The sequence below is a fragment of the Apteryx mantelli genome, chromosome 24 (genome assembly GCF_036417845.1).
Source record: "Apteryx mantelli isolate bAptMan1 chromosome 24, bAptMan1.hap1, whole genome shotgun sequence".
NCBI lineage: Eukaryota > Metazoa > Chordata > Aves > Apterygiformes > Apterygidae > Apteryx > Apteryx mantelli.
The window spans coordinates 3,460,473-3,603,622 of record NC_090001.1 but is presented as its reverse complement, the minus strand read 5'-3'; positions in this window follow the sequence as shown (position 1 = coordinate 3,603,622).

The window sequence follows — 143,150 nt, the reverse complement described above, 5'->3', positions numbered from 1 at the left end:
CAGGACTCTCAACTGTTTCTCCATTGTATCTGTAACTTTTTTATACCTAAAGAAAATGCCCATCCCCCCATGTGTAGCTGGAGGTTGCTGAGGGGATGGGGGTGGAAAGCAGCAGCCTGCTGTGCCCAAAGAAAGCAGGACCCTTCCTTCTGAAAACAGCAGCATCGCCCAAGGAGCCAGCTCTGTGCCTGCCTGATCTTGTGCTGATCATTTGCACAGGCCTTGTGAGCCCAGAGTGCCTTGGCCACCTTCTGGTGTTTCCACAAGAGCTTCCCTGTGTGTCTGGGTTGAGGAGCCAAGGCAAGGCAGCGAGCAGAGCAGTGGCTGGGGAGTGTGCAAGTGGCGAGTGTCCTGCATCCATCTCTTCTTGGTGGCACCTGGTTGTATGTAGCAGACCAGCCAGCTCTGTGGGGCAGAGACAGTGTGTTTGTAGACTAGGTGGCAGAGCAGAGGTCTGGTGTCAGGTTGATGCCTGCTGCAGTGCTGAGTTGATCTGACAGTGTCAGAAACGCTTTCCAGTGCAGCTGCTCCCTCAGCTGATCTCTGCACCTCGGCACTAGGAGTGGAAGTGGCATCCTGCTGTCATTGTGTAGGTGCTGCAGTGCAAAGGCTCCCAGCTCGGACTTGATGGTACTAAAGGAAAAGCAAGACCAGTTGTTCCCTTTTGTGATTTGTGCCCAGGGTGACAGAGTGGAGCTGTCGCATGACCTGGAGAGAGTCTTGCCAGGAGATGAAAGCCGCTTGCAGAAGACTGTTCTGTGTGGAGTGATAACAGCATAATCGAAGGACGTTAGAGTGGCCCAGATATCCCCTTTTGAGATCCCTTATGACTCAGTCAAAGATAGGGCAGCAGCAGGCATGTCAATGCCATTTGTGCTTGTGAGGTGAGTTGTGCCTCTGAAGCTGGTAGGCCAACAGCATGCATGTAGCTTTGGTCCTGATGCTGAGGTGCCTTGTGTCTCAGTGCCTCAGAAACAGGGAGCAGGCCCATTGCTGCTGTTTGTGCTTTAGGTCAATTGTGCCTCAGTCGCTAACAGGCCAGGAGCAGATATATGGCTTCATGGCGTCCTGCGAGGTCACTTCAGCCTCAGCACCTGACAGTCCAGCTTGATGCATTTTGCTGATGTTTGTGTTTATGGAGTCCTTCGGCCTCAGGTTCTGCTCGTCCACTAGCAGCCCCATTGCTCCTTTCTGTACTTGTGAGGTGACTTTTGCTTCAGTGCCTGCTTAGACAGCATCAAGCACATTGGTGCTTTGGGGCTTGTGAGGTCACTTGTGCCTCAGGGCCTGATAGGCCCGTGCTGGTCATGTGGCTGCTGTTTGTGGTTGTGAGGTCACTTGTGCCTCAGTGCCTGATAGGCCCGTGCTGGTCATGTGGCTGCTCGTTGTAGCCTGTGTGGCTGCTCTGAGGCCCTAATAGGGCAGGGCTAGGCCCATGGCTGCTCTTTGTGCTTGTGAGGTCACTTGTGCCTCAGGGCCTGATTGTTGCATATAACAGCATTTGCTTAGCACTTGGAGCTAAATCTACTGAAGCCTAAGGCCGCACATTGCTGAACTTTTCCCTCAATTGTTTGAGCCAGTTGAAACAAGGAGGGAACAAGGAGATAAGGAAGTAACAAAAGAGCTTCAGCAATGATTCGTGAGTACCATGACTCCGCCTGGAGACAACGGGGAAACCAACCAGGAGCGAAGAAGCTACTACTTGTGGAGCAATCAATCATTGGTGCAAGAAATCGGAGAATGGACAAAGCACTTAAGCCGTAGGGGTATAAATACCCAGGGAATTTTCCATTCGGGGTCCCTCAGAGGAGGCACCCAACTCGAGCTGTAATACTAAGCAAATCATCTTATAAAGAATTCCTTTGTATCTTTTGGATAAAGCGGAAACCTAGAGTCAAACCCTGTTAGCAACACTGGATTGAACAGTTTCCCTAACAGTTTGGAACCCCAGATGGGACTCTAGGCAACCACCACCGGATCCTCTTATCTCCAAACTTCCAACGGCCGGCATCGGGTGAGTTCACCTAGGATCTTTGGTGAGGGGAGGTACCGACTGGTGTGTTTTCAAATTCTGCCTCTAAATTTTGGGAAGAGTGGGTTCAAGTCCCACCTCTGGGATCTGAGTGGGTTCGAGTCCCATCTCAGTCCATCTGGAAGGGAGAGTGCGCAGCTTGATCAGTGTAAGGCGCACCAAAAGACTATGATACACATGGGAAACGTACCCGGCGTAGAGAAGGGGCCCTAACCCTTAGCCAAGGTACTGGAAAACTGGAGAAAGATTGACAGTACCGTAGGGTTAGGAAAAAAGAAGCTAGTGATCTTGTGCCAGGAAGACTGGCCCCTCCTTCCCCAGGAGGGCAGCCCAGCTGAATGGTGGCCACCGCAGGGGACTTTGAACCAACAAGAACTGACCTTTTTACAACATCGCCTAGAAGACAGATTCCTGGGACAAATGCATTATTGGTATGCATGGGATAACTGGGCATTCGCTAGAAAAAAGGAGACATCTAAAAACCAGAGGAAAGTTTCTTCCCAGAATACTGGAAGTAGTGCAGCTGCTAAAACGCTTGTGGAAACCGCTCCACCCTATGTGCTACCCTCTGCTTCAACTTCTCTATACTGCCCCTTGCCTTCCACCTCCCCCTTTCAAGCCCCTTTGCCAGTCGTTCCTGTGCCAGGAGCGGCCCCGCCACATCAGGACAGGGTACCTCGAGTATCTACTATGTGAGTTTACGAACCCTGGGTGCCCCAAGATTTGATTGCATGGAGTCCACAAACTCCCAGGCTTAGGGAGGATCTGGAAAAGGTTTTGCAAGTAGTAAGGGAAATATTTCACACGTATGACCCCACTTCGGGGGATGTGCAGATGCTTCTTGAAGCCCTTTTCACTCCCAACAAGAAACATGTGATTCTAGAAGCAAATCATTGTTCGGCTGAACAGGGAGGAGTGGCGGCCGCCCGAACAGTGTGGCCAGCTCTGGATCCCAGATGGGATCATAACATAGAAGCAGATTATCGGCGGTTACAATTAGCTAAACAGGGTATAGAGGAAGCCATACGTTTGGCCAGACAGAGAACTGCAAATTGGTGTAAGATCTGGGAGTGTCAACAACAAATTGACGAACACCCCTCGGCATTTCTGTCCAGATTGTTTAAGCAAATTAGAATGTTCGGGGGAGGGATTGACCCAGAGGCAGAGGCTAACAGACTCCTAGTAGCTTCTACTTACGTAGACAAAACATCTCCAGATATAAAAAAAAAATTTCTCTTTGCATGTTCCCGATTGGCCAGGAAAATCCATGGATGAAATAGTGTGCTTGGCTACCTTTGTATATAATGGAAGGGAGGAGAAAAAAGCTAAGGAGAAGCAGCAACAGAGAAAAGAGGAGGTCAGTATGCTGGCGCCAGTACTGAGAGATGGAATTGCAGGGAACTGGGGTAGAGGCCGAGGAAGCCTTGGGGGAGAAAGGTGGAGTCCGAATGTACGAGACAGGCAACCAGGATTGAGAGGACCCTGCCATTATTGTGGGGAGCAAGGTTAGCATTAGGTTAGGTCCTGTTATTCCACAGGAGGCAGAAAGGAGTATTCTGAGACAGAGAGACTATTATCTAAAGTCAGGTATTCTAGGAACCTGTGAATCTCCGTATAATCCCCCAATTTTAGCAGTTAAAAAGAATAGGTGAGATTCCGATGGTGACCCGGGGTATTGATTTGTAGAAGACTTGAGAGCTATTAATCAATATGCAATTGCTCCTCACCCAGTGGTTCCTGACCCTTCGACTGTATTGTTGCAAATACCCCACTGGGCAGCGTGTTTCACTGTGATTGACCTAACGGCAGCCTTTTTCAGTATACCGATAGCTGAAGATAGTGCAGAACTCTTTGCCTTTACCTGGAAAGGACAGCAGTTAACTTGGACTCGATTGCCACAGGGATTTCCTGGGTCTCCAACTATATTTTTGTGAATACTTAAAAACGATTTGGAAGACCTGGAGGTTCCAAAAGAATCAGTGCTAATACAATATGCAGATGATTTATTGTTAGCCAGTAGAAATTATGAAACGTGTTTGAGGGACACTGTTTCCTTATGTACTGCCTTAGCAGAAAAAGGGCACCGCGCATCCCTATCCAAGCTCCAGCTGTGTCAACGGGAAGTAAACTATTTAGGTTTTATTTTGAAAAAAGGACACAGACTAATCAATCCAGATCGAGTAGCAGCATTTCTCGAGTTACCACGCCCAGTAACTAAGAGACAGTTCAGGGGATTTTTAGGGGATGTAGGATTCTGCAGACCATGGATTCCTGGACTAGGAGAAATTATTGACCCCCTAGTCCAGGCAACAAAGAGAGAAGAGGTGGAACCACTGGCCTGGGGTTCAGAATGAGAAAAAGCTTTTATATCTGTGAAAAAGGCCTTGACTTCGGCTCCAGCATTAGGGTTACCAGATTATAGAAAAGACCTTCAACTGTTTGCCCATGAACGACCAGGAGTAGCAAGCGGAGTGCTCACTCAAAGGTTCGGCCCTCATCACAGACCAGTAGCCTATTACTCAACCCAGTTAGATCCGGTAGCTAAAGGTACTCCAGGGTGTATTAGAGCGATAGCTGCAACTGCAGCCATTATCGAAAAGGTGCGGCCCATAGTTTGGGGCCATCCGATGACTGTGTACATACCTCATGCATTACAGTTATTCTAAAGCAATGTGCTACCCAGGCACTGTCACCACAGAGAGCCCACCGATATGAACTTATGATTCTACCTGCAGATAATGTAACCCTAGAAAGGTGCAACGTTTTAAATCCAGCTACACTATTGCCTCTACCTGAAGACGGGGAACGACACCACTCCTGTGAACATGTGATGATCAGCTCCAGTAAACCCTGAGAGGACCTTAAAGATGCACCCCTCAAAAATCCAGAACTAATTCTCTTCGCTGATGGTGTTTCCTCTAACTACGTCAATGGAAAACGACATTCAGGGTATGTTGTTACCAGCCTCTTTGAAGTACTTGAAGCTGGCCCTTTGCCCCCATCCATTAGTGCTCAAAAGGCAGAACTAACAGCTCTTGCACAAGCCATGAAGTTTGGAGAAAATCTGTGGATCAATGTGTATAGTGACTGTAAATATGCTTTTGGGGTATGTCATGCCAGAGGAATGCTGTGGAAGGAGAGAGGATTCTTTACATCGGCTGGGAAAATGATTACTAATGGACAAGAAGTGCAAGGGCTGTTCAAGGCAATTGAACTCCCTAAAAAAATTGCCGTTCTATATTGCCCGGCCCATGCAAGAGAAGTATCTGATGTGGCACAAGGGAATAATCTAGTGGACAGAGCAGCCAAAGCAGTCACCCAACAACCCTTTTCTATATCTAACACAGAACTCACACAAGAATGGCCAAACATATTAAGCGCAGCAAAAATCTATGAAGACATACCAAAGGAGGAGAAAGAAGACTGGAGAAAATGGGAAGCAATTCAAAACGATGAAGGAATTTGGACCATAGGTAATAAAGCCATCCTTCCAGAGAGGTATGTGCTCCTCATAGCTAGGTGGTACCATGATCGTGGACACAGTGGACCGTCAGCTATGGCCTCGCAACTCTTACAAAACCAGGCAGCTCCAGGAGTTTATGCTGTTGCAAAATGCATAACCACCACCTGCTTGAGGTGCCAGAAGTGTAATGCTACTCGACCAAAAACTGAGCAAGGAAGTTGCTCGTGGGCATATTTCCCTTTCCAGCGCCTACAAATCGATTCTGCTGATCTCTCACCTGCTGAAGGCTACAAACACCTTCTCGTCATCGTCGACCAGCTAAGTGGTTGGGTAAAAGTCTTTCCTACTCACAAGGCAGATACAGCCACAGTAATTAAGGCTCTATTAAGGGAAATTGTTCCTCGATGTGGAGTACTGGAAACTATAAATTTGGACAGGGGTTCTCATTTTTCAGCTGGAATCTTAGAAAAACTATATCAAACGATAGGAATCCATGGAGAATTACAGACACCCTACCACCCTCAGCCCTCGGGGCAGGTGGAAAGGATGAATAGAACCATCAAAGCTAAATTAGCATGAGTAAGTACAGAAACCAATCTTAAATGGCCAACAGCTCTCCATTTAGTTTTGTGGGAAATTAGAAGCACCCCGAGAGAGACGGTAGGGTTGTCCCCAGTGGAAGTTTTGTTTGGACGACAGCTAGTTGTACCTGGGACTTATATCCCAGCAAAGACCAGCCTCTTGGACGGGGATGAGTGGTTAACCAAATATGTGTTAACTTTCCCAGCTTCTTTCCAAAATGCATGGAACCAAGCGCAATGGGCTCAGGCAGTACCTGCAGAAATCAAGGTCCAGAATACTCATCCTGGTGATGAGGTTATGATTAAGGTTCACAGCAGAAAAAATAAACTTGAACCACAATGGGAGGGGCCCTATCTGGTATTATTAACCTCTTACTTTGCTGTGAAGGTTGCAGGGAAGGATCATTGGATCCATCATTGCCATGTCAAGAAATTACCAACTTCCCAGGGGAGCAGGACCTCTACCCTGGAAGATGAAGCCATTCCAGTTCCTGAAAACGGAAGGAATTCCCAGTACGTGCCACTCTTGTTTCCTTTCCAGGGCCACATGGACACGTGAGTCGCCGGATGCTTGGCTAAGCCAACCAGCCCAGAGTGTAAACAAAGGACATTGCCCTCACTGGTGTCTTCATCACCCTTACAGAAGTGCCCTCCTCCTGAATGCTGCTCCGAGGGGGGAAGGACCAAGATTTCAAAAACACGGGTGGTTCTGGATAACATGTACTAATTGTGGTCCTTTTGACCCTTGTTGGTGTGCCCAGTGTTACCCAGGCCAGTGGATAAATAACCCTCAAGGTTGGAGTTGGGAAGTATAACCAGGCCAGGGGCGGCAGGACGTATTAACTGGTGTTTGTTCCTGCCCATTACATCAACCCCGGGCTATAGAGGCTAGAATGCGTGCATTAACTTTATCGGCTAACTAATGACCCTATTCAAATTATCAAAATGAGGAGGCTGCTAATAAGCTTACTTACTATTTGGATGGCCCATTCCAAATTATCCGTAATGGAGCCTGAGATTATGCTAGAATTAGAACTAAAAGCCACCCAAGCCCCAGAACATGGTCGCACCAAAAGAGGTAGCTCAAACCCTCATCTACCAAGGAACACAAGATCATACCCTAGAGGGTGAGTGGATAAGTAATCTGTTCACCAGCTGGGCACTCCCCTCAGGGCCGAGCAGCCTATAAGGTTCCCTAATTAAGATATTCTTATCAGTAATAATCACACTGTTATTGGCATATTGGGTTATTACCTGCGTACATGATTGCTTACAAAATATGTTAGTGCGTTCTGTGCAAGGATACCGGAGAATGCTTGAAGAGCAACAATTACAGGTGGGCAGGGATGCCCACGAAAAAACAAAAGAAGGGACTGTTGGCTGTAATAGTATTTCCTTAGTGCTAGTAGCTAAATTTACTGAAGCCTAAGGCTGCACATCACTGAACTTTTCCCTAAATTGTTTGAGCCAGTTGGAACAAGGAGGGAACAAGGAGATAAGGAGGTAACAAAAGAGCTTCAGCAATGATTAGTGAGTACCATGACTCTGCCTGGGACAATGGGGAAACCAACCGGGAGTGAAGAAGCTACTACTTGTCGAGCAATCATTGGTGCAAGAAATTGGAGAACGGACAAAGCACTTAAGCTGTAGGGGTATAAATACCCAGGGAATTTTCCATTCAGGGGCCACCCGGGGAGGCTCCCAGCTTGAGCTGTAATATTAATAAAATGATCTTATAAAGAATTATTTTGTATCATCTTTTGGATAAAGCGGAAACCTAGAGTCAAACCCTGTTAGGGACACTAGATTGAAAAATTTCCCTAACACTGACTAGCACTGGCCTATCAGGCATGAGCCACAAGTGACTTTAAAACTAGAAAGAGCAGCCACATGACCAGCTCTGGCTTATCAGGCACTGAGGCACACATGACTTCACAACCGCAAACAGCAAATACATGACCAGCCCTTCTCTATAAGTTATTGAGACACTAGTGACCTCACAACTACAAAGAACAGCCAAATGATGAGCAATGTGCCTGGCACTGCCCTATCAGGCACTGAGACACCAGTGACCTCACAACACAAACAGCAGCCATCTGACCAGCACTGGCCTATCAGGCCCTGAGGCACAAGTGACCTCACAAGCCCCAAAGCACCAATGTCCTTGATGCTGTCTAAGCAGGCACTGAAGCAAAAGTCACCTCACAAGTACAAAAAGGAGCAATGGGGCTGCTGGTGGCCTAGCAGATCCTGAAGCCGAAGGACTCCACAAACACAAACATCAGCAATCTGCATCAAGCTGGACTGTCAGGTGCTGAGGCTGAAGTGACCTCACAGGCCGCCATGAAGCCGTATATCTGCTCCTGGCCTGTTAGTGACTGAGGCACAATTGACCTAAACAAGCACAAACAGCAGTAATGGGCCTGCTCCCCATTTCTGAGGCACTGAGACACAAGGCACCTCACCATCAGCACCAAAACTATGGGCATGCTGTTGGCCTACTAGCTTCAGAGGCAAAACTGACCTCACAAGCACAAATGGCATCGATGTGTCTGCTGCTGCCCTAGCTGGTACCGAGTCATAAGGGTTCTGAAGAATGTAAACCTTCACAGAGGAGAAGCTCACCTGGGCCACTCGCATGGCCCTTGATTACACTGTTATCACTCTGTACAGAACAGTCTTCTGCAAGCGGCTTTCATCTCCTGGCAAGACTCTCTCCAGGTCATGCGACAGCTCCACCCTGTCAACCTGGGCACAAATCACAAAAGGGAGCAATTGGTCTTGCTTTTCCTTTAGGACCACCAAGTCCGAGCTGGGAGCCTTTGCACTGCAGCACCTACACAATGACAGCAGCATGCCATTTCCATTTCTAGTGCATTTCTAGGGACAGAGACCAGCTGAGGGAGCAGCTGCACTGCAAAGGGTTGCTGACACTGTCAGATCAACTCAGCACTGCACCAGGCATCAACCTGATGCCAGACCTCTGCTCCGCCAGCTAGTCTAGAAACACACTGTCTCTGCCCCACAGAGCTCGCTCTTCTGCTTGATACAAGCAAGTGCCAGCAAGAAGAGATGCATGCAGGACACTCGCCACTTGCACACTCCCCAGCCACTGCTCTGCTCGCTGCCTTCCCTTGGCTCCTCAGCCCAGACACACAGCGAAGCTCTTGTGGAAACACCACAAGGTGGCCAAGGCACTCTGGGCTCACAAGACCTGTGCAAATGAGCAGCACAAGCTGAGGAAGGGACAGAGCTGGCTCCTTGGGCAATGCTTTTGTTTTCAGAGGGAAGGATGCTGCTTTCTTTGGGCACAGCAGGCTGCTGCTTTCCACACCCATCCCCTCAGGAACCTCCAGCTAGGCATGGGGGGATGGACATTTTCTTTAGGTATACAAAAGTTACAGATACAATGGAGAAACAGTTGAAAGTCCTGAAGGCCTCCTGAGCCCAAAGGAACCTCGTTCCTTCCCTTTAGTTACTCAGAAAAGGAGCCCCAGGTGAAGGGACAAAGGGTGCAGGGGCTTTGAAAAGAGGCCCGAGCAATGAGACAGCCCCAGACTGCAGGTCTGCTCAAATGCCAGCTGCCCTGGCTGCGCAGGTTCTGCAGCAGCAGTCCGGGCTCCACAGCTGGGTCCACAGAGCACTGAGGGCTGGGTGCCACGGGCAACCTGGCCCTGGGCACATCTTCACCCCTCCCAGAGCCAGCAGCCCAAGAGCTCTGAGACTTCCTCAGGTCAAGCTATGGATGCTTTGGGGCACTCACACAAAGGCACCCAAGACATGCTGGCATTTATTATAAGGGTCTTGCACTCATCCTGTATGGCACCGCAACCATCTAGGAAAAGGAGGGGGCACCGTAGCATTTGCTGAGTGCGCTGGCAGTAACAGCAGTTTTGGGAGGAGGAATTTGCAGCAGAGCTGAGGTACCAGGAGCTGAACCCACACCCCATGTCACCCATAGAAGCTAGGTGCATTTATGGAAGCCTTCACATCCGCAGGTAACCTCATCTCATCCACTTGCAGCTGGTTTCATGGAGGATTCATGATATTGGCAAAGACATTGACAGCTACAGGGACACACCCTTGCACCCTGCCTCCATCCTCAGGGGCTCTAGGTCTGCACTGGGAACCTACATGGGTGGAGCAAGCTAGAAAGAAAGAAAGAAAGAATTGGAGTGTTACTGTCAGTTCTGCTGGCCTTACACAGTCGCAACAGTCAGGGGCAAATGTCTCCCCTCTATGCTGAGCTGTATTGGTGAGAGCACAGCCAGCAGGGCCACCAAGTTGTTCTACCCCTCTTTTTGCCAGAGGTGAGACCATGTCTGCACACCAGGTCCTGTTTGGGATCTCCAGTTTTGCAAAGGCACTAACATGCAGGAGGGAGTCCAGCACAGGGACACCAAGACGGTCAGGGGCTGGAGCATGGGACACCTAAGGAGAGGCTGTGAGACCTGAGCAGCAAAACACGGGCCACCACCCGGCTCCACCACAGGGCATCTTGCCCTGTAACACGCCGCTACCCCCGCACCTCACAGAGGGTTGGCAGCCAACACGCGCCTCTGCATCAGTGACACACAGGGCACAGCACCACACAGGGCAGCAGACAGGGCACCCCCAAGCACCCCAACACACAGAAAGCCCAACTCTCCAGCCCTTCCACTCCCTTCTAGGCCTCCAAGGCCTTGCAACATGCACTTCCTCTGAACATCCACTCACAGCCTGGGGCCTGCTCAATTCCCACCTCCAGGAAGCAGAGAGCAAGTGCTCTCACAGCAGCTGATCAGGCCAGCTCTTGCCTCTCACTTGTGCCTCAACTTCCCTGAAAAAGAAATCTCTCTGAAAATGTGGCCCATACCTTTTTGGGGGTGACATTCCTTCTGCCTCCTCCAACAGCCTTTGCACCCATTCTCCAGTGACTGCATACAGAGACAGAAAACCAGAGACCTCTAATGTGTTACTGTCCCAAATGTGTCATAAAAGCAGGTGGACACCTCAAAGACAGACACAGCATTCAGACCTGGCAGGAGAATCTCACAAGATCCCTGCTCTTTTGACAGGGGCAATTTCTAAAGCACACATACCCTGGCAATAAGAGATTACTAACACCACTGCTCACACCAGCACTAGATTCATTTAGCAGCCTCAGAAGTCTAGCTGGACTCCCTAGCTGACCGGGAGGAGGCTGCAAGCTTCTGCTTAGCAAGAAGCGGAAAGTCAAACTCCAAGTCCATGTTCACCACAGAACATCATCCGCATTTGAAATGTAGCAGTACTAACTCATGATGACGGAGTGTAACAAATTTGTCTCAGATGATGTGGAACATCTACTTCTGTTTGATTAATGAGTTGCATTTCTGTACTGCTGTAGAGCTCTGCAGGGGTCAATCCCTCCTCTGAGCACACGCAACAAACCCAGAAGTGACGTCACCACCAACATCCAAGCCATGTGTCTTCTCCTCACCTATCAGCTGCTCAGAGAGAGGTGACCTCACAGGTGCATACCCCCACCACATGCCTAACTGCCTGCTGCTGGCCTAGCAGGCACTCAGAAAGACGTGACCTCACAGTCACCTTCACAGCCATGTCGGTCACTCGCCTAGAAGCCTCTAAGACAGAAATTACCTCACTACAAGTTCCCCAGCCATGAGACAAATCCTGGCTTATCAGCTGCGCAGGCAGAAATGATCTCAAAAACACAGATCCCAGCTGTGGACCTGCTGCTGCCCTATCAACCACTCAGGTAGAAATGACCTCACAATCACCTTTCCAGCCACATGGCTCCTGCTATCCAATCAGCTCAGCAGTTCTAAGTGACCTCATAAGCAACAACCAAGCCTTGTTCCTCCACCTGGCCTATCAGGTACTCAGGCAGAAGTGACCTCATCATCAACAGCTGAGCCATGTGCCTCATGCTTAAACAATCTGATGGCCTTCTCTGATGGAATGAGTGGCTGGGTAGATGATGGGACAGCAGTGGATACTGTCTACATTGACTTCAGCAAGGCTTTCGACACTGTCTCCCATAACATCCTCATAGGGAAGCTCAGGAAGTGTGGGCTAGACGAGTGGACAGTGAGGTGGATTGAGAACTGGCTGAATGGCAGAGCTCCGAGGGTTGTGATCAGCAGCACAGAGTCTAGCTGGAGGCATGGAGCTAGCGGTGTCCCCCACATACTGGGGTCCAGTCTTGTTGAACTTCTTCATCAATGACCTGCATGAAGGCACAGAGTGCACCCTCAGCAAGTTTGCTGATGAGACCAAACTGGGAGGAGTGGCGGATACCCCAGAGGGCTGTGCTGCCATTCAGAGAGACCTGGACAGGCTGGAGAGGTGGGCGGAGAGGAACCTCCTGAAGTTCAACAAAGGGAAGTGCAGGGTCCTGCACCTGGGGAGGAATAACCCCATGCACCAGTACAGGTTGGGGGTTGACCTGCTGGAGAGCAGCTCTGCGGAGAAGGACCTTGGGGTCCTGGTGGACACCAAGTTAAGCATGAGGCAGCAGTGTGCCCTTGTGGCCAAGAAGGCCAATGGTATCCTGGGGTGCATCAGGTAGAGTGTTGCCACCAGGTCAAGGAGGGGATCCTCCCCCTCTCCTCAGACCTGCTGAGGCCACACCTGCAGTACTGCATCCAGTTCTGGGCTCCCCAGGACAAGAGGGATGTGGCACTACTGGAGCAAGTCCAGCAGAGGGCTGCAAAGATGATGAGGGGACTGGAGCATCTCTCTTATGAGGAAAGGCTGAGAGAGCTTGGCCTGTTTAGCCTGGAGAAGGGAAGACTGAGGGGGGATCTTACTAATGTGTACAAATATTTGAAGGGAGGGTGTTGAAAGGATGGATCCAGACTCTTTCCAGTGGTGCCCAGCGATAGGACAAATGGCAACGGGCACAAACTGAAACACAGGAAGTTCCATCTGAACATGAGGAAAAACTTCTTGACTGTGAGGGTGACAGAGTACTGGAACAGGTTGCCCAGAAAGGTTGTGGAGTCTCCTTCTCTGGAGATATTCAAAAGCCGCCTGGATGCAATCCTGTGCAAGGTGCTCTAGGTGACCCTGCTTGAGCAGGGGTGTTGGACTAGATGATCTGCAGAGGTCCCTCCCAACCTCAGCCATTCTGTGATTCTGTGATTCTGTGAACAGCACCCACCAAGCACAATGATGGTCCATACTAAAACTCAGTAAAACCAGTAAACATCTCAGGACAACAGCTTGACTAAACAGGGCACTGTTGTCCAGCAAAGTAGGGATGGTGTTAGGGAAGCCAAAGCTCCTCTAGGATAGACACTTGCAGCAGACATCAAGGGCATGAAGGAGAGCTGCTGCTTCAGTAACACTAAAAGAGTAAACAAGGAACACATGGGTTCCCTGCTGAATGGCTAGGGAATCTATGAACAGCAGATGTAGTTAGGTCTGAGGAGGTCAGGGCTTTCTTGGCTTCAGGCATCACCAACATGGTGTCCTGGGCTGTTGTGCGTAGAGTCAGGACTCCAGATGAGAAAACCCACCCACAGTGCCCGAGGGTTGAGTGAAGGATGACTTGCAAGAACTCAACCACCATCATAGCAAGGCCACTCGCCATCATCTTTGAAAGGTTGTGGAGATGGGGAGAAGTCACAATGACCAGAAGAAGGAAGATGTTGTGCCCATCTTCGAAAAAGGCCACAAGGGCAACCCAGAGAAGTGCAGGCTGTTCAGCCTCACTTGAGTGAGGAGTGTGTCATGGAGCGATTCATCTTGGATCGCTTTCTGGGCACATGAAGGAGAAGTTGCCTGGGAACACTCAGCATGGATTTACTGAACATAAATCATTCCTGACCAACCTGATTGCGCTTGCCCTGTGAGGAGAGGCTGAGGGAATGAGTTTCTTCAGCCTGGAGAAGGGAAGGCTTTTGGAGCAACTAGCAGCAGCTTCCCAACTCAAGGTTGACACCCATAGTGAACCAGGATTTTACAGGGATTCATGGCAGGAGAAAGAGCAGAAATGGTTAAAAGCTAAAATTGGATAGCAGAGAGAAAAATCAGTGAGGATAATGAAGCATTTGTAGAGGTTATGCGCTCTCTGTTCTTGGAGGCTTTCAGGACACTGTTGGACAAAGCTGGAGGAAGTTGCTGTGGCTTCAGCATTGATCCTGATGTGAGCAGGAGGTCAGACCTCCCAACGTCCCTTCCAACTGAAATGCATTGGTGATTCTGGCATCTCTGGCAATAGTTACTGCCATTCTTGCACTCCGGAATTCCTTTTCTGCATGTGGGTTAGCACCACACATGGCCTCCACAGAGCCAGGCCCTGCTAGCAGTGTGAGGTTGCCTTTTGGGCCTGAAAGGTTTTCAGTTCAAGGTTTAATGATGAAGCACTGCTCGTCCAGAATGGGCTCTTCACTGTCTACAACACCAGTACACTACATCACGACACCCAATGAGTGTGATGCATGCAGAAAATCATGGCATGAGGGTGATTGCGCTCTAACAGGCCTAAGGTCTTTTGCAGGTCAAGCAAAATCCAGAAGGATTGGGAGGGCCTTCAACATCCTAGGCACACATTTGTAAGGTCAGCTTTGTCACTGTGGGAGGCTGAGGGAGCTGGGTTGGTTAAGCGTGGAGAAGAGGAGGCTTTGGGCAAATCTAATAACAGCCTGCCCATCCCTACCAGGAGGTCATCAAGAAGATGGAGCCAGGCTCTTCACCGTTGTGCACCATGGGAGGAGGAGGCCCAGTGGGCATGAGCTGAAAGAAGAGAGGTTCAGGCTGGGGATAAGGGCCAACGTTTTACCCATGCAAACAGTGAAGCACTGGGGCAGGTTGCTCAGAGGGTTTGTGCCATCTCCATCCTCAGAGGTTTTCAAGACCTAAATGGCTGAAGGCCTCAGCAAGCTGGTTGGAGCTGATGGCTGAGCCTGCTGTGAGAAGGAGGTAGGGCTAGAGACAACCTGAGGTCCCTTCCAGCCTGAAGCATTTGGCATTTCCTTCCACCCCGGGTCTTCTCTTGTTGACCTTGGAGAAAACATTCCGCTTACTGTCCTGTGCTGCTCTGGTCAGAGTAGCTCAGATTCAGGGCTGCTTGGAAGGTACCCCCACATAGCCCTGCGTTTTCATTTGCTTCACCTTTCATTGCATTTTCCCCTCTTTTCCACCTTACAAACTCTTCTCCTTTACCACCCTGATCTCCTCCCATGCAATCAGACCACCTCTTTTTCCCCTAACCCCATTGACCCTGCTTTTGCTGCCTTTGTACCTTCCTTTGCCTTCTCCGAGATGGTTGCCATGCTCATTTCCACCACTGCCAGCACTTCCTTTAAAATACTACCCCCTTTATTATCTGTAGTGTCCTGCAGTTCGTCATGCTGTTATCCTCTGAGAGGCCTGGCAAGATGGGAAGAGGCATGTGCACGCACACATTCAGAGCTGACAGAAAGGAGCTTGAGTGGAGAGGGAGCTGCAGAAGCTTGGAGGTGAGGCCAACAGAAGCCTGCTGAAGTTGTGCAAGGGGAAGTGGCAGGTGCTGCCTTGGGGGAGTGACCCTGAGGAGAAGGGCCTGGACATTACGAGGGATGCCATATGAGCCTGTGGTGCGTGCTCACCACGGATCAGGCCAGCTGCATACGGGGCTGCATGAGGAAGCGTCTGGCCACCCAGACAAGGACAGTTACTATCCCCCCATTGACTCAGCACTGGCGTGACCACATCTGGAATCATGTGTGCCAGTGTGGGATGCCCAGTGCTGGAGGAATGGGGAGGACGTGGAGAGGGTCCAGAGGAGGTCTGCCAAGATGGGGCTTGTTGCCTGCAGCACATGACCTGTAGAGGGAGGCTGAGGGTCCTGGGCTACATTATCCTGGTGAAGTGGAGGCTAAGGGCAGTAGAGGCCCTGTTTCCTCCTCCAGCCTCCCGCGGCAGGCCTGGGAGGTGCCATCTTGTTGTCCCTAACTCAGTGTTGCTCACCCCCACCCCCACCCTCCCCCCACAAAGAGGCCTGAGCAAAGTGTGAGGGAAGGGATCACCCTACCCAGGGATTGGGTGTCAGTGCCTGGCCTTGTTGTATGATGAAACACATCAAGGCTGACTTGGCATCAGAGCCACCTGCACATTTCCTTTGCCTACCTGCAATCAGGGCCTACAACTTTCTGCTCTAATCAGCCTCTAGGGAGGCTCTGTGAGTAATGGCCCTCAGGGGGACCCATTAAAGCTCCTAGAAGCTTTGGGACTGGCTTCTGAATTCAACTTCTTGAGAGGTTTGTTCAGTCTCCTCTCAGAATCTGACGTTCATGGACTCAGCACCTAATACACCTGAGGGGTCATTAAAATGCAAAAAGCCCTAACAAGCCCTGTCTATCCCCATAATTTCCTTCATCTCTTGTGTGGCTAATTGGAGAGGTTTCAGGAGTGTCTTTAGAAGAGGAAGATTTCAGTGAGGACCTAAAAAAAAAAAGAGAAAGGATTTCTGCTTGTAACGTTTTCTTTACTTTACAGCTTACAGAATAAGTGATATCCACATTCTCCAACTCATAGTGACTCAGAGGGTCTCCTAAGGAATCAGGATGTGTGAGAAAAGCAGTATTTCTGACAGGAGACATGTACGAACAGCCTTGCTCCTCACCTCCCCAGCCCTGCCATTTCTCTCATCAGCCACTGGGGACCTACCTCACTCTGGTTAAAATCGAAGCTTTCTTCCACTCACGTCTGTAGCTGAATGTTACAGCCTCTCTGCACCAATTCCCGCCTGCTTTCCTTCGACAACTAGCTGCAAATAGACACAGAAGACTTTTTCTTTATTGGGATCAAACAAAAGTAAAACATGATGGAGTTGAATGAAAAACAAAATACACTTCTAAACTGTGTTTCAAGTCCAGGCTGCCTCCAGGGAGGTGCACTTTCCACAAGGGATAGCCTTAGGAGAAATGTTTTAGACAGATTGATAGGAAAGTATAGAGGAAAAACCCAGTTAAGGCATTGTCTAAAGAGACAACTAGCCTCCTGAAAGACGAGGCAAGCTTTACACTCCCCGAAGCTCAGAGCAGCACCTAGAGAGAGCAGAGGTGTCTGAATGAATGAAGAGAAAGGAGAGAAGGAAAAGTGGAAAGCAAGGGAAAGTGCCTATGTCCAGACAGTCTGCTGCAAAGATGACTTTAGAAATGGTCAATTTAATCAGGATGTGGGGAAATATGTGAAAGCTTACTGAGATTAAGTCCATAGCATAACAGACAAAGCAGTGGCACACCAGCTTGAGGGGTAGATGAAAATTTCTTCTCCTGAGATTCACAACCTCCCTGACAATTTCCATTGTTTCATCATGGGAAAACATGGACATGTTTATTACAATGAGTCAGTCTCCAGATCTAATCCCCATAGACTAATCAATTTGGCAGACAGGGTTTATGCTGCTGGAGAAGTGGGATGAATTCAAGTATTTGTGTACAAATGACGATCACAGGCAGAATGCCCAAAGCACAAGAGTTGCCCGAGGTAAATTGGAAATCCCTTGTGAGGAGAGATGGGCAGCTCATTGCTGCTGAAGTAGTAGCAGTTGAATCAGTTTCTTCAGTACGTCCTTGAGCTCCTTGTTCCTCATGCTGTAGATGAGGGGGTTCACTGTTGGAGGCACCACTGCATAGAGAACAGACACCAACAGATCCAGAAGTGGGGAGGAGAGGGAGGGGGGCTTCAGGTAGGCAAACAAGCCAGTACTGAAAAACAGGAAGACCACGGCCAGGTGAGGCAGGCACATGGAGAAGGCTTTGTGCTGGCCCTGCTCAGAGGGGATCCTCAGCACAACTGTGAAGATCTGCACATAGGACAGCACAATGAAAACAAAACACCCAAAGACTAAACAGGCACTAACCACAACAAGACCAAGTTCCCTGAGGTAGGAGTCTGAGCAGGAGAGCTTGAGGATGTGGGGAATTTCACAGAAGAACTGCTCCACAACATTGCCTTGGCAGAGTGGTATGGAAAATGTGTTAGCAGTGTGCAGGAGACCATAGAGAAAACCAGTGCTCCAGGCAGCTGCTGCCGTTTTGACACAAGCTCTGCTGCTCATGATGGTCCCATAGTGCAGGGGTTTGCAGATGGCCACGTAGCGGTCATAGGCCATGACAGTGAGAACAGAAAACTCAGTCGGCAGGAAAAAGTTAAAATGAAACACCTGTGCAGCACATTCCCAGTAGGAAATGGCCTTGGTGTTGCTCAAGGAATTGGCCATGGATTTGGGGACAGTGGCAGAGATGGTGCCAAGGTCGAGGAGGGAGAGGTTGAGGAGGAAGAAGTACATGGGGGTGCGGAGGCGGTGGTCGCAGGTTACAGCTGTGATGATGAGGCCGTTGCCCAGGAGGGCAGCCAGGTAGATGCCCAGGAAGAGCCAGAAGTGCAAGAGCTGCAGCTGCCACGTATCTGCAAATGCCAGGAGGACGAACTCATTGAAGGAGCTGCTGTTGGACATTTGCTGACGCTGGGCATGGGGGCCTGTCCAAGGAGGAAAAGACAGGGACAAATTAGAGCAGTCTTCTGGGAGACAAACCCTTTGCCTTTCTCACAGAACCTCCCACTTTTCCTCTCTCCTTTACCTTCGTTCAACTCCCTGGCTCGAGCTCTGCTTTGTGCTGCCTGAGTGTGCCATGCAGAGCAGGGGCCTCTGCTAACGATTTCCAGAGGAGTCAGTGCTGCTCTGCTGGGGGGTGTAAACGGAGGAAGGTGACAACCATTTCCAGTTCTTTGGTGGGGATAGGAGGGGGTTGGGCTCCAGGAGCTGACCTAAGGACACTCAGGCCAGTGACCCAGTGGGAATATTCTCTGATTACCAAAAGGAGAGAGGAATATAGCGCTTGGACCAACCAATAAACCCCTACAATGGAAGAAGGCTCAGGGGAGATGGGCAAGAGTGATGTGCCCATGAAGTTCAGGGGATAAGGTAGGGTGTCACTGACCACAGCTGTTGCACAGAAAGCTGACTTTATCTAAACACAAAGGAGACCAGGACTGGAGGGTAACCTTGGTTTTAGATAAACAGCTATGTCAGTTGAGTGGTTCAAGTAACTACACCCCAACTGAGTGGATCAGCTGGTGTCAATGTTTTCCCCTGAGTCCATCAAAAGAGTGTGAATGTCTCCCTGAGTTAGCCGGACGAGCATGGGGGGGGTGGGAGTGTATTCATGGCTCAGCCCACCACGGACTATAAAAACTGAACAACTAACAAAAGAACTTGGAAGAGAGAAATGGCATTGAGCTTGTTTCATCCCATGTCTTCCTTCCCGGCGACTGGGGATGCCCAGCGCTGTGATGGTGAGGACAGGATGGAGATCAGTAATGGGGATCACACTGGTATTGTGATTGAACTGATACTGCAATTGCTCTATTTTGCTAAGTGTAACTCACACTTGTATTGTGATTTCAGTCTATTGCGGTGCCACTTTGCTCAATCAAAAATCCTGTGTAACATCCAATATCTTCAAAGAAGTAAATGTTGATATTAAACATTACACCGTCCATGTGTGGAATAGCTAAAAGAACCTGGTGAGGGAGAATTGGACTCTGACAAGCTCTCCTGCCAGCTGTCTTGGAAAGGGAAGATCCTTGTGAGGCATTCACCTCCCCCAGCCTTGGCCTACTAAATAGAGGTGATGCTGGTGCTGTCTGTAGGCTGAGGAGGGGTTGAAGGGGTTTGCTGAGCTTTCTCACAGACCGTGTGATCTCTGAGCGGGGAGTGCTGAGAATCTCAATTCCTTCCCAAATCAGAAAACTCTTTCCTTTTTCCCCCTCCCCCAATTAGGGAACTCAAAGCACACAGCCTAGAAGGAAAGCTCCTTCCCTTTCAAGTAGCCCCTGCCTTGACCTTCCTTTTGAAAAGTGCCCTCCACAAATGTCCTCACGGTGAGCTGCAGCTGTGAGCAGCCCTGACCCACGCACCACCCTCTCCACAGCACACTCAACCTGCCCTGATGGGCTCTCTCCTCCCACCCAGAGCTTCTCCCTGCAGCACTGTGGGGATTTTGCTGGGCAGGCTGAGTGCTGACCCTCGCAGGCAGCAGACTCACTGCCCGGGGCACACAGCACCCTGGGGGGCAGGAACACTGCTCTGAATGACAGCCCTGCCTAGACCTCTGGCACACCCTGGCTTCACACCCATGCAGCTCTCCCTGGCAGAAGGCAGCAGGACACCCTGTCCCTGGCATGGTGGGGCAGGGAATCCCCTCCTGCACTCTGGAGAAGCCAGGAGAGCAGTCCGTAAGAAAACTCTCCATTGTGGGCTGGGTTTAGAAGACCCCTCCAGCAACAGCAGTAGCATTGCCCTGCAGCCAGAGGCTTACCGTGCAAAGGGCTGTGAAGATTCCTCCCACAAGGAGCTCTCCTCTGGCCTCACACTCCACACTCCCTTTCACTTCTCTCTGCCTTCTCTCATGGATGTCAGCAAGAGCAGGCAGTGCCCAGAGCCCTGCTGCTCTTGACAGGGGAGCTGCTCCTGCAAAGAGTTGTGTCTCAGCAATGCTGCCACGTTGCCAGGAGCTCTCTGTCCCAGGAGCCTGCCTCTGCTCAGCAACAATGGTCCAGCTGAAGGCATGAATTTCTCTGTCCCTTCTGCTTCCTCCTCCTGGGACACGGTCACTGAAGTAGACTGAAAGAATCACCTATGGGCCTTTTCTAAAGAATGGAGAGAGACCCATTCCAGCATTGCAATTTGTCTCATCAGAGGATGGTCATCTACATCACATGGAAGTGTCCCACTCTGGAAGACCCTATTCCCATCTCATAACTAGGCAGGACACCTAGGAAAGGGGTAAGAGGAGATTTCAATGATCCATAGTTCGTGTATTGATTGAGACACATCAATCTGTGCTTCTCCTGCTGGTTTAGAAGACCCTGGGATGGAGTGGGATTCAGAGCCCTTCTGTGCACTCCACAAACACACAGGAGGTGCGATTCCCCTTTCACAACCTGGACTGTGCACAACAAAGATGCCAGCATGTGAGCTCCCTCTCTAAGCTCCCATGATAATCACTGGAGAGGGAGGGGAGTAGCCAGCTGCCCACACACAAACATGTGGTGACATCTGAAGCGAGAGAGGTGGTGCAAGGCATATGCCAGTGTCTGCTGGCTCTGATGGAGCAACCGTGAAACACACATCCTTCTAGAGCATGAGGTGGTGGCCAGGTGGAGAATCTCCTTGGCCATCTGAAATGACACGAGATGCCTAATACTGCCAGAGCTCCACACATTCGGAGGCTGAGGCACAAGCAGATCCCTACACTGCAAGCAGTTCATGTCATTCAGTGCAGGCACTATGTTCAGTGATGCCTGGGGTGTCAAGCACAACCATATGTCTCCAGCGGATACCACATGGGACCTGCCTGTGTCCAAACAACTGAATCCCACTTCTGTCTTCAGGTGAAGTCCATGCCCTCTACATCCAAGTGTGCAGCATAGAGCTGCACATCACACCAAGGGCTCTACTCATGTCCCTGCACGCTTAACACCTTCTAGCTCTCCTCTCCCTGAGGCTCTTCCCACTCCCACATCATATGAACAGGGACTGTGCTAATGATGTCCACAGCATGGCTGCATGGCAGGCTGTGCAGGCTCAAGAACTTTCTCAGGGGCACCTTCTCCTTCCTGGATATCGATTCACCTCCATCAAAGGCACCAAGGTGCTGCAGAGGCAGCTCAGGCAGCAAACCCCTCTCCTGCCATTCCTGCACAGCACAGCTCTTTTTCTCCCCGGCCTTGTGCACTATAGGGCTTGCTCTCTTAGTGGGAACCTCCTTTCACCATTACATGTGTTTCACCAGACTGCAGTGCTCTGATGGCATGCTAGAAGCTCTTCAGGAGTGACTGTGACGGCAGATGATGGGGGGGATGCCCTCCGTGTAAAGGGGCACCTGGGATTTGTGGAGCTCTTCCAAGGGAAGGACAAGGTGCTGGATGGGAAAAGGTGAGTGAGCATCGGAGGAAGGGTGACCTTGCCATGGGAGTTACAGTTCACCCGATCAGGGCGAGGAAGTGGACGCAGGCTCCTTTAAGCAAGCTGAGGAAGTCTGTGGCACACAGGGCCTGCTGCTTATGGAGGGACTTTAATCCCCCTGGCATGCAGTGGAAGGGCAAAGCGCAGGGTGAAAGCAGTCCAGCAGGTTTCTGCAGGGTGTCATGGACACCTTCTTAGCACAGCTGCCAGATGGGCTAAGAAGGGCGACGCTCTCCTGCATCTGGTACTCGCAAACAAGGAAGAACTGATCAGGGAGGTGATCATCAGTGGAAATGCTGGCTGCAGGGACCATGAAAGAGTGGAGTGCCACATCCTGAAGGCAGGGAGGAAGGAGAGCAGCAGAGTACAGACTCGGGACTTCAGAGGAGCAGACTTTGGCCTCTTTGAGGACTGCTGGGGGATCCCATGGGAGTGAGCTCTGAAGGGCACAGGAGCTCAGGAAAGCCAGCAGGTCATTAAGAGCAGCACCCACCAAGCACAAAGATGGTCCATACCAATACACAGTAAAACCAGTGGACATCTCAGCACAACAGCTGGACTAAACAGTGTATTATTGTCAAGCAAAGTAGGGTTGGTGTTCGGGAAGCCAAAGTTCCTCTAGGATAGACACGTGCAGGGGACGTCAAGGTGTCACAAAGGAGTGATGCACTTCACTCGCAAGAGAGAAGCAGCACTATGTTTATTGTGGTAAGATAGCGACTTAACAAATTCCAAACCTAAATAAGAATGATTTAATGAGGTTCGATTGGCAAGGTTCACTCAGGTATTTACTGCATGAAGGACATGGCCAGATGCATGCGCAATGGAGACCCTCCCATTGAGTCACAAGGTTCAGAAAGGAGCCCCTGGCTTTCTAAACTCCTTCGGAGAGGAGCCTAACTGTGGATGGATCAAATCCTAGTCCCAGACTGGGTCAACAGTTCATGTCTAAGGGATTATGTGCACAATTAATCAGAGATATAACTCAGCAAAGTTTCGTGAAGTTCACAAAAGTTCAGCATGCTATAAATCACTTACCGAGGATCTGTCATGGGTAAGGAATCTCTCAACCTCGAGGAGGAACCTTGAGAGGCTTCCTTGCTCAACAGGAGGTTCTGCAGTGCAGTCTGCTGCCATGCAGGAGAGCTCAATAGGCTCTGGGCTGCCCCCTAGTTATGGGGGTGGGCGGGAGATGATTGACTCATAGTCATATTTGCATGCTAGATGGGCCTTAGTTGGCGCATGCTCAATTAGCCCCTGCATACATGCTGTTTACAGGGAGGTCAGGTTGAGGCGGAGAGAGCACATCAGTGGGGCGGGGGGAAAGGAGCACACTGTCACAGCACGTTTGCACTTTTATGGCACATCATCTCTATCTTAAGCACCGCACACCGAGAAACCTTGCTGAGGACTTTCACAAGCAAAGAGCCTGCTTTGGTGCCCAAAGGAGGAAGGCTCTCTACTCTCCCATGTTCTCCTACATCCTGCTTCTCCAAAAAGAGGGACCCACAGGAGAAACCAGTCTTGAGGCTCACCAGAGCATCCCAACGCATGGCCATGCTTTGTGCTGTTTCAACCCACATGACTTTGAACCTGGTTTTGAAAAATATCAAGCCCCAAACCAACCCACAAACCCCAGATTCCTGCAGAGATTGGCCTAGTGCAGCGACCTGCCAGTGCAGGGACGTAGAAGTGACTTCTCTAGTTCCCCATTTTAGGTATTTCACTGCCTTTGGCAACATCTGGAGATGGTCCTCAAGCAGTTATCAGAAAAATTTGGAAAATACCTGGGGTGGAGGGAGGTGACTGCTTTCCAGGACATGAGGGGACATCTCTCTGCTCTCTCCCTGCCTCTGCCATCTCCATGGCAGTGACCTACCGAGCCCCCACATGACATGAGCTGAGGTCACAGTGGGATGTGCCGTATCACAGGCAGGTCTTCTTGGTGGCATGGGTGGGGGCCCTCACTTCCCTGTGAGGCCCAGGCACTGCTGGGCACTGCTCATGCAATACCCACAGCTGCCCTTCGTAGAGGCTCTAGGGCAAGGAGAGGGGACAGGAGGCAGTGGGGCCACATTGTGGCCCCTCGCCAAAGGGCAGAAGAGCAGGAGCACATTGGAAAGGAGTTAGGGGTGATGAAGCGGGAAGAGCATCCTTCCTCCGTGGCTGGAGAGGCAAGCTGAGGGCAAGGGGACAAGTGAGATGGAGGACTGCTGGATGGACACCATCAGCCCACACTACAGTTCCTTCTTCCCAACGCTCCTGCAGCTCTCCACTGAGGGTAAGGTCTTCAGGAGCTCCTTCCCAAGGTGTCACACAGAGACTGTTAACTGCAAAAACTGTTGTGGATCCTGGGCTGTGGTGGTGGCTGGACATGGCTGGGGGCTGCCACAAGAGTCCTCCCTGAGGGTGCCCTCTGGCTCCATGGACAATGTGGCAGCCAGGACTCCTGGGTCCTGGCGCTGGGGCTGCCCTGAGCCCCAAGGATTCCGTGTGGCCAGCTCCATGCCCTCAGGGTGGGGTGGGCAATCCATGGCCAGATTTCCCTGCGAGTGGGTTTCCCTTTGGGGTCTGGCTCTGAGAGGAAAGGCATCCTGTGTCCTAGAGGCTGGGGTGGCCTCCAGCTCCTGTGGGGTCCTCGAGAGCCTGATGGAAACGTCCGTATAGGAAATGAAACCTGCACCTTGTAATAATCCCAAGTCCTCTGTGGGTTTGAGAAAGCCTCTGTTCCTTCCCTGTGGATCCTTTTATGCTTCCAACTTGACACAGCATGTTTTGGGCTCAGAGACGCCATCTTCAGATGGCCACAGCCCCTCTCATCCTCCAAATTGGGCTCAAACCTCTGCACCCAGAAGACAGCATGTTTGGGAGAGCATCTTGGAAACAGGTGGGAGACACCATCCCCACTGCACATGTCCTGGCTGACCCAAAGGACATTTCTCTGAGCCGTGGTGGACAGTGCTGGGGTGAGTCCAGCAGGATCATCTCCCCCAGCCCCCTCACGACCCCACACCACCACTCCCCAGCACCGGCAGGCCCAGAGCTGCTCTCCCCATTGCTGCCCCATGCTGGGCGCAGCGGGAGGGCTGCTGAGCCCTGGGGCTCTCGTGGGCACGGGGCTGGGGCAGGGGGGGCAAGAGGACACTGCCCATGCCTCCGGCGCCCCGGTCAGCCCCAGGGCCCCCACACCGGCGCCAGGGCTGCCACCAGCACAGGCCCCAGTACTGCCACCCCTGTGCCCCCCATGGCCCCCAGGGCACAGGGCAGCGAGGAGCCCTGTGGGCCCCTGTGGCAGAGCTCAGCCCCACAGGGGCAGTGGCCGTGCCACGGGGCCCCGTGCTACCACCCACAACACGGCGCCCCACCATGGGGGAGGGGGAGAGCAGCCGCCAGGGCAGGAAGGCCCAACGTTGCCATGGCATCACCCCAGTGCAGCCCTCCTACTGGCTGGAAGTTGGAGGAGGGCGGGAATCAATTTCACTGATGGCTCTGACAGCCAATTGGAGTCCAACATGTGGAAAAAAGAAAAAGACCTAAAAGAGAGAAGTGGAAGAGGAGCAGGAGCAAAGCAGTCGAGAAGCGAGTGGGAGAGATAGCGTGTGTGGGTGGGTTTGGTGGGGGCTGCGGGTGCATTCAACTGCCGGCAGGTGCCCTCCCGCTGGGTCGGGGGCAGCGGTGCTGGCACCGGGGCTGCTTTGCTGCAGGAGCTGCAGCAGAGGCTGGTGGGGCCGTGGGCAGGGGACAGAGCGACGTGGGCCAGAGCAGGGAGCTGCCCTGCAGCCAGACGTGGCGGCCTGCCCCGAGCAGCTGGGCCGGAGAGGCTGGGTGGGGTTTGTGTGCAGGAACCTTTGGCCCTGTGGTGGGTCTGGGATCCATGTTATAGCGTTTCCCAAGCTGCTGCTGCCAGCGCAGCCCCAGGTGCTGCTCTGAGCTGCGTTTGGGAGCCGCTGGGCAGAGTGTGAGCAGGCTGCTGGTGTCCTCGCGAGGTGCCCTTCCCAATGGTCTCTTCTCTTCTGATAACAGCATTTCTGAGTGTCTCTGAGAGAGGCTGTCCCTGCATGTCATGCCGTGTCTTAGTTGGTGTTTTTGCTCCAGGCCTCTTGCTTCTCCCCGAGACCTGTGAGCCTAGCAGCAGCGTGAAGGGTGTTTCCAGAGCAGCTCTGTAAGTGTGAGCTGTTTTGCTTGTCAAGGGCCTTGAAAGTGGAAGAACGGCCAGTGCTCCCACTTGCTGTTGTTATTTCCATCCTCCTAGGTCAGGATGAAGAGTTGCTGAATTGTGGCTCTGTTGGTTTCACCAGCCGAGATGCCCTGGCCTGAGTCCTTCCGCGTGTCTCCAATTGTCAGGGCATAAAACAGGAGAATGCTTGTTGTCCTTGATGTGTAGAGGATTTTCTGGGTTTGTTCAGCACTGGGGAAGGAACTGGACTTCTGAGTTGTGGGAAGGCTTCTCCCTCTGCCTGGGACTTGAGGCCCTGCTGTCTTCAGCTCCATGATCGCTGCTCCCATGTAACCCTCCCGTTAGAAAATGTTGCCAAGAATTACTTGCAGGCCTTTTCCCAGTTTGTAATTTTTATAGGCTACGTGTAGCAACTACCTAGGCAAAAGGTAATGTTGTTTTGGGGTCGTAACTGGTACCTGAGGGGTGTTTTGCTCACTCTGAAGCTTCATTGTGAAGCCACGAGGTGAATCAGGGAAGCCGTCCAGGAGCTGGCTCAGCCTTGAGAAAGAGCAGGGGGAGCTGCAGGAGGCAACAGCCCCATGGTCAGGGTGTGGGTAGTGAGGTCACCACTGTCTGTGAGAGCTATGCCAGAAAATCACCAGTGTCCAATCTGTTCTTTGCAAGGAGCTGATAGGCCCGCAGGAGGCACATGGCTCAGCTGTTGATGATGAGGTGACTTCTGCCTGAGTACCTGATAGTGCAGGTGGAGGAAGAAGGCTTGGCTGTTGCTTGTGAGATCCCTTCTGACTGCTGAACTGATTGGATAGCAGCCAAGATGTTGCTGGAGAGGTGACTGTGAGGTCATTTCTACCTCAGCGGTCCGTAGGTCATCAGCAGGTCCACAGCTGGGATCTGTGTTTTTGAGATCATTTCTGCCTGTGCAGCTGATAAGCCAGGATTTGTCTCATGGCTGGGAAACTTGTAGTGAGGTAATTTCTGTCTTAGAGGCTTCTAGGCCAGTGGCAGAGCCATGGCTGTGAAGGTGACTGTGAGGTCACGTCTTTCTGAGTGCCTGCTAGGCCTGCAGCAGGCAGTTAGGCATGGGCGTTGATTGTGAGGTCCCTTTTGTCAGAGTACCTGCTAGGCCAGCAGTAGTTCATGGCTGGGGAAGTTATTTGGAGGGAACTTGTGTCTCTGAAGCCCATAGGCCAGCAGCACGCCTGTGGTGGGGGTATGCACCTGTGAGGTCACCTCTATGTGAGCAGCTGAGAGGTGAGGAGAAGACACATGGCTTGGATGTTGGTGGTGAGGTCACTTCTGGGTTTGTTGCGTGTGCTCAGAGGAGGGATTGAGCCCTGCAGAGCTCTACAGCAGTACAGAAATGCAGCTCATTAATCAAGCAGAAGTAGATGTTCCACATCATCTGGCACAAATTTTATTTCACTCGGTCATCATGCGTTAGTACTGCTACATTTCAAATGCAGATGATGTTCTCTGGTGAACATGGACATGTTGCTTGGCTTTCCGCTTCTTGCTAAGTAGAAGCTTGCAGCCTCCTCCCAGTCAGCTAGGGAGTCCAGCTAGACTTTTGAGGCTGCTAAATGAATCTAGTGCTGGTGTGAGCAGACGTGTTAGTAATCTCTTATTGCCAGGCTGTGTGTGCTTTAGAAATTGCCCCTGTCAAAACAGCAGGGAGCTTGTGAGATTTTCCTGCAAGGAAAACCAATTTAAGATTGGTTTGTGTACTTACTCATGCTAATTTAGCCTTAATGGTTCTGTTCATCCTTTCTGCCTGCCCCAAGGACTGAGGGTGGTAGGGTGTCTGTAATTCTCCATGGATTCCTATCATTTGATATAGTTTTTCTAAGATTCCAGCTGAAAAATGAGAAGCCCTGTCTGAATTTATAGTTTCCAGAACTCCATATCGTGGAACAATTTCCCTTAATAGAGCCTTAATTACTGTGGCTGTATCTGCCTTGCGAGTAGGAAAGACTTTTTCCCAACTGCTTAGCTGGTCGACGATGACGAGAAGGTGTTTGTAGCCTTCAGCAGGTGAGAGATCAGCAGAATCGATTTGTAGGCGCTGAAAAGGGAAATATGCCCACGAGCAACTTCCTTGCTCAGTTTTTGGTCGAGTAGCATTACACTTCTGGCACCTCAAGCAGGTGGTGGTTATGCATTTTGCAACAGCATAAACTCCTGGAGCTGCCTGGTTTTGTAAGAGTTGCGAGGCCATAGCTGACAGTCCTCCGTGTCCACGATCATGGTACCACCTAGCTATGAGGAGTACATACCTCTCTGGAAGGATGCGTTTATAACTTATGGTCCAAATTCCTTCATCGCTTTCAGTTGCTTCCCATTTTCTCCAGTTTTCTTTTTCCTCCTTTGGTATGTCTTCATAGATTTTTGCTGCGCTTAATATGTTTGGCCATTCTTGTGCGAGTTCTGTGTTAGGTATAGAAAAGGGTTATCGGGTGGCTGCTTTGGCTGCTCTGTCAGCTAGATTATTCCCTTGTGCCACATCAGACACTTCTCTTGTATGGGCCGGGCAATATATAACAGCAATTTTTTTAGGGAGTTCAATTGCCTTGAACAACCCTTGCACTTCTTGTCCATTAGTAATCATCTTCCCACCCAATGTAAAGAATCCTCTCTCCTTCCACAGCATTCCTGTGGCATGACATACCCCCAAAGCATATTTAGAGTCACTATACACATTGATCCACAGATTTTCTCCCAACTTCATGGCTTGTGCAAGAGCTATTAGTTTTGTCCCTTGAGCATTAATGGATGGGGGCAAAGGGCCAGCTTCGAGTACTTCAAAGAGGCTGGTAACAGCATACCCTGAACGTCGTTTTCCATTGATGTAGTTAGATGAACCATCAGCGAAGAGAATTAGTTCTGGATTTTTGAGGGGTGCATCTTTAAGGTCCTCTCAGGGTTTACTGGAGCTGATAATCACCTGTTCATCTTGGGGCACCCAGGGTTCGTAAACTCACATAGTAGCTACTTGAGCTACCCTGTCCAGATGTGGCAGTACCGCTCCTGGCACAGGAATGACTGGCAAAGGGGCTTGAAAGGCGGAGGTGGAAGGCAAGGGGCAGTATAGAGAAGCTGAAGCAGAGGGTAGCACATAGGGTGGAGCGGTTTCCACAAGTGTTTTAGCAGCTGCACTACTTCCAGTATTCTAGGAAGAAACTTTTCTCTCGTTTTTAGACGTCTCCTTTTTTCTAGTGAACACCCAGTTATCCCATGCATACCAATAATGCATTTGTCCCAGGAATCTGTCTTCTCGGCGATGCTGTAAAAAGGTCAGTTCTTGTTGGTCCAAAGTCCCCTGCGGTGGCCACCGTTCAGCTGGGCTGCCCTCCTGGGGAAGGAGGGGCCTGTCTTCCTGGCACAAGGTCACTAGTTTCTTTTTTCCTAACCCTACGGTACTGTCAATCTTTCTCCAGTTTTCCAGTGCCTCGGCTAAGTGCGTCCCCTTCTCTACACCGGGTACGTTTCCCATGTGTATCGGAGTCTTGTGGTGTGCCTTATGCTGATCAGGCTGCGCACTCCCCCTTCCGGCCGTATTGAGATTGGACTCGAACTCTCTCACATCCCGGAGGTGGGACTCGAACCCACTCTCCCCAAAATTTAGAGGCGGAATTTGAAAACACACCAGTCGGTACCTCCCCTCACCAAAGCTCCTAGGTGAACTCACCTGATGCCGGCTGTTGGAAGTCTGGAGCTAAGAGGATCCAATGGTGGTTGCCTAGAGTCCCATCTGGGTGCCAAACTGTTAGTTCCTTAACAGGGTTTGACTCTAGGTTTCCGCTTTATCCAAAAGATACAAAATAATTCTTTACAAGATGATTTTCTTAGTATTACAGCTCGAGCTGGGTGATTCCTCCAAGGGACCCCCGAATGGAAAATTCCCTGCGTATTTATACCCCTATGGCTTAAGTTCTTTGTCCATTCCCCGATTTCTTGCACCAATGATTGCTCGACAAGTAGTAGCTTCTTCAGTCCTGGTTGGTTTCCCCGTTGTCTCCAGGCAGAGTCATGGTACTCACTAATCATTGCTGAAGCTCTTTTATTACTTCCTTATCTCCTTGTTCCCTCCTTGTTCCAAATGGCTCAAACAATTTAGGGAAAAGTTCAGCAATGTGCAGCCCTAGGCTTCAGTAGATTTAGCTCTTCAAGTAGATTTAGCATTTGCTAAGCAAATGCTGTTATATCCAACAATCAGGCACTGAGGCAAAAGTGACCTCACAACCACAAACAACAGCCAGATAACCAGCACTGGCCTATGAGGCACTGAGGCACGAGTGACCTCAGAAACAGCAAGCACATGACCAGCACTGGCCTATTAGCCACTGAGACAGAAGTGACCTCACAACCACAAAGAGCAGCCATGGGTGTAGCAGTGACCTATGAGGCCCTGAGTCACAAGTGACCTCACAACCACAAACAGCAGCTATGGGTGTAGCACAGGCCTATCAGGCACTGAGGCACCAGTGACCTCAGAACAACAAATAACAGCAAGCACATGAGCAGCACTGGCCTATCAGGCACTGAGGCACCAGTGACATCACAACCACAAGCAGCAAGCACATGACCAGCACTGGCCTACAAAGCGCTGAGGCACAAGTGACCTCACAACCACAAAAAGCAGCCATGTGAGAATCACGGGCCTATCACGCACTGAGGCACAAGTGACCTCACAAACAGCAACCACATGAACCAGCACTGGCCTATCAGCCACTGAGACAGAAGTGACCTCAAAACCACAAACAGCTGCCATGGGCGTAGCACAGGCCTATCAGCCACTGAAGCACAAGTAACCTCACAAACAGGAACCACATGACCAGCACTGGCCTATCAGGCACTGAAGCACAAGTGACCTCACAAGCCCCAAAGCAACAATGTGCTTGATGCTGTCTAAGCAGGCACTGAAGCAAAAGTCACCTCACAAGTACAAAAAGGAGCAATGGGGCTGCTGGTGGACGAGCAGATCCTGAGGCCGAAGGACTCCGCAAACACAAACATCAGCAAAATGCATCGAGCTGGACTGCCAGGTGCTGAGGCTGAAGTGACCTCACAGGAAGCCATGAAGCCGTATATCTGCTCCTGGCCTGTTAGCGACTGAGGCACAATTGACCTAAACAAGCACAAACAGTAGCAATGGGCCTGCTCCCCATTTCTGAGGCATTGAGACACAAGGCACCTCACCAGCATCACCAAAGCTATGGGCATGCTGTTGGCCTACCAGCTTCAGAGGCACAACTCACCTCAAAAGCACAAATGGCATCAACATGCCTGCTGCTGCCCTAGCTGGTACCGAGTCACAAGGGATCTGAAAAGTGCAAACCTTCACAGAGGAGAAGCTCACCTGGGCCACTCGCATGGCCCTTGATTACACTGTGATCACTCCGTACAGAACAGTCTTCTGCAAACAGCTTTCATCTCCTGGCAAGACTCTCTCCAGGTCATGCGACAGCTCCACTCTGGCACCCTGGGCACAAATCACAAAAGGGAATAATTGGTCTTGCTTTTCCTTTAGGACCACCAAGTCCGAGCTGGGAGCCTTTGCACTGCAGCACCTACACAATGGCAGCAGGATGCCACTTCCACTCCTAGTGCCCAGGTACAGAGATCAGCTGAGGGAGCAGCTGCACTGGAAAGCGTTTCTCACACTGTCAGATCAACTCAGCACTGCAGCAGGCATCAACCTGATGCCAGACCTCTGCTCTGCCACCTAGTCTACAAACACACTGTCTCTGCCCCACAGAGCTGACTCTTCTGCTAGATACAACCAAGTGCCAGCAAGAAGAGATGCATGCAGGACACTCGCCACTTGCACACTCTCCAGCCACTGCTCTGCTCGCTGCCTTCCCTTGGCTCCTCAGCCCAGACACACAGGGAAGCTCTTGCGGTAACACCACAAGGTGGCCAAGGCACTCTGGGCTCACAAGGCCTCTGCAAATGAGCAGCACAAGATCAGGCAGGCACGGAGCTGGCTCCTTGGGCGATGCTTTTGTTTTCAGAGGGATGGATCCTGCTTTCTTTGGGCACAGCAGGCTGCTGCTTTCCACCCCCATCCCCTCCAGAACTTACAGCTAGGCATGGGGGGATGGGCATTTTCTTTAGGTATACAAAAGTTACAGAAACAGTGGAGAAACAGTTGAGAGTCCTTGAGAGGCTCAGTTGAGAGGCTTTGAAGTGAGGCACAAGCAATGAGACTGCCCCAGCCTGGAGGTCTGCTCAAATGCCAGCTCTCCTGGCTGCGCAGGCTCTGCAGCAGTAGTCCGGGCTCCACAGCTGGGTCCACAGAGCACTGAGGGCTGGGTGCCACGGGCAACCTGGCCCTGGGCACATCTTCACCCCTCCCAGAGCCAGCAGCCCAAGAGCTCTGAGACTTCCTCAGGTCAAGCTATGGATGCTTTGGGGCACTCACACAAAGGCACCCAAGACATGCTGGCATTTATTATAAGGGTCTTATATGGCACCGCAACCTTCTAGGAAAAGGAGGGGGCACAACAGCATTGCTGAGTGCGCTGGCAGTAACAGCAGTTTTGGGAGGAGGAATTTGCAGCAGAGCTGAGGTACCAGGAGGTGAACCCACACCCCATGTCACCCAGGGAAGCCAGGTGCATTTGTGGAAGCCTTCACATCCGTACGCAGCCTCATCTCATCCACTTGCAGCTGCTTTCACAGAGGGCTCACAATGTTGGCAAAGATCTTCACAGGTGTCCTGCCTAGTTAAGAGATGGGAATAGGATATTCCAGAGTGGGACATTTCCATGTGTCCTAGATGACCATCCTCTGATGAGACAAATTGCAATGCTGGAATGGGTCTCTCTCCACTCTTTAGAAAAGGCCCAGAGGTGATTATTTCAGTCTACTTCAGTGACCGTGTCCCAGGAGGAGGAAGCAGAAGGGACAGAGAAATTCATGCCTTCAGCTGGACCATTGTTGCTGAGCAGAGGCAGGCTCCTGGGACAGAGAGCTCCTGGCAACGTGGCAGCCCTGCTGGGAGACAAGTCTTTGCAGGAGCAGCTCCCCTGTCAAGAGCAGCAGGGCTCTGGGCACTGCCTGCTGTCACTGACATCCATGAGAGAAGGCAGAGAGAAGTGAAAGGGAGTGTGGAGTGGGAGGCCAGAGGAGAGCTCCTTGTGGGAGGAATCTTCACAGCCCTTTGCACGGTAAGCCTCTGGCTGCAGGGCAATACTACTGCTGTTGCTGGGGGGGTCTTCTAAACCCAGCCCATAACGGAGAGTTTTCTTGAGGATTGCACTCCTGGATTCTCCAGAGTGTGTGTGTGTGGGGGGCATTCCCTGCCACAGCATCCCAGGGACAGGGTGTCCCGCTCCCTTCTGCCAGGAAGAGCTGCATGGGTGTGAAGCCAGGGTGTGCCACAGGTCTAGCCAGGGCTGTCATTCAGAGCAGTGTTCCTGCACCCCAGGGTGCTGTGTGCCCCGGGCAGTGAGTCTGCTGCCTGCGAGGGTCAGCACTCAGCCTGCCCAGCAAAATCCCCACAGCACTGCAGGGAGAACTTCTGGGTGGGAGGAGAGAGCCCATCAGGGCAGGCTGAGTGTGCTGTGGAGAGGGTGGTGTGTGTGTCAGGGCTGCTCACAGCTCCAGCTCACCCTGAGGACATTTGTGGAGGGCACTTTTCAAAAGGAAGGTCAAGGCAGGGGATACTTGAAAGGGAAGGAGCTTTCCTTCTAGGCTGTGTGCTTTGAGTTCCCTAATGTGGGGAGAGGGAAAAGCAGGAAAGAGTTTTGTGCTTTGGGAAGGAACTGAGACTCTCAACCCTTCCCTCTCAGAGATCACTAGGTCTGTGAGAAAGCTCAGCAAACCCCTTCAACCCCTCCTCAGCCTACAGACAGCACCAGCATCACCTTTATGGCCTTGTCAGGGTTTTTCTGACCTTCTCCTCAGGACCTTTGAGCACAGCAATGCCTCTGCCCAGCGCCCTGTCCCGGTAGGTTTCTGTTGGGCAGAACTGACCATGCAGAGGGTGGGATGGGGTCTGTGAGCACTGTTAGGGAAAAGACATTGGGATAGAGAAGGAGCTGCCAGCAGGGAGAGTTCCAGGCAGTGAGATGGGCAGGGAATGAGAGGGAACTGCAAAGAGAATCAGCATGGGAGGAAGGATTTGGGCAAGTCATGGTCAGTCCCTCTGATGCAGACACCTTCCTCTGAGCCAGTCCTCTGTGTCTCTGCTGATGAGCAGAAGGTATACTGGTGTGAGGAGAGGATCTATCACATTGGAACGGAGACATCCAGCAAGGGTCGGGCACCCGCTGCCTTCATGTGAGACTTTCCCTGCCTTGCTAGAATGGGAGCTGTTGTGGCTGCTTCAGATGCAAACACCTCTGCTCAGGAGGGCAAGGCTGGGGGAGGTGAATCCCTCACAAGGATCTTCCCTTTCCAAGACAGCTGGCAGCAGAGCTTGTCAAAGTCCAATCCTCTCTGACCAGGTTCTTTTAGCTATTCCACACATGGACGGTGTAATGTTTAATATTTAAACTTACTTCTTTGAAGATATTGGATGTTACACAGGAGTTTTGATTTAGCAGAGTGACACAGCAATATGCTGAAATCACAATACAAGTGTGAGTTAGGCTTAGCACAATAGAGCAGTTGCACTATCAGTTCAATCACAGTACCAGTGTGATCCCCATTACTGGTCTCCATCCTGTCCTCACCATCACAGCGCTGGGCATCCCCAGTCGCCGGGAAGGAAGACATGGGATGAAACCAGCTCAGTCCCATTGCTCTCTTCCAAGTTCTTTTGCTAGTTCAGTTTTTATAGTCCGTGGTGGGCTGAGCCACGAATACACTCCCCCCCATGCTGGTCTGGCTAACTGAGGGAGACATTCACACTCTTTTGATGGACTCAGGGGAAAACATTGACACCAGCTGATCCACTCAGTTGGGGTGTAGTCACTTGATCCACTCAACTGACATAGCTGTTTATCTAAAACCAAGGTTACCCTCCAGTCGTGGACCCCTTTGCGGTGAGATAAGTTCAGCTTCCTGTGCAACAGCTGTGGTCAGTGACACCCTACCTTATCCCCTGAGCTTCATGGGCACATCACCCTTGCCCATCTCCCCTGAGCCTTCTTCCATTGTAGGGGTTTATTGGTTGGTCCAAGTGCTATATTCCTCTCTCCTTCTGGTAAACAGAGAATATTCCCACTGCGTCACCGGCGCGAGTGTCCTTAGCTCAGCTCATGGAGCCCAACACCCTCCTATCCCCACCAAAGAACTGGAAATGGTTGTCACCTTCCTCCGTTTACACCCCCCAGCAGAGCAGCACTGACTCCTCTGGAAATCGTTAGCAGAGGCCCCTGCTCTGCATGGCACACTCAGGCAGCACAAAGCAGAGCTCGAGCCAGGGAGCTGAACGAAGGTAAAGGAGAGAGGCAAAGTGGGAGGTTCTGTGAGAAAGGCAAAGGGTTTGTCTCGCAGAAGACTGCTCTAATTTGTCCCTGTCTTTTCCTCCTTGGACAGGCCCCCATGCCCAGCATCAGCAAATGTCCAACAGCAGCTCCTTCAATGAGTTCGTCCTCCTGGCATTTGCAGATACGCGGCAGCTGCAGCTCTTGCACTTCTGGCTCTTCCTGGGCATCTACCTGGCTGCCCTCCTGGGCAACGGCCTCATCATCACAGCTGTAGCCTGCGACCACCGCCTCCACACCCCCATGTACTTCTTCCTCCTCAACCTCTCCCTCCTCGACCTTGGCACCATCTCTGCCACTGTCCCCAAATCCATGGCCAATTCCCTGAGCAACACCAGGGCCATTTCCTACTGGGAATGTGCTGCACAGGTTTTTCATTTTACCTTTCTCTTAGCAACTGAGTATTCTCTTCTCACTGTCATGGCCTACGATCGCTACGTGGCCATCTGCAGACCCCTGCACTATGGGACCATCATGAGCAGCAGAGCTTGTGTCAAAATGGCAGCAGCTGCCTGGAGCAGTGGTTTTCTCTATGGTCTCCTGCACACTGCTAACACATTTTCCATACCACTGTGCCAAGGCAATGTTGTGGAGCAGTTCTTCTGTGAAATCCCCCACTACCTCAAGCTCTCCTGCTCAGACACCTACCTCAGGGAACTTGGTCTTGTTGTGGTTAGTGCCTGTTTAGTCTTTGGGTGTTTCGTCTTCATTGTGCTGTCCTATGTGCAGATCTTCACCGCTGTGCTGAGGATCCCCTCTGAGCAGGGCCAGCACAAAGCCTTCTCCATGTGCCTCCCTCACCTGGCCGTGGTCTTCCTGTTTGTCAGCACTGCAATGTTTGCCTACCTGAAGCCCCCCTCCCTCTCCTCCCCAGCTCTGAATCTGGTGGTGACTGTTCTGTACGCAGTGGTGCCTCCAGCAGTGAACCCTCTCATCTACAGCATGAGGAACAAGGAGCTCAAGGACGCACTGAAGAAACTGGTTCAACTGGTACTACTTCAGCAGCAATAAGCTGCCCATCTCTCCTCACAAGTGATTTCTAGGTTACCTCGGGCAACTCTTGTGCTTTGGGCATTCTATCTGTGAAAATTCTGTTTGTAAATGCTTGAATTCATCCCACTTCTCCAGCAGCACAAAGCCTGTCTGTCTGACCTGGAAGCCTTCCATAAATCTGTGTAGCACTGTGTCCGGGTACGCCTCCCTGCCATCATGTCTGCAATAAAAGGGGATTTCCTGAGGGCAGTGCCTGAAGGTTGGGCTCTTCTTCCCAAGCTGGAGCCAAGAATGTGCTCAGGGAGTTGCACCCGAAAAGTCCCTTTGCTGTGCTTGTGTTTTCCATGGGCTATGGGGCATGAGCTCACAGGGTGATGTGTTTGGGCAGGAGGGCTGGAGTCAGCTGTAACTTGTGGGTGCCCAGTATCCCCAGAGCAGGTGAGTGGTCAAGTGGTGTCTCCCGGGGACTGTCTGCCATATTACAGGGCTGGTGAGAGATGTCCATGCTTCTGGAAGGGAATATGGAGCCACCCCGAGAGCACAGGGGATCTCCTGGGACAGCATGTGCCTGGGATGGGCAGTGAGTGGAGACTCCCAAAACCAAGTGGAGTCGCCCAAAGGTAAAGGGCTAAACCAAAGAATGCACTGAATGAGAGCTCAGAAATCTCAGGAGAAGCAGTGGGGACCCAGCAGGCACAGGGAAGGGAAGGGAGTGTCCCTCGCCACCCTCAGCCTAGGCTGCTCTGCTGGGTGGGCTGGGGAGAGGACAGGGGAGGTGGGGAGAGCTGGGGAGGGGCTGTGATGGGCTGAAAGGGCCTGGGAGAGGCAAAACGCCAGCAGGCAGCTCCTGTGTGTGAACAGCAGTGTGGGAGCACCCACCAGTGTACTTGCAGGCAAATGCAGTTCTCCTGGGAAAGGCACCAGGACCTGGAGGGTGCAGAAGAGAAGAGCCCAGGTTGTTTCCTGTGTTGCATGGACACACTGGGGAAGCTGCCCCACGGCCATCATCCTGGACCAGCCCCATCACATGGCCCCTTCCCACTGCTGGCTGCTCACCCCAGCTGTGGGGTGGTGCATGGCCAGCTCCATCCTCCTGCAGGTCTCCATATCCCAATGGAGGGGAAGAGGCCAGCCTTGCATGGTCACTCTTCTGCAGCAGACCCCAGCAGATCTGGGAGCACAGCTGTCTGCTAACAGCCGTGGGGGGTCCACCTGGACTGGTCAGGGGCCAGGTGCTTGGATCCCCCAGACTCTGGGGAATCATTTCATAGTCATCGAATAATACTCCAGCCCTTTCCATGTGCGAGGTCTCTGGTTCCAGCACCGGCTGAGTACTGGCTTTCCTCACTCCATCCCTGTGTGCACAGACAAGGTCTCAATGCTTCCCCTGGGCAGCCCATCCCCCTTCCACCCTCTGTGCCCTCCATCCTGGCACCCTGAGCATGGGTGGTGCTGCCAGGGCAGAAGTGCAAGATCACCTGGGGCAGCTCCTCAGGGAGATCCCCAGGGAAAAGCTGAGCCCAGCCCTGGCCTTTCCCCAGCCCCAATGAGGCAGAGGGGAGCTGCCCTCTCCCAAGTCACCCTGGCGGTGCACTGGACAGGTGGTGCCTTCGTGGGCAGCCAGGCTCCAGGTTCCGGCTGGATGCCAGCTCGAGGACAGGAGGACTGGGGTTTTCATGGGCTTCCAGTGGTGAAGGCAAGTGGGCACAAGTGCAAGTACAAAGGCTGGTGGTGGAAAAGGCAGTGTGGGGCTGGTGAAGGCCCTCCCTCTGCTCCCCAAGGGGAGGAGAGTCCCCAGGCAATGCTGAGCTCCACTTTGTCCAGAGGGAGGGAAGCAGAGGGCAGGGTGGAAGAGGCAGATGGAACCTCTCTGGATGCATGAGGCAGTTTTCCAAAGCCCGGGACTGAGCCAGGACCTTTGCATCTCACCCCTGATGCTGCCCCAGCCAGGCTCGCTCTGCTCTGCCTGAGGAACTCTTATCCCTGTGCCAGCCATGCTGGAGCAGAGGCCAAGGAGCTGGAGGTGCCTCAGGCCAAGCTGTACCAGCCCTGGGGAGCTGTCCCTGAGCACGGGGTAGGCCAAGTCCCTCCTCGCGTGTCCCATCCTGCCGGGAGGGCAGCACAGGGATGGGGGAACAGCCTGTTCCTGCCTGGCAGCCCTGCAGAACCTTTTGCAAGGGAGGCAAAGGTGACAGCCGCTGTGCTGCAGAAGCACCTGCTGCGCCCCCTCCATGAGGCCTCTGCCACATCCCTGCCCACTCCCGCCCCTGCCTGGCCTGCTGCCCGCTTGCTCCCACCCCCTGGCCCCTCTCCTGGCACCGTGGGGACCAGCTCTGCAGGCAGCAGCTCCCTGGCCCCCGGCCATCCCCACCTCTCCCCACATCGGCGATCCAGCCCCAGCCAGGCAGCAGGACGCTAGCTCAGAGGCAGAGGAGGATGAGGGAGAGTGGGGCTGGACAAGGGCTCTGCCTCTCACCCGCCAGGATCACAGCATGCGGGAAAGACAGAGCCTGCCTCTGTACCCGGGCTCTTCCCATTCATGGAGTCACAGAGGAGTTTCAGTGGGAAGGGACCTCTGGAGGTCTCTAGTCCAACCTCCTGCACAAAGCAGGGCTGCTTGGAGCCCTACAGTCTTGTCTGGAGATCGCTGGACTGTGCCTGACCCCGGTTACCATCCCCAAACCTCCTCTGCTCCTCTTCTCTGGGTACTGAGCGATGGCACCTCTCATCGGTGGGGCACTGCTCTACCTGCCTTGCCAGCACCCTTGGCTCCCGACTCCCCTTCCCACATGGAGCAGCCCCACTCTTGCTGCTCCCGACAACATCCTCTTTGTAGCAGGAACCCAGACGCAGATGGTGCTTAAACACTTGAGCTGGGATACAGAAACACTTGCTCTCGTAACTATGCATCATCAAATCAGACCCCAAGTGGCTGCCTCCACTTTTTCATTCAGCTGTTCGTCTGTGTGCAGTGTTAGGTGGGTAGGGGCTGAAATCTGAAGCCCTCCTTACACCTTTGAATTGGCTTTCAGGCAAGAGTTGCTGTGGGTATATACAGTCACCTTTTGTACCTACATCCTTCTCCGGGATCTGCTCTCCAGAAAAGGGAAGGAGGCCCCGCAATGAGGCCGGTCACTACCTGCTTTGTGTCCAGCAGATCCCCCTCCCTCTCTGCCTGCAGACCCTCCATGCCCACCCTGCTGCCCAGGAGAGCATGAGAGCACTGCCCTGCAGCCCCTCTGGCAGCTCCTGCAGCCCCGGAGACAGAGCCACCTGCCCCGACCTGGTGCACAGAGAAACCTGTTTCTTCTTCTCATTTGTTTCCCTTGTTTCCTTATTCATACCTGGGTTTAGTGCTTCACCTTCTGGTTACTCCACTATGGACTGTCCCTCATTTTGTGAGGCTCCACTCACTGCCCACCCCAAGGCACATGATGTCCCTGGAGATCCCCTGAGCTCTCCTGGTACCTAAGATTCCCCTCCAGAAGCATGGGCATCTCTCATCAGCACTGTCACCTGTGGCACAGCCCTGAGCAGGCAATTCAGAGACCATTCCCCATCTCCACTGGCACTGGTCACTGAGAGATGAGCCCTGGACCCAGACCTTGCTCCCTAACAGATCTCTCTGGATCTCTGAGCTCATCCTGTGGAGCCCACAGAGTTCACAAGCAGAGCAGAGGCCCTTTTGTGGTGCAGTTCCTTGGGTGTATTTTTGGCTCCATCTTTGAAGAAAGGCCTGAGTTCAGGCTCGTCACAGGGCAGAGCTCCTTTTATTATGGAAATGTTATTCTGGAGGTCAGGGCTGGCAGAAAGGTGCTCAATGCCTGGTTCCCTTGGTGCTCACAGGAATGCACCACCACCACCATATTATGAGAGCTCTTAGGCCATATACACACTTCAGAGCACAGCAGGCCAGTGTGGAAGTGAGGAAAAGAAGCCCTGAAGAAAGAAAGTCCTGCTACTGTTGGTGGCTGTGTCTCCAGGAGGGCTGCAGCCCCCATGCAAAGACTGCAGTGAGGAAATGTGGGCTGTGGTAGTTGGGGGATGGTCCTGAGGAGCAGAGGGTCTGTCCCCACAGGCTGCGTCCAGACTGCCCTGCTGCATCCAGACCCTCCACTCCCGCTCCACTGTGAACGATGGAGCACAGTATGGGGAAGGGACCAGCCCACGGTGACACCTGGCTGCCACCCTCGCAGAAGAGGGGTGTGAGATCACACCCTGGCTGTGGCCAGGGAAGCTGAGCTCTCCTAATGGACACAGGACCCATCGTCTCACCCCACCTGTACTCACCTGAGCTCCCTTGGTGTCAGTGCCAAGAAAGACACTGCAAAGGGAAACTCTGCTCATTCCACTGGGGGCATCAGAGGGAGCTCAGACTAGTGGGCTCTGAGGTTCCCCCATCTCTGCTGATGAAGGGGGAAGCCTGGCTTCCTGCTTCTACACGGTCTCTCGGTCAGATTCAAACGGGAGATGCCTGAGGACAAGTGGCATGAATGAAACCTTTTTGTCTTTTGACAAGAATGTAACAGAGGAAAGTAAAGAAAGAAAGAAGTGAACAACACATAGCCTTGAGGCCAAATACCCTGGGAATGATAGGTGGCTGCACAGGGTCAGTTATTGGTGTTGACATTGTATCCATTGAACGAGTTTCCTCAAGGCATCCTTGAGCTCCTTGTTCCTCATGCTGTAGATGAGGGGGTTCACTGCTGGAGGCACCACTGCATAGAGAACAGCCATCACTAGATCCAAAGCTGGGGAGGAGAGGGAGGGGGGCTTCAGGTAGGCAAACATGACAGTGCTGATAAACAGGGAGACCACAGCCAGGTGAGGCAGGCACATGGAGAAGGCTTTGTGCTGGCCCTGCTCAGAGGGGATCCTCAGCACAACTCTGAAGATCTGCACATAGGACAGCACAATGAAAACAAAACACCCAGAGCCTAAACAAGCACTAATCACAACAAGACCAAGTTCCCTGAGGTGGAAATCTGAGCAGGAGAGCTTGAAGATCTGGGCCATTTCACAGAAGAACTGCTCCAGGACATTGCCTTGGCACAGTGGTATGGAAAATGTGTTAGCAGTGTGCAGGAGACCGTAGAGAAAACCAGTGCTCCAGGCAGCTGCTGCCATTTTGACACAAGCTCTGCTGCCCATGATGGTCCCATAGTGCAGGGGTTTGCAGATGGCAACAAAGCGGTCATAGGCCATGACAGTGAGAAGAGAATATTCTGCAGAGAGCAAGAAGAGAAGTAGAAAGACCTGTGCAGCACATTCCCAGTAGGAAATGGCCCTGGTGTTCCAGAGAGAATTAGCCATGGATTTGGGGACAGTGGTGGAGATGGAGCCAAGGTCGAGGAGGGAGAGGTTGAGGAGGAAGAAGTACATGGGGGTGTGGAGGCGGTGGTCACAGGCTACGGCTGTGATGATGAGGCCATTGCCCAGGAGGGCAGCCAGGTAGATGCCCAGGAAGAGCCAGAAGTGCAAGAGCTGCAGCTCCTGTGTGTCCGTGAGCGCCAGGAGGACGAACTCATTGAAGGAGCTGCTGTTGGACATTTGCTGACCATCGGCATGCAGGACTGTCCAAGGAGGAAAAGATATTGAGAAGTTAGGAGACACTTTTCAAACAAAAAAACCCCCCAGATCTTCCAGTTCTCATACAACACCCCATATTTCATCTCTCTGCTGAGAGGAGCTCTGTGCAGCTCCCTTGCTTGAGCTCCGCTTTGCACTGCCTGAGTGTGCTGTGAGGAGCAGGGGCCTCTGCCCATGGGCTCCAGAGGAGTCCATCCTGCTGTACAGTGGTGGGAAGGAGGGAATGGAGTTGACTAGCTCTGACATACAGAACTTCTGCCAGGTGAAGTCCACTCCTCATGTGGAAGGCCTTTTTGGCATCTTCACCACCAGTTCTAAAGAAGGAGGTTTTGAGGAACAGAGTTTTAGGGATTTTTTTAATATTGCTTTTTTTTCTTTTTGATGTCCTTGTTACTCCTGGGGAGTGTTCCTCAAAGGTAGAAATCTTTGGGCTTTCTCCTGAGTCCCGAGAGGAAAGGATTCACTCTCACTTGGTGCAGAGTGAGGACAGCTAGTCTGTTAGCCTTGATCCCAGCTGTCCTGTGTTCCCACCTCTTTGAGCTGGAGGATGGTCACACTCATATGCTGCCTTACAAAGAAACAAGCCCCTGCTGAGAGCACAGGAGTCCAGTTTCAAGGTGCAGATCTCCAACGTTCTCTCCTTTTCTCAGAGCACCAGAGGGAGGTCTCCACACTCCCCTTCTAGCCAAGGACACACAGGGCTCTTTTCAGCTGCCCCTATACAGCGTCCCACCACCATTTCCATACTCTTCGCATCTCTGCAGCTTCTTCATGGGTCTCTCGAACATCACAGAGATGCTATGAGACAGCTGTGCCCTTCTGGAGGGCAGCTCAAAGCCTGGCAGGATGCCGCAGGGAAACAGTCAAATGTCCTAAAGATGGTCTGTCCTTAAGGGAGAGTCTGCTCTTTTCCCAGCCCCACGGACTGCATTTCCTGGAGCCCCACAGGTTGGAAGGGGGCTGGGGCAACCTCACTCCCATGCAGACCCCGCTGTTGCACAACTTGCAGGGCAGGTGTCTGAACTGCAGCTGAACCCCCCCCAAACCCAGGGAGCCCGAGAGAAGAGCAGGAGCACCATGGACAGGAGGGCAAACAAGGAGCGACACCATGATCCTGCTGCTAAGGGAGGCAAGGAGACAGATACACATGGGGACTCAGGAAAGGCTTCACCTTACCCAGCTGGACACCTCAAAGACAGCAACATTGCAGGGCAGTTGCTCTCAGCCCGTTTTTGGGCAGCATGAAATGGGCCCGTGGCAGGAGACATGTCCCTCTCCTCTGCTGGAGGTCTGGCTGCAGAGGAGGTGGCTTATGCTCCAGACTCTGTTGCTGTCAGGGCAGAGGCTCTGTTGGATGGGAGAGGAGATGTGGGGGGCTTGCTCAGAGGAAGAAGGTGTCTGCGTCAGAGGGACTGACCATGACTTCCCAAATCCACCCTCCCATGATGATTCTCTTTGTTGCTCTCATTCCCTGCCCATCTCTGCTGCCTGGAGCTGCCCCTGCTGGAAGCTGATTCTCTGCCCCAATGACTTTTCCCAGTCAGTGCGCACAGACCCCATCCCACCCTGTGGGTGTTCAGTTCTGCCCGACAGAAACCTCCTGGCTCAGGGCACTGGGCAGGGACATCTCTGTGCATGCAGGTCCTAAGGAGCAGGTCAGATAAAGCCTGAGGAGGCCGTAAAGGTGATGCTGGTGCTGTCTGGAAGGTGAGGTGGGGCTGAAGGGGTTTGCTGAGGTTTCTCACAAACCTACTGAGTCTGAGAGTGAAGGCTGAGGAGTCGCAGTCCCTTGCCAAACCAGAAAGCTCTTTCCTTTTTTCTCCCTGCCAAAATAAGGAAACTGAAAGCGCAGATGCCAGAAGGAAAGCTCCTTCCCTTTCGAATAGCCGTTTTTTCACCTTGCTCTTGAAAAGACCCCTCAAATATGCCCTGTGCAGGAGCTAGAGCTGTGAGCAGCCCTCACCCATGCAGCACCCTCTCAATGGGAGAATGAACCTGCCCTGCTGGGGGTCGATCCTTCTACCCAGAACTTCTCCCTGCTGCACCATGAGGAATTCCCCAGGCAGGCTGAGTGCTGACCCTTGCAGGCAGCAGAGTCACTGCCCCAGGCACATGGCACCCTGGGGCAGAGGGACACTGCTCTGAATTATGGTGCCGGTGCAGTCCTGGGTGCACTCCCTGGCTTCACATGCCTGCAGTTTCCCTGGGAGAAGGTAGCAGCATGTCCTGTCCCTCTGACAGATAGAAAAACTATCAGTCACAATATGAGATGGGTTTAGAAGACCTCTCCAAGAACCCCAGTAGTATTGCTCTACAGGCAGAGACTCACCGTGTCAAGGGCTGTGAAGATTTCTCCCACAAGAGCTCTCCTCTCCTCTGTCCTCCCACTCCACACTGCCTTTCACGTCTCTCCGTCTTGTCTCATCTTATGTCAGCAGCAGCAGGCAGTGCTCGGAGCCCTGCTGCTCTTTGCAGAGGAGCTACTCCTGGACAGAGCTGTCTCTCAGCAGTGCTGCCAGGTTGCCATGAGCTCCCTCCGTCCCAGGAGCCTGGCCCCACTCGGGAACAGGGGCCCAGCTGAAAGTAGGACTTCATTTCTCCTTTGTACTCCCTCCTCCTGGGAGATGTTCACTGAGGCAGACTAAAGTAATCATGCAGAGCTCTACATTGCAAACAGCTGATGTAATTCAGTGCACACACTTGATTTAATGCCATGACAATAGGCCTGAAGGGCCATGTCCGATGCTTGGGGTGTCCAGCACAACCACATGTCTCTAGCAGGTACAGCGTGGGACCTACAGGAAAACCATGCCCTTTTGGAGTGGTTGCTGGGCAAGTGCCCAAGGGCACCTCAGGTTCCCTACCTGTGCCCAAATAAATGAATCCCACCACTACCTTTAGGCAAAGTCCATCACATCTACATCCAACCATCCTGCATAGATGGGAGGCCCATCACACCAAGGTCTCCACTCTTCAGTGGCACTTTGTCCTTCCTGGAGACTGGTTCACCTTTGTCACAGGCCCCTTAGTGCTACAAGTCAGCTCAGGCAGCACACTCCTCTCCTGCCATTTCTGCACAGCCCAGCTCTGTTGGAACCTCATTTCACCATTCCATTGCCTCCTGCTAGCTATGCCAGCTTGCCTCTGCTCGGAAGTGGAGCCATTGCACACATGGTGTCCTTTGCTCTTGGCAACAGGTTTCACCACAACCAATCTGTGCTCTGTGTCTCAGCTGAGGCTCTGCAGCCCAACTATACACAAGTGCGTTCAGCCTGGGGCACAGACAGGAGCAGATGGAGATGCACAAGCTGTCACAGCACTACAGCATTGCTGGGATTGCTGAGATGTGGTGGGATCACTCATGGGACTGGAGGGCTGTAAAAGCAGGCTACAAGATCTTCAGGAAAGAGTGTGAGGGAAGATGAGGAGGGAGGATGGCCTTTGTGTGGAGGGACAGCTCAGATGTATGGAGCTCTTCCATGGGATGGTCAGGAGTTGAGTGAGCGCTTGTGGGTGAGCATGAGAGGAAGGGTGACATAGTGAGCACCTGATCAGGGTGAGGAAGTGGACACAGGCTCCCTTAAGCAACTTGAGGAAGTCTGTGCATCACAGGCTCTGGTTCTTATCAGGAGACCTTTTTCTCCCTGACATTCACTGGACGGCCAAACAGCAGGGTGCTTAAAGAGTCCAGGAGGTTTCTGGAGGGTGTCAGGGACAACTTCTTAGCACAGCTGCATGATGGGCCCAGAAGGGTGATGCTTTCCTGGATGCGGAAATTGCAAACAAGGAGGAACTGATCAGGGTTGGGATGGTCAGTGTCCACCTTGCCTAAGGTGACGATGAAAAAGTGGAGTGCCAAATCCTGAAGGGAGCGAGGAAGAACTGTAGCAGAGTACAGACCGTGGACTTCAGAGGAGCAGACTTGGGCCTCTCCAAGGGACTGGTGGGGAGTGCCATGGGAGGCATCTCCAAAGGGCCCAGGAGCTCTGGAAAAGCAGGAGGCCTTCAAGGACAGCAGCCGCCAAGCACAGGAATGGTTCATAGCACTACTCAGTAAAACTAGGAGGCATGTCAGAGGACTACCTTGACTAAACAGGGAACTTGTGCCTGAGCTCCAGGGCAATAAGGCAGCGTACGGGAAGGGGAAGGAGGGAGAGGCTGCGAAGGAGGAATTTAGAAATATTGTCCAGTGACATAGGCATGGTGTTAGGGAAGCCAAAGCACCCCTAGTATTAACACTTGTGGTGGATGTCAAGGGCATGAAGATGAGCTACTACTGCTTCCATAAGAATAAAAAAGAGATGGTGGGCTGACTGCTGAATGGGGCAGGGTTAACTTCCGTTTTCACAAACAAGGTCTGCCCGCTGTTGTGCCTTGAGTCATGACTCCTGAGGAGAAAAGCAACCAAGAGTGGATGAGGGTTAGTGAGACATTACTTGTGAGAACTCAAACTATACAAGTCAATGGGGTTGGATGGGCTGCACACACGGATGCTGTGAGAGCTCACTGCTGTCACTACAAGGCCACTCGCTATCATCTTTGAAAGGTTGTGGAGATGGGGAGAGGTCCCAGTGACTGGAGAAGGGCAAATGTTCTATCCATCTTCAAAAAAGGCCAACAGGACAACCTGGGAGCTGCAGGCAGTTCAGCCTCACTTTGGTGAGGAGTGTGTCATGGAGCGAATCCTCTTGCATCACATTTCTGGGCACACGAGGAAGACGAAGGTGATTAACAGGGAATGGTCAGCATGGATTTACCCAGGGTAAATTGTGCCTCACCATCCTGATTGCCTTCTATGATTAAAGAACTTTATTTGTGGATGCAGAAGAGAAGTCTTTTCCCTAGACTTTAGCAAGGTGTTTGACACTGTCTCCCACAATATTCTTGTATGCAAGTTAGAACGTTGCAGTCTAGAGGGGTAGACAAGCAGATGGGTAGAAAGCTGCTTGGATGATGAGGCTCAGAGGGCAGTGGTGAATGGGTAGGACTCTTGCTAGAGGCCAGAGAGAAGCGGAGCACCACTGACCTCTCCAGGAGCCTGTCCTGTTTACCATCTTGCTTAGTGACATGGAGGAGGCAATGCTCATCATGCTTGTAGATGATCCCAGACTGGAGGTGGAGGGGAGCAGCCATATGCTCGAGAGCTGCTATTCAGAGGGACATGGGCAGGCAGGAGGAATGGGCTGTGGAAGTAGGTCAGCTTACTTGTCCTGCTCCAGGCAGAATTACTCAGGTGCAGGGCTTCTTGGCAGGAATGCCCAGCACAGCCCTGATCAATCCTTTGCTTCCCTTTTAGTTTCCTTTATTTTTTCTTTGCCCCCCTTTTCTCTTTTACCATCCTGCTCCCTTCCAGTGCAATCAGCCCACCCCTTCATACCCTTTCCCCATTGGCACCGCTTTCCTCTTTTTGAAAGAGAAGAGCTTCAGTCCAGAAGGCCCTTGAGAAACTTGGGTGATTCAGGCAACAGATACCTCCTGAAGTTTTACAAGAGGAGTGTCTAGTCCTGCACCTGGTGGGGAATAACCACGTCCACGAGGAGAGGTTGAGGGACCTGGGCTTCTTTGTCCTGCTGAAGTGGAGACAAAGGGCAGTACAGCAGGAGCCTGTGACTGCTTGAAAGGTGGTTTCAGAGATGGCAGAGCCTTTCTTGGTAGTGGGAAACAGCATGAGAAGGGGAAAGAGGCACAAAGAGCAGCTAGAGAGGTTCAGGCTGGACTTCAGGAAAAGGGAATGTCCCTTGAAGGGGAGTGCTGTGGTGCTACAGGTCACCCAGAGGGAGTCTGTGATCAGCCCTTGGCTTTGTGTTTCAAGGTAAAAGCAAGTGAGGACAGAGAGACATCAGTGGAGGTGGGGAGATCCTGGGGAAAGAGCAAGGTGGGGAAGCAGGTTGGGTGTCTACAGGCTGCAGGGAAATAGGCGCAGGCATGGGACAGTGTAGGACAGCCTGGGGGGGAGATGGCCGAAGGCACTGCCAAGGCTGAAAGGACCCAACAGAACTGAGGTCTTTGTCCCCTTAGCTATGGCTGTTGTCTCTGCCACCAAGGCCTAGGAGAAGATGCTGTTTCATTGAAGCAAACAGTGGCCTTGCTGCCTCCTTGTCCCTGCAGAGCCCAAGAGGTGCCATATTGTTGTCCTGTACCCGGTGTTGCACACCCAACACCCTCACACTGCCCCAGAAAGAGCCCTGAGCAAAGCATGAGGGAAAGGATCACCCTACCCAGGGGCTGCCTGTGGGGCTTGGCTGAGCTGCTTGATCAAACACATCAAGGGTGACTTGGCATCAGAGCCACCTGCACATTGCCTTTGCCTACCTGTAATCAGGGCCTACAACTTTCTGCTTTGATCAGCCCCTGGGGAGGCTCTGTGAGTAATGGCCCTCAGGGGGACCCATTAACACTCCCAGAAAACTTGGTGTTTGCATCTGGCTTTAACTTCTTGAGAGCTTTGTTCAATATCCTCTCAGAATCTGAGGTTCATGGACTCAGCACCAAATACACCCGAGGGGTCATTAAAATGCCCAAAGCCCTAAGGAGCCATGTCACTCCCCCTAATTTTCTTCAGTTCTTCCGTTCTTGTGTGGCTATTTGGAGAGGTTTCAGGAGTGTATTTACAAGAGGAAGATTTCAATGAGCACCTGAAAAAGAAAGGATTTTAAAGTTTTTTATTATTCTTAACCTATAGAATAAGTGATATCCACATTCTCTAATTCATACTTATCCAGAGGGTCTCCTAATGAAGTCTGGAGATGTGGGAAAAGCAGTATTTCTGATATAAGTCATGCATGGACAACCTTGCTCCTCACCTCCCCAGCCCTGCTATTTCCCTCATCAGCCACTGGGGACCTACCTCACTCCTGTTAAAACCTGACCTTTTTCCACTGGAGTCTGTAGCTGGATGTTACAGCTCCTATGCACCAATTCCCATCTGCTTTCCTTCGAGAACACCTTGCACACACAGGAGGATTTTTCTTAATTGCAAACAAACAAAAGATGATATGGATTAATAAAAAGTCAAATACACTCCTCTACTGTATGTTAAGTGCAAGCTGCCTCCAGTGAGGGTCACTTTCCACAAGGAATAACCTTCCTTGAAATGTTTTTGACCAATAGATAGGGACAGATAGATAGAAACACAACAAAGGAGTTGTCTAAGGAGACAATCAGACTCCGCAAAAGACAAGGCAAGTTTCAGACTGCCTGAGGCTCAGAGCAGCAACTGGAGAGTTGAGAGGTGTGTGATGGATAAAGAGCAAGGGGAGGAGGAAGACTATGGAGAGTGCCTATGTCCAGAGAGTCTGATGCAAAGGGGACTTTAGAAATGATCGCTTCAATCAGGACAGGTGAAAATATGTGAAAGATCAGTGAGATTACGTCCACGGCATAATAGGCAGAGCAGTGCTAATGCAAGGCCAGGGGCAGATCAATATTTCTTCTCCTGAGATTCATTCCTGAAATTTTCCATTATTTTTTCATGGGAAAATGTTGACATGGTTGGGGCATGTGCATGTGAGGTCACTCCTGCCCTAGCACCTGATAGACTGGCAGCAGGCCCATGGCTTGGATGCTGATGGTGAGGTTGCTTGTATGTGATCAGCTGAACCTGGGGGTCCTGGCTGCAGATGCTAGCAAGAATTTCAGGAACTGCAGGCCTCAACCAACCTAGTGACACACTGCAAAATGTGCTCATCTGAGATGGACACCTGAACTGCCAGGTTAGAAAGGGCTCCCTTAGGGAAGAGAGGAGCCTGTGGAAAGGTGAGGACCATCATACCGAGGGGGCTTGCAGAGTTATTTGCATAAAACAACTCCAACTTGGCAAGCTGATTCTGAACTATGACCCTTTAAGTATTTCTTGCCGACTTACAGGAAAGTGCTTGAGCATCAGGCAATGATTCTCAGGGTCCAAAAGCAATGTTGTGACTTGCTTCATTTTCAGCACAAAAAATAAGCTTTGAGCCCTTGAAGCGTCACTCACTGTAGTATGTGCCTCTGGGAGAAGTTGTTTCAAGGAGCCAATCATTTTCTGAAGAAATACTTTGTCTTTAGAATTCCTCCTTATTTGCCCATTTCAAAAGGTAATGACTGAGGCACTGCCACTTGCAAGAGCATCTTCAAGTGCTCCGTCAGGAGAAGACCATTTCCATGCTATGTCAGAGAAAAAAGTCCCACCTTGTCAAAACTGCTCTCTGCGGTCTCCTCCTGGATGTCAGCCCCTGGATGTCTCCTTTCAGGGCCCGGGGCAGCGTGCAGTGTGCGGGTTGCAGCAGAGATGCCCAAGGAGAGAGCCCTTTGTCAGGCAGAGCTCAGGACCCCGCTGCACCCTTATTTCACTGGATTGGGGAGTTATGTGGATGGCAGAGAAGCTGGAGTGCCATGGTCAGGAGGTCTGGTGCCACGGTAGGTGCCTTGGTCCCCTCTGCCCAGCCTCCCTCTGCAGCTCTGGGGGGCTCCGGTCTCCCACAGGTCCTCTCTGAGAGCTTCCAGGCCTAAGCAGGTACCTCGGAGACACCGAGGCCTCTCCAGGTGCCGCTGGATGCTTATGGTTAGGTGCCTGAGCTCTGCCTCAATAGGTGAAGAACTATTTTCAACATTAAAAAACATATATATATATATATATATATATATATATGAGCGCCTTTTCATCAGCTGAAATGATTGAAGAATTTTAATAAAATGTCATTTTTTTCCCATGATGACATAACGGAAATTTCCAGGAAGGGTATGAATCTCAGGAGAAGAGCTACTGGTCTCCTCCTGAACTTACATTGCCACTGTTCTGTCTGGTATGCTGTGTATATAATCTCACGCATCTTTCACATGTCTCCACATGTCCTCTTTGCATCGGACTATGTGGACACAGGCACTTCCCCTTGTGTTCCAGTTTCCCTCCTCCCCCTTCTCTTTATTCCTTTAGAGACCTCTCCTCTCTCTAGGTGCTGCTCTCAGCTTCAGGGAGTGTAAAGCTTGCCTCGTCTTTCCCTAGACCTATTGTCTCTTTAGCCAGCTCCTTCATGGTGTTTCTTTCTATCCTTTCCTATCTCTTTGTCAAGAGCTTTTCAAGGCAGGTTATTCCTTGTAGACTGTGGCCCTCACTGGAGGCAGCTTGGATTTAGCACCCAGTTAAAGAAGGTATTTCATCTTTTATTAAGCTGTGCCATGTTTTATTTTTGTTTGATCGCATCGGAGACAAACCCTTCTGTGTCTATTTGCAGCTAGCTCTCGAAGGAAAGCAGGTGGGAATTGGTGCACAAGAGCTGTAAAATTTACCTGTAGACGTCTGTGGAGAAAGGTTAGATGTATGCGCCAGGTGGCTGATGAGAGAAATGACAGGGTTGGGGAGATGGGGAGGATTGCTGTCTGACCGCAAGGGTGCTGGTTTTCCTGCACATCTGGACTTCATTAGAAGACCCTTACTATGAGTTGGCGAATGTGGATATCACTTATTCTGTAAGTGAAAAATAAGGAAAACTTTAAAAGCAGAAATAACTTTTTTTTTCTTTTTTTTTTTTTGAGGTGCTCATTGAAATCTTCCTGTTGTAAAGACACTCCTGAAACCTCTCCAATTAGCCCACATGAGAACTGAAAGAAATTATGGGGATAGACATGGCTTGTTAGGGCTTTTTGCATTTTAATGACCCCTCGGGTCTATTTGGTACTGAGTTCCTGAACCTCAGATTCTGAGAGGAGACTGAAGAAACCTCTCAAGAAGTTGAATTCAGAAGCAAATCCCAAAGTTTCCTGAAGCATTGACGGGTCCCCCTGAGGGCCATTACTGACAAACCCTGCCCAGGGGCTGATGAGAGCAGAAAGTTGGAGGCCCTGATTGCAGGTAGGCAAAGGAAATGTGCAGGTGGCTCTGATGCCAGGAAAACCTGGATGTGTTTTATTAAGCAGAATGGCCAAGCCCCCACAAGTGCCTGGGCAGGATGATGCTTTGCTCAGGGCTCTTTGTGGGGGCAGTGTGAGGGTGGGGGTGTGCAAGGCCGAGGGCAGGACAATGATACAACACCTCCTGGGTCCGCAGAGATGAGGAGGCAACTAGGCCCCAGTGCCCTAAGGAAACGGCATCTTCTTGTAGGCCTTGGTGGCAGAGGCACTAACCATAGCTGTTAGAGTGGGGGGACGGACCCGGAGTAACGATGAGTCTCAATATGAGTATGGTCGGTCTCCCTTTATTAGAGCTTACACAGAGTATATATAGACAAGCAATAAGCATGCACTAGCAATAGCTGCATGATTGGTTTACAGCTTCTGTCCACGTGCCTAAAGCGGATACATGATTGGTGCAAAGTTGCTGTTCACATGGAGGGGCTTGTCGGCCCCCTCCTTGACTTGTTTACCACTACTTGCCGTCCCCTTTTGTAATGGTCTAGGAATGCTCAAGGACAGTTCACATAGCCGTGGGCTCCTCCCTCCATCGTGAAGACAGGATTGCTCACTTCTAAGAGATCATGCCCCTTTCCACTTAACCATTTTTCCACAATTCCCCCTTCTTGTTTTTGAGCAACCCAGGCTTGGTTCACTACTTTCAGCAGAGCTTTCTTAACACAGCTTAATACTACACATAAACATAAACATACAACTATTAGGATTAGTAGAATGCATAAGCCTTCAGTAAGCAACCCTATTAGCCACTGCGGTAGATTACCAAACAGGTTAGTTAGCCATCCGTCTAAGCATTAATAAGCGCGGCACTACAATTACTAGCAGGCATACTGCTGTTGCACCTCCCCCTGCTATACCCAGAAAATTCGCTTTTATCATAGCCGGGAATTCCTACTAGGCAGGTTCTAAAGGGTTGCGCAGCAGAAGCTAGCGACAGACAAAAGGCTTGTTGCCCTGTTATATTTCTCCACCAATTTTTGTCGGGTGCCAGCAGTGTCAATTTTCCAAGATAACATGGACCACCCATTACGTTTTTTGGAATTCCCTGCCAGGCCCCGTCACCACATATCAAAAAGACGTCTGGCGGCAAGGCCTTTTTTTTTTTTTTTTTTGGTACCATTGTTCCAAATTGGGTGCCCCCCTTTTGCCTCAGCTCCAAGGGCTCCCAACCCTTGGCGGCTTGTTGTAAAGTTTTCCAATCATGTGGTTCCCATTTCCCCTGACCATTCTGTTGTAGCACGGGGAACGCCAGTGCTGTGGGGCCCTCAGACCCCGCAACAGGCTTCCATTGTCCTTCTATTATAGCGTCCTTGATAATACCACTCCAGCGGGACTCCCTTGGAAGTCCGTTGAGGGGATTCATTAAGCAGGGAGGTACTCCTCCCTCTTTCTCTTGCGCCTGCAGCTCCACTTTTTTCAGGCGTTCCAATAGCTCCTGTAGCACTCTTACGGTTTCTTCTGGTGACGGCAGTACTTTATTTCTGGTGTCAGGCGTGTTATCCCCCGAAGACTCGCTGGACGAAAGCAGTGGGGGGTACTCTGATGGAGTCTGGCGTGAACGGGTGGTGTCGTTGTAGGGGGGTAGAGGTGGCCGCTGAGGTGGCGTAGACAGCGGCAACGGTGGGTACAGGGGATTGTTGCTAGGCAGCGGCGGGGGAGGAGCACTAGGAGGGGGTCGGCCCTCCTTTCCGCCCGAGTCTATGAGGTCAGCAAGGGGCGTGGCCGCCGCCCCTCTTTGAGCCTCCTCCGGGTGCACTTCCGCGTTTGCCTCAGAGCTCGGACCAGCCGGCTCTGGGGAAACTTCCGCTTTCTGGAATGCAGCGGGTGACGGCGCTGACGATGCCCCCCCCTCGGAGTTCTCCCGCGCCCTTTGCAGTGCCTCCCTGACAGACCGGCTCATTGCCGTTAAAGTCTCTAGTACAGTGTTCCAAAGTGCGCGAACAGCTTTCCCGTCCCTCAGTTCCAGCTTTTCCAGTTTTACTGACAGCTGCTCAAACATTTTTAATAGTTGAGCCATGAACGGCTTTGTCCCCTTGGGGGTGGTAGGCGAGGCTGTGCCTGACGACTCCGGAGATAACAATGTCAGGGGCTCCCGCCATGGCCTCGGCGGGGCTGTGCTGCCCTCCCCTGGTACGGGCGGCGACGAGGGCCCTGGGCATGGCGCACTGCTGGCTCCCTCAGGAGCGGACGGAGGCAAGGGCTGCGGGGGGGGTGGTGGCGGAGGGACCGACGGTCGAGGCGGCCCCTCTGTGGGCGGCAGAGGCAGGGCACTAGGAACTTCCCCCTTTCCCGCAGATCCGTCTGGACCCCCCCCCCGTAGATTTTGCAGCATCTCCGTCACGGTGCGGTACGGTTGCTTATGCCACATTGTCTCTCCAAAATCTCGCCATTCCGCTACGGAAAATAGCATATGAGTGTCAGGGAAATGTCCCCATCTTTGCCCTAGCTTAATCCATTGGTGCAACTGCTTTTCCGGGGCGTCAATCCCTCTCTTAGAGAGTATCCCGGCGAGCAAGGTGGCGGCAGCATCAGCTTCCATGCTGCTCCCTGAGAGGCGGGGTGTGACCCCGAGGCCTCAGTGTCTGACTGGCTAGCGGCGTACAGCCAGCACTCCTCTCAGCCGTTCAATCCCCACTCCCGTCCTCTCGCTGCTTACCGCAGGCTCGGAGCTCTTATCGGAAATCAACCATCCTCTTATCGGTAGTCTCGGAAATCAACCATCCTCTGCTACCAGATGTCGGTAGTCACGGAAATAAACCATCCTCTGCTACCAGATGTCGGAGTGGGGGGACGGACCCGGAGTAACGATGAGTCTCAATATGAGTATGGTCGGTCTCCCTTTATTAGAGCTTACACAGAGCATATATAGACAAGCAATAAGCATGCACTAGCAATAGCTGCATGATTGGTTTACAGCTTCTGTCCACGCGCCTAAAGCGGATATATGATTGGTGCAAAGTTGCTGTTCACGTGGAGGGGCTTGTCGGCCCCCTCCTTGACTTGTTTACCACTACTTGCCTTCCCCTTTTGTAATGGTCTAGGAATGCTCAAGGACAGTTCACATAGCCGTGGGATCCTCCCTTCATCATGAAGGCAGGATTGCTCACTTCTTAGAAAGCATGCCCCTTCTCACTTAACCATTCTTCCACATTCTTCCTCGAACCCTTCTCTTTCAGGGTAAATATCATGGTCCGAGTATCTGGTCTTATCCATAAACTAGCATACTCACTTTCTTCTAAACTAAAGGGCTCCTTTCAATTCACATATATATTTAGAGCCTGACATATCCAATTTTCAAAAGACCCGTATACTGGCCAATAAAGGTAGTCTCTTCTAATCTGCTTCCCACCCCATACTTGCATACAGTAATGTACCATTTTTTCTCGACTTTTGCCTTTTCTGGAGGGCCAATCGTTCCAATACTTAATCATTAATCCTAAAGGGCTATCAGGCGGTATATCTGGTAACTGTACTGTGAAGCCCTCTATGGGATCAGAAGACTTGCTCTTTTTCTGTCCCATCTTCTGGAGCACACACACACACACGCTCAATCGCTCCCCCAGGTCGTGGCCCACGCCCTCGCGGACAATGGGAACCGCACTACTGTAGGGTCCGCACTCGCTTCGTCCTCTGGGGACGTCTCACTCAGACATGCTCCAGGTATCCCACCCCAACCGAACGGAACCACTTACCAGTACTTTACTCAATCCTGAGTCTTCGTTCGGATCTTCGTGCACAAAGTTTACGGGGTACTGCAGTTCTTTTGCTTACTTGTCGAATTTAGGGTTCGGAAGTACAGGTTGTGATAGGGGAACTACCCACTCAAGGGCCATCCGAAGATGGGGCGCCTCCCCTGAGTCAGAGTCCCGAACCAGGGAAACCTGCATCCGAGTCACGGCACCAAATTTGTTATAGGTAAACGTGACAAATTGACAACCACTCGGACCGGGTTGCATTGCTTCCAATTTAATAGAATAATTGAGCAAGTTACAAGTAAGCAAAACAGTGCTGGGCGGCCGGGGAGTCTCCTGCTCCACCAATGGCGTGCGAAATTCCCCCGCTCACAGTCCCCTTATTTGCGGTTCTAGTTCCGGATATACGTGGCACTTCCTGTAACTTCTGTGGTTGCGCCGGCTGTTGCTGGGGGGGTCGGGATGAAGGCAGGGGTCTTCCTCTGCGTTGTGGGTGGTGCCCTTCAGGTCGCGTGCATACATTTCACAATGCAATATCGCTCTGCTGGCTCAGTACAATCATCTCGGGTGGGGTTCATGTCCTCGTTACAGGATGTTGTGGTGATAGCCCGTACTTAGCGCCTAGTTTCATCGTAAAATCACTTCCCGAGTTGATAGCCCGTACTTAGCGCCTAGTTTCATCGTAAAATCACTTCCCGAGTTGATGTAACAAATTAGCACATATCACATGCTTGTTATGTCACTTGTGGCTCAGTGCCTAATGGGCCAGTGCTGGTCCTGTGGCTGCAGTTTTTGGTTGTGATGTCACTTGTGGTTGAGAGAATGATAAGCCAGTGCTGGTCCTGTGACTGCAGTTTGTGTTTCTGATGTCACTTGAGGCTCAATTCCTTATAGGCTAGTGCTGGTCATGTGGCTGTAGTGTTTCTTTGTGAGGTCAGTTGTGGCTCAGTGCCTGATAGGCCAGTGCTGGTCCTGTGGGTGCAGTTTGTGGTTGTGATGTCACTTGTGGCTGAGTGCCTGATAGGCCAGTGCTGGTGCTGTGGGTGCAGTTTGTGCTTGTGAGGTTGCTTGTGGCTCAGTGCCTGATAGGCCAGTGCTGGTCCTGTGGGTGCAGTTTGTGGTTGTGATGTCACTTGTGGCTGAGTGCCTGATAGGCCAGTGCTGGTCCTGTGGGTGGAGTTTGTGGTTGTGATGTCACTTGTGGCTCAGTGCCTGATAGGCCAGTGCTGGTCCTGTGGGTGCAGTTTGTGGTTGTGATGTGACTTGTGGCTGAGTGCCTGCTAGGCCAGTGCTGGTCCTGTGGGTGCAGTTTGTGGTTGTGATGTCACTTGTGGCTGAGTGCCTGATAGGCCAGTGCTGGTCCTGTGGGTGCTGTTTGTGTTTGTGAGGTCACTTGTGGCTCAGTGCCTGATAGGCCAGTGCTGGTCACGTGCGTATGGTTTGTGTTTGTAAGGTCACTTGTGGCTCAGTGCCCGATAGGCCAGTGCTGGCGATGTGGGTGCAGTTTGTGGTTGTGAGGTCACTTGTGGCTCAGTGCCTGATAGGCCAGTGCTGGTCACGTGCGTATGGTTTGTGTTTGTAAGGTCACTTGTGGCTCAGTGCCCGATAGGCCAGTGCTGGCGATGTGGGTGCAGTTTGTGGTTGTGATGTCACTTGTGGCTCAGTGCCTGATAGGCCAGTGCTGGTCACGTGCGTATGGTTTGTGTTTGTAAGGTCACTTGTGGCTCAGTGCCTGATAGGCCAGTGCTGGTCCTGTGGGTGCAGTTTGTGGTTGTGATGTCACTTGTGGCTGAGAGCCTGATAGGCCAGTGCTGGTCCTGTGGGTGCTGTTTGTGTTTGTGAGGTCACTTGTGGCTCAGTGCCCGATAGGCCAGTGCTGGCGATGTGGGTGCAGTTTGTGGTTGTGATGTCACTTGTGGCTCAGTGCCTGATAGGCCAGTGCTGGTCCTGTGGGTGCATTTTGTGGTTGTGAGGTCACTTGTGGCTGAGTGCCTGCTAGGCCAGTGCTGGTCCTGTGGGTGCAGTTTGTGTTTGTAGTGTCACTTGTGGCTCAGTGCCCGATAGGCCAGTGCTGGTCCCGCGGGTGCAGTTTGTGTTTCTGATGTCACTTGTGGCTCAATTCCTGATAGGTTAGTGCTGGTCGCGTGGCTGTAGAGTGTGTTTGTGCGGTCACTTGTGGCTGAGTGCCTGATAGGCCAGTGCTGGTCCTGTGGGTGCAGTTTGTGTTTCTGTGGTCACTTGTGGCTCAGTGCCTGCTAGGCCAGTGCTGGTCCTGTGGGTGCAGTTTGTGTTTGTAGTGTCACTTGTGGCTCAGTGCCCGATAGGCCAGTGCTGGTCCCGCGGGTGCAGTTTGTGTTTCTGATGTCACTTGTGGCTCAATTCCTGATAGGTTAGTGCTGGTCGCGTGGCTGTAGAGTGTGTTTGTGCGGTCACTTGTGGCTCAGTGCCTGATAGGCCAGTGCTGGTTCTGTGGGTGCAGTTTGTGGTTCTGAGGTCACTTGTGGCTGAGTGCCTGCTAGGCCAGTGCTGGTCCTGTGGGTGCAGTTTGTGGTTCTGAGGTCACTTGTGGCTGAGTGCCTGCTAGGCCAGTGCTGGTCCTGTGGGTGCAGTTTGTGTTTGTGAGGTCACTTGTGGCTCAGTGCCTGATAGGCCAGTGCTGGTGCTGTGGGTGCAGTTTGTGCTTGTGAGGTTGCTTGTGGCTCAGTGCCTGATAGGCCAGTGCTGGGCACATGGCTGCAGTTTGTGTTTCTGATGTCACTTGTGGCTGAGTGCCTGATAGGCCAGTGCTGGTCCTGTGGGTGCAGTTTGTGGTTCTGAGGTCACTTGTGGCTGAGTGCCTGCTAGGCCAGTGCTGGTCCTGTGGATGCATTTTGTGGTTGTGAGGTCACTTGTGGCTCAGTGCCTGATAGGCCAGTGCTGGTGATGTGGCTGCAGTATGTGTTTGTGATGTCACTTGTGGCTCAGTGCCTGCTAGGCCAGTGCTGGTCCTGTGGGTGCAGTTTGTGTTTGTGAGGTCACTTGTGGCTCAGTGCCTGATAGGCCAGTGCTGGTGATGTGGCTGCAGTATGTGTTTGTGATGTCACTTGTGGCTCAGTGCCTGATAGGCCAGTGCTGGTCCTGTGGGTGCTGTTTGTGTTTGTGAGGTCACTTGTGGCTCAGTGCCTGATAGGCCAGTGCTGGTCACGTGCGTATGGTTTGTGTTTGTGAAGTCACTTGTGGCTCAGTGCCCGATAGGCCAGTGCTGGCGATGTGGGTGCAGTTTGTGGTTGTGATGTCACTTGTGGCTCAGTGCCTGATAGGCCAGTGCTGGTCCTGTGGGTGCAGTTTGTGGTTGTGAGGTCACTTGTGGCTGAGTGCCTGATAGGCCAGTGCTGGTCCTGTGGGTGCAGTTTGTGGTTGTGATGTGACTTGTGGCTGAGTGCCTGCTAGGCCAGTGCTGGTCCTGTGGGTGCAGTTTGTGGTTGTGATGTCACTTGTGGCTGAGTGCCTGATAGGCCAGTGCTGGTCCTGTGGGTGCTGTTTGTGTTTGTGAGGTCACTTGTGGCTCAGTGCCTGATAGGCCAGTGCTGGTCACGTGCGTATGGTTTGTGTTTGTAAGGTCACTTGTGGCTCAGTGCCCGATAGGCCAGTGCTGGCGATGTGGGTGCAGTTTGTGGTTGTGAGGTCACTTGTGGCTCAGTGCCTGATAGGCCAGTGCTGGTCACGTGCGTATGGTTTGTGTTTGTAAGGTCACTTGTGGCTCAGTGCCCGATAGGCCAGTGCTGGCGATGTGGGTGCAGTTTGTGGTTGTGATGTCACTTGTGGCTCAGTGCCTGATAGGCCAGTGCTGGTCACGTGCGTATGGTTTGTGTTTGTAAGGTCACTTGTGGCTCAGTGCCTGATAGGCCAGTGCTGGTCCTGTGGGTGCAGTTTGTGGTTGTGATGTCACTTGTGGCTGAGAGCCTGATAGGCCAGTGCTGGTCCTGTGGGTGCTGTTTGTGTTTGTGAGGTCACTTGTGGCTCAGTGCCCGATAGGCCAGTGCTGGCGATGTGGGTGCAGTTTGTGGTTGTGATGTCACTTGTGGCTCAGTGCCTGATAGGCCAGTGCTGGTCCTGTGGGTGCATTTTGTGGTTGTGAGGTCACTTGTGGCTGAGTGCCTGCTAGGCCAGTGCTGGTCCTGTGGGTGCAGTTTGTGTTTGTAGTGTCACTTGTGGCTCAGTGCCCGATAGGCCAGTGCTGGTCCCGCGGGTGCAGTTTGTGTTTCTGATGTCACTTGTGGCTCAATTCCTGATAGGTTAGTGCTGGTCGCGTGGCTGTAGAGTGTGTTTGTGCGGTCACTTGTGGCTGAGTGCCTGATAGGCCAGTGCTGGTCCTGTGGGTGCAGTTTGTGTTTCTGTGGTCACTTGTGGCTCAGTGCCTGCTAGGCCAGTGCTGGTCCTGTGGGTGCAGTTTGTGTTTGTAGTGTCACTTGTGGCTCAGTGCCCGATAGGCCAGTGCTGGTCCCGCGGGTGCAGTTTGTGTTTCTGATGTCACTTGTGGCTCAATTCCTGATAGGTTAGTGCTGGTCGCGTGGCTGTAGAGTGTGTTTGTGCGGTCACTTGTGGCTCAGTGCCTGATAGGCCAGTGCTGGTTCTGTGGGTGCAGTTTGTGGTTCTGAGGTCACTTGTGGCTGAGTGCCTGCTAGGCCAGTGCTGGTCCTGTGGGTGCAGTTTGTGGTTCTGAGGTCACTTGTGGCTGAGTGCCTGCTAGGCCAGTGCTGGTCCTGTGGGTGCAGTTTGTGTTTGTGAGGTCACTTGTGGCTCAGTGCCTGATAGGCCAGTGCTGGTGCTGTGGGTGCAGTTTGTGCTTGTGAGGTTGCTTGTGGCTCAGTGCCTGATAGGCCAGTGCTGGGCACATGGCTGCAGTTTGTGTTTCTGATGTCACTTGTGGCTGAGTGCCTGATAGGCCAGTGCTGGTCCTGTGGGTGCAGTTTGTGGTTCTGAGGTCACTTGTGGCTGAGTGCCTGCTAGGCCAGTGCTGGTCCTGTGGATGCATTTTGTGGTTGTGAGGTCACTTGTGGCTCAGTGCCTGATAGGCCAGTGCTGGTGATGTGGCTGCAGTATGTGTTTGTGATGTCACTTGTGGCTCAGTGCCTGCTAGGCCAGTGCTGGTCCTGTGGGTGCAGTTTGTGTTTGTGAGGTCACTTGTGGCTCAGTGCCTGATAGGCCAGTGCTGGTGATGTGGCTGCAGTATGTGTTTGTGATGTCACTTGTGGCTCAGTGCCTGATAGGCCAGTGCTGGTCCTGTGGGTGCTGTTTGTGTTTGTGAGGTCACTTGTGGCTCAGTGCCTGATAGGCCAGTGCTGGTCACGTGCGTATGGTTTGTGTTTGTGAAGTCACTTGTGGCTCAGTGCCCGATAGGCCAGTGCTGGCGATGTGGGTGCAGTTTGTGGTTGTGATGTCACTTGTGGCTCAGTGCCTGATAGGCCAGTGCTGGTCCTGTGGGTGCAGTTTGTGGTTGTGAGGTCACTTGTGGCTGAGTGCCTGATAGGCCAGTGCTGGTCGTTTGCCTGCAGTTTGTGGTTGTGAGGTCACGTATAATCTGTCCGGAGTGAATGTGACGGGATGCTCTATTTCTAGTGCCATCAGGAGAGATGCCCACGTCAGCAGAGTGTCCTGGACTCCAGGTATTGTTTTCTGGCTCTGTGCCTCTCCCCATGGGCAGCAGCGAGAGCATTTCAGCCAAAAGTCTAAGATCTTTTGGTCGAGGAAGTCTAAATCAGCTGGAGCATTTATGCTAATATAGCTTCTGTTGGAAGCTGTAGAATACAAGCAGCTCTCTCTGGAAAGAAAGAAAAAAAAGGGGGTTGGGGGGGAAACAACCCTCCTGGCTAGTTACTGGCTGAAGTGGCTTTGTAAGGTTTTTGTGAAAGGGAAAATGCATGTTGAAAGTGAAGGAGAGCCTTCAGTGTGCCAGTGGCTGTTTTCAACATAGTCTGAACTCCCTTCTCCTAGGGGTGACCTTTGTAGTGTCCTGCCGTTTGCAGTAACGGTGGAAGATAAATTCCTTGTGCACCCTTAGGAGCCCTTTACTTAAGGTAGAGTTTAGACAAGACTCTTAAATAAGCCCTTTGTAACTCTTTGGTGTGTGTGTGTATGGTTTTTTTGTTTGTTTTCTTGTTTGTTTGTTTTATGCTGGCAGAGCTTCCAAACCAAGTAAGCAAATCACATCTTTTCTGGACAAGCCCTGTTTCACTGTTTTTATCAAGGTAGTTTCTTTTCTGGATCTTCTCTAGAAAATTGGAGGTATGTAACTTGTGAGGGTGTCCTGAACTGTGCCCTGCAGAGAGGTCAGGTTAAATTGGTTTGCTGACAAACAATTTTCTTTTATAGCCTGCAGTTTGTAAGAATGTCATGTGTACACATTTACTATTGCCCCAAAGAGGTTTTTTTTTTTTTAAATCCTGTTTGTTATTTAAATAATAGTTCACAAGTACTTCTTTTTACGTGTCTGATGTTATTATGCAGATATAGGGGTTTTGTAATTATTTTTGAGTAGGTGCTGGAATTAGGGGCCTAATTTGGTCCAGTGTGGAGTCTCGACATGAAACCCCTAGCAGCTGCCTTGCTTCTGTGCTCATGAACTTTCACAGGATATTTGAAAGGCCTGTTTGTCAGAGTTCGGGCTTCGTGCTCAGCAGTGAGTGTTAGGAAGCTGTCTGCACTGTCCCCCATAAACATCTAATTGTCCTTGAAAGTTGACTCGTGCTTTTTCTCTTAACACCACTTTGCCTTCCTTAAGCACACTTGGATGCCAACAGCCATATTGCAGCCAGTCGAACGCACACTATGGTGTTCCTATTGCCTGATTCGTGTTGTCATCTGTTTCCCCTTGTGTTGTCAGCTCAGCTCCCTTTGAAGCTCACCACCTTCAAGACCTTCCAGGCTCCTGTCCTAGGTGCCTTGGTGTGGGCAATGCCTGCTGTGGTTGGCTCCTTCCTCGGAGATATTCAAGCCATCTGGACACAGTCCTGGGCAACATGTGCTAAGTGACCCTTCCTGAGCAGGAGGGTCGGCCTAGATGATCTCCAGAGGTCCCTTCCAACCTCAACCATTCTGTGATTCTGTGAACTCTAGGATAAAAAGCAAAGGTAAATTCATATACTTCAGGAATCTCTGTGGATGTTTTTTTTGTTTTAAATTAAAAAACAACTTGTCCTGGGCCATGAATCAACATGTTAACAGAGAGACAAAGTAGGCCATGAACTAAATTTAAAAGTACAGGTTTTCTTCTTGTCTTAAAATATGCATCCATTTTCTCATCTCTCTTAGACTGACAGATATAGGCCTAAAAGAGAATGTGTCTCTTGTGAAAATAGGTAAAACTAGATGGTTGGATTCCAGCAATGCTTCCTTGCTTTCTGCATCGTAGAACTGCATGCTCATCTTTTGTGTCCATGCAGAGCCTTGATAAAGTTACTGTGTAGGCACCAAGTGTGCATACGTCAGATTTTCTGCATGTTTGTGACTGATGCTTCTTGTTTCTTGTCATTAGGAAAACTTGGATACGTACTCCCGAGGAGAAGTGATGAGGAAATCGCTGTCACTCAAGATAGCAGTGCAGGTTAGTTCTGGCTTTCAATTTTCTTTACTGTGTTCTGGCCAAAAGCCTCCTCTGAAACAGCTGAAATGAGTTGAACTACTGGATGTATTTTTATCTATTCACATTTCTGTATAGCCTTAGTGCTTACAAGCCATAGTCAGGGACTCCAGGGCCCTGCCGGTAAGCTCTGGACAGAGAGTCAGCACACAAAACCAGTCCTTTTCCCAAATGCTTATAACCAAGCACATGAGAAAAGGCAAGAGATGGCTGTCAAGAGGTGGGAATACAAGGAAATGCACAGTCCTACTCTGAATGATGAGCACTGCTCTCACTGCAGCAGTAGCCTGACAGTTTTCATGGGTTTTGAGCAGCCGAGCAAGAATTTTCAGGAGGTAAGGAAGACTGCCAGGTGCATATGAAAACCTTCTCCCAAGCGTGAAGGTGGCAGGTGAGAAGAGAACATGCTTCTGCATTTTTGTATTGAGGGCTTAGTCAGTGAGAGGTGCTGTCAGGGCCAGCTCAGAATTCAGAGCTGTTTTCTGGGCACTCAGTGGGAAATAATGTAGGAAGGAGGGTAATTCATGAAAGGCCTTAGCAACTCTGTTTGCTGTGAGAGAAGACACTTGAAGGGTCTCAGGAGAATGCACTTTGTGATGAAGGGAATAAGTTCAGAAGATGATCTTTAGAGCAACTTTCTGAATGGATCTGAGTGGGGCAAGGCTGTACTTCAGGACAGAAGAGGATGTTGCAGTAGTTGAGCTGATCATGCCTTGAGGAAGAGGGGTAATTATGCAATACCTCGTGAAGGCAGTACCTCGCCCATGTTCCGCAGCCTGTGCAAGACTTGAACAAGGGGAATAAAAACCTATAAAAAGGTTCAAGCCAAAACTCGTATGCATCATAATTATCATCCTGTATGCATCGTAATTAATTGAAGCTCTCTCAGGAGCTCCCTTCTTGACTTGTCCTGCTGTTTTTGGTAACAGCTGTGAATACGAAGTTCAGGGGAAATCAGGGGCAATAGATTCACAAATACAGCTACTTTGCAAGGCTTTACAGTTACTTTGCAAGGCTCTGGCCTATCATATGCCAAAGTCAAACTGCATATAAGTACCATGTGCGCTTTTTTTTTTTTTAACTTCCCAACAAAGATGGAATTTTGCTCTCGCAAGGAAGAACATGTAATGCAGTTTGAAATCAGATGCATGACAAATACATATAATGGGCTGGAAATGTCATAGATCTCACAGTACCTTCTGGGGTAGACTGCACTTGATTTTTGACTTAGTGTGACCTAATCTTGTTTTTGTTATTGCCTTTGAAATGCTTGCAGATGGAAACACGCAGTCTACAGCAGCAATTCCCCATGCTCCGCTGCTGCTGATGAGCAACATTCTGCCCAGGAATCTACTGCAGAGGAGGAGCAAGTGCCTGACTCTGAAGCATTCTCCTCCCTGCTCTTGTAGAGAGTCTGAATGGTGGCAATACTTAATGCGTTGGCATAATATGTAAGTTGTTGGCACTGGTGGCTCTTAACTGGGCTCTCTACCATTGGACTTTTAAAATTGATTCTTTAAGAGCAATTGGATTTCTTTGGAGAGGTTAGGCATAAACTCTAAATAGTTTAATGTAAAATTCTGCTGCCCCTGCGCTTTACAGTAGGCTATTCAGAAAGAAACCCCCCCAACAGAAAACGTATAAATAGAGGCAAGGATGGGGTTTCTTTGCCTTCCTTTAACCTAGGACATGGGTTCTGTTGAATTTATCTTTAGGTAAACTGAGGCATCAATACATTTGTGTGCTTGAAAAACTTCTGCCAACACTGAGCTTTTATAGTAGTAGTAAAAAGCCAGTTCTTAAGAATTTTTAAAATGCAGACTATATGTAGATTCAAGGTAGAGGGAATCCCTTGCCATAGTTAAAGGCTTAGTGACTTGTGTGATCAAAGGAAAGTATACTCCAAAAGTGTCCTGGTTTAAAAAGGTGCTTTGGGGTTTTGTCGTCTTTGAGTGTTTCATGTACATGTGACCTTGATTAGGGTATAAGCAGGAGAGGGTTATCTGCTAGAAGTCAATTGTAATCTTTTGCTTGAAAGACCAGGTGTTTCCCTTTGTGGGCACAATATCTGAAGATTTAAGAGTTAGCTGTATATATTCTCTATCATCAGGAAAACTCAATTCACAGCATGATGAAATAGAACTGTAAGTTCTTCTCTTTCAATAAGGTTAAAAGTACTGCAAATAAGGAAACCAAAACCTTCAAATGTTTTGCTGCTTTCTTCATTGACATTCTCTTCTAAACAACAGCAGGTTAGCTTTGCTAGTTGGTATTTAAGTATTATCTGGAAATGCAGAATACCTTTTTCTTCCTCCCACCTTTACCCTTTCTCCTCAGCTATAGCTGACCAATTCTGGGAGACAAAATCCAATATCTTGCAACTTTTTAAGAAGGAATGAAAGGCTTGCTATCAAGTCCTGCTTGTCTATCTGGAGATAGATCAGATCCATGGACTAGTAGACTGAGTTTAGTGAACTGTTAAAGATATGAAGTGGAAATGGGAGGAGGCAGAGGGACCGTGGGGACGCAGCAAAAGCGTGTGGAGAAGCTGCAAGGCTTTAGATAGCGGGACAGCATGAGTCATGATATTTGATGATGTCATTTGAAGGAACTGCAAGAAAGGCTTCAGGTAGAGCCTCAAAGATGTCAGTGTTTGAGGTAGTGCTACTTGGGCTGAAGGGCTTTGAACTCTTTGAGGAGGCCTATGTTAATTGTTATAGCCTAAATCCATTTTCTTCTCATCCTCTTTGGAAAGATAAGGTGGAACCTTTGCACCTTGGCTACTGGACATCAGAGAGCAATGTGGCTCCCCCCAGCCTGAGGAAATGGAGGACTGTTTCCAGGGCCAGCACTGACCCCTGACCTGGGGGCTTAGCCCTCAACTACTGGAGCCTTCGGTGAGAAAAGGGACCCGCTTTGATGCCGGAAACTCTTGACGTGCTGGAATTTCAGTATTCAATTTTAGAAGGAATTTACCAACAGTATCCAAGTTAAGCACTTACAAAGCCTTTGATGGTAAATGCATCCAGTTAGGGTTTGTGTTTCCATATTCAGGAAGACATCATCAGCTGGAGAGTAACCTGTTTCATCTTTTAAACACCTTCCTTCAAGGCCAACTCTCAGAAGCCTGGAAAGTGAAGGCTGTACTCCTCCTGAAGTCTGCTGATGGAAATGGAGGTAGTTGTTGTCTTCCTAAAGTCGCTGAAACACAAGATGGGATTGAGCTTCGTAATTTTTCAAGCTTTGGCCTTTATGAAGCAAGAGCTGACACTGTAGTTAAGGCGTTGAAGTGCTCAACTGATTTCTCTGCTGAACAATGTAACAACTCTACTTTGCAGTGGCAGACTGTGGGAAGGTATGCTTTTAGTGAGCACATCTTGGTTGCCTTTTACATTGCACTCATTGCATACACTGGACTCAGGATATAAACAGCCATCTCAAAGTCACCGCAGTGATTCCCCTAGGCAAACTTAAAGATCTGTCAAGTAAGCCTGTGTGTGTGAGAACATGGGGAAGGCTGGGTCCGAGTGAATCTTGACTCCGAAAACACTTCAGAGAAAAAGTTTTCAGTATTGTTTTCCGGCTAAGCAAATGTTAATAGGTTCAGGTAGGGTGCCCTCGTGATAACAGTATCCAGTTGCTTGGGAAAGCACAGCATTCAGGTGCTTCATCTTCACTTAAGTGCCCTTGAAACTGGAAAAGGAAACTCAAAACAATACCTATCCATCCATCTGAATTTGCAAGCAACAAAACTTGTGCATATGCTGGACTGTTCTGTAGTAATGTTGTAAATGGAGCTTCCCAGGAGACTCCAAAAGCCTCCACCTTACGTGGACATGTGGAACATAAGTGAGAGTTGGTGTTGTCCTCTGGCCTGCCTGTGTGCTGGTGAAAAGGAAGTTTGTATGAGAATATTGAGCCATGTAGAATAGGCTGCTATGTAACTAATAACTCTGTATCTATGCAAACTAACACATGTAAACACATGTAAACAGGATGTAAAATGTAAACTGATGAAAATTGTATCAACCAGATAGATAGTACATCGAGACAAAGTGTCAGAACACACCTACCAAGACAAACCGATGACTTAATAATAGGGTATAATTTCTGCTCCGCTTAAATTACAGACCTAGCTACCCAGACAGAAATAGACCTTAACCTCTGCCTGACTTCAGAGCTACTGAGATGTAAGTCACTCCTAAGGAGCCTCACAGCTCAGTTTGTGTGGGGCGTGCTTGAGAAAAGAAGCCAAGCCCTTCAGCAAGGTGGATGAGCCTGGGTGCACTGCTGCACCCCCGGGACTGCTGAGTTTGCAGCTCAGGATGGACTTGTGCCCAAGTCAGACTGCAGCACAAGGCAGGAAAGGTGAGGGCAGGCACTGTCCTGTTCGCCTGGTCATGAATCATAATTTCAAAGGTCATTTTGGAAGAGGTGACCAGCCTTCAACCTGTCTGAAGAGCTCCCCAGCTCACAGGCTGCTGCCTCATTTCCAGAGGCTCCTTCAGACCAGGTTTCTTGCTCAGGAACATCACAAGCCATTGCCTGTACATGGTGCCTCAAGCACATTAGCACATGCTGTTGGTACATGGGGGCACTGACTAGACATTATCGGTAGATGACCAGAGAGGCAACCATCAGATAACCCAAATGGAGATCTTCCTCTTGTGTGACAGATGAGCCCTCAACCATGTAGCATGTGTGCCCATACTGTCACAGCTCTCAAATGTTTCTAGTAAAGGTCCAGCTGCTGTAATACAGTGAATCTTCTGTAAATTCTCTCCCTGCCACCCTGGAGCATGGTTTCTGAAATACTCACGGATAGCTGGTGCCGCTTGCTGGACCAATAGGCTCACTGCCAGCCTTTCATTAACATTTTCCACAGACATCCCTCCATAGCATAAGAGCATAATTTGCCACAAGCAAATATTCCAAAAATTGAGTGTTCCTCAGACTTTTGCTAACACTAGTACCTTTTCTGAGATAACCCCCATTTGCCCTGCAGTTCTTAGAGCTAAAACCAGATTTTGGCATGCCATTTCACATGCTGCCCAATCATTTGTATTATTATAATCCCAATTCAGATCTCCTCGTGGGCAAGGCTGTCGGTTATCATCTCAGTCTGCCAATTCCCTATCCTTTTTTCAATATCCATTCTCTATCCCCTGGCTGAAATATCTGTTGAAACAATACTTGAACATCCCCCTAACAAATGGGATGTCCCTCTACTCTTGTACAAAACAGTGGGGCTGCCTTTTCCGGGTCCTCCCACACCCGGGGCATTTGCTGTGCCCATTGAAGTAGATCTCTGGGAGCCCACGGCCAATAAACGTAGGCATGCAAGACCAGTGCCAGTGCTCACCAGACGGCAACCTCGCTGTGTTCTATCTGGGGGGCCAAACAAATAAGATAATCTGTTCCATTTTGTTTGCTCTCGGATACTGGTAATGAGCAGCAGGAGTTCTATTTCTAAGTTTTTAAGTATTATTGCTGACAATAAGTTCCTTCTTATGCTCTCAGCCAGGTAGTGAGAAAAAGTGGTTTCCAGATAAGCTGTAAAGCCTTGTACCTGCTACTGGCCTAACAGACGCGAAGGCAGAACAGAAATCACATCTGCATTTAAACCATGTGCTTCCTGCTGCCATATAAGGTACAGGGGCACAATGACATCACAACAGCAAAGAGGAACCATGGGCCTACTGTGCCACTAGGTGGTGCTGAGGTAGAAGTAAGCTGACAGGTAAAAAGAGTAGACATGTGACCAGCACTGGCCTATCAGGAACTGAGCCACAAGTGACATCACAAACACAAACTGCAGCCACAGGACCAGCACTGGCCTATCAGGCACTGAGCCACAAGAGACATCACAACCACAAACTGCAGCCACATCACCAGCACTGGCCTATCAGGCACAGAGACACAAGTGACCTCACAACCACAAACTCCACCCACAGGACCAGCACTGGCCTATCAGGCACTGAGCCACAAGCAACCTCACAAGCACAAACTGCACCCACAGCACCAGCACTGGCCTAGCAGGCACTCAGCCACAAGTGACCTCACAAACACAAACTGCACCCACAGGACCAGCACTGGCCTAGCAGGCACTCAGCCACAAGTGACCTCAGAACCACAAACTGCACCCACAGGACCAGCACTGGCCTAGCAGGCACTCAGCCACAAGTGACCTCAGAACCACAAACTGCACCCACAGAACCAGCACTGGCCTATCAGGCACTGAGCCACAAGTGACCGCACAAACACACTCTACAGCCACGCGACCAGCACTAACCTATCAGGAATTGAGCCACAAGTGACATCAGAAACACAAACTGCACCCGCGGGACCAGCACTGGCCTATCGGGCACTGAGCCACAAGTGACACTACAAACACAAACTGCACCCACAGGACCAGCAGTGGCCTATCAGTCACTGAACATAAGTCACCTCACAAATACAAAAAAGGAGCAACGTGGCTGCTGGTGGCCTAGCAGATACTGAGGCCAAATGACTCCCCAAACACAAACAGCAGCAATATCCATTGAGCTGGACTGTCATGTGCTCAGGCTGAAGTGACCTCACAGGCAGCCATGAAGCCATATAGCTGCTCCTGGCCTCTTTGCGACTGAGGCACAATTGACCTAAACAAGCACAAACAGCAGCAATGTCCAGGCTGATCACCAGCCACATGCATAACTGACCACAAAAGCACCAACAGCAGCAATGGGCCTGCTCCCCCTTTATGACGCATGGAGACACAAGAGACCTCACCATCATCACCAAAGCTATGGGCATGCTGTTGGCCTACCAGCTTCAGAGGCACAACTCACCTCACAAGCACAAATGGCATCGACCTGCCTGCTGCTGCCCTATCTGGGACTGAGTCACAAGGGAGCTGAAAAGTGCAAACCTTTACAGAGGAGAAGCTCACCTGGGCCACTCGCACGTCCGTTGATTACGCTGTGATCATTCCGTACAGAACAGTCTTCTGCAAACAGCTTTCATCTCCTGGCAAGACTCGCTCCAGGTCATGCAACAGCTCCACTCTGTCACCCTGGGCACAAATCACAAAAGGGAACAACTGGTCTTGCTTTTCCTTTAGTACCATCAAGTCCCAGCTGGGAGCCTTTGCACTGCAGCACCTACACAATGACAGCAGGATGCCACTTCCATTTCTAGTGCATTTCTAGGGACAGAGATCAGCTGGGGCAGCAGCTGCACTGCAAAGGGTTGCTGACACTGTCAAATCAACTCAGCACTGCACCAGGCATCAACCTGACACCAGACCTCTGCTCTGCCACCTACTCTACAAACACACTGTCTCTGCCCCACACAGCTGCCTCTTCTGCTAGATACAACCAAGTGCCAGCAAGAACAGATGCATGCAGGACACTCACCACTTGCACACTCCCCAGCCACTGCTCTGCTCGCTGCCTTCCCTTGGCTCCTCAGCCCAGACACACAGCGAAGCTCTTGTGGAAACACCACAAGGTGGCCAAGGCACTCTGGGCTCACAAGGCCTGTGCAAATGATCAGCACAAGCTGAAGCAGGGACAGAGCTGGCTCCTTGGGCGATGCTTTTGTTTCAGAGGGAAGGATCCTGCTTTCTTTGGGCACAGCAGGCTGCTGCTTTCTACCCCCATCCCCTCCAGAACTTACAGCTAGGCATGGGGGAATGGGGATTTTCTTTAGTAATACAAAAGATACAGATACAATGCAGAAAGAGTTGAAAGTCCTGAAGGCCTCCTGAGCCCAAAGGAACCTCCCTTCCTTTCCTTTAGTTACTAGGACAAGGAGCCCCGGGGAAGGGAAAAAGGGTGCAGAGCCTTTGAAAAGAGGCCCAAGGAATGAGGCAGCCCCACACTGGATGGCTGCTGAAATGACAGCTCTCCTGGCTGCACAGCCTCTGCAGCAGCAGTCCGGGCTCCACAGCTGGGTCCACAGAGCACTGAGGGCTGGGTGCCACGGGCAACCTGGCCCTGGGCACATCTTCACCCCTCCCAGAGCCAGCAGCCCAAGAGCTCTGAGACTTCCTCAGGTCAAGCTACGGACGCTTTGGAGCACTCACACAAAGGCACCCAAGAGATGCTGGCATTTATTATAAGGGTCTTGCACTCATCCTATATGGCACCGCAACCTTCTAGGAAAAGGAGGGGGCACAATAGCATTTACTGAGGGGCTGGCAGTAACAGCAGTTGTGGGAGGAGGAATTTGCAGCACAGCAGAGGTACCAGGAGGTGAACCCACACCCCATGTCACCCACTGATGCCAGGCGCATTTATGGAAGCCTTCGCATCCATACGCAGCCTCATCTCATTCACTTGCAGCTGCTTTCACAGAGGGCTCACGATGTTGTCAAAGATGTTGACAGCTACAGGGACACACCCTGGCACCCTGCCACTGTCCTCAGGGGCTCTAGGACTGCACTGGGAACCTACATGGGTGGAGCAACCTAGAAAGAAAGAAAGAAAGAAAGAATTGGAGTGTTACTGTCAGTTCCGCAGGCCTTGCTCAGTCGCAACAGGCAGGGGCAAATGTCTCCCCTCTATGCTGAGCTGTATTGGTGAGAGCACAGCCAGCAGGGCCACCGAGACGTTCTGCCCCTCTTTTTGGCCCAGGGGAGACCATGTCTGTACACTGGGTCCCATTTGGACTCGCCAATTCTGCAAAGGCACTAGCACACAGGAGGGAGTCCAGCACCTGGACACCAAGATTGTCAGGGGCTGGAGCATGGGGCATATAAGGAGCGGCTGGGAGAGCTCGGTTTGCTCAGCCTAGACAAGAGAAGGCCAAGGGGGATCTTCCTGCTGTGCACAGCTCCCTTATGGAGGGCACAGGGAAGATGGAGCCAGATTTTCTTGGAGGTGCACACTAACAGCATGAGAGGCTCTCTGATGGATTGGAATTGATTAGGGTCTGTGATGGGAAGATGCAATGAGAGTCCAGCTTCAACAGAAAGCCTTTAAGGAGGGAGAAGATAACTTTCTCCAGGGGAGTCCGTAAAAGCCCAAAGACTTAGGAAGCATCAAGACCTTCAGAAACTGCAAGCCTGGACCTCAGCTGACAGAAACCACCAAATTGAGAGCAGCCCTGGCTCACAACAGGATGCTCCAAGGAGGGAACACGGTCACCAACAGTCCTCACCCAGCTCTCCCTGAAGGACACCGTGATGGTGGGCTGGGCTCTGGGAGCAGAGCACTGCTCTCTCCAGCCACCTCCTCCCATGCTGAGCAGCAAAACACTGGGGCCACCACCCAGCTCCACAACAGGGCATCTCACACTGGAACACGCCGCTACCCCTGCACCTCACAGAGGGTTGGCAGCCAACACGCGCCTCTGCATCAGCAACACACAGAGCACAGCACCACACAGGGCAGCAGGCAGGGCACACCCAAGCGCCCCAACACACAGAAAGCCCAACTCTCCAGCCCTTCCATTCCCTTCCAGTCCTCCAAGGCCTTGCAACATGCACTTCCTCTGAACATCCACTCACAGCCCAGGGCCTGCTCACTTCCCACCTCCAGGAAGCAGAGAGCAAGTGCTCTCACAGGAGCTGATCAGACCAGCTCTTGCCTCTTGCTTGTGCCTCAACTTCTCTGAACAAGAAATCTCTTGGAAAATGTGGCCCATACCTTTTTGGGGGGTGACATTCCTTCTGCCTCCTCCAACAGCCTTTGCACCCATTCTCCAGTGACTGCATACGTGGACAGAAAACCAGAGACCTCAAAAGTGTTACAGTTCCAAATGTGTCATAAAAGCAGGTGGACACCTCAAAGACAGACACAGCATTCAGACCTTGCAGGAAAATCTCACAAGCTCCGTGCTCTTTTGACAGGGGCAATTTCTAAAGCACACACACCCTGGCAATAAGAGATTATTCACACCACTGCTCACACCAGCACTAGATTCACTTAGCAGCCTCAAAAGTCTACTTGGACTCCCTAGCTGACCGGCAGGAGGCTGCAAGCTTCTGCTTAGCAAGAAGTAGAAAGTCAAACTCCACGTCCACATTCACCACAGAACATCATCCACATTTGAAATGTAGCAGTACTAACTCATGATGACGGAGTGAAATAAAATTTGTGCCAGATGATGTGGAACATCGACTTCTGCTTGATTAATGAGCTGCATTTCTGTATTGCTGTAGAGCTCTGCAGGGGTCAATCCCTCCTCTGAGCATACACAACAAACCCAGAAGTGACCTCACCACCAACATCCAAGCCATGTGTCTTCTCCTCACCTATCAGCTGCTCAGAGAGAGGTAACCTCACAAGTGCATACCCCCACCACTTGTTTAACTGCCTGCTGCTGGCCTAACAGGTACTCAGAAAGATGTGACCTCACACTCACCTTCACAGCCATGGCTCTGTCACTGGCCTAGAAGCCTCTAAGACAGAAATTACCTCACTACAAGTTCCCCAGCCATGAGCCAGATCCTGGCTTATCAGCTGCGCAGGCAGAAATGATCTCAAAAACACACATCCCAGCCATGGACCTGCTGCTGCTGCCCTATCAACTGCTCAGGTAGAAATGTCCTCACAATCACCTCTCCAGCCACATGGCTCCTGCTACCCAATCAGGTCAGCAGTCAGAAGGGACCTCACAAGCAACAGCCAAGTCTTCTTCCTCCACCTGCACTATCAGGTATTTCAGCAGAAGTGACCTCATCATCAACAGCTGAGCCATGTGCCTCCTGCTGGCCTATCAGCTACTTGCAAAGAACTGATTTGACACTGGTGATTTTCTGGCATAGCTCTCACAGACAGTGGTGACCTCACTGCCCACACCCTGACCATGGGGCTGTTGCCTCCTGCAGCTCCCCCTGCCCTACCCACCCCCAACTCCCCCCCCCCCCACCAAGGCTGAGCCAGCTCCTGAACGGCCTCCCTGATTCACCTTGTGGCTTCACAATGAAGCTTCAGAGTGAGCAAAACACACCTCAGGTACCAGTTATGGCCCCAAAACAAGATTACCTTTTGCCTAGGTAGTCTCTACACATAGCCCATAAAACTTAGGAACCGGGAAAAGGCCTGCAAGTAATTCTTGGCAACATTTTCTAACAGGAGGGTTGCATGGAGCAGCGATCATGAACCTGAAGACAGCAGGGCCTCAAGTCCCAGGGAGAGGAAGAATCTTTCCCGCAACTCAGAAGTCAAGTTCCTTCCTCAAAGCTGAACAAACCCAGAAAATCCTCTACACATCCAAGCATTCTCCTGTTTTATGCCCTGAGAATTGGAGACATGGGGAAGGACTCAGGCCAGGGCATCTCGGCTGGTGAAACCAGCAGAGCCACAATTCAGCAACTCTTCATCCTGACCTAGGAGGATGGAAATAACAACAGCAAGTGCAAGCACTGGCCATTCATCAACTTTCAAGGCCCTTCACAAGCAAAACAGCTCACACTTACAGAGCTGCTCTGCAAACACCCTTCACGCTGCTGCCAGGCTCACAGGTCTCGGGGAGAAGCAAGAAGCCTGGAGCAAAAACACTGGCTAAGGCACAGCATAACATGCAGGGACAGCCGCTCTAAGAGACACTCGGAAATGCCCTTTTCAGAACAAAAGACACCACTGGGATGGGCACCGTGTGAGGACACCAACAGCCTGCTCACACTCTGCCCAGCAGCTCCCAAACGCAGCTCGGAGCAGCACCTGGGGCTGCGCTGGCAGCAGCAGCTCAGGGAAATGCTTTAACATGGATCCCAGACCCACCACAGGGCCAAAGGTTCCTGCACCCAAACCCCACCGACCCGCCCCAGCGCAGCTGCTCGGGGCAGGCCGCCACATCTGGCTGCAGGGCAGCTCCCCGCTCTGGCCCACGTCGCTCTGTCCCCTGCTCACGGCCCCACCAGCCCCTGCTGCAGCTCCTGCAGCAAAGCAGCCCCGGCGCCAGCACCGCTGCCCCCGCCCCAGCAGGAGGGCACCCGCCGGCAGTTGAACGCGCCCGCAGCCCCCACCAAACCCCCTCACACTGGCTCTCTCTCCCGCTTGCTTCTCGCCTGCTTTGCTCCCACTCCTCCTTCACATCTTTTTTCTCCTTGCACATGTTGGATTCCAACTGGCTGTCAGAGCCATCAGTGAAATCGATGCCCGCCCTCCTCCTCCTGCCAGCCAATAGGAGGGCTGCACTGGGGCGATGCCATGGCAACGTTGGGCCCTCCTGACCTGGCGGCCTGCTCTGCCCCCTCCCTTCGCTATTGGGCGCCATGTTGTGGGCAGCAGTGAGTGGCTGGGTCGCAGCGGGGCCAGGGGCAGTGTAGCACCCCTCCTGCCCCAGCCCCCTCCCCACCGCAGCCCCGGGACTTGATAGCCCTCGCACTGCGCCTGGCCGCACTGGGCCATGGCCAGGTGGGCATCCCCCACCTGTTTCCAAGCTGCTCTCCCAAACAAGCTGTCTTCTGTGTTTAGAGGTTTGAGCCCAAATTGGAGGAGGACAGGGGCTGTGGCCATCTCAAGATGGTATCTCTGAGCCCAAAGCATGCTGTGCCAAGTTGGAAGTATAAAAGGATCCAAAGGGAAGGATCAGAAGTTTTATCAAACACGCAGAGGATTTGGGGTTATTATAAAGCGAAGGTTTCGTTATTGTATATGGACATTTCCAGCATGTTCTAGTGGATCCCACGGGAGCTGCAGGCCACCCCAGCCTCTGGGACCCAGGACGCTTTTCTTCTCAGAGGCAGACCCCAAAGGAGGAACCACTCCCAGGGAAACCTGGCCATGGATTGCCCACCCCACCCATGAGGGCATGGAGTGGGCTCCACAGAAGCCTTGTGGCTCATGGCAGCCCCAGCCCCAGGACCCAGGAGTCCTGGCTGCCACATTGTCCATGGAGCCTGAGGGACCCTCAGACAGGACTCTCTTGGCAGCCCCCAGCCCTGTGCAGCCACCGCCACAGCCCAGGATTCCCAGCAGTTTTTGCAGTTAGTCTCTGTGCAACACCTCGGAAAGGAGCTCCCAAAGCCCTTACCCTCAGTGGAGAGCCGCAGGAGCGCTGGGAAGAAGGAACTGTGGTGTGGGCTGATGGTGTCCGTCCAGCAGTCCTCCATCTTGCTTCTCCCCTTGCCCTCAGCTTGCATCTTCAGCAATGGAGGAAGGATGCTCTTCCCGTTTCATCACCCCAAACTCCTTTCCAATGTGCTCCTGCTCCTCTGCCCTTTGGCGAGGGGCCCCAACACGGCCCCACTGCCCCCTGTCCCCTCTCCTTGCCGTAGAACCACTACGAAGGACAGCTGTGGGTATCGCATGAGTAGTGCCAAGCAGTGCCTGGGCCTCATGGGGAAGTGAGGGCGCCTGCCCATGACACTGAGAAGACCTGCCTGTGATGCAGCACATCCCACTGTGACCTCAGCTTGTGTCATGTGGGGGCTCGGTAGGTCACTGCCATGGAGATGGCAGAGGCAGGGAGAGAGCAAAGAGATTTCCCCTCATGTCCTGGAAAGCAGTCACCTCCCTCCACCCCAGGTATTTTCCAAATTTTTCTGATAACTCCTTGAGGAACATCTGCAGATGTTGCCAAAGACAGTGAAATACCTAAAATGGGGAACTAGAGAAGTCACTTCTGTGCCCCTACACTGGCAGGTCACTGCACTGGGCATATCTATGCAGGAATCTGGGGTTTGGGGGTTGGTTTGGGGCTTGGCATTTTTACAGGATCAGAGTCATGTGGGTTGAAACTGCACAAAGAGTGGCCACATTTTGAGATGCTTTGGTGAGTCTCAAGGCTGGTTTCTCCAGTCTGTCGCACACACTCCTTTAGGCATTAACCGTTGACCATGTCTGGGACTAGGATTGGATCCAGCCACACCTAGCCTCCTCTCTGAGGAAGTCTGGAAAGCAAGGGGGTCGTTTCTGAACCTCATGACTCAATGGGAGGGTCTCCGTTGCATGTGCATCTGACCCTGTCCTTCATGCAGAAAATAACTGGGTGAACCTTGCCAATTGAACCTCATTAAATCATTCTTATTTACAATTGAACTTTGTTAAGTCACTATCTTACCTCAATAAACATAGTGCTGCTTCCCTCTTGCGAGTGAAGTGCATCACTCCTTTGCGACACCTTGACGTCCCCTGCACGTGTCTATCCTAGAGGAGCTTTGGCCTCCCGAACAGCAACCCTACTTTGCTTGACAATAATGCACTGTTTAGTCCAGCTGTTGTGCTGAGATGTCCACTGGTTTTACTGAATATTGGTACGGACCATCTTTATGCTTGGTGGGTGCTGCTCTTAATGACCTGCTGGCTTTCCTGAGTTCCTGTGCCCTTCAGAGCTCACTCCCATGGGATCCCCCAGCAGTCCTCAAAGAGGCCAAAGTCTGCTCCTCTCTAGTCCCGAGTCTGTACTCTGCTGCTGTCCTTCCTCCCTGCCTTCAGGATGTGGCACTCCACTCTTTCATGGTCCCTGCAGCCAGCGTTTCCACTGATGGTCACCTCCCTGATCAGTTCTTCCTTGTTTGCGAGTACCAGCTCCAGGAGAGCGTCGCCCTTCTTAGCCCATCTGGCAGCTGTGCTAAGAAGGTGTCCCTGACACCCTGCAGAAACCTCCTGGACTGCTTTCACCCTGCGCTTTGCTCTTCCACTGCATGCCAGGGGGATTAAAGTCCCTCCATAAGCAGCAGGCCCTGTGTGCCACAGACTTCCTCAGCTTGCTTAAAGGAGCCTGCGTCCACTTCCTCGCCCTGATCGGGTGAACTGTAACTCCCATCGCAAGGTCACCCTTCCTCCGATGCTCACTCACCTTTTCCCATCCAGCACCTTGTCCTTCCCTTGGAAGAGCTCCACAAATCCCAGGTGACCCTTTACACAGAGGGCATCCCCCCCATCATCTGCCCTAAGAGTCACTGCTGAAGAGCTTGTAGCATGCCATCAGAGCACTGCAGTCTGGTGAAACATATGTAATGGTGAAAGGAGGTTCCCGCTAAGAGAGCAAGGCCTACAGTGCGCAAGGCCAGGGAGAAACAGAGCTGTGCTGTGCAGGAATGTCAGGAGAGGGGTTTGCTGCCTGAGCTGCCTCTGCAGCACCTTGGGGCCTTTGATGGAGGTAAATCGATGTCCAAGAAGGAGAAGGTGCCCCTGAGAAAGTTCTTGGGCCTGCACAGCCTGCCATGCAGCCATGCTGTAGGCATCATTAGCACAGTCCCAGTTCATATGATGTGGGAGTGGGAAGAGGCTCAGGGAGAGGAGAGCTAGAAGGTGTTAAGCATGCAGCGTCATGAGTAGAGCCCTTGGTGTGATGTGCAGCTCTCTGCTGCACACTTGGATGTCGAGGGCATGGACTTCACCTGAAGACAGAAGTGGGATTCAGTTGTTTGGACACAGGCAGGTCCCACGTGGTATCTGCTGGAGACATATGGTTGTGCTTGACACCCCAGGCATCACGGAATCTAGTGCCTGCACTGAATGACATGAACTGCTTGCAGTGTAGGGATCTGCTTGTGCCTCAGCCTCCGAATGTGTGGAGCTCTGGCAGTATTAGGCCTCTCGTGTCATTTCAGATGGCCAAGGAGATTCTCCACCTGGCCACCACCTCATGCTCTAGAAGGATGTGGGTCTCACGGTTGCTCCATCAGAGCCAGCAGACACTGGCATATGCCTTGGACCACGTCTCTCGCTTCAGATGTCACCATGTGTTTGTGTGTGGGCAGCTGGCTACTCCCCTCCCTCTCCAGTGATTCTCATGGGAGCTTAGAGAGGGAGCTCGCATGCCAGCATCTTTGTTGTGCACACTCCAGGTTGTGAAAGGGGAATCGCACCTCCTGTGTGTTTGTGGAGTGCACAGAAGGGCTCTGAATCCCACTCCATCCCAGGGGCTTCTAAACCAGCATGAGAAGCACAGATTGACGCGTCTGAATCAATACCTGAGCCATGGATAACTGAAATCCCTTCTTGCCCCTTTCCTAGGTGTCCTGCCTAGTTAAGAGATGGGAATAGGGTCTTCCAGAGTGGGACATTTCCATGTGTCCTAGATGACCATCCTCTGATGAGACAAATTGCAATGCTGGAATGGGTCTCTCTCCATTCTTTACAAAAGGCCCATAGGTGATTATTTCAGGCAACTTCAGTGACCGTGTCCCAGGAGGAGGAAGCACAAGGGAGAGAGAAATTCATGCCTTCAGCTGGACAACTGTTGCTGAGCAGAGGCAGGCTCCTGGGACAGAGAGAGCTCCTGGCAACGTGGCAGCACTGCTGGGAGACAACTCTTTGCAGGAGCAGCAGGGCTCTGGGCACTGCCTGCTCTTGCTGACATGCGATGAGACTAGAGAGAGAGAGAAGTGAAAGGGAGTGTGGAGTGGGAGGCCAGAGGAGAGCTCCTTGTGGGAGGAATCTTCACAGCCCTTTGCACGGTAAGCCTCTGGCTGCAGGGCAATGCTACTGCTGTTGCTGCAGGGGTCTTCTAAACCCAGCCCATCACGGAGAGTTTTCTTACGGACTGCTCTCCTGGCTTCTCCAGAGTGCAGGAGGGGATTCCCTGCCCCACCATCCCAGGGACAGGGTGTCCTGCTGCCTTCTGCCAGGGAGAGCTGCATGGGTGTGAAGCCAGGGTGTGCCACCGGTCTAGCCAGGGCTGTCATTCGGAGCAGTGTTCCTGCACCCCAGGGTGCTGTGTGTCCTGGGCAGTGAGTCTGCTGCCTGTGATTGTCAGCACTCAGCCTGCCCAGCAAACTCGCCACAGTGCTGCGGGAAAAGCTCTGGGTGGGTGGAGAGAGCCCGTCAGGGCAGACTGAGTGTGCTGTGGAGAGGGTGGTGCGTGGGTCAGGGCTGCTCGCAGCTCCAGCTCACCCTGAGGACATTTCTGGAGGGCACTTTTCAAAAGGAAGGTCAAGGCAGGGTATACTTGAAAGGGAAGGAGCTTTCCTTCTAGGCTGTGTGCTTTGAGTTCCCTAATTTGGGGAGGGGGAAAGGGGAAAGAGTTTTGTGCTTTGGGAAGGAACTGAGACTCTCAAAGCCCCCCTCTCAGAGATCATTAGGTCTGTCATGAAGCTCAGCAAACCCCTTCAACCCCTCCTCAGCCTACAGACAGCACCAGCATCACTTTTGTGGCCTTGTCAGGGATTTTCTAACCTGCTCCTCAGGACCTTTGAGCACAGCAATGCCTCTGCCCAGCGCCCTGTCCCGGTAGGTTTCTGTCAGGAAGAACTGAGCATGCAGAGGGTGGGATGGGGTCTGCGAGCACCGTCAGGGAAAAGACATTGGGATAGAGAAGGAGCTGCCAGCAGGGAGAGCTCCAGGCAGCGAGATGGGCAGGGAATGAGAGGGAACTGCAAAGACAATCGCCATGGGAGGAAGGATTTGGGCAAGTCATGGTCAGTCCCTGTGACGCAGACACCTTCCTCTGAGTCAGTCCCCTGTGTCTCTGCTGATGAGCAGATGGTATATTGGTGTGAGGAGAGGGTCTATCGCACTGGAACGGAGACATCCAGAAAGGGTCGGGCACCCGCTGTCTTCACGTGAGAGTTTTGCCTGCCTTGCTAGAATGGGAGCTGTTGTGGCTGCTTCAGATACAAACACCTGTGTTCAGGAGGGCAAGGCTGGGGGAGGTGAATGCCTCACAAGGATCTTCCCTTTCCAAGACAGCTGGCAGGAGAGCTTGTCAGAGTCCGATTCTCCCTCACCAGGTTCTTTTAGCTATTCCACACATGGACGGTGTAATGTTTAATATCAAGATTTACTTCTTTGAAGATATTGGACGTTACACAGGATTTTTGATTGAGCAGAGTGACACAGCAATATGCTGAAATCACAATGCAAGTGTGAGTTACACTTAGCAAAATAGAGCAATTGCAGTATCAGTTCAATCACAATACCAGTGTTATTACCCATTACTGGTCTCTATCCTGTGCTCACCATCACAATGCTGGGCATCCCCAGTTGCCGGGAAGGAAGACATGTGATGAAACCAGGTCAGTCACATTGCTCTCTGCCAGGTTCTTTTGTTAGTTTTTCAGTTTTTATATTCCATGTTGGGCTGAGCCATGAATACACTCCCCCCCCATGGTGGTCTGGCTAACTCAGGGAGACATTCACACTCTTTTGATGGACTCGGGGATAAACATTGACACCAGCTGATCCACTCAGTTGGGCTGCAGTCACTTGAGCCACTCAACTGACATAGCTGTTTATCTAAAACCAAGGTTACCTTCCAGTCATGGTCCCTTTTGCGTTGAGATAAAGTCATCTTTCTGTGCAGCAGCTGTGGTCAGTGACACCCTACCTTATCCCCTGAGCTTCACGGGCACATCAGCCTTGCCCATCTCCCCTGAGCTTTCTTCCATTGTAGGGGTTTATTGGTTGGTCCAAGTGCTATATTCCTCTCTCCTTCTGCTAAACAGAGAATATTCTCACTGCGTCACCGGCCTGAGTGTCCTTAGCTCAGCTCATGGAGCCCAACACCCTCCTATCCCCACCAAAGAACTGGAAATGGTTGTCACCTTCCTCCATTTACACCCCCCAGCAGAGCAGCACTGACTCCTCTGGAAATCGTTAGCAGAGGCCCCTGCTCTGCATGGCACACTCAGGCAGCACAAAGATGAGCTCGAGCCAGGGAGCTGAACGAAGGCAAAGGAGAGAGGAAAAGTGGGAGGTTCTGTGAGGAAGGCAAAGGGTTTGTCTCCCAGAAGACTGCTCTAATTTGTCCCTGTCTTTTCCTCCTTGGACAGGCCCCCATGCCCAGCGTCAGCAAATGTCCAACAGCAGCTCCTTCAAAGAGTTCCTCCTCCTGGCATTTGCAGATACGCGGCAGCTGCAGCTCTTGCACTTCTGGCTCTTCCTGGGCATCTACCTGGCTGCCCTCCTGGGCAATGGCCTCATCATCACAGCCGTAGCCTGCGACCACCGCCTCCACACCCCCATGTACTTCTTCCTCCTCAACCTCTCCCTCCTCGACGTTGGCACCATCTCCACCACTGTCCCCAAATCCATGGCCAATTCCCTGAGCAGCACCAGGGCCATTTCCTACTGGGAATGTGCTGCACAGGTTTTTCATTTTTACTTTCTCTTAGCAACTGAGTTTTCTGTTCTCACTGTCATGGCCTATGACCGCTTTGTTGCCATCTGCAGACCCCTGCACTACGGGACCATCATGAGCAGCACAGCTTGTGTCAAAATGGCAGCAGCTGCCTGGAGCACTGGTTTCATCTATGGTCTCCTGCACACTGCTAACACATTTTCCATACCACTGTGCCAAGGCAATGTCGTGGAGCAGTTCTTCTGTGAAATCCCCCAGATCCTCAAGCTCTCCTGCTCAGACACCTACCTCAGGGAACTTGGGCTTGTTGTGGTTAGTGCCTGTTTAGCCTTTGGGTGTTTCATTTTCATTGTGCTGTCCTACGTGCAGATCTTCACAGTTGTGCTGAGGATCCCCTCTGAGCAGGGCTGGCACAAAGCCTTCTCCATGTGCCTCCCTCACCTGGCCGTGGTCTCCCTGCTTATCAGCACTGCAATGTTTGCCTACCTGAAGCCCGCCTCCCTCTCCTCCCCAATTCTGGATCTGGTGGTGGCTGTTCTGTACGCAGTGGTGCCTCCAGCAGTGAACCCTCTCATCTACAGCATGAGGAACAAGGAGCTCCAGGATGCACTGAAGAAACTGGTTCAACTGCTACTACTTCAGCAGCAATGAGCTGCCCATCTCTCCTCACAAGCGATTTCCAATTTACCTGGGCAACTCTTGTGCTTTGGGCATTCTATCTGTGATGATTCTGTTTGTAAACGGTTGAATTCATCCGACTTCTCCAGCAGCACAAAGCCCATCTGACTGGCCAGAAGCCTTCCGTAAATCTGCATAGCACTGTGTCCGGGCTGGCCTCCCAGTCAGGATGTCTGTAATAAAAGGGGATTTCCTGAGGACAGTGCCTGAAGGTTGGGCTCTTCTTCGCAAGCTGGAGCCAAGAATGCGCTCAGGGAATTGCACCCAAAAAGGCCCTTTGCTGTGCTTAGGTTTTCCATGGGCTAAGGGGCATGAGCTCATAGGGTGATGTGTTTGGGCAGGAGGGCTGGAGTCAGCTGTAAGTGAGTGGAGACTCCCAAAACCAAGTGGAGTCGCCCAAAGGTAAAGGGCTAAACCGAAGAATGCACTGAATGAGAGCTCAGAAATCTCAGGAGAAGCAGTGGGGACCCAGCAGGCACAGGGAAGGGAGCCTCAAGATTGGTTCATGTCATCTAAAAAGAAAAAAAGCCCACGTTCATTCTGCCAAATGACACACGTGAACACCTCCTGAGCCATTTGAAATACCCTGTGTTTGCTTCCAGCATCGTCCACAGCCACAGACCCTGGGAGGGGGTGGTCAGGCGCAATGGTGCTGGTCCAGCTGGGTCTGCCCTGAGCAGCACAGCCAGTGCAGAGTCACCCTGTGGCCCCACAGCCCGTTCGCTTTGCAGAGCAGCACCACCAGCCTGGAGCCCTGTGGGGAGCACAGGGGAGGGGTGCAGGAATGACCGGCCAGACCAGCATGGAGATACTCACCCGGGGAAAGGCTCTCTGGAGAGCAGGAACATCCAGGGCATGTGTGTGGAGGGGAGGAACACAAAGAGACACCCTTTCCTGTGTGCACTGCCTTGGGGCAGGCGTTTCTGTTGCTGGGGCAGCAGGATCTGCCTGAGCAGCCCAGGGACCAGGACTCTGGGGCTGTCCTGGACAGGGGCTGGGGCTGTGGTGCAAGTGCCCAGAGCTCTGCAGCCACCTGCGGTGGGCACTGCTGTGGGGCCACCCTCAGCCTGGGCTGCTCTGCTGGGTGGTCTGGGGAGAGGGCAGGGAAGGTGGGGAGAGCTGGGGATTTGCTGAGATGGACTGGAAAGGGCCTGGGAGAGGCAAAACACCAGCAGGCAGCTCCTGTGTGTGAACAGCAGTGTGGGAGCACCCACCAGTGTGCTTGCAGGCAAATGGAGGTCTCCTGGGAGAGGCACCAGGACATGGAGGGTGCAGAAGAGAAGAGCCCGGGTTGTTCCCTGTTTCATGGACACACTGGGGAAGCTGCCCCAGGGCCATCATCCTGGACCAGCCCCTCACATGGCCCCTATCCACTGCTGGCTGCTCACCCCAGCTGTGGGGTGGTGCATGGCCAGCTCCGTCCTCCTGCAGGTCTCCATATCCCAATGGAGGGGAAGAGGCCAGCCTTGCATGGTCACTCTTCTGCACCAGACCCCAGCAGATCTGGGAGCACGGCTGTCTGCTAACAGCCATGGGGGGCCCAGCCCAGACTGGGCAGGGGCCGGGTGCTTGGATCCCGCAGACGCTGGGGGATCATTTCATAATCTTTGTATAATACTCCAGCCCTTTCCATGCACAAGGTCTCTGGTTCCATCTCCAGCTGAGTTCTGGCTTTCCTCACTCCATCCCTGTGTGCACGGACAAGGTCTCAATGGTCCTCCTGGGCAGCCTGTCCCCCTTCCACCCTCTGTGCACTTCCATCCTGGCACCTTGAGTGTTGGTGGTGCTGCTAGGGCAGAGGTGGAATATTACCCATCGTAGCTCTTCAAGGAGATCCCCAGGGAAAAGCTGAGCCCAGTCCCGGCCTCATGCTGAGCCCCAATGAGGCAGAGGGGATCTGCCCTCTCCCAAGTCACCCTGGCAGTACACTGGACAGGTGATGCCTTTGTGGGCAGCCAGGCTCCAGGTTCAGGCTGGATACCAGCTCGAGGGCAGGAGCGCTGGGGTTTTCATGGGCTTCCAGTGGTGAAGGCAAGTGGGCACATGCAAGTGCAAAGGCTGGGGGTGGAAAAGGCAGTGTGGGGCTGGTGAAGGCCCTCCCTCTGCTCCCCATGGGGAGGAGAGTCCCCAGGCAATGCTGAACTCCACTTTGTCCAAAGGGAGGGGAGCACAGGGCAGTGTGGAAGAGGCAGATGGAGCCTCTCGGGATGCATGAGGGAGTTTTCTTACCCCTCTTACCCCCCTTTCTCACCATCTTACCCCTCATGCTGCCCCAGCCGGGCTCACTGTGCGCTGCCCGAGGAGCTCTCATCCCTGTGCCAGCCATGCTGGAGCAGAGGCTGAGGAGCTGGAGGTGCCTCAGGCCAAGCTGTGCCAGCCCCGGGGAGCTGGCCATGAGCACAGGGCAGGCCAAGTATCTCCTTGTGTGTCCCATCCTGCTGGGAGGGCAGCACAGGAATGGGAGAACAGCCTGCTCCTTCCTGGGGGCCATGCGGGAACTTTTGGGAGGGAGGCAAAGGTGACAGCCACTGCGCTGCAGCAGCACCAGCTGCGCCCCCTCCATGAGGCCCCTGCCGCATTCCTGCCCACCTCTGCCCCTGCTCGACCTACTGCCCCCTCAGTCCCAGCCCCTGGCCCCTCTCCTGGCAGTTTGGGGACCAGCTCTGCAGGCAGCAGCTCCCTGGCCATCCCCACCTCTCCCCATATCGGGGATCCAGCCCCAGCCATGCAACAAGACGCCAGCTCAGATGCAGAGGAGACAAGGGAGAGTGGGACAGGACAAGGGCACTTGCTGCTCCCAACAACATCCTCTTTGTAGCAGGAACCCAGATGCAAACGGTGCTTAAACACTTGAGCTGGGATACAGAAGCACTTGCTCTCGGAACTATGCATCATCAAATCAGACCCCAAGTGGCTGCCCTCACTTTTTCATTCAGCTGTTCATCTGTGGGCAGTGTTTTGTGGGTAGGGGCTGAAATCTGAAGCCCTCATTACACCTTTGAATTGGCTTTCAGGCAAGAGTGGCTGTGGGGATATGCGGTCACCATTGTACCTACAACCTTCTCTGGGATCTGCTCAGATCCCAGCTTCCCTTGCCAAGGCTTTCTTGCCTGTAGTGAGGGGGCAGGTCTGAGGCAGAGATGGGGAGTCAGGTCAGCAGGACGGGGACATGGTCAGGTCAGCACCCGAGAGGTGCAGGGCCAGGCACAGGCATGTCCACAGCGTAAGTCAGGCCAGGCCCCAGGACAAAGGGAGCAGCTCTCCAGCAAAGGGGAGGAGGCCCCACAATGAGGCCGGTCACTCTCTGTCTCCCCTGCTCTTGTGTCCAGCAGATCCTCCTCCCTCTCTGCCTGCAGACCCTCCATGCCCACCCTGCTGCCCAGCACAGCATGAGAGCTCTGGCTCTGCAGCTCCTCTGGCAGCTCCTGCTGCCCCGGGGACAGAGCTGCCTGCCCCAAGCTCGTGCACAGAGAAACCTCTTTCTTGTTCTCATTTTCTCTCTGTGAATGCTGCTCTCCTCTTTTCCTGGGATGTCCCTGCTCCCCAGAGAACCTTTCCCCAGAGGAATGTTTCCGTGCTGGTCTGGGTGGCCTTTCCTGCATCCTCCCCTGTGCTCCCTGCAAGACCCTGTGCTAGTGGTGCTGCTCTGCAGAGCGAGTGGGCTGTGGGGCCCGGAGGCCACAGGGTGACTCCTGACTCTGCGCTGGCCATGCTGGTCAGGGTGGGAAGCAAAACCAGATGGACAGGGCTCACCGCCACTGATACTGCTGCCACCCATCGGAGCTCATGGCCTGTGCTCAGAGTGAGCCCAGGGCGTTTGCAATGGCAGGAGATGTGTTTGGGCGTGCACTAGCTCCAGCCTGTGGTGTTTCAGTGAGGGTGCAGGAATCACTCTCCAGTGCCCTTTCCCTGGGCCTCCTGGGTCCCCACTGCCTCTCTGGGATTGCAGAGCCCTCCTTTCCCTATCCATACCTGGGTTTAGTGCTTTACCTTCTGCTTACTCCACCATGGACTGTCCCTCATTTTGTGAGGCTCCACTCACTGCCCACCCCAAGGCACATGATGTCCCTGGAGATCCCCTGAGCTCTCCTGGTACCTAAGATTCCCCTCCAGAAGCATGGGCATCTCTCATCGCAGTCACCTGTGGCACAGCCCTGAGCAGGCAATTCAGAGACCATTCCCCGTCTCCACTGGCACTGGTCACCAAGAGGTGAGCCCTGGACCCAGCCCTTGCTCCCTAAGAGATGTCTCCGGCACTCTGAGTTCGTCCTATGGAGCCCACAGAGTTCACAAGCAGAGCAGAGGCCCTTTTGTGGTGCAGTTCCTTGGGTGTATTTTTGGCTCCATCTTTGAAGAAAGGCCTGAGTTCAGGCATGTCACATACTGCATCCATTGGGGGCCCTCTAGAAGAGCACTACAGATCACTCTGAGTAATTTCAGTTGCAGGCCCCCAAGGTGATCAGGGGCTGGAGCACTTGTCCTGTGAGGAGAAGCTGAGGGAACGAGTTTGTTCAGCGTGGAGAAGGGAAGCCTTTTGTAGCGACTCAGAGCAGCTTCCCAACTCAAGGTTGCCACCCATAGTGAACCAGGCTTTTACAGGGATTCATGGCAGGAGAATGAGAGAATGAATCAAGACTTAATGATGAAGGACTGCTTGTCCAGAATGGGCCCTCCTCACCGTCTACAACACCAGTTCTCTACAACACGATGCCCAATGAGTGTGATGCATGCAGAAAGTCATGGCATGAGGGTGATTGCACTCTAACAGGCCCAAGGTCCTTTGCAGATCAAGAAAAATCCAGAAGCATTGGGAGGGCCTTCAACATCCTAGGCACACATTTGTAAGGTCAGCTTTGTCACTGTGGGAGGCTGAGGGAGCTGGGTTGGTTCAGCGTGGAGAAGAGGAGGCTTTGGGCAAATCTAATAACAGCCTGCCCATCCCTACCAGGAGGTCATCAAGAAGATGGAGCCAGGCTCTTCACCGTTGTGCACCATGGGAGGATGAGGCCCAGTGGGCATGAGCTGAAAGAAGAGAGGTTCAGGCTGGGGATAAGGGCCAACGTTTTACCCATGCAAACAGTGAAGCACTGGGGCAGGTTGCCCAGAGGGTTTGTGCCATCTCCAGCCTCAGAGGTTTTCAAGGCCTAAATGACTGAAGGCCTCAGCAAGCTGGTTGGAGCTGATAGTTTAGCCTGCTGTGAGAAGGAGGTAGGGCTAGAGACAACCTGAGCTCCCTTCCAGCCTGAAGCATTTGGCATTTCCTTCCACCCCGGGTCTTCTCCTGTTGACCTTAGGCAAAACAGTCAGCTTCCCCATGGCCTTGGAAGTATGTGAGACAAAAGGATGAGCAGATCAACTGCATGTGTCTTGTCCTGCTCTGGTCAGAGTAGCTCAGATTCAGGGCTGCTTGGCAGGTACCCCCACATAGCCCTGGGCTTTCATTTGCTCCACCTTTCATTGCATTCTCCCCTCTTTTCCACCTTACAAGCTCTTCTCCTTTACCACCCTGATCTCCTCCCTTCCAATCAGACCACCTCTCTTTACCCTGTCCCCATTGACCCTGCTTTTGCTGCCTTTGTACCTTCCTTTGCCTTCTCCCAAATGGTTGCCATGCTCATTTCCACCATTGCCACCACTTCCTTTAAAATACTACCCCCTTTATTATCTGTAGTGTCCTGCAGGTCGTCATGCTGTTATCCTGTGAGAGGCGTAGCAAGATGGCATGAGGCATCTGCACGCACACATTCAGAGCTGACAGAAAGGAGCTTGAGTGGAGAGGGAGCTGGAGAAGCTTGGAGATGAGGCCAACAGAAGCCTGCTGAAGTTGTGCAAGGGGAAGTGGCAGGTGCTGCCTTGGGGGAGTGACCCTGAGGAGAAGGGCCTGGACATGACGAGGGATGCCATATGAGCCTGTGGTGCGTGCTCACCACAGATGAGGCCAGCTGCATACGGGGCTGCATTAGGAAGCGTCTGGCCACCCAGACAAGGACAGTTACTATCCCCCCTCGACTCAGCACTGGTGTAGCCACATCTGGAATCATGTGTGCCAGTGTGGGATGCGCAGTGCTGGAGGAAGGGGGAGGACGTGGAGAGGGTCCGGAGGAGGTCTGCCAAGATGGGGCTTGTTGCCTGCAGCACATGACCTGTAGAGGGAGGCTAAGGGACCTGGGCTACATTATCCTGGTGAAGTAGAGGCTAAGGGCAGTAGCGGCCTTGTTTCCTCCTCCTGCCTCCCAGGGCAGGCTTGGGAGGTGCCATCTCATTGTCCCTAACTCAGTGTTGCACACCCCCACCCTCACACTGCCCCCACAAAGAGCCCTGAGCAAAGTGTGAGGCAAGGGATCACCCTACCCAGGGGCTGGGTGTCACTGCCTGGCCATGTTGTATGATAAAACACCTCAAGGTTGACTTGGCATCAGAGCCACCTGCACATTTCCTTTGCCTACCTGCAATCAGGGCCTACAACTTTCTGCTCTCATCAGCCCCTAGGGAGGCTCTGTGAGTAATGGTCCTCAGGGGGACCCATTAATGCTCCTGGAAGCTTTGGGACTGGCTTCTGAATTCAACTTCTTGAGAGGTTTGTTCAGTCTCCTCGCAGAATCCAACGTTCATGGACTCAGCACCAAAACACCCAAGGGATCATTAAAATGCAAAAAGCCCTAACAAGCCCTGTCTATCCCCATATTTTCCTTCAGTCCTTCAGTTCTCATGTGGCTAATTGGAGAGGTTTCAGGAGTGTCTTTACAAGAGGAAGATTTCAATGAGCACCTAAAAAAAAAGGAGAAAGGGTTTCTGCTTGTAATGTTTTCTTTACTTTTCAGCTTACAGAATAAGTGATAGCCACATTCTCCAGCTCATAGTGACTCAGAGGGTCTCCTAAGGAATCGTGATGTGTGAGAAAAGCAGTATTTCTGACAGGAGACATGTACGAACAGCCTTGCTCCTCACCGCCCCAGCCCTGCCATTTCTCTCATCAGCCACTGGGGACCTACCTCACTCTTGTTAAAATCGAAGCTTTCTTTCACTCACGTCTGTAGCTGAATGTTACAGCTCCTGTGCACCAATTCCCACCTGCTTTCCTTCGAGAACTAGCTGCAAATAGACACAGAAGGCTTTTTCTTTATTGGGATCCAGCAAAAGTAAAAGATGATGGAGTTGAATGAAAATCAAAATAAACTCCTAAACTGTGTTTCAAGTCCAGGCTACCTCCAGGGAGGTGTACGTTCCACAGGCGATAGCCTTAGTAGAAATGTTTTAGACATTGATAGGAAAGGATAGAGGAAAAACCCAGTTAAGGCATTGTCTAAAGAGACAATTAGCCTCCTGAAAGATGAGGCAAGCTTTACACTCCCCAAAGCTCAGAGCAGCACCTAGAGAGAGCAGAGGTGTCTGAATGAATAAAGAGAAAGGAGAGAAGGAAAAGTGGGAAACAAGGGAAAGTGCCTATGTCCAGACAGTCTGCTGCAAAGATGACTTCAGAAATGATCAATTGAATCAGGATGTGGGGAAATATGTGAAAGCTTACTGAGATTAAGTCCTTAGCATAACAGACAAAGCAGTGGTACACCAGCTTGAGGGGTAGATGAAAATTTCTTCTCCTGAGATTCACAACCTTCCTGACAATTTCCATTATTTCATCATGGGAAAACAGGGACATTTTTATTACAATGAGTCAGTCTCCAAATCCAATCCCCACTGACTAATCAGTTTGGCAGACAGGGTTTGTGCCTCTAGCGAAGTGGGATGAATTCAAGAATTTGTGTACAAATGACTCTCACAGGCAGAATGCCCAAAGCAGAAGAGTTGCCCAAGATAAATTGGAAATCCCTTGTGAGGAGAGATGGGCAGCTCATTGCTGCTGAAGTAGTAGCAGTTGAACCAGTTTCTTCAGGGCGTCCTTGAGCTCCTTGTTCCTCATGCTGTAGATGAGGGGGTTCACTGTTGGAGGCACCACTGCATACAGAACAGTCACCACCAGATCCAGAAGTGGGGAGGAGAGGGAGGGGGGCTTCAGGTAGGCAAACATGACTGTGATGACAAAGAGGGAGACCACGGCCAGGTGAGGGAGGCACATGGAGAAGGCTTTGTGCCGGCCCTGCTCAGAGGGGATCCTCAGCACAACTGTGAAGATCTGCACGTAGGACAGCACAATGAAAATGAAACACCCAAAGCCTAAACAAATACTAATCACAATAAGCCCAAATTCCCTGAGGTAGGCGTCTGAGCAGGAGAGCTTGAGGATGTGGGTAATTTCACAGAAGAACTGCTCCACCACATTGCCTTGGCACAGTGGTATGGAAAATGTGTTAGCAGTGTGCAGGAGAGCATTGAGAAAACCACCAGCCCAGGCAGCTGCTGCCATCTTGACACAAGCTCTGCCGCTCATGATGGTCCCATAGTGCAGGGGTCTGCAGATGGCCACATAGCGGTCATAGGCCATGACAGTGAGAACAGAATACTCAGTTGAGATGAGAAAATAAAAATGAAAACCTGTGCAGCACATCCCCAGTAGGAAATGGCCCTGGTGTTGCTCAGGGAATTGGCCATGGATTTGGGGACAGTGGTGGAGATGGAGCCAAGGTCGAGGAGGGAGAGGTTGAGGAGGAAGAAGTACATGGGGGTGTGGAGGCGGTGGTCACAGGCTACGGCTGTGATGATGAGGCCATTGCCCAGGAGGGCAGCCAGGTAGATGCCCAGGAAGAGCCAGAAGTGCAAGAGCTGCAGCTGCCGCGTATCTGCAAATGCCAGGAGGAGGAACTCATTGAAGGAGCTGCTGTTGGACATTTGCTGACTCTGGGCATGGGGGCCTGTCCAAGGAGGAGAAGACAGGGACAAATTAGAGCAGTCTTCTGGGAGACAAACCCTTTGCCTTCCTCACAGAACCTCCCACTTTTCCTCTCTCCTTTGCCTTCGTTCAGCTCCCTGGCTCGAGCTCATCTTTGTGCTGCCTGAGTGTGCCATGCAGAGCAGGGGCCTCTGCTAACGATTTCCAGAGGAGTCAGTGCTGCTCTGCTGGGGGGTGTAAATGGAGGAAGGTGACAACCATTTCCAGTTCTTTGGTGGGGATAGGAGGGGGTTGGGCTCCATGAGTTGAGCTAAGGAGTCTCAGGCCGGTGACACAGTGGGAATGTCAATATACTGCTGCCCAGCGTTGTGACGGTGAGCACAGGACAGAGACCAGTAATGGGGATCACACTGGTATTGTGTTTGAAGTGATATTACAATTGCTCTATTTTGCTAAGTGTAACTCACACTTGTATTGTGATTTCAGCATATTGCTGTGTCACTCTGCTCAATCAAAAATCCTGTGTAGTGTCCAATATCTTCAAAGAAGTAAATGTTGATATTCAACATTACACCGTCCATGTGTGGAATACCTGAAAGAAACTGGTCAGGGAGAATTGGACTCTGACAAGCTCTCCTGCCAGCTGTCTTGGAAAGGGAAGGTCCTTGTGAGGCATTCATCTCCCCCAGCCTTGCCCTGCTGAGCAGAGGTGTTTGTACCTGAAGCAGCCACACCAGCTCCCATTCTAGCAAGGCAGGGAAACTCTCACGTGAAGGCAGCGGGTGCCCGACCCTTTCTGGATGTCTCCATTCCAATGTGATAGACCCTCTCCACACACCAATTTACCATCTGCTCTTCCTCTGTAGTGCGAGTGGGGAGTGACTAGCTCTGATGTACGCATCCTGCAGCAGATTATATCTACCCCTTATGTGGAAAGCCTGTTCAATATTTTGGCACCTATTTTCTCTGGAATGTACTCTTCAGCAGAGGTGTCTCATTAGATATTGATTTAGCTTTTAGATACCTCCATCTCAGTGTGGGAGCATTCTTTGACAGGGCAGAAATCTTTGGCATTTCAACTGCTCTGAGGATGAGCATTTGTGCATCCCAAGAGGAAATAAGGGCTCACTGTGACTTTCTACAGAGTCACGGGATGTGGTCTGTCCATGAGTCTTGCCCCTCATGGCCTTGCGCTTGCACCTCACTCACCTAAAGGACACTCACAGTCACAAGTTTCTCTCAGAAAGAAAGGGGACTGAGCTGAGAGCCGAGGACTTCAGGTTTTAAGGGAAGATCTCCACATTCTTCTCTCTCAGGCCAGATAGATAGGGAGAGAGGGATGAAGAGCATGACAAGGTCAACTAATTCGCCAACTCCTTGCATTGCATCTCCTGGAGCCTCACAGGCTTTGGGGGGCTGGGGACAGCTTACTCCTATGCACACCCCTCTGTTGCACAACTTGCAGGGCAGCTGTCTGAACTGCAGCTGAAACTCCCCAACCCCAGGCAGCCCAAGAGAAGACCAGGAGCAGCAAGGTCAGGAGGGCAAAGAAGGAGCAACACAGTGATGCTGCTGCAAAGGGAGGCAAGGAGAGACAGACAGACGGACACTCAGGAAAGTTTTCATCTTCCCCAGCTGGACTTGCTACCTCAAAGACAGCAACATTGCAGGGCAGTCGCTCAGCCCCTTTGCTGGGCAGCACAAAATGGGCCCGTGGCAGGAGACATACCCCTCTCCCCTGCCACAGGTCTGGCTGCAGAGGAGGTGGCTCATGGCCTGCACTCCATGCCTGTCAGGGCAGAGGATCTGCTGGGTGGGAGCAGTGACACAGAGGACTGGCTCAGAGGAAGGTGTCTGCATCACAGGGACTGACCATGACTTGCCCAAATCCTTCCTCCCATGCTGATTCTCTTTGCAGTTCCCTCTCATTCCCTGCCCATCTAGCTGCCTGGAGCTCTCCCTGCTGGCAGCTCCTTCTCTATCCCAATGTCTTTTCCCTGCTGGTGCTCACAGACCCCATCCCACCCTCTGCATGCTCAGTTCTGCCCAACAGAAACCTACCGGGACAGGGCGCTGGGCAGTGGCATTGCTGTGCTCAAAGGTCCTGAGGAGCACGTCAGAAAATCCCTGACAAGGCCATAAAGGTGATGCTGGTGCTGTCTGTAGGCTGAGGAGGGGTTGAAGGGGTTTGCTGAGCTTTCTCACAGACCATGTGATCTCTGAGAGGGAAGGTTTGGCAGTCCAAATTCCTTGCCAAACAACAACAACAACAAAAAAAAACCTCTTTCCTTTCATCTCCCTGCCAAAATTAGGACCTATTCTTTCTAGTTTTATCAGTACTAAGTAGCTTTTTCTAGTGGGAGAGCTCCTTCCCTTTCGCTTAGCCTTTTTTTCACCTTCCTCCTAAAAGACCCCTCGCATATGTCCTGTGCATGAGCTAGAGCTGTGAGCACCCCAGACACACACAGCACCGTCTTGATGGGAGAATGAACTTGTCCTGCCAGAGGTCACTGAATCTATCAGTCATAGGATGGGATGGGTTTAGAAGACCCCTTCAGGAAACAGTGTTGCCCTGCAGCCAGAGACTTACCGTGCCAAGGGCTGTGAAGATTTCTCCCACCAGGAGCACTCAGCTGTCCTCCCACTCCACCCTGCCTTTCAATTCTCTCTCTCTTGTCTCATCGCATCTCAGCAACAGCAGGCAGTGCACGGAGCCCTGCTGCTTTTGCAGAGGAGCTGCTCCTGGACACAGCTCTCTCTCAGCAGTGCTGCCAGGTTGCCATGAGCTCCCTCTGTCCCAGGAGCCTGGCCCCGCTCGAGAGCAGAGGCCCAGCAGAAGGAGTGAATTTCTCTGTCCCTTGTGCTCCCTCCACCTGGGACACGTTCACTAAAGTAGATGACAATAATGAGCTAGAGTCCCTCTCTAAACCATGCAGAGACACTGATTTCAGCATGACTATTTGTTGCATCAGACGATGGTCATCTAGGACACATGGAAACCTCCCACTCTGGAAGACCCTATGCCCATCTCTTAACTGCACAGCACACCTAGACAGGGACAAGAAGAGAATTCATTTTCCCATGGTTCAGCTATTGGTTCAGCTATTGATTCAAGTGAGTCCATCTGGGCATCTCATGCCTGTGTAGAAGTCCCTGGGCTGCAGTGGGATTCAGCTCTCTCCCATGAACTCCACAAACACACAGGAGGTGGGATTCCCCTTTCTCAACCTGTAGTGAGCACAACATAGACGTCCACGTGCCAGCTCCTTGTCTAAGCTCCCAGTATAACCAATAGAGATGGAGGGTGGGAGTCAGTTGTCGGCACACAAAAACCTGGTGACATTTGAAGAGACAGAGGTGGTCCAAAGCATGTGTTTCCTTGCTGTGATGGAGCAAGTGTGAGACCCACGTCCTTCTAGAGCCTCAGCTGGGGGCCACGTAGGGAATTTCCTTGGTCATCTCAAATGACACGAGATGCCTAATACTGCTAGAGCTCCACTCATGAAGCTGAGGCACAAGCAGACCCCTACACTGTGAGCAGTTGATGTAATTCAGTGCAGACACTTCATTTAATAACAAAAATAGGGTAAGTGCCCCCAGGGCATTTCGGGTTTCCTGACTCTGCCCAGACACCGGAATCCCACCACTGCCTTCAGGCAAAGTCCATCCCATCTAGAGCCAAGTGTGCTTCATAAATGGGAAGCACATCACAACAAGGTCTCTAATCACATCCCTGCACTCTTAAACCCTTCTAGCTCTTATTCCTCTGAACCTCTTCTCACCTCAAATGAACGGGGACTGTGTTAATGATGACCACAGGGTGGCTGGATTGCTGACTCTCCAGGCCCAAGGACTTTCTCAGCGGCACTTTGTCCCTTCTGGAGATCAGCTCACCTCTGTCACAGGCCCCAAGGTGCTGCAGAGTCAGCTCGGGCAGCAAACCCCTCTCCTTCTGTTCCTGCATGGCCCAGCTCTCTTTCTCCCTGGCCTTGGCCACTGCAGGGTGTGCTCTTTTAGTGGGAACCTTGTTTCACCATTACGTTGCCACCTCCTCTCTATGTCAGCCTGTCACTACTCAGAATCAAATCCTCTGCATACATGAAGTCCTTGGTAACAGGTTTCCCTGTGACAGATCTTCAGCTGGTGTGACAGCTGAGTGGTGAAGCCAAAAGAGATGCAAACAAAAGCAGCCTGGGGCACAGACAGGATTGCCATAACTGAGATGTGGTGGGATCAGTCCCTTGACTTGAGTGCTGCGATGGTAGGGTACAAGTCCATCAGGAGACACTGGAAGGGAAGATGAGGAGGGGGGATGCCCTTTGTGTGAAGGCAACACTCAGACGCATGGAGCTCTTCCATGGGACAGATAAAGGGAGGCAGCTCTGAAGGGCAGAGGAGCTAAGGAAAGCCAGCAGGTCATTAAGAAGAGCACCCACAAAGCACATGAGTGCTCCATACTGACAGCTTGTCAAATTTGTAGGCATCTCCAGACCCTGTCTTGGCTAAACAGGGAACTCATGCCTGAGCTCCGGTGCAGTAACGCAGCATAAGGGAAGGGGAAGAAAGGAGAGGCTGAAAAGGAGGAATTCAGAAATACAGTGTTGTCCAGCGAAGTAGGGAAGTCAAAGCTCTCCTAGCATACACACTTGCAGGGGACATCACGAGCACAAAGAAGAGCTGCTTCTGCTTCAGTAACAGTAAAAGAGTAAAGAAGGAAAGTGGGGGCTCAGTGCTGCATGGGGCAGGGAATGTAGCAAGAGCAGATGTAGATAGGTCTGAGGAGCTCAGTGCCTTCTTGGCTTCAGGCTTCACCAACAAGGTCTCCTGGGCTGTTGTGCCTAGAGTCAGGACTGCAGATGAGAAAACCAGCCTGCAGTGCCTGAGGGTTGAGAGAGGGATGACTTGCAAGAACTCAACCAATACAGTCTATGGGATTGGATGTGTGGCATGCTCAGACATTGAGAGAGCTGCCTGCTGCCACAGCAAAGCAACTCACAATTGTCAAAGGTTGTGGAGATCAGGGAGGTGCCAATGACGAGAAAAAGGAAGATGTTGTGCCCATCTTCCAAAAAGACCACAAGGACATCCTGGGGAGTTGCAGGCCATTCAGCCTCACTCGAGTGAGGAGTGTGTCATGGAGTTAGTCATCTCGGATCACCTTACTCGGCACATGAAGAAGAAGAAGGTGCCTGGGAACACTCAGCATGGGTTTACTGAACGTAAATCATTGCTGACCAACCTAATTGCCTTCATGATAAAAGAACTGTACTTGTGGAGGAGTGGAGAGTAGTGGAGGTCCCTTACCATGATTTTAAGCAAGCCATTTGACAGTGTCTCCCACAATATTCTTGTGCACAAGTACGTCATTAGAGTAGGGCTGGAGATTGCCTGCCTGGACAGCAGCTCTGCAGAAAAGGACCTGGGAGTCTCTGCACAGCAAGCTGAATGTGAGGCAGCAGTGTGTCCTGGCAGCAAAGGAGGCCACAGCATCCTGGGTTGCATGAACAGTAGCACAGTCAGGAGATCAAGGGAAGTGATTATCCCCTTCTGCTCAGCACTCGTCAGAGCACATCTAGAGATGGCCCCCATTTCGGGGCCCCCTGCAGAAGAATGACGTTGAACACTCAGAGTGAGTTCAGTGGCAGGCCCCCAAGGGGGTCAGGGCTGGAGAACTTGCCCTGTGAGGAGAGGCTGAGGGAACAGGCCTTGTTCAGGCTGCAGAAGGAAAGGCTCTTGGGGGACTCCTAGCAGCTTCCCAACTCAAGGTTACCACCAAGAAAGAACCAGGCTCTTTACAGAGATTCAGGGCAGCAGAATGAGAGGCAGCAGTTAGAAGCTGACACCAGTGCACCTGGAATGGGATTAAAGGGAGAAACATCAATGAGGATAACAAAGTATTTGAAGTGGGGTCCAGAGAGCTTTTGGACTCTCTGTTCTTGGAGGCTTTCAGCATGCTGTTGGACAAAGCCCGGAGGAACTTAGTGTGAATTCAGTGTTGATCTTGAGTAGAGCAGGAGGCCGGACTAGAGACCTCCTGACGTCCCTTCCAACTGGAATGGTTTGGTGATTCTGCCCTCTCTGGCGATAGCTACTGTGATTCTTGCACTCCTGAATTCCTTTTCTGCATGTGGGTTAGCACCACACATGGCATCCCCAGAGCCAGCCCCTCCCACTGGTGGGAGGTTGCCTCTTGGGCCTGAAAGGTTTTCAGTTCAAAGCTTAATTATGAATGGCTACCTCTCCAGGACGGGCCCTCCTCACAGCCTGCAATACCTGTGCCTTACAACGTGATGCTCTTCACTGTTGTGATCGATGGAAGGATGAGGGCCAATGAGCATTAGTTGAAACAAGAGAGGTTCAGGCTGGGTATAAGGAAATTTTTTTTCCCTCCAGACAGGCAAAACCTGTGGCAGTGTAGTAAGAACCGCTGCAGGAGATCTGTTGAGGAGTCAGGGGAGCAGCAGAGTACGCTATCACAGCCCTGGAGTGTGCTCTGTACACACTGACCAAAGCCGCTCAGGGCTGGACATGCCTATTCCCTTTTGTCAACAATGTCCAGCTGCTTCACAGCCAGTATTGACTCGAGCTTTGCATAGTGGAGATAAGGAAATAGTTCTAAGGGGCCCTTCGGATTCACAGAGTAAGACCGGCCTTGGTGTCCCAACCCTATGTCCAGCATCCGCCCATTAGTGACCCCTCCGTGCGGTGCCCTGTTATTATCCCCCTCGACTCAGCACTAGGGTCATTAAAATGCAAAAAGCCCTAACCTTTGAGGATGGAGATGGCACAAACCCTCTGGGAAACCTGCCCCAGTGCTTCACTCTTTGGATGGGTAAAACGTTGGCCCTTATCCCCAGCCTGAACCTCTCTTCTTTCAGCTCATGCCCACTGGGCCTCATCCTCCCATGGTGCACAACAGGGAAGAGCCTGGCTCCATCTTCTTGATGATCTCCTGGTAGGGATGGGCAGGCTGTTATTCAGTCTGCCCAAAGCCTCCTCTTCTCCACGCTGAACCAACCCAGCTCCCTCAGCCTCCCGCACTGACAAAGCTGGCCTTACATATGTGTGCCTAGGATGTTGAAGGCCTTCCCAATCCTTCTGGATTTTACTGGATCTGCAAAGGACCTTAGGCCTGTTAGAGTGCAGTCAATCACCCTCATGCCATGACTTTCTGCATGCATCACAATCATTGGGCATCGTGTTGAACACTCAGAGTGAGTTCAGTGGCAGGCCCCCTCGGGTATATTTGGTACTGAGCTCCTGAACCTCAGATTCTGAGAGGAGACTGAACAAACCTCTCAAGAAGTTGAATTCAGAAGCAAATCCCAAAGTTTCCTGAAGCATTGATGGGTCCCCCTGTGGGCCATTACTGACAAACCCTGCCCACGGTCTGATGAGAGCACTAGGGTGGCCACATGTGGAATAGTGTGTCCCAGTGCGGGTTGCCCAGTGCTGGAGGAATGGGGAGGACCACGAGAGAGTCCAGAGGAGGTCTGCCAAGATGGGGTTAGCGTCCTGAAGCACAAGGCCTTTATGGAGAGGCTGAGGGACCTGGCCTTTAGCCTGTTGAACTGGAGGCTAAGGGCAGTACAGCAGCAGCCTGTGAGTGCTTGAAGGGTGATTTCAGAGGTGACAGAGTTTTTCTGGGGAGTAGGAAATAGCATGAAAAGGGAAAAGAGCCAAAAAATGCAGCTTGATTGGTTCACACCGAACTTCTGGAAAACTAAATGTCACTTGTGCTGTGGGTCAACAGGACACCCAAAGAGAGGCTGTGGTGAGCCCCTGGCTTTGTGTTTGAATGAAAAGCAATTGGGGGGAAAGAGTGGGAAGATCCCAGGGTGAGATCAAGGTGGGGAAGCAGAGCAGGTGTCTACAGGCTTCAGGGGAACAGACGCAGGGGTTGGACAGCATAGGACAGGCTGCGGTGGAGACAGCTGAGGGCACTGCCAAGGCTGAAAGCCTCCACCAGAACTGAGGCCTTTATCCTCTTGGCTATGGCTAGTGCCTCTGCCACCAAGGCCTACAAGAAGATACCGTTTCCTTAGGGCACTGGCGCCTAGTTGCCTCCTCATCTCTGCAGACGCAGGAGGTATCGTACCACTGTCTTTGGGTGTTGAACTGAAAACCTTTCAGGCCCAAAAGACAATCTCACACTGCTAGGAGGGGCTGGCTCTGAGGATGCCATGTGTGGTGCTAACCCACATGGAGAAAAGGAATTCCGGAGTGCAATAATTGCAGTAGCTATCACCAGAGAGGACAGAATCACCGATGCATTTCAGTTGGAAGGGATGTTGGGAGCTCTGACACCCTGCTCACATCAGGATCAATGCTGAATCACAGAATCACAGAATCGCTGAGGTTGGATGGGACCTCTGGAGATCATCTAGTCCAACCACCTTGCTCAAGCAGGGTCACCTAGAGCACGTTGCACAGCATTGAGTCCAGGCGTGTTTTGAATATCTCCGGAGAAGGAGACTCCACCACCTCTCGGGGCAACCTGTTCCAGTGCTCGGTCACCCTCACAGTGAAAAAGTTTTTCCTCATGCTAAGATGGAATTTCCTGTGTTTCAGTTTGTGCCCGTTGTCTCGCGTCCTGTCGCTCGGCACCACTGAAAAGAGTCTGGTCCCATCCTCTCGACACCCACCCTTCAGATACTTGTACACGTTGATAAGATCTCCTCTCAGCCTTCTCTTCTCCAGGCTAAACAGGCCCAGCTCTCTCAGCCTTTTCTCATAAGAGAGATGCTCCAGTCCCCTCATCTTCTTTGTATTCCTCTGCTGGACTCGCTCCAGTAGTGCCATGTCTCTCTTGTACTGGTGAGCCCAGAACTGGACGCAGTACTCTACATGTGGCCTCAGCAGGGCTGAAGAGAGGGGGAGAATCACCTCCCTCCACCTGCTGGCAACACTCTTCCTCATGCACACCAGGATACCATTGGCCTTCTTGGCCACAAGGGCACATTGCTGCCTCATGCTTAACTTGGTGTCCACCAGGACCCCAAGGTCCTTCTCCACAGGGCTGCTCTCCAACAGGTCAACCCCCAACCCATACTGGTACATGGGGTTTTCCTCCCTAGGTGCAGAACTCTCCACTTGCTTTGTTGAACTTCATGAGGTTCCTCTCTGCCCACCTCTCCAGCCTGTCCACGTCTCTTTGAATGGCAGCACAGCCCTCTGGTGTATCTGCCACTCCTCCCAGTTTTGTATCATCAGCAAACTTGCTGAGGGTGCACTCTGTGCCTTCATGCAGGTCATTGATGAAGAAATTGAACAAGACTGGACCCACTACTGACCCCTGGGGGACACTGCTAGCTCCAGGCCTCCAACTACAATCTGCGCTGCTGATGACAACCCTCAGAGCTCTGCCATTCAGCCAGTTCTCAATCCACCTCACTGTCCACTCATCTAACCCATACTTCCTGAGCTTCCCTATGAGGATGTTATGGGAGACAGTGTCAAAAGCCTTGCTGAAGTCAAGGGAGACAACATCCACTGCTCTCCCCTCAGCTACCCAGCCAGGCATTCCATCAGAGAAGGCTATCAGGTTGCTAAAACATGATTTCCCCTTTTGGTGAAGCCATGCTGACTACTCCTGATCACCTTCTTTTCCTCCACATGCTTGGAGATGGCCTCCAGCATGAGCTGCTCCATCCCCTTTCCAGGGATGGAGGTGAGGCTGACTGGCCTGTAGTTTCCTGGGTCCTCCTTCTTGCCCTTTTGGAAGACTGGGGTGACATTGGCTTTCTTCCAGTCCTCAGGCACCTCTCCTGTTCTCCATGACCTTTCAAAGATGATGGAGAGTGGCTTAGCTGAAGCCACACCAAGTTCCTCCAGGTTTTGTCCAAGAGCGTCCTGAAAGCCTCCAAGAACAGAGAGTGCATAACCTCTTCAAATGCTTCATTATCCTCATTGATATTTCTCCCTGCTATCCAATTTTAGCTTTTAACCATTTCCGCTCATTCTCCTGCCATGAATCCCTGTAAAATCCTGGTTCACTCTGAGTGGTGACCTTGAATTGGTAAGCTGCTCAAAATCGCTCCAAAAGCCTTTCCTGCTCCAGTCTGAACAAACTCGTTCCCTCAGCCTCTCCTCACAGGACAAGTGCTCCAGCCCCCAATCACCTTGGGGGCCTGCAAGTGAAATCACTCAGAGTGATCAGCAGTGCTCTTCTACAGGGCCCCCAAATGGATGCAGCATCTAGATGTGCTCTAACAAGGCAGAGTAGAGGGGGATAATCACTTCCCTCAATCTCCTGGCTTTGTTCTGGTTTGTGCAGGCCAGGAGGCCGTTGCCTCCATGGCTGCCAAGGAATGCTGCTGGCTCTCATTCAGCTCCCTGCCCAGAAAGTCTCCCAGGTGATTTTCCACTGAGCTGCTGCCCAGACAGGGACTCTCCAGCCTGTATCGCTTCAGGGTGTTGGTCTATCGGTTGTGCAGGACCTGGCATTTGTCCTGCTTGAATTTCACAAAGATCCTGATAGCCCATTCCTCCTCCCTGCTGAGGTCCCTCCCAATGGCAGCCCTCAAGCATGTGACTGCTCTGCCTGATGAGGTGTCATCTCAAATGTGATGAGAGTTGCCTCCTCCAGGTCACTGATGAACCTGTTAGACAGGTCAGTGGCAGTAGAGACTCCTGCATGCTCCACTTGTCAGCAACTTCCAGGGAAAGAATGACCCCTTCCTGAAAACCCTCTGAGCTCGATCATCCAACCAGCTTGTTAGCCATCTGGTTGTCTACTCAGCCTATCACAACACCTTTCTTGTATACAAGAATATTGTGGGAGACAGTGTCAAATACTTTGCTTAAAATTATGGTAAGGGACCTCCACTACTCTCTGCTGCTCCACAAGACAGGTCTTTTATCACAGAAGGCAATCAGGCTGGTCAGGAATGATTTCCCTTCACTTAATCTATGTGGACTGTTCCGAGTCACCTTCTTCTCCTTCATGTGCCCAGAAAGGTGATCCAAGATGAATCGCTCCATGACAACTCCACACTCAAGTGAGGCAGAATGGCCTGCAGCTCCCCACGTTGTCCTTGTGGCCTTTTTGGAAGATGGCCACAACATCTTCCTTTTTCTCGTCATTGGCACCTGCCCCGATCTCCACAACCTTTCAAAGAAGAGCCTTGTTGTGATAGTGGTCAGCCCTCTCAATGTCCTGACACCCTCCAGAAACCTCCTGCACTGCTTGCACTCTGCTGTGACAGGGGCATGAAATTCCCTGCAAAGAAGCAGGCCCTGTGATCCACAGGCTTCCTCATGTTGATTCAAGGAGATGCATCCACCTCCTCAGCCTAACTGAGTGGTCTGAAAGTCACGCTCACCCACAAGCTCTCACCCAGCCCCGGGTCCATCCCAGGCAAGACCTCCATACATCTGAGCTGCCCCTTCACACAAAGGGCATCCTCCGGCCTCATCTTCCACGACAATCTCCCCTGAAGAGCTTGTAGCCTGCCATCACAGCCCTCCAGTGGTGTGAGCGATTCCACCACATTTCTGTTATTCCAGCCATCTGGCAGCATTGTGAAAGCTTGTGCATCTCCACCTGCTCCTGCCTGTGACCCAGGCTGAAGACATTTGCATATATTTGGGCTGCAGAGCCGCAGCTATGGCACAGCTCCCTCTGCTTCCCTCCCTCAGCAGAAATATCATGGGATTGCTCTCCGGTACCCACCTGTCCATGCTGCCCTTGTCCTTGCCCTTGGACTCTCTGGGCAGGGGGGTTTCCAATGCAGTTCAGACACTCACCCTGTGGGTCCTGCCATGCAGACGTCTCCTTGACACTGAGGTGCCCAAGCCCCCCTCTAATGTGTGGGGCTCAGGGCAATGCAGTGTTGGGGGCTGGGAATGAGCCAACTCTCTCTTCAGGACACCTCATCTTAGGACATACCACTGTTTCCTTGGGGTGTCCAGCTGGGCTGCACGCTGCCCTCCAGAAGGGCACAGATCCCCCATTGCATCTTGGTATTATCTGGGTGCCCCATGGAGAAGCCGCCTAGATAAGGAGGCCACGGAAATGCTGCTGGCAGGCTGCATGTGGGCAACTGGAATGAGTCCAAGGTGCTCCTGGTTAGAAGGGGAGTGCTGAGATGTCCCTCAGATGCTCAGGGAAAGGGTGCTGAGTTGGTTGCTCTGCGCTTTGGAACTGGATTCCTCTGTGGTGTTGTTTCTTTTTAGGGTAACATGAGTGCAATTGTCCTCCACCTCTGAGGTGCGAGCACAGGGCAGCTGGGAACAAGACACCTGGGCAGACCAGCTCTGCTCACTCTGCACTAAAGCTATAGTGAATCCCTTTGCCTCTCAGGAACCACAGCTGGTCACTCTGAGTGCAGTAGCAGTGCTGAGGATTTCTGTCTCCAAGAAGCCTCCTCGGGTGTGAGAAGAGGAAAGGAAAGGAAAGGAAAGGAAAGGAAAGGAAAGGAAAGGAAAGGAAAGGAAAGGAAAGGAAAGGAAAGGAAAGGAAAGGAAAGGAAAGGAAAGGAAAGGAAAGGAAAGGAAAGGAAAGGAAAGGAAAGGAAAGGAAAGGAAAGGAAAGGAAAGGAAAGGAAAGGAAAGGAAGGAAAGGAAAGGAAAGGAAAATATCCTTAAAACTCTTAATGAACTCCCATTGTTTAGAAGTGGGAGTGAAGATGCTGAAAGCCCTTCTACATGAGCAGTGGATTAAATCTGATTCAAAAGGTGAATATAGAAGTTGAGTCACCCCTGCTCCCATGTATGCAGTGCTGTAGGTCAGGGCTGACTCCTCTGGAGCCCACGGGCAGAGGCCCCTGCTCCTCACAGCAACCTCAGCCAGCACAGACCAGAGCTCCAGCCATGGAGCTCAATGACAGTGGTGCTGAGATGGCGAGAGGTAATGTGTGTGTGTTTGGGGGAGGTTATGCAGAAATTTTCCGCAGAGAAGTCTGTCCTAACTTGTCAATGACTCTTCTTCCTCAGAAGGTTCCCTCAGCCAGGAGGGAACAAAAGTCCAATAGCAGCTCCCTCAACGAGTTTGTCCTCCTCGCATTCGCAGACATGCAGGAGCTGCAGCTCTTTCTGCTTCTCTTCTTTTTTCCCCCAGTGTAAGGAGCAGAGTTTCCGTTTGCAGTGTCTTTCTTGGCACTGACACCAAGGGAGCTCAGGTGAGTACAGACGACATGAGATGATGGGTCCTGTGTCCATTAGGAGATCTCAGCTTCCCTGGCCACAGTCAGGGTGTGATCTCACACCCCTCTTCTGCGAGGGTGGCAGCCAGGTGTCACCGTGGGCTGGTCCCTTCCCCATACTGTGCTCCATCGTTCACAGTGGAGCGGGAGTGGAGGGTCTGGATGCAGCAGGGCAGTCTGGACGCAGCCTGTGGGGACAGACCCTCTGCTCCTCAGGACCATCCCCCAACTACCACAGCCCACATTTCCTCACTGCAGTCTTTGCATGGGGGCTGCAGCCCTCCTGGAGACACAGCCACCAACAGTAGCAGGACTTTCTTTCTTCAGGGCTTCTTTTCCTCACTTCCACACTGGCCTGCTGTGCTCTGAGGTATGTATATGGCCTATGAGCTGTCATAATGTGGTGGTGATGGTGCATTCCTGTGAGCACCAAGAGAACCAGGCATTGGGAACCTTTCTGCCAGCCCTGGCCTCCAGAATAACATTTCCATGATAAAAGGAGATCTGCCCTGTGACATGCCTGAACTCAGGCCTTTCTTCACAGATGGAGCCAAAAATACACCCAAGGAACTGCACCACAAAAGGGCCTCTGCTCTGCTTGTGAACTCTGTGGCCTCCCTAGGATGAGCTCAGAGTCCCAGAGAGATCTGTTAGGGAGCAAGGGCTGGATCCAGGGCTCATCTCTTGGTGAGCAGTGCCAGTGGAGATGGGGAATGGTCTCTGAATTGCCTGCTCAGGGCTGTGCCACAGGTGACAGTGCGATGAGAGATGCCCATGCTTCTGGAGGGGAATCTTAGGCACCAGGAGAGCTCAGGGGATCTCCAGGGACATCATGTGCCTTGGAGTGGGCAGTGAGTGGAGCCTCACACAATGAGGGACAGTCCATGGTGGAGTAACCAGAAGGGAAAGCACTAAACCCATGTATGGATATGGAAAGGAGGGCTCTGCAATCCCGGAGAGGCAGTGGGGACCCAGGAGACCCAGGGAAGGGGCACTGGAGAGCGATTCCTGCACCCTCAGTGAAACACCACAGGCTGGAGCTAGTGCACACCCAAACACATCTCCTGCCATTGCAAACGCCCTGGGCTCACTCTGAGCACAGGCCATGAGCTCGGATGGGTGGCAGCAGTATCAGTGGTGGTGAGCCCTGTCCATCTGGTTTTGCTTCCCACCCTGACCAGAACGGCCAGCACAGAGTCAGGGGTCTCCCTGTGGCCTTGGGGCCCCACAGCCCAATCGCTCTGCAGAGCAGCACCATCAGCCCAGGGCCCTGCAGGGAGCACAGGGGAGGATGCAGGAATGGTCAGCCAGACCAGCATGGAAACATTCCTCTGGGGAAAGGCTCTCTGGGCAGCAGTGATGTCCCAGGAAAAGAGGGGGGCAGCATTCACAGAGAGAAAATGAGAACAAGAAACAGGTTTCTCTGTGCACAAGCTCAGGGCAGGCATCTCTGTCCCTGGGGCATCAGGAGCTGCCAGAGGAGCTGCAGAACCAGGGCTCTCGTGCTGTCCTGGACAGCAGGATGGGCATGGAGGGGCTGCAGGCAGAGAGGGAGGGGGATCTGCTGGACACAAGAGCAGGGGAGACAGTAACCGGCCTCATTGCGGGGCCTCCTGTCCTTTGCTGGAGAGCTGCTCCCCTTGTCCTGGGGCCTGGCCTGAGTTATGCTGTGCACATGCCTGAGCCTGGCCCTGCACCTCTCAGGTGCTGACCTGACCATGTCCCCATCCTGCTGACCTGACTCCCCATCTCTGCCTCAGACCTGCCCCCTCACTACAGGCAAGAAAGCCTTGGCAAGGAAAGCTGGGATCTGAGCAGATCCCAGAGAAGGTTGCAGGTACAAAAGGTGACCGCATATCCCCACCGCAACTCTTGCCTGAAAGCCAATTCAAAGGTGTAAGGAGGGCTTCAGATTTCAGCCCCTACCCACGTAACACTGCACACAGACTCTTAGCTGAATGAAAAAGTGGGGGCAGCCACTTGGGGTCTGATTTGATGATGCACAGTTACGAGAGCAAGTGTTTCTGTATCCCAGCTCAAGTGTTTAAGCACCGTTTGCTTCCTAGTTCCTGCTACAAAGAAGATGATGTTGGGAGCAGCAAGAGCCCTTGTCCTGTCCCATGCTTGCTCATCTGCTCTGTGTCTGAGCGGGCATCTTGTTGCATGGCTGGTGCTGGATGCTCGACGTGGAGAGAGGTGGGGAAGGCCAGGGATCTCCTGCCTGCAGAGCTGGTCCCCACGGTGCCAGGAGAGGGGCCATGGGCTGGGAGCAAGGGGGCAGCAGGCCAGGCAGGGTTGAGCAGGGATGTGGCAGGAGCCTCATGAAGGAGGCAGAGATGGTGCTGGTGCAGCGCAACAGCTGTCGCCTTTGCATCCCTCGCAAAAGGTCCCGCACGGCCCCCGGGCAGGAACAGGCTGTTCCCCTGTCCTCGTGCTGCCCTCCCAGCAGGACGGGACAGGTGAGGAGGGACTTGGCCAACACCATGATCACGGCCAGCTCACCGGGGCTGGTACAGCTTGGCCTGAGGCACCTCCAGCTCCTCAGCCTCTGCTCCAGCATGGCTGGCACAGGGATGAGAGCTCCTCGGGCAGGGCAGAGCGAGCCTGGCTGCGGCAGCATGAGGGGTAAGATGGTAAGCAAGGGGGGTAAGAGGGGTAGAGAAAACTCCCTCATGCATCCCGAGAGGCTCCATCTGCCTCTTCCACCCTGTCCTGTGCTCCCCTCCCGCTGGACAAAGTGGAGTTCAGCATTGCCTGGGGACTCTCCTCCCCATGGGGAGCAGAGGGAGGGCCTTCACCAGCCCCACACTACCTTTTCCACTCCCAGCCTTTGCACTTGCATGTGCCCACTTGCCTTCACCACTGGAAGCCCATGAAAATCCCAGCACTCCTGCCCTCGAGCTGGCATCCAGCCTGAACCTGGAGCCTGGCTGGCTGCAAAGGCATCACCTGTACAGTGCACCGCCAGGGTGGCTTGGGAGAGGGCAGCTCCCCTCTGCCTCATTGGGGCTGGGCATGAGGCCGGGACTGGGCTCAGCTATTCCCCAGGGATCTCCCTGAGGAGCCATTACAGGTGATCTTGCACCTCTGCCCTGGCAGCAGCACCCATGCTCACGGTGCCAGGATGGAATGCACAGAGGGTGGAAGGGGGATGGGCTGCCCAGGGGGAACATTGAGACCTTGTCCGTGCACACAGGGGTGGAGTGAGGAAAGCCAGAACTCAGCTGGAGCTGGAACCAGAGACCTCGTGCATGGAAAGGGCTGGAGTATTGTAAAAGGGTTATGAAATGATTCCCCAGAGTCTGGGGGATCCAAGCACCCGACCCCTGACCAGTATGGGCTGGGCCCCCCACGGCTGTCAGCAGACAGCTGTGCTCCCAGATCTGCTGGGGTCAGGTACAAAAGAGTGACCATGCAAGGCTGGTCTTTTCCCCTCCGTTGGGACATGGAGACCTGCAGGAGGACGGAGCTGGCCATGCACCACCCCACAGCTGGGGTGAGCAGCCAGCAGTGGAAAAGGGCTATGTGAGGGGCTGGTCCAGGACGATGGCCCTGGAGCAACTTCCCCAGTGTGTCCATGCAACACAGGGAACAACCTGGGCTCTTCTCTTCTGCACCCTCCACGTCCTGGTGCCTTTCCCAGGAGACCTGCATTTGCCTGCAAGCACACTGGTGGGTGCTCCCACACTGCTGTTCACACACAGGAGCTGCCTGCTGGTGTTTCACCTCTCCCAGGCCCTTTCCAGCCCATCTCAGCCCCTCCCCAGCTCTCCCCACCTCCCCTCCCCTCTCCCCAGACCACCCAGCAGAGCAGCCCAGGCTGAGGGTGGCCCCGCAGCAGTGCCCTCCGCAGGGAGCTGCAGAGCTCTGGGCACTTGTACCACAGCACCAGCCCCTGTCCAGGACAGTACCAGAGTCCTGGTCCTGGGGCTGCTCAGGCAGATCCTGCTGCCCCAGCAACAGAGACACCTGCCCCAAGCTGGTGCACACAGGAAAGTGTTTCTCTTGGTGTTCCTCCCCTGCACACACATGCACCCTTACTCCCCCCTCGAAGTCCCTGCTTCCCAGAGAGCCTGTCCCCAGGGGAGTATGACCTTGCTGGCCTGGCCAGTCATTCCTGCACCCCTCCCCTGTGCTCCCCAAAGGGTCCCGGACTGGCAGTGCTGCTCTGCAGTACGACCAGGCTGTGGGGCCACAGAGTGACTCCGCACTGGCTGTGCTGGTCAGGACAGACCCAGCTGGACCAGCACCATTGTGCCTGACCACTCCCTCACAGGCTCTGTGGCTGTGGACGATGCTTGAAGCAAACACAGGGAATTTCAAATGGCTCAGGAGCTGTTCACATGTGTCATTTTGCAGAACGATTTTTTTTTCATTTTAGATGACATTATTACAGATAGAACGCCCAAAGCACAAGAGTTGCCCGTGGCAAATTGGAAATAGCTTGTGAGGAGAGATGGGCAGCTTATTGCTGCAGAGACAGTATTCATTGAACCAGCTTCTTCAGTGCATCCTGGAGCTCCTTGTTCCTCATGCTGTAGATGAGGGGGTTCAGTGTTGGAGGCACCACTGCATACAGAACAGCCACCACCAGATCCAGAACTGGGGAGGAGAGGGACGGGGGCTTCAGGTAGGCAAACATTGCAGTGCTGACAAAGAGGGAGACCACGGCCAGGTGAGGCAGGCACATGGAGAAGGCTTTGTGCCGGCCCTGCTCAGAGGGGATCATCAGCACAACTGTGAAGATCTGCACATAGGACAGCACAATGAAAACAAAACACCCAAAGACTAAACAAATATTAACCACAAGCACCCCAAGTTCCCTGAGGTAGGCGTCTGAGCAGGAGAGCTTGAAGATCTGGGCCATTTCACAGAAGATCTGCTCCAGGACATTGCCTTGGCACAGTGGTATGGAAAATGTGTTAGCAGTGTGCAGGAGAGCATAGAGAAAGCCAGTGCTCCAGGCAGCTGCTGCCATCTTGACACAAGCTCTGCTGCTCATGACGGTCCCATAGTGCAGGGGTTTGCAGATGGCAACAAAGCGGTCATAGGCCATGACAGTGAGAAAAGAATACTCAGTTGGCAAGAAAAAGGCAAGCAGAAAGACCTGTGCAGCACATTCCCAGTAGGAAATGGCCCTGGTGTTGCTCAGGGAATTGGCCATGGATTTGGGGACAGTGATAGAGATGGAGCCAAGGTCAAGGAGGGAGAGGTTGAGGAGGAAGAAGTACATGGGGGTGTGGAGGCGGTGGTCACAGGCTATGGCTGTGATGATGAGGCCGTTGCCCAGGAGGGCCACCAAGTAGACGCCCAGAAAGAGCGTGAAATGCAAGAGCTGCAGCTGCCGTGCATCTGCAAATGCCTGGAGGAGGAACTCTCTGAAGGAGCTGCTGTTGGACATTTACTTCCTCTGGCCTTTGGGGCCTGCCCAAGGAGGAAATAACAGTGACAATTTAGAGCAGGCTTCTCTAAGGCAAACCCATTCCATTTCTCATAGAAACCCCCATGTCTTCTCTGTCCTTTACATTCAGGTTCTGCTCCCTGTCTGGAACTCTGGTTTGTGCTGGCTGAGTGTCATGTAGAGCAGGGGCCTCTGCCCATGGTCTCTAGAGGAGTCAGTTCTGCCCTGCTGGGGGGTGTAAATGGAGGAAGGTGTCAAACAGTCCCAGGTATTTGGTGGGATTCCCACGGATGGACACCGTGAGCTGAACGGATGGGTCTTGGTACAATGACCCAGTGGGAATTTTCTCTGTTTTCCATAATGAGAGATGAATATAGCACTCATGGCAGCTGTCTCTGAAAGAGAAGACCCTTGTGAGGGATTCCTCTCCCCCACCCTTGAGCACCTCTTGCACAGAGGTGTCTGTATCTGAATCAGTGACACCAGCTGCCACTCCAGCAAGGAAAAGAAACACTGAGGTGAAGGCAGGGGCTGACCTGCTCCTTTCTAGATGTCTCCGATCCAATGAGACAGACCCTCTCCTCACACCAATTTACCATCTGTGCTCTTTCTCCAGGGACCGTAATGGGAGTGGGAAGTGGTAGCTCTGATGCACACGTCCTGCAGCAGATTACATCTACCCCTTATGTGGAAAGACTGTCCAACATTTTGACACCCATTTTCTCCAGAAAATAATCTTCAGCGGGGAGTCTGATTATATATATTGATTTCATTTTCAGATGCCTCCATCACACTGTGGGAGCATTCTTTGACTGGGGAGAAATCTTTGCATTTCAGTTGCTCTCAGCATGAGCACTTTGCATCCCAAGGAGGAATAAAGGGCTCACTGTGACTTTGCACAGAGTCACGGGATGTGGCCTGTCAATGAATCTTGCCCCTCACTGCCCTTGCACCTCACTCAGTTAAGGACACTCACACTCACAAGTTTGTCTCAGAAAGAAACATGACTGAGCTGAGAGCGGAGGAGTACAGTTTTAAAAGAAAGATTTCCAAATTCTTCTCTCTCAGGCCAGATATGGAGAGAGTGATGAAAAGTGTGAGAAGGCTTCCGACTCACAGGACCAGACCAAGGACTCTCAGATAGCACAATATGCTAGAGGGAAGCTGTGCTCTTCTGGAAGGCAGTTTGCAGCTTGGCAGGACACCCCAGGGAAACTGTCAAGGGTCCTAAAGATGGGCTCTCCTTAAGAGGGAGACAGCTCATTAAGACTCTAAAGGGAGAGAGAGATCCAAAGGTCTGTGAGAAACCTCAGCAGGTCCCTTCATCCCCACCTCAGCCTACAGACAGCACCAGCGTCACCTTTACGGCCTCAAGAGGGTTTTTCTGACCTGCTCCTTAGGACCTGTGAGCACAGAGATAGCCCTGGCCAGTGCCCTGTCCCAGAAGCTCCAGGCAGCAGAGATGGGCAGGGACTGAGAGGGGACTGCTAACAGAAACAGCATGGGAGGATGGATTTGAGCAAGTCAGGGACAGTGGTGCAGTGCCAACGCCTTCCCCAGGGTGCTCAGGTCTGCCCTGCACAAACCTCCCAGCAGCAGCGCACTGTCCAGGGGCATTCCCCTGCGTGCAGGTGAGAAGGAGCAGGTCAGATAAACCCTCAAGAGGTGACCATCCAAGGGGAGTTTGCTGCTGTCTATAGACTGAGGGGTTGCTGAAGGGTCTTTCAGAAGTTCCTAGCAGAACTACTGTTTGCTCTTTGAAACTGTGAATGAATCTCAGTCCCTTGTCCCAACCTGACAGCTCCATTTCCATCTTCCCCATGCCAGCTAGAAGGAAACTTAAAACATAAACTGAGAAAATAGCCTTTTCTTTCAGGAAACACCTGTCTTGGCCTTCCTTTTGCAAAGCCCCCTCAGAAATAGCCCGTGCCTGAACCAGAGCTGTGAGCAGCCCTGATCCACACAGCACCCTCTCAAAAGAATGAACTCTTCTACCAGCGGTCACTCCTGCCACCCAGAGCTTCTCCCCACAATGCCATAGGGAGCTCTCTGGGTAGTGCTGACCCGTGCAGGCAGCAGAGTCACTGCCCCGGGCACACAGCACCCTGGGGTGAAGGGACACTGCTCTGGAAAAGAGCTGTGGTCAGACCTGTGTGCACACCCCAGCTTCACAACCCTGCAGCAGTCCCTGGGAGAGGACAGCAGGATGCCCTGTGCCTGTGACAGTGTGGCTGGGAATCCCTACTCTGAAGCACCTCCTTCTCATCTGCACTGGAGAAGCCAGAGGTACGATCCTTAAAATCCATGGGATGGGATGGGTTTAGAAGACCCCTCCAGGAACAGCAGTAGCATTGCCCTCCAGCCAGAGACTTACCGTGTCAGGGGCTGTGAAGATTTCTCCCACCATGAGCACTCAGCTGTCCTCCCACTCCACAGTGCCTTTCACTTCTCTCTGCCTTCTCTCATCGCATCTCAGCAACAGCAGGCAGTGCCCGGAGCCCTGCTGCTCTTGACAGGAGAGCTGCTCCTGCACACAGCTCGCTCTCAGCAGTGCTGCCAGGTTGCCAGGAGCTCCCTCCATCCCAGGAGCCTGCCTCTGCTCAGGAGCAGAGGCCCAGCTGAAGGCATCAATCCCTTGTGCTCCCTCCACCTGGGAAAGGTTTACTGACATAGATGAAAATAATCACCAACAGTCCCTCTCTGAACAGTGAAGGGCGACTGAGTCTGGCATTACAATTTTTTTCTCATCAGAGGATGGTTATCTGCAAGAGGTGGAAATGTCTCACTCTAGAAGACCCCCTTCCCATCTCTTAACTAGGCAGGAGCCTAGACGACGCCAAGAAGGGAGGTCATTTACCCATGGTTCAGGTTTTGATTCAGATGAGTCAATGTGGGCATCACAGGACAGTTTAGGAGCCCCTGGGCTGCAGTGGAATTCAGCTCTCTCCCATGAACTACACAAACACACAGGAGGTGGGATTCCCTGTGCCCAACCTGAAGCGTGCACAACAGAGATGTCTGTATGCGAGCTCCTTGTCTAAGCTCCCACTATAATCACTGGAGATGAAAGGTTGAAGGCAGTTCCTGGCAAACCCTGGTGATGTTTGCAGAGATAGAGGTGGCCCAAGGCACGTGTCAGTGTTTGCTTGCGCTGATGGAGCAAGTGTGAGACCTACATCCTTCGAGATCCTAAGCTGGGGGCCAGGTGGGGAATTTCCCAGGCCATTTGAAATGACACTACAACTAGAGCTCCACTCATTATGAAGCTGAGACACATGCATGACGCTACAGTGCAAACTGCTACCGTAATTCAGTTCAGACACTTGTTATAATGACAGAGAAATAGGCTGGCAGGGCCATGTCAGATTCCTGGGGTTTCTAGCACAGGCCTAGCACAGGGGCTCTTTCAGAATCACAGAATCACAGAATGGTTGAGGCTGGAAGGGAGCTCTGGAGATCATCTAGTCCACCCTCCCTGCTCAAGCAGGGTTACCTAGAGCACATTTTCCAGGGATGCGAGGAGGAAGGCTAAGGCCCATTTGGAATTAAATCTGCCAAGGGATGTCAAGGACAACAAGAAGGGCTTCTTCAAATACATCAGTGGCAAGAGGAAGACTAGAGAGAATGCAGGCCTGCTGCTGAATGGGGTGGGTGCCCTGGTGATGAAGGATGCAGAGAAGGCAGAGTTACTGAATGCCGCCTTTGCTTCAGTCTTTACTGCTCAGGCCAGCCCTCAGGAACCCCAGACCCTGGAGGCAAGAGAGAAAGTCTGGAGAAAGGAAGACTTTCCCTTGGTGGAGGAGGATCAGGTTAGAGATCATTTAAGCAAACTTGACACCCACAAATCCATGGGCCCTGATGGGATGCACCCACGAGTGCTGAGGGAGCTGGTGGATGTTATTGCTAGGCCACTCTGCATCCTCTTTGAAAGGTCATGGAGAACAGGAGAGGTGCCTGAAGACTGGAAGAAAGCCAATGTCACCCCAATCTTCAAAAAGGGCAAGAAGGAGGACCCAGGGAACTACAGGCCAGTCAGCCTCACCTGCATCCCTGCAAAGGGGATGGAGCAGCTCATCCTGGAGGCCATCTCCAAGCATGTGGAGGAAAAGAAGGTGATCAGGAGTAGTCAGCATGGCTTCACCAAGGGGAAATCATGCTTGACCAATGTGATAGCCTTCTCTGACGGAATGCCTGCCTGGGTCGATGAGGGGAGAGCAGTGGATGTTGTCTGCCTTGACTTCAGCAAGGCTTTTGTCACTGTCTCCCATAGCATCCTCATAGACAGGCTCAGGAAGTGTGGGTTAGATGAGTGGACAGTGAGATGGATTGAGAACTGGCTGAATGGCAGAGCTCAGAGAGTTGTGATCAGTGGCACAGAGTCTAGTTGGCAGCCTGTAGCTAACAGTGTCCCCCAGGGGTCAGTCCTGGGTCCAGTCTTGTTCAACTTCTTCATCAATGACCTGGATGAAGGCACAGAGTGCACCCTCAGCAAGTTTGCTGATGATACAGAACTGGGAGGAGTGGCCAATACACCAGAAGGCTGTGCTGCCATTCAGAGAGACCTGGACAGGCTGGAGAGGTGGGCGGAGAGGAACCTCCTGAAGTTCAAAAAAGCAAGTGCAGGTCCAGGGGAAGAATAACCCCATGCACCAATACAGGCTGCAGGTGACCTGCTGGAAAGCAGCTCTAAAGGGCCTGGGAGTGCTGGTGGACATCAGGTTGACCATGAGCCAGGAATGTGCCCTTGTGGCCAAGAAGGCCAATGGTATCCTGGGGTGCATGAGGAAGAGTGTTGCCAGCAGGTTGAGGGAGGTGATTCTCCCCCTCTCCTCAGCCCTGCTGAGGCCCCATCTGGAGTACTGCGTCCAGTTCTGGGCTCTCCAGTACAAGAGGAATGCAGCACTACTGGAGCAAGTCTAGTGGAGTGCTACAAAGATGATGAGGGGACTGGAGCATCTCCCCTATGAAGAAAGGCTGAGAGAGCTGGGCCTGTTTAGCCTGGAGAAGAGAAGACTGAGAGGGGATCTTATCAATGTATACAAATATCTCAAAGGAGGGTGTCGAGAGGATGGGGCCAGACTGTTTTCCGTGGTGCCCGGGGATGGGACAATAGGTAATGGGCACAAACTGAAACACAGGAAATTCCATCCGAACATGAGAAAAAACTTCTTCACTGTGAGGGTGACTGAGCACTGGAACAGGTTGCCCAGAGAGGTTGTGGAGTCTCCTTCTCTGGAGATATTCAAACCATCCCTGGATGCGATCCTGCACAATGTCCTCTAGGTGACTCGGCTTGAGCAGGGGGGGTTAGACTAGATGATCTCCTGATGTCCCTTCCAACCATTCTGTGATTCTGTGAAAACCCTGTGGCAGTCAACTCCAAGTTAACTGCTGTCCTTTCCTGGTAAAGGCAAAGAGTTCTGCACTATCTTCAGCTATTGGTATACTGAAAAAGGCTGCTGTTAGGTCAGTCACAGTGAAACACGCTGCCCAGTGGGGTGTTTGCAACAATACAGTCGAAGGGTCAGGAACCACTGGGCGAGCAGCAATTACATATTGATTAATAGCTCTCACGTCTTGTACAAATCGATAGTCCGGGTCACCATCGGAATCTCACCTATTCTTTTTAACTGCTAAAATGGGGGGATTATACGGAGATTCACAGGCTGGTAGAATACTTGATTTTAGATAATAGTCTCTCTGTCTCGGGATACTACTTTCTGCCTCCTGTGGAATGACAGGACCTAACCTAATGCTAACCTTGCTCCCCACAATAATGGCAGGGTCCTCTCAATCCTGCTTGTCTGTCTCGTACATTCTGACTCCACCTTTCTCCCCCAAGTCTTCCTCGGCCTCTACCCCAGTTCCCTGGAATTCCATCTCTCAGGACTGCCGCCAGCATACTGACCTCCTCTTTTCTCTGTCGCTGCTTCTCCTTAGCTTTTTTCTCCTCCCTTCCATTATATACAAATCTAGCCAAGCACACTATTTCGTCCATGGATTTTCCTGGCCAATCAGGAACATGCTTAGAGAAATATTTTTTTTATATCTGGAGATGTTTGGTCTACATAAGTAGAAACCACTAGGAGTCTGTTAGCCTCTGCCTCTGGGTCGATCCCTCCCCCAAACATGCTAATTTGCTTAAACAATTTGGACAGAAATGCCGAGGGGTGTTCGTCAATTTGTTGTTGACACTCCCGGATCTTAGACCAATTTGCAGTTCTCTGTCTGGCCAAATGTATGGCTTCCTCTATACCCTGTTTAGCTAATTGTAACTGCTGATAAACTGCTTTTATGTTATGATCCCATCTCGTCTCCGCAGCTGGGCACGCTGTTCGGGCGGCCACCACACCTCCCTGTTTAGCCGAACGACGATTCGCTTCTAGAATCACGTATTTCTTGTTGGGAGTGGAAAGGGCTTCAAGAAGCATCTGCACATCCCCCCAAGTGGGGTTATATGTGCAAAATATTTCCCTTAGTACTTGCAAAACGTTTTCCAGATCCTCCCTAAGCCTGGGAGTTTGTTGACTCCATGCAATCAAATCTTGGGGCACCCAGGGTTCGTAAACTCACCTTGTAGCTACTCGAGGTACCCTGTCCTGATGTGGTGGGGTGGCTCCCGGCACAGGAATGACTTGCAAAGGGGCTTGAAAGGTGGAGGTGGAAGGCAAAGGCAGTATAGAGAAGTTGAAGCAGAGGGCAGTGCATAGGGTGGAGCGGTTTCCACAAGCGTTTTAGCAGCTGCACTACTTCCAGTATTCTGGGAAGAAACTTTCCTCTCGTTTTTAGACGTTTCCTTTTTTCTAGTGAACGCCCAGTTATCCCATGCATACCAATAATGCATTTGTCCCAGGAATCTGTCTTCTAGGCGATGCTGTAAAAAGGTCAGTTCTTGTTGGCCCAAAGTCCCCTGCGGTGGCCACCGTTCAGCTGGGCTGCCCTCCTGGGGAAGGAGGGGCCAGTCTTCCTGGCACAAGGTCACTAGCTTCTTTTTTCCTAACCCTACGGTACTGTGAATCTTTCTCCAGTTGTCCAGTACCTCGGCTAAGGGCGTCCCCTTCTCTACGCCGGGTACGTTTCCCATGTGTATCGGAGTCTTGTGGTGCACTTTACGCTGATCAGGCTGCACACTCCCCCTTCCGGCCAGATTGAGATGGGACTCGAATCCTCTCAAATCCCGGAGGTGGGACTCGAACCCACTCTCCCCAAAATTTAGATGCGGAATTTGAAAACACACCAGTCGGTACCTCCCCTCACCAAAGCTCCTAGGTGAACTCACCTGATGCCGGCCGTTGGAAGTTTGGAGATAAGAGGATCCAATGGTGGTTGCCTAGAGTCCCATCTGGGTGCCAAACTGTTAGGGAAATTGTTCAATCCAGTGTACCTAACAGGGTTGGACTCTAGGTTTCTGCTTTATCCAAAAGACACAAAAGAATTCTTTACAAGATGATTTTCTTAGTATTACAGCTCGAGCTGGGTGCCTTCTACGAGGGACTCCGAAGGGAAAATTCCCTGCGTATTTATACCCCTATGGCTTAAGTTCTTTGTCCATTCTCCAATTTCTTGCACCAATGATTGATTGCTCAACAAGTAATAGCTTCTTCGCTCCTGGTTGTTTTCCCCGTTGTCTCCAGGCAGAGTCATGGTACTCACTAATCATTGCTGAAGCTCTTTTGTTACTTTCTTTCCTCCTTGTTCCCTGCTTGTTCCAAATGGCTCAAACAATTTAGGGGAAAGTTCAGCGATGTGCAGCCTTAGGCTTCAGTAGATTTAGCTCCAAGTGCTAAGGAAATGCTGTTATATGCAACAATCAGGAACTGAGGCACAAGTGACCTCAAAAGCACAAAGAGCAGCCATGTGCTTCTCACTTGCCTATCAGGCACTGAGGCAGAAGTGACCTCACAAAACCGAACAGCAGCCACATTACCAGCACTGGCCTATCAGGCACTGAGGCACAAGTGACCACACAACTACTAACAGCAATAATGTGTCTCCTTCTTGCCTGTCCTTTACAGATACACAAGCGGCCTAACAGTGTGGATCAAAGGAAGTTGCTTGCTGCTTGCCTGTCCGGTTCTGAGGAAGCAGTGACTTCACAGGCTTCATCAAAGCCACGTGCCATCTGCTGGCCTATCACATAGTAAGGCAACAGTGACCTCACAAGCAAAACCAGCAGCCATGTGCCTACCACTGGCCTCTCAAATACTCAAACAAAAGTGCCCTCACACTCTGCATTGAAGCCAAGTGCCTGCTGCTGGCCTGGCATGCACTGAGGCACACGAACCTCAGAAGCACAAACAGCACTAACCTCCACACCGCTGCTCTACCAGGTGCTCATGGGAAGTGAGCTCAGAACCAGAAACAGCAGCAAGGGCTCTGCCGCTGGCCTATCAGACTCTCCAGCAACAATGACCTCAGAATCTCTACTGAAGCCATGGGCTTGCTGCTGGCCTGTCAGGCCCTGAGGCACAAGTGACCTCACAAGCCCCAAAGCACCAATGTGCTGGATGCTGTCTAAGCAGGTAGTGAAGCAAAAGTCACCTCACAAGTACAAAAAGGAGCAATGGGGCTGCTAGTGGCTGAGCAGATCCTGAGGCCAAAGGACTCCACAAACACAAACAGAAGCAAAATGCATCGAGCTGGACTGTCAGGTGCTGAGGCTGAAGTGACCTCACAGGCCACCATGAAGCCATATATCTTCTCCTGGCCTGTTAGCGACTGAGGCACAATTGACCTAAACAAGCACAAACAGCAGCAATGGGCCTGCTCCCCATTTCTGAGGCACTGAGACACAAGGCACCTCACCATCAGCACCAAAGCTATGGGCATGCTCTTGGCCAACCAGCTTCAGACACTCAACTGACTTCACAAGCGCAAATGGCATCGACGTGCCTACTGCTGCCCTAGCTGGGACTGAGTCACAAGTGACCTGAAAAGTGCAAACCTTCACAGAGGAGAAGCTCACCTGGGCCACTCACATGGCCCTTGATTATGCTGTTATCGCTTTGTACAGAACATTCTTCTGCAAATGGCTTTCATCTCCTGGCAAGACTCTCTCCAGGTCATGCGACAGCTCCACTCTGTCACCCTGGGCACAAATCACAAAAGGGAACAATTGGTCTTGCTTTTCCTTTAGTACCATCAAGTCCGAGCTGGGAGCCTTTGCACTGCAGCACCTACACAATGACAGCAGGATGCCACTTCCACTCCTAGTGCCAAGGTGCAGAGACCAGCTGAGGGAGCAGCTGCACTGGAAAGCGTTTCTGACACCGTCAGATCAACTCAGCACTGCAGCAGGCATCAACCTGATGCCAGACCTCTGCTCTGCCACCTAGTCTACAAGCACAATGTCTCTGCCCCACAGAGCTGGCTGGTCTGCTACATACAACCAGGTGCCAGCAAGAAGAGGTGGATGCAGGATACTCGCCACTTGCACACTCCTCACTGCCTTCCCTTGGCTCCTCAGCCCAGACACACAGGGAAGCTCTTGTGGAAACACCACAAGGTGGCCAAGGCACTCTGGGCTCACAAGGCCTGTGCAAATGAGCAGCACAAGCTCAGGCAGGCACAGAGCTGGCTCCTTGGGTGATGCTTTTGTTTTCAGAGGGAAGGATCCTGCTTTCTTTGGGCACAGCAGGCTGCTGCTTTCCACCCCCATCCCCGCAGGAACCTCCAGCCACACATGGGGGGATGGGCATTTTCTTTAGGTATACAAAAGTTACAGATACAATGGAGAAACAGTTGAGAGTCCTGAAGGCCTCCTGAGCCCAAAGGAACCTCCGTTACTTTCCTTTAGTTACTTGGACAACGAGTCCCGGGTGAAGGGACAAAGGGTGCAGAGGGTTTGAAATGAGGCCCAAGCAATGAGACAGCCCCAGACTGCAGGTCTGCTGAAATGCCAGCTGTCCTGGCTGCGCAGGCTCTGCAGCAGCAGTCCAGGCTCCACAGCTGGCTCCACAGAGCACTGAGGGCTGGGTGCCACGGGCAACCTGGCTCTGGGCATATCTTCACCCCTCCCAGAGCCAGGAGCCCAAGAGCTCTGAGACTTCCTCAGGTCAAGCTACGGATGCTTTGTGGCACTCACACAAAGGCACCCAAGACATGCTGGCATTTATTATAAGGGTCTTGCACTCATCCTATACGGCACCGCAACCTTCTAGGAAAAGGAGGGGGCACAGTAGCATTTCCTGAGGGGGCTGGCAGTAACAGCAGTTGTGCAACGCAGAATTTTCAGCACAGCAGAGGTACCAGGAGGTGAACCCACACCCCAAGTCATCCAGGGAAGCCAGGCGCATTTATGGAAGCCTTCGCATCCATACGCAGCCTCATCTCATCACTTACAGCTGCTTTCACAGAGGGCTCATGAATTTAGCAAAGACGTTGACAGCTACAGGGACACACCTGGGCACCCTGCCTCCAACCTCAGGGGCTCTAGGACTGCACTGGGAACCTCCATGAGTGCAGCAAGCTAGAAAGAAAGAAAGAATCAGAGTGTTAATGTCAGTTCTGCTGGCCTTACACAGTCGGGGGCAAATGTCTCCCCTCTATGCTGAGCTGTATTGGTGAGAGCACAGCCAGCAGGGCCATCGAGATATTCTACCCCTCTTTTTGGCACAGGTGAGACCATGTCTGTGCACCGTGTCCCGTTTTGGCTCTCCAGTTCTGCAAAGGCACTAACACACAGCAGGGAGTCCAGCACAGGGACACCTAGATGGTCAGGGGCTGGAGCGTGGGGCATATAAGGAGAGGCTGGGAGAGCTGGGTTTGTTCAGCCTAGAGAAGAAAAGGCCAAGGGGGATCTTCCTGCTGTGCACAGCTCCCTTATGGAGGGCACAGGGAAGACGGAGCCGGATTTTCTTGGAGGTGCACACTAATAGCATGAGAGGCAACAGGGACAAATTGGATAATGGGAAATTCTTCTTAGATGTTGAGAGAAAACCTTTTTGTCCGTGATGGTGGCTGGACTGCGGCACAGGGATCCATAGAGGTTCTCACATCTCCATCCTTGGAGATAATCAAAACTTCACTGGAAAATGCCCCAAGATACCTCATCTCCTGGGACCTGCCTTGAGCAGGGCGTTGGACCCACACCTCCAGATGTCTCCTCCACTGCAGGCTCAAGGAATCTGCTGTTCTGAGACTCTTTCCAAAGGCACCAGCAGCTTTGGAGACGTCGCCTCCACCGCTGACCAAGGACAGGTGTCTCAGAGCCACCCATTGCCCTCAGAGGCCTGACTACCTGTGAGGTGGCATCTCCCCTGTTGGCAAGGCTCTGCGTAGGCACAAAGTGGAGAAATGGCTCTGACTGCTTTCATTAACTCCCCATCTCTCTGATGGATCGGAATGGATTAAGGTCTGAGATGGGAAGATGCAATGAGGGTCCAGCTTCAACAGAAGGCCTTTAAGGAGGGAGAAGATGACTTTCTCCAGGGGAGTCTGTAAAATCCCAAAGACTCACGGAAGCATCAAGACCTTCAGAAACTGCAAGCCTGGACCTCAGCTGACAGAAACCACCAAACTGCAAGCAGCCCTGGCTCGCACTAGGATGCTCCAAGGAGGGAACATGGTCACCAACAGTCCTCACCCAGCTCTCCCAGAAGGACACCGTGATGGCGGGCTGGGCTCTGGGAGCAGAGCACTGCTCTCTCCAGCCACCTCCTCCCATGCTGCGCAGCAAAACACTGGGGCCACCACCCAGATCAACCACAGGGCATCTCGCACTGGAACATGCCGCTACCCCTGCACCTCACAGAGGGTTGGCAGCCAACACGTGCCTCTGCATCAGCGACATACAGGGCACAGCACCACACAGGGCAGCAGGCAGGGCACCCCCAAGCACCCCAACACACAGAAAGCCCAACTCTCCAGACCTTCCATTCCCTTCCAGGCCTCCAAGGCCTTGCAACTCGCACTTCCTCTGAACACCCACTCACAGCCCAGGGCCTGCTCACTTCCCACCTCCAGGAAGCAGAAAGCAAGTGCTCTCAGAGCGGCTCATCAGGCCAGCTCTTGCCTCTCGCTTGTGCCTCAACTTCCCTGAAAAAGAAATCTCTTTCAAAATGTGGCCCATACCTGTTTTGGGGGGTGACATTCCTTCTGCCTCCTCCAACAGCCTTTGCACCCATTCTCCAGTGACTGCATACGTGGACAGAAAATCCCAGACCTCGAACGTGTTACAGTTCCAAATGTGTCATAAAAGCAGGTGGACACCTCAAAGACAGGGACAGCATTCAGACCTTGCAGGAAAATCTAACAAGCTCCCTGCTCTTTTGACAGGGGCAATTTCTAAAGCACACACACCCTGGCAAGAAGAGATTACTAACACCACTGCTCACACCAGCACTAGATTCATTTAGCAGCCTCAAAAGTCTAGCTGGACTCCCTAGCTGACCAGGAGGAGGCTGCAAGCTTCTGCTTAGCAAGATGTGGAGAGTCAAACTCCATCTCCATGTTCCCCACAGACCATCATCCGCATTTGAAATGTAGCAGTACTAACTCATGATGACGGAGTGGAATGAAATTTGTGCCAGACGATGTGGAACATTTACTTCTGTTTGATTAATGAGTTCCACAGTATTGCTGTAGAGGTCTGCAGGGGTCAATCCCTCCTCTGAGTACACGCAACAAACCCAGAAGCGACCTCACCACCAACATCCAAGCCATGTGTCTTCTCCTCACCTAGCAGCTGCTCACATAGAGGTGACCTCACAGGTGCACACACCCCCACCACATGCCTGCTGTTGGCCTACAGGCTTCAGAGACACAAGTTCCCTCCAAATAACTTCCCAAGCCATGAACTACTGCTGGCCTAGCAGGTACTCCGACAAAAGTGACCTCACAATCAACGCCCATGCCTAACTGCCTGCTGCTGGCCTAGCAGGCACTCAGAAAGACGTGACCTCACAGTCACCTTCACAGCCATGGCTCTGTCACTGGCCTAGAAGCCTCTAAGACAGAAATTACCTCACTACAAGTTCCCCAGCCATGAGCCAGATCCTGGCTTATCAGCTGCACAGGCAGAAATTATCTCAAAACCATAGATCCCTGCCATGGACCTGCTGCTGCTGCCCTATCAGCTGCTTAGGTAGAAATGACCTCACAATCACCTCTCCAGCCACATGGCTCCTGCTATCCAATCAGTTCAGCAGTCAGAAGGGACCTCACAAGCAACAGACAAGCCTTCTTCCTCCACCTGCACTATCAGGTACTCAGGCAGAAGTCACCTCATCATCAACAGCTGAGCCATGTGCCTCATGCCTAACCAATCTGACAGCCTTCTATGATGGAATGCCTGGCTGGGTAAATGAGGGGAGAGCAGTGGATGTTGTCTCCCTTGACTTCAGCAAGGCTTTCGACACTGTCTCCCATAACATCCTCATAGGGAAGCTCAGGAAGTGTGGGCTAGATGAGTGGACAGTGAGGTGGCTTGAGAACTGGCTGAATGGCAGAGCTCCGAGGGTTGTGATCAGCGGTGCAGAGTCTAGTTGGAGGCCTGTAGCTAGCGGTGTCCCCCAGGGGTCAGTAGTGGGTCCAGTCTTGTTCAGCTTCTTCATCAACGTCCTGGATGAAGGCACAGAGTGCACCCTCAGCAAGTTTACCGACGATACAAAACTGGGAGGAGTGGCGGATACACCAGAGGGCTGTGCTGCCATTCAGAGAGACCTGGAGAGGCTGGAGAGGTGGGCGGAGAGGAACCTCATGAAGTTCAACAAAGGCAAGTGCAGGGTCGTGCACCTGGGGAGGAATAACCCCATGCAGTGGTATGGGTTGGGGGTTGACCTGCTGGAAAGCAGCTCTGTGGAGAAGAACCTGGGAGTGCTGGTGGACACCAAGTTAAGCATGAGGCAGCAATGTGCCCTTGTGGCCAAGAAGGCCAATGGTATCCTGGGGTGCATGAGGAAGACTGTTGCCAGCAAGTTGAGGGAGGTGATTCTCCCCCTCTCCTCAGCCCTGCTGAGGCCACATCTGGAGTACTGTGTCCAGTTCTGGGCTCCCCAGTACAAGAGGGAGGTGGCACTACTGGAGCAAGTCCAGTGAAGGGCTACAAAGATGAAGAGGGGACTGGAGCATCTCTCTTATGAGGAAAGGCTGAGAGAGCTGGGCCTGTTTAGCCTGGAGAAGAGAAGGCTGAGAGGACATCTTATTAATGTGTACAAGTATCTGAAGGGAGGGTGTTGAGAGGATGGGACCAGACTCTTTTCAGTAGTTCCCAGTGAGAGGACGCGAGGCAATGGGCACAAACTGAAACACAGACAGTTCCATCTGAACATGAGGAAAAACTTCTTCACTGTGAGGGTGACAGAGCACTGGAACAGGTTGCCCAGAGAGGTTGTGGAGTCTCCTTCTCTGGAGATATTCAAAACCCGACGGGACACGATCCTGTGCAATGTGCTCTAGGTGACCCTACTTGAGCAGGGGGGTTGGACTAGATGATCTCCTGAGGTCCCTTCCAACCTCAACCATTCTGTGATTCTGTAATTCTGTGAACAGCACCCACCAAGCGCAATGATGGTCCATACCAATACTCAGTAGACATCTCAGGACAACAGCTTGACTCAACAGTGTATTATTGTCTAGAAATTAGGGTTGGTGTTTGGGAAGCCAAAGCTCCTCTTGGATAGACACTTGCAGGGGACGTCAAGGGCATGAAGGAGAGCTGCTACTGCCTCAGTGACACTAAAAGAGTAAACAAGGAACACATGGGCTCCCTGCTGAATGGCTAGGGAATCTAGGAACAGCAGATGCAGGTAGGTCTGAGGATCTCAGTGCCTACTTGGCTTCAGGCATCACCGATAAGGGGACCCAGGCAGTTGTGCATAGAGTCAGGACTCGAGATGAGAAAACCCACGTGCAGTGCCCGAGGGTTGAGTGAAGGATGACTTGCAAGAACTCAGCCCATACAAGTCTATGGGACTGGATGGGCTGCATCCAAGGACACTGAGAGAGCTGGTCACTGTCATAGCAAGGCCAATGGCCATCATCTTTGAAAGGTTGTGGACATCAGGGGAGGTCCCAATGACCAGAAAAAGGGATATGTTGTGCCCAGCTTCAAAAAAGGCCACAAGGACAACCCGGGGAGCTGCAGGCCATTCAGCCTCACTTGAGTGAGGAGTATGTCATGGCACGGTTTGTCTTGGATCACCTTTCTGGGCACGTGAAGAAGAAGAAGGTGCCTGGGAACACTCAGCATAGATTTACTGAACATAAATCATTCTTGACCAGCCTGATAGCCTTCTGTGATAAAAGAAACGTACTTGTGGAGGGGAGGGATTTTAGCACAATTTTAGCAAGGCGTTTGACAGCGTCTCCTACAATATTCCTGTATACAAGCAAGGCATTGAAGTAGGCTGGGTAGACATGCAGATGAGTGGAAAGCTGGTTGGATGATCAAGCTCAGAGGGTGTTTGTGAAAGGGTCAGGCTTTATCTGGAAGTCAGTGACAAGTGGAGGGTGCAGGGGTTTATACTGCCACCTGACCTGTCTAACAGTTTCATCAGCGACCTGGAGTGTGACACACCTCTTATCCCAGGTGTAGATGGCAGCTAATTGGGCAGAACAGTGATACGCTTGAGGGCTGCCATTCAGAGGGACCTCAGCAGGTGAGAGGGATGTGATTATCCCCTTCTATCCAGCACATCTAGATACAGCCCCCATTTGGGGGCCTTGTGTAGAAGAATAATGTTGAACGCTCAGAGTGAGTGCAGTGGCAGGCCCCCAAGGTGATGGGGGGCTGGAGCACTTGCCCTGTGAGGAGAGGCTGAGGGAACGAGTTTGTTCAGCCTAGAGAAGAGAAGGCTTTTGGAGCGACTCGGAGCAGCTTCCCAGTTCAAGGTTGCCCCCCTAGTGAACCAGATTATTACAGGGATTCATGGCAGGAGAATGAGCAGAAATGGTTAAAAGCTAAAATTGGATAGCAGGAAGAAAAATCAATGAGGATAATGAAGCATTTGAAGAGGTTATGGACTCTCTGTTCTTGGAGGCTTTCAGGACGCTCTTGGACAAAGCCTGGAGGAACTTGTTGTGACTTCAGCATTGATCCTGATGTGAGCAGGAGGTCAGAAATCCCAACGTCCCTTCCAAATGAAATGGATCAGTGATTCTGGCATCTCTGGCAACAGCTACTGCCATTCTTGCACTCTGGAATTCCTTTTCTGCATGTGGGTTAGCACCACACATGGCATCCCCACAGGCAGCCCCTCCTAGTGGTGTGAGGTTGCCTTCTGGGCCTGAAAGGTTTTCAGTTCAAGGTTTAATGATGAAGGACTGCTTGTCTAGAATGGGCTCTTCAGCGTCTACAACACCAGTACACTACAACACGACGCCCAATGAGTGTGATGCATGCAGAAGGTCATGGCATGAGGGTGATTGCACTCTAACAGGCCTAAGGTCCTTTGAAGATCCAATAAAACCCAGAAGGACTGGGAGGGCCTTTAACATCCTAGGCACACATTTGTAAGGTCAGCTTTGTCACTGTGGGAGGCTGAGGGAGCTGGGCTGGTTCAGCATGGAGATGAGGAGGCTTTGGGCAGACCAAATAACAGCCTGCCCATCCCTACAAGGAGATCATCAAGAAGATGGAGCCAGGCTCTTCATCGTTGTGCACCATGGGAGGATGAGGCCCAGTGGGCATGAGCTGAAAGAAGAGAGGTTCAGGCTGGGGATAAGGGCCAACGTTTTACCCATGCAAACAGTGAAGCACTGGGGCAGGTTGCCCAGAGGGTTTGTGCCATCTCCAGCCTCAGAGGTTTTCAAGACCTAAATGACTAAAGGCCTCAAGAAGCTGGTTGGAGCTGATAGCTGAGCCTGCTGTGAGAAGGAGGTAGGGCTAGAGACAACCTGAGGTCCCTTCCAGCCTGAAGCATTTGGCATTTCCTTCCACCCTGGGTCTTCTCTTGTTGCCCTTAGGGAAAACATTCCGCTTACTGTCTTGTGCTGCACTGGTCAGAGTAGTTCAGATTCAGGGCTGCTTGGCAGGTACCCCCACATAGCCCTGGGCTTTCATTTGCTTCAACTTTCATTGCATTTTCCCCTCTTTTCCACCTTACAAGCTCTTCTCCTTTACCACCCTGATCTCCTCCCATGCAGTCAGACCACCTCTCTTTACCCTGTCCCCACTGACCCTGCTTTTGCTGCCTTTGTACCTTCCTTTGCCTTCTCCGAGATGGTTGCCATGCTCATTTCCACCATTGCCAGCACTTCCTTTACAATACTACCCCCTTTATTATCTGTAGTGTCCTGCAGGCCGTCATGCTGTTCTCCTGCGAGAGGCCTGGCAAGATGGCATGAGGCATCTGCACGCACACATTCAGAGCTGACAGAAAGGAGCTTGAGTGGAGAGGGAGCTGGAGAAGCTTGGAGATGAGGCCAACAGAAGCCTGCTGAAGTTGTGCAAGGGGAAGTGGCAGGTGCTGCCTTGGGGGAGTGACCCTGAGGAGAAGGGCCTGGACATGACGAGGGATGCCATATGAGCCTGTGGTGCGTGCTCACCACAGATGAGGCCAGCTGCATACGGGGCTGCATTGGGAAGTGTCTGGCCACCCAGACAAGGACAGTTATTATCCCCCGTTGACTCAGCACTGGCATGGCCACATCTGGAATCATGTGTGCCAGTGTGGGATGCCCAGGGCTGGAGGAATGGGGAGGACGTGGAGAGGGTCCAGAGGAGGTCTGCCAAGATGGTGCTTGTTGCCTGCAGCACATGACCTGTAGAGGGAGGCTGAGGCACCTGGGCTACATTATCCTGGTGAAGTGGAGGCTAAGGGCAGTAGAGGCCTTGTTTCCTCCTACTACTTCCAGGGCAGGCCTGGGAGGTGCCATCTTGTTGTCCCTAACTCAGTGTTGCACCCCCCCACCCTCACACTGCCCCCACAAAGAGGCCTGAGCAAAGTGTGAGGCAAGGGATCACCCTACCCAGGGGCTGCGTGTCAGTGCCTGGCCATGTTGTATGATGAAACACATCAAGGTTGACTTGGCATCAGAGCCACCTGCACATTTCCTTTGCCTACCTGCAATCAGGGCCTACAACTTTCTGCTCTAATCAGCCCCCAGGGAGGCTCTGTGAGTAATGGCCCTCAGGGGGACCCATTAATGCTCCTGGAAGCTTTGGGACTGGCTTCTGAATTCAACTTCTTGAGAGGTTTGTTCAGTCTCCTCTCAGAATCTGACGTTCATGGACTCAGTACCAAATACACCCGAGGGCCATTAAAACGCAAAAAGCCCTAACAAGCCCTGTCTATCCCCATAATTTCCTTCAGTCCTTCAGTTCTCCTGTGGCTAATTGGAGAGGTTTCAGGAGTGTCTTTACAAGAGGAAGATTTCAATGAGAACCTAAAAAAAAAAAAAGGGAAGGGATTTCTGCTTGTAACGTTGTCTTTACTTTTCAGCTTACAGAAGAAGTGATAGCCACATTCTCCAACTCATAGTGACTCAGAGGGTCTCCTAAGGAATCGTGATGTGTGAGAAAAGCAGTATTTCTGACAGGAGACATGTACGAACAGCCTTGCTCCTCACCTCCCCAGCCCTGCCATTTCTCTCATCAGCCACTGGGGACCTACCTCACTCTTGTTAAAATCGAAGCTTTCTTCCACTCAAGTCTGTAGCTGAATCTTACAGCCTCTCTGCACCAATTCCCACCTGCTTTCCTTTGAGAACTAGCTGCAAATAGACACAGAAGGCTTTTTCTTTATTGGGATCCAGCAAAAGTAAAACATGATGGAGTTGAATGAAAATCAAAATAAACTCCTAAACTGTGTTTCAAGTCCAGGCTGCCTCCAGGGAGGCGCACATTCCACAAGGGATAACCTTAGCAGAAATGTTTTAGAGAGATTGATAGGAAAGGATAGAGGAAAAACCCAGTTAAGGCATTGTCTAAAGAGACAACTAGCCTCCTGAAAGACGAGGCCAGCTTTACACTCCCTGAAACTCAGAGCAGCACCTAGAGAGTGAGCAGAGGTGTCTGAATGAATAAAGAGAAAGGAGAGAAGGAAAAGTGGGAAACAAGGGAAAGTGCCTATGTCCAGATAGTCTGCTGCAAAGATGACTTTAGAAATGATCAGTTTAATCAGGACGTGGGGAAATATGTGAAAGCTTACTGAGATTAAGTCCATAGCCTAACAGACAAAGCAGTGGTACACCAGCCTGAGGGGTAGATGAAAATTTCTTCTCCTGAGATTCACAACCTCCATGACAATTTCCATTGTTTCATCATGGGAAAACATGGACATTTTTATTACAATGAGTCAGTCTCCAAATCCAATCCCCACTGACTAATCAACTTGGCAGACAGGGTTTATGCCTCTGGAGAAGTGGGATCAATTCAAGTATTTGTGTACAAATGACGATCACAGGCAGAATGCCCAAAGCACAAGAGTTGCCCGAGGTAAATTGGAAATCGCTTGTGAGGAGAGATGGGCAGCTTATTGCTGCTGAAGTAGTAGCAGTTGAACCAGTTTCTTCAGGGCGTCCTTGAGCTCCTTGTTCCTCATGCTGTAGATGAGAGGGTTCACTGTTGGAGGCACCACTGCGTACAGAACAGCCACCACCAGATCCAAAGCTGGGGAGGAGATGGAAGGGGGCTTCAGGTAGGCAAACACTGCAGTGCTGATACACAGGGAGACCACGGCCAGGTGAGGGAGGCACATGGAGAAGGCTTTGTGCCGGCCCTGCTCAGAGGGCATCCTCAGCACAACTGTGAAGATCTGCACATAGGACAGCACAATGAAAACAAAACACCCAAAGCCTAAACAAAGACTAACCACAACAACCCCAAGTTCCCTGAGGTAGGTGTCTGAGCAGGAGAGCTTGAGGATCTGGGGAATTTCACAGAAGAACTGCTCCACAACATTGCCTTGGCAGAGTGGTATGGAAAATGTGTTAGCAGTGTGCAAGAGAGCATTGAGAAAACCAGTGCTCCAGGCAGCTGCTGCCGTTTTGACACAAGCTCTGCTGCTCATGACAGTCCCATAGTGGAGGGGTTTGCAGATGGCCACATAGCGGTCGTAGGCCATGACAGTGAGAACAAAATACTCAGTTGCTAAGAGAAAGTAAAAATGAAAAACCTGTGCAGCACATCCCCAGTAGGAAATCGCCCTGGTGCTGCTCAGGGAATTGGCCATGGATTTGGGGACAGTGGTGGAGATGGTACCAAGGTCGAGGAGGGAGAGGTTGAGGAGGAAGAAGTACATGGGGGTGTGGAGGCGGTGGTCGCAGGCTACGGCTGTGATGATGAGGCCATTGCCCAGGAGGGCAGCCAGGTAGATGCCCAGGAAGAGCCAGAAGTGCAAGAGCTGCAGCTGCCGTGTATCTGCAAATGCCTGGAGCAGGAACTCATTGAAGAAGCTGCTGTTGGACATTTGCTGACGCTGGGCATGGGGGCCTGTCCAAGGAGGAAAAGACAGGGACAAATTAGAGCAGTCTTCTGGGAGACAAACCCTTTGCCTTCCTCACAGAACCTCCCACTTTTCCTCTCTCCTTTACCTTCATTCAGCTCCCCGGCTCGAGCTCCGCTTTGTGCTGCCTGAGTGTGCCATGCAGAGCAGGGGCCTCTGCTAACGATTTCCAGAGGAGTCAGTGCTGCTCTGCTGGGGGGTGTAAATGGAGGAAGGTGACAACCATTTCCAGTTCTTTGGTGGGGATAGGAGGGGGTTGGGCTCCATGAGATGACCTAAGGACACTCAGTCCAGTGACCCTGTGGGAATAGTCTCTGTTTACCAGAAGGAGAGAGGAATATAGCACTTGGACCAACCAATAAACCCCTACAATGGAAGAAGGCTCAGGGGAGATGGGCAAGGGGCATGTGCCCATGGAGCTCAGGGGATAAGGTAGGCTGTCACTGACCACAGCTGTTGCACAGAAAGCTGACTTTATCTCAACGCAAAGGGGACTGCGACTGCAGGGTAACCTTGGTTTTAGATAAACAGCTATGTCAGTTGAGTGGATAAAGTGACTACACCCCAACTGAGTGGATCAGCTGGTGTCAGTGTTTTCCCCTGAGTCCATCAAAAGAGTGTGAATGTCTCCCTCAGTTAGCCAGACCAGCATGGGGGGGAGTGTATTCGTGGCTCAGCCCAACACGGAGTATAAAAACTGAACGACTAACAAAAGAACCTGGAAGAGAGCAATGGGATCAAGCCGGTTTCATCCCATGTCTTCCTTCCCAGCGACTGGGGATGCTCAGCGTTGTGCCGGTGATCACAGTATAGAGACCAGTAATGGGGATCACTCTGGTATTGTGATTGAACTGATACTGCAATTGCTCTATTTTGCTAAGTGTAACTCACACTTGTATTGTGATTTCAGCATATTGCTGTGTCACTCTGCTAAATCAAAAATCCTGTGTAATGTCCAATATCTTCAAAGAAGTAAATGTTGATACTAAACATTACACTGTCCATGTGTGGAATAGCTAGAAGAACCTGGTCAGAGAGGATTGGACTCTGACAAGCTCTCCTGGCAGCTGTCTTAGAAAGGGAAGATCCTTGTGAGGCATTCACCTCCCCCAGCCTTGCCCTCCTGAACAGAGGTGTTGCTGGTGCTGTCTGTAGGCTGAGGTGGAGTTGAAGGGGTTTGCTGAGCTTTCTCACAGACCTAATGATCTCTGAGAGGGAAGCTTTGAGAATCTCAGTTCCTTCCCAAAGCAGAAAATTCTTTCCTGTTTTTCCCCCTCCCAAAATTACAAAACTGAAAGCACACAGCCTAGAAGGAAAGCTCCTTCCCTTTCAAGTAGCCCCTGCCTTGACCTTCCTTTTGAAAAGTGCCCTCCACAAATGTCCTCACGGTGAGCTGGAGCTGTGAGCAGCCCTCACCCATGCACCACCCTCTCCACAGTACACTCAGCCTGCCCTGACGGGCTCTCTCCTCCCACCCAGAGCTTCTCCCCACAGCGCTGTGGGGAGTTTGCTGGGCAGGCTGAGTGCTGACCCTCGCAGGCAGCAGAGTCACTGCCCGGGGCACACAGCACCCTGGGGTGCAGGAACACTGCTCGGAATGACAACCCTGGCTAGACCTGTGGCACACCCTGGCTTCACACCCATGCAGCTCTCCCTGGCAGAAGGCAGCAGGACACCCTGTCCCTGGCATGCTGTGGCAGGGAATCCCCTCCTGCACTCTGGAGAAGCCAGGAGAGCAAGCCTTAAGAAAACTCTCCATTATGGGCTGGGTTTAGAAGACCTCTCCAGCAACAGCAGCAGCATTGCCCTGCAGCCAGAGGCTTACCGTGCAAAGGGCTGTGAAGATTCCTCCCATAAGGAGCTCTCCTCTGGCCTCTCACTCCACACTCCCTTTCACTTCTCTCTGCCTTCTCTCATGCATGTCAGCAAGAGCAGGCAGTGCCCAGAGCCCTGCTGCTCTTGACAGGGGAGCTGCTCCTGCAAAGAGTTGTCTCCCAGCAGTGCTGCCACGTTGCCAGGAGCTCTCTCCGTCCCAGGAGCCTGCCTCTGCTCAGCAACAGTGGTCCAGCTGAAGGCATTAATTTCTCTGTCCCTTGTGCTTCCTCCTCCTGGGACACGGTCACTGAAGTAGACTGAAAGAATCACCTCTGGGCCTTCTCTAAAGAGTGGAGAGAGACCCATTGAAGCATTGCAATTTGTCTCATCAGACAATAGTCATCTAGGACACATGGAAATGTCCCACTCTGGAAGACCCTATTCCCATCTCTTAACTATGTAGGACACCTGTGAAGATCTTTGAATAACATCGTGAGCCCTCTGTGAAAGCAGCTGCAAGTGGATGAGATGAGGCTACGTATGGATGCGAAGGCTTCCATAAATGCGCCTGGCATCAGTGGGTGACTTGGGGTGTGGGTTTACCTCCTGGTACCTCTGCTGTGCTGCAAATTCCTCCTGCCACAACTGCTGTTACTGCCAGTCCCCTCAACAAATGCTATTGTGCCCCCTCCTTTTCCTAGAAGGTTGCGGTGCCATATAGGATGAGTGCAAGACCCTTATAATAAATGCCAGCATGTCTTGGGTGCCTTTGTGTGAGTACCCCAAAGCCTCCGTAGCTTGACCTGAGGAAGTCTCAGAGCTCTTGGGCTGCTGGCTCTGTGAGGGCTGAAGATGTGCCCAGGGCCAGGTTGCCCGTGGCACCCAGCCCTCAGTGCTCTGTGGACCCAGCTGTGGAGCCCGGACTGCTGCTGCAGAGCCTGCGCAGCCAGGACAGCTGGCATTTGAGGAGACCTGCAGTCTGGGGCTGTCTCATTGCTTGGGCCTCATTTCAAAGCCTCTGCACCCTTTGTCCCTTCACTGGGGCTCCTTGTCCAAGTAACTAAAGGGAAGGAAGGGAGGTTCCTTTGGGCTCAGGAGGCCTTCAGGACTCTCAACTGTTTCTCCATTGTATCTGTAACTTTTGTATACCTAAAGAAAATCCCCATTCCCCCCTCCCCCCATGCCTAGCTGGAGGTTGCTGAGGGGATGGGGGTGGAAAGCAGCAGCGTGCTGTGCCCAAAGAAAGCAGGATCCTTCCCTCTGAAAAAAAAAGCATCGCCCAAGGAGCCAGCTCTGTGCCTACCTGCTCTTGTGCTGCTCATTTGCACAGGCCTTGTGAGCCTAGAGTGCCTTGGCCACCTTCTGGTGTTTCCACAAGAGCTTCCCTGAGTGTCTGTGTTGAGGAGCCAAGGGAAGGCAGCAAGCAGAGCAGTGGCTGGGGAGTGTGCAAGTGGCGAGTGTCCTGCATCCATCTCTTCTTGCTGGAACCTGGTTGTATGGAGCAGACCAGCCAGCTCTGAGGGGCAGAGACAGTGTGTTTGTAGACTAGGTGGCAGAGCAGAGGTCTGGTGTCAGGTTGATGCCTGCTGCAGTGCTGAGTTGATCTGAGAGTGTCAGAAACGCTTTCCAGTGCAGCTGCTCCCTCAGCTGATCTCTGTACCTCGGCACTAGGAGTGGAAGTGGCATCCTGCTGTCATTGTGTAGGTGCTGCAGTGCAAAGGCTCCCAGCTCGGACTTGATGGCACTAAAGGAAAAGCAAGACCAATTGTTCCCTTTTGTGATTTGTGCCCAGGGTGACAGAGTGGAGCTGTCGCATGACCTGGAGAGAGTCTTGCCAGGAGATGAAAGCCGTTTGCAGAAGACTGTTCTGTACGGAGTGATAACAGCATAATCAAGGGACATGTGAGTGGCCCAGGTGAGCTTCTCCTCTGCGAAAGTTTGCATTTTTCAGATCCCTTCTGACTCGGTACCAGCTAGGGCAGCAGCAGGCACGTCGATGCCATTTGCGCTTGTGAGGTGAGTTGTGCCTCTGAAGCTGGTAGGCCAGCAGCATGCCCATAGCTTTGGGGATGATGGTGAGGTGCCTTGTGTCTCAGTGCCTCATAAACGGGGAGCAGGCCCATTGCTGCTGTTTGTGCTTGTTTAGGTCAATTGTGCCTCAGTCGCTAACAGGCCAGGAGCAGATATACGGCTTCATGGCTTCCTGTGAGGTCACTTCAGCCTCAGCACCTGACAGTCCAGCTTGATGCATTTTGCTGATGTTTGTCTTTGTGGAGTCCTTTGGCCTCAGGATCTGCTAGGCCACGAGCAGTCCCATTGCTCCTTTTTGTACTTGTGAGGTGACTTTTGCTTCAGTGCCTGCTTAGACAGCATCCAGCACATTGCAGCTTTGGGGCTTGTGAGGTCACTTATGCTTCAGTGCCTGATAGGCCAATGCTGGTCATGTGGTTCCTGTTTGTGGGTGTGAGGTCACTTGTGCCTCAGTGCCTTGTTTGGGTTGTGAGGTCACTTGTGCCTCAGTGGCTGATAGGCAGTGCTAGTTATTTGGTTGGTGTTTGTGGTGGTGAGGTCACTACTTCCTCACTGGTTGATAGGCCATTGCTAGGCCCATGGCTCTGTTTGTGGTTGTGAGGTCACTTCTGTCTCATTGCCTGATAAGCCAGTGCTGGTCATGTGGTTGTTGTTTGTTTTTGTGAGGTCACTTGTGCCTCAGTGCCTCATGGGCCAGTGCTGATGATATGGTGGCTCTTTGTGATGTCACTCTTGCCTCAGTGTCTGATAGGCCAGTGCTGGTCATGTGGCTGTTATCTGTGGTTGTGAGGTCCCCTATGCTTCATTGCCTGATAGGCCAGTGCTAGGTAAATGGCATCTGTTTGCAGTTGGAAGTTCGCTTCCTCCTGAGACCCTCATAGGCCAGTGCTGGTCATGTGGCTGCTCTTTGTGGCCTGTGTGGCTGCTCTGAGGCCCTAATAGGGCAGGGCTAGGCCCATGGCTGCTGTTTGTGCTTGTGAGGTCCCTTGTGCCTCAGTGCCTGATTGTTGCATATAACAGCATTTGCTTAGCACTTGGAGCTGAATCTACTGAAGCCTAAGGCTGCACATCACTGAACTTTTCCCTCAATTGTTTGAGCCATTTGGAACAAGGAGGGAACAAGGAGATAAGGAAGTAACAAAAGAGCTTCAGCAATGATTAGTGAGTACCATGACTCCACCTGGAGACAACGGGGAAACCAACCAGGACCGAAGAAGCTACTACTTGTTGAGCAATCAATCATTGGTGCAAGAAATCGGAGAATGGACAAAGAACTTAAGCCGTAGGGGCACAAATACCCAGGGAATTTTCCCTTCGGGGTCCCTCGGAGGAGGCACCCAGCTCGAGCTGTAATACTAAGAAAATCATCTTGTAAAGAATTATTTTGTATCTTTTGGATAAAGTGTAAACCTAGAGTCCAACCCTGTTAGGGACACTGGATTGAACAGTTTCCCTAACAGTCTGGCACCCAGATGGGACTCTAGGCAACTACCATCAGATCCTCTTATCTCCAAACTTCCAATGGCCGGCATTCAGGTGAGTTCACCTAGGAGCTATGGTGAGGGGAGGTACCGACTGGTGTGTTTTCAAATTGTGCATCTAAATTTTGGGGAGAGTGGGTTCGAGTCCCACCTCTGGGATTTGAGAGGGTTCAAGTCCCATCTCAATCTGGCCGGAAGGGGGAGTGCGCAGCCTGATCAGCATAAGGCACGCCAGAAGACTCCGATACACATGGGAAACGTACCCGGCGTAGAGAGGGGGACACCCTTAGCCGAGGTACTGGGAAACTGGAAAAAGATCGACAGTACCATAGGGTTAGGAAAAAAGAAGCTAGTGACCTTGTGCCAGGAAGACTGGCCCCTCCTTCCCCAGGAGGGCAGCCCAGCTGAACGGTGGCTACCTCAGGGGACTTTGGACCAACAAGAACTGACCTTTTTACAGCATCGCCGAGAAGACAGATTCCTGGGACAAATGCATTATTGGTATGCATGGGATAACTGGGCATTTTCTAAAACAAAGGAGACATCTAAAAACGAGAGGAAAGTTTCTTCCCAGAATACTGGAAGTAGTGCAGCTGCTAAAAGGCTTCTGGAAACCGCTCCACCCTATGTGCTACCCTCTGCTTCAACTTCTCTATACTGCCCCTTGCCTTCCACCTCCGCCTTTCAAGCCCCTTTGCACATCGTTCTTGTGCCAGGAACTGCCCCGCCATGTCTGGACAAGGTACATTAAGTAGCTACAACGCGAGTTTACGAACCCTGGGTGCCCCAAGATTTGATTGCATGGATTCCACAAACTCCCAGGCTTAGGGAGGATCTGGGAAAGGATTTGCAAGTAGTAAGGGAAATATTTTGCACATATGACCCCACTTGGGGTGATGTGCAGATGCTTCTTGAAGCCCTTTTCACTCCCAACAAGAAACATGTGATTCTAGAAGCAAATCAGTGTTCGGCTGAAGAGGGAGTAGTGGCGGCCGCCCGAACAGTGTGGCCAGCTGTGGATCCCGGATGGGATCATAACACAGAAGCAGATTATCGGCGGTTACAATTAGCTAAACAGGGTATAGAGGAAGCCATACATTTGGCCAGAGAAGAACTGCAAATTGGTCTAAGATCTGGGAGTGTCAACAACAGATTGACGACCACCCCTCGGCATTTCTGTCCAGATTGTTTAAGCAAATTAGAATGTTTGGGGGAGGGATCAACCCAGAGGCAGAGGCTAACAGATTCCTAGTGGTTTCTACTTATGTAGATGAAACATCTCGAGGTATAAAAAATATTTCTCTGCATGTTCCTGATCGGCCAGGAAAATGCATGGACAAAATATTGCGCTTGGCTACCTTTGTATATAATGGAAGGGAGGAGAAAAAAGCTACGGAGAAGCAGCGACAGAGAAAAGGGGAGGTCAGTATGCTGGCGGCAGTCCTGAGAGATGGAATTGCAGGGAACTGAGGTAGAGGCCGAGGAAGACTTGGGGGAGAAAGGTGGAGTCCGAATGTACAAGACAGACAAGCAGGATTGAGAGGACCCTGCCATTATTGTGGGGAGCAAGGTTAGCGTTAGGTTAGGTCCTGTTATTCCACAGGAGGCAGAAAGGAGTATCCCGAGACAGAGAGACTATTATCTAAATGCAGGCATTCTACGAACCTGTGAATCTCCCTATAATCCCCCAATTTTAGCAGTTAAAAACAATAGGTGAGATTCCGATGGTGACCCGGACTATCGATTTACACAAGACTTGAGAGCTATTAATCAATATGTAATTGCTCCTCACCCAGTGGTTCCTGACCCTTCGACTGTATTGTTGCAAATACCCCACTGGGCAGCGTGTTTCACTGTGATTGACCTAACAGCAGCCTTTTTCAGTATACCGATAGCTGAAGATAGTGCAGAACTCTTTGCCTTTACCTGGAAAGGACAGCAGTTAACTTGGACTCGATTGCCACAGGGATTTCCTGGGTCCCCAGCTATATTTTTGTGAATACTTAAAAACGATTTGGAAGACCTGGAGCTTCCAAAAGAATCAGTGCTAATACAATATGCAGATGATTTCTTGTTAGCCAGTAGAAATTATGAAACGTGTTTGAGGGACACAGTTTTCTTATGTACTGCCTTAACAGAAAAAGGGCACCGCACATCCCTATCCAAGCTCCAGCTGTGTCAACAGGAAGTAAACTATTTAGGTTTTATTTTGAAAAAAGGACACAGACTAATTGATCCGGATCGAGTAACAGCATTTCTCGAGTTACCACACCCAGTAACTAAGAGACAGTTCAGGGGATTTTTAGGGGCTGTGGGATTCTGCAGACCGTGGATTCCTAGACTAGGAGAAAATATTAACCCCCTAGTCCAGGCAAGAAAGAGAGAAGAAGTGGAACCACTGTCCTGGAGTTCAGAATGAGAAAAAGCTTTTATGTCTGTTTAAAAGGCCTTGACTTTGGCTCCAGCATTAGTGTTACCAGATTATAGAAAAGACTTTGAACTGTTTGCCCATGAACGACCAGGAGTAGCAAGCGGAGTGCTCACTCAAAGGTTCGGCCCTCACTGCAGACTGGTAGCCTATTACTCAACCCAGTTAGATCCGGTAGCTAAAGGTACTCCGGGGTGTATTAGAGCGATAGCTGCAACTGCAGCCATTATCGAAAAGGCGCAGCCCGTAGTTTGGGGCCATCCGATGACTGTGTAGGTACCTCATGAGGAAGAGTTATTGCTAAAGCAATGTGCTACCCAGGCACTGTCACCACAGAGAGCCCACCGATATGAACTTATGATTCTACCTGCAGATAATGTAACCTGAAAAAGGTGCAACGTTTTAAATCCAGCTACACTATTGCCTCTACCTGAAAATGGGGAATGACACCACTCCTGTGAACAGGAGATTATCAGCTCCAGTAAACCCTGAGAGGACCTTAAAGATGCACCCCTCGAAAATCCGGATCTAATTCTCTTCGCTGATGGTTCATCTTACTACATGAATGGAAAACGACGTTCAGGCTATGCTGTTACCAGCTTCTTCGAAGCACTTGAAGGTGGCCCTTTGCCCCCAGCTGTTAGTGCTCAAGGGGCAGAACTAACAGCTCTTGCACAAGCCATGAAGTTGGGAGAAAACCTGCGGATCAACGTGTATACTGACTCTAAATATGCTTTTGGGGTATGTCATGCCAGAGGAATGCTGTGGAAGGAGAGAGGATTCTTTACATCGGCTGGGAAAATGATTACTAATGGACAAGAAGTGCAAGGGTTGTTCAAGGCAATTGAACTCCCTAAAAAAATTGCTGTTATATATTGCCCGGCCCATACAAGAGAAGTGTCTGATGTGGCACAAGGGAATAATCTAGCGGACAGAGCAGCCAAAGCAGCCACCCGATAACGCTTTTCTATAACTAACACAGAGCTCACACAAGAATGGCCAAACATATTAAGCCCAGCAAAAATCTATGAAGACATACCAAAGGAGGAAAAAGAAAACTGGAGAAAATGGGAAGCAACTAAAAGCGATGAAGGAATTTGGACCATAGGTAATAAACGCATCCTTCCAGCAAGGTATGTACTCCTCATAGCTAGGTGGTACCACGATCGTGGACACAGAGGACCGTCAGCTATGGCCTCACAACTCTTACAAAACCAGGCAGCTCCAGGAGTTTATGCTGTTGCAAAATGCATAACCACCACCTGCTTGAGGTGCCAGAAGTGTAATGCTACTCGACCAAAAACTGAGCAAGGAAGTTGCCCGTGGGCATATTTCCCTTTCCAACGCCTACAAATCGATTCTGCTGATCTCTCACCTGCTGAAGGCTACAAACACCTTCTTGTGATTGTCGACCAGCTAAGTGGTTGGGTAAAAGTCTTTCCTACTTGCAAGGCAGATACAGCCACAGTAATTAAGGCTCTATTAAGGGAAATTGTTCCTCAACATGGAGTACTGGAAACTATAAATTCAGACAGGGGTTCTCATTTTTCAGCTGGAATCGTAGAAAAACTATATCAAATGGTAGGAATCCATGGAGAATTACATACACCCTACCACCCTGAGTCCTCGGGGCAGGTAGAAAGCATGAATAGAACCATTAAGGCTAAATTAGCATGAGTAAGTACACAAACCAATCTTAAATGGCCAACAGCTCTCCATTTAGTTTTGTGGGAAATTAGAAGCACCCTGAGACAGCCGGTAGGGTTGTCCCCAGTGGAAGTTTTGTTTGGACAACAGCTAGTTGTACCTGGGGCTTATATCCCAGCAAAGACCAGCCTCTTGGACGGGGATGAGTGGTTAACCAAATATGTGTTAACTTTCCCAGATTCTTTCCAAAATGCATGGAACCAAGCGCAATGGGCTCAGGCAGTACCTGCAGAAATCAAGGTCCAGAATACTCAGCCTGGTGATGAGGTTATGATTAAGGTACACAGCAGAAGAAATAAACTTGAACCACAATGGGAGGGCCCCTATATGGTATTATTAACCTCTTCCTTTGCTGTAAAGGTCGCAGGGAAGGATCATTGGATCCATCATTGCCATGTCAAGAAATTACCAACTTCCCAGGGGAGCAGGACCTCTACCCTGGAAGATAAAGCCATTCCAGTTCCTGAAAACTGAAGGAATTCCCGATATATGCCGCTCTTGTTTCCTTTCTAGGGCCACATGGACACGTGAGTTGCCGGATGCTTGACTGAGCCAACCATCTCAGAGCATAAACAAAGGACATTGCCCTCACTGGTGTCTTCATCACCCTTACAGAAGTGCCCTCCTCCTGAATGCTGCTCCAAGGGGGGAAGGACTGAGATTTCAAAGACACGGGTGGTTCTGGGTGACGTGTACTAGTTGTGGTCCTTGTGACCCTTGTTGGTGTGCCCAGTGTTACCCAGGCCAGTGGATAAATAACCCTCAAGGCTGGAGTTGGGAAGTGTAACTAGGCCAGGGGCGGCAGGACATATTAACTGGTGTTTGTTCCTGCCCATTACATCAACCCCGGGCTATAGAGGCTAGAATGCGTGCATTAACTTTATCGGCTAACTAATGACCCTATTCAAATTATCAAAATGAGGAGGCTGCTAATAAGCTTACTTACTATTTGGATGGCCCATTCCAAATTATCCGTAATGGAGCCTGAGATTATGCTAGAATTAGAACTAAAAGCCACCCAAGCCCCAGAACATGGTTGCACGCACCAAAAGAGGTAGCTCAAACCCTCATCTACCAAGGAACACAAGATCATACCCTAGAGGGTGAGTGGATAAGTAATCTGTTCACCAGCTGGGGACTCCCCTCAGGGCTGACCAGCCTTTAAGGTTCCCTAATTAAGATATTCTTATCAGTAATAATCACACTGTTATTGGCATATTGGGTTATTACCTGTGTATGTGATTGCTTACAAAATATGTTAGTGCGTTCTATGCAAGGATACCGGAGAATGCTTGAAGAGCAACAATTACAGGTGGGCAGGGATGCCCACGAAAAAACAAAAGAAGGGACTGTTGGCTGTAATAGTATTTCCTTAGTGCTAGTAGCTAAATTTACTGAAGCCTAAGGCTGCACATCACTGAACTTTTCCCTAAATTGTTTGAGCCAGTTGGAACAAGGAGGGAACAAGGAGATAAGGAAGTAACAAAAGAGCTTCAGCAATGATTAGTGAGTACCATGACTCTGCCTGGGACAATGGGGAAACCAACCGGGAGTGAAGAAGCTACTACTTGTCGAGCAATCATTGGTGCAAGAAATGGTAGAATGGACAAAGCACTTAAACCATAGGGGTATAAATACCCAGGGAATTTTCCATTCAGGGGCCACCCGGGGAGGCTCCCAGCTAGAGCTGTAATATTAATAAAATGATCTTATAAAGAATTATTTTGTATCATCTTTTGGATAAAGCGGAAACCTAGAGTCAAACCCTGTTAGGGACACTAGATTGAAAAATTTCCCTAACACTGACTAGCACTGGCCTATCAGGCATGAGCCACAAGTGACTTTAAAACTAGAAACAGCAGCCGCATGACCAGCTCTGGCTTATCAGGCACTGAGGCACACATGACTTCACAACCGCAAACAGCAAATACATGACCAGTCCTGCTCTGTCAGTTATTGAGATACTAGTGACCTCACAACTACAAAGAACAGCCAAATGATGAGCAATGTGCCTGGCACTGCCCTATCAGGCACTGAGACACCAGTGACCTCACAACCACAAACAGCAGCCATCTGACCAGCACTGGCCTATCAGGCACTGAGGCAGAAGTGACCACACAACTACTAACAGCAATAATGCGTCTCCTTGTTGCCTGTCCTTTACAGATGCACAAGCGGCCTAACAGTGTGGATCAAAGGAAGTTGCTTGCTGCTTGCCTATCCGGTTCTGAGGAAGTAGTGACTTCACAGTCTTCATCAAAGCCACGTGCCATCTGCTGGCCTATCACATAGTAAGGCAACAGTGACCTCACAAGCAAAACCAGCAGCCATGTGCCTACCACTGGCCTCTCAAATACCCAAACAAAAGTGCCCTCACACTCTGCATTGAAGCCAAGTGCCTGCTGCTGGCCTGGCATGCACTGAGGCACACGAACCTCAGAAGCACAAACAGCACTAACCTCCACACCGCTGCTCTACCAGGTGCTCATGGGAAGTGAGCTCAGAACCAGAAAGAGCAGCAAGGGGTCTGCCGCTGGCCTATCAGATTCCTCAGCAACAATGACCTCAGAATCTCCATTGAAGCCATGGGCTTGCTGCTGGCCTGTCAGGCCCTGAGGCACAAGTGACCTCATCAGCCCCAAAGCACCAATGTGCTGGATGCTGTCCAAGCAGGTAGTGAAGCAAAAGTCACCTCACAAGTACAAAAAGGACCAGTGGGGCTGCTGGTGGACGAGCAGATCCTGAAGCCGAAGGACTCCACAAACACAAACAGCAGCAAAATGCATCGAGCTGGACTGTCAGGTGCTGAGGCTGAAGTGACCTCACAGGAAGCCATGAAGCCATATATCTGCTCCTGGCCTGTTAGCGACTGAGGCACAATTGACCTAAACAAGCACAAACAGCAGCGATGGGCCTGCT